This window comes from Pseudorasbora parva, chromosome 12 (genome assembly GCF_024679245.1).
Source record: "Pseudorasbora parva isolate DD20220531a chromosome 12, ASM2467924v1, whole genome shotgun sequence".
Classification (NCBI taxonomy): domain Eukaryota; kingdom Metazoa; phylum Chordata; class Actinopteri; order Cypriniformes; family Gobionidae; genus Pseudorasbora; species Pseudorasbora parva.
This window is the reverse complement of record NC_090183.1, coordinates 22,197,608-22,341,786: the sequence shown is the minus strand read 5'-3', so window position 1 is coordinate 22,341,786 and position 144,179 is coordinate 22,197,608. Positions and strand designations below refer to the sequence as shown.

At 39.7% G+C, this 144,179-nt stretch overlaps 6 protein-coding genes across 17 annotated transcripts; 3 read left to right on the top strand and 3 right to left on the bottom strand.

Moving 5' to 3' along the window:
* The first annotated feature begins 28,514 nt into the window (after positions 1-28,514).
* Positions 28,515-33,414, top strand: cd7al (cd7 antigen-like). Its single transcript, XM_067459491.1, has 4 exons — positions 28,515-28,623; positions 29,160-29,513; positions 31,225-31,337; positions 32,496-33,414. The coding sequence occupies exons 1-4, from the start codon at positions 28,563-28,565 to the stop codon at positions 32,670-32,672; spliced, it is 705 nt and encodes a 234-aa protein (XP_067315592.1). The 5' UTR covers positions 28,515-28,562; the 3' UTR covers positions 32,673-33,414.
* A 134-nt stretch (positions 33,415-33,548) lies between these two features.
* On the bottom strand, positions 33,549-71,132 carry LOC137094141 (mitochondrial Rho GTPase 1-A-like). 11 transcript variants are annotated; one of them, XM_067459450.1, is made up of 24 exons: positions 70,661-71,132; positions 70,226-70,321; positions 69,977-70,123; positions 67,989-68,103; positions 67,392-67,892; positions 65,319-65,377; positions 65,127-65,208; positions 64,561-64,604; positions 64,422-64,475; positions 62,337-62,389; positions 58,987-59,095; positions 57,184-57,285; positions 56,974-57,072; positions 55,454-55,562; positions 55,208-55,328; positions 53,061-53,145; positions 52,642-52,787; positions 52,358-52,458; positions 46,868-46,998; positions 46,332-46,415; positions 39,944-40,066; positions 37,981-38,183; positions 36,875-36,997; positions 33,549-33,746 (listed from the first exon to the last, which is right to left on the bottom strand). In XM_067459450.1, the coding sequence occupies exons 1-24, from the start codon at positions 70,994-70,996 to the stop codon at positions 33,629-33,631; spliced, it is 3,141 nt and encodes a 1,046-aa protein (XP_067315551.1). In that variant the 5' UTR covers positions 70,997-71,132; the 3' UTR covers positions 33,549-33,628. The 11 variants fall into 11 exon arrangements, with proteins under 11 accessions (XP_067315551.1, XP_067315552.1, XP_067315554.1 ...); XM_067459451.1 differs by having other exon boundaries at positions 70,235-70,321; XM_067459453.1 differs by having other exon boundaries at positions 69,977-70,118; positions 70,661-70,722.
* Positions 71,086-74,674, top strand: tefm (transcription elongation factor, mitochondrial). The gene is made up of 4 exons (XM_067459487.1): positions 71,086-71,242; positions 71,625-72,094; positions 72,181-72,330; positions 73,647-74,674. The coding sequence occupies exons 1-4, from the start codon at positions 71,098-71,100 to the stop codon at positions 74,070-74,072; spliced, it is 1,191 nt and encodes a 396-aa protein (XP_067315588.1). The 5' UTR covers positions 71,086-71,097; the 3' UTR covers positions 74,073-74,674.
* Positions 74,675-80,534: 5,860 nt separating this feature from the next.
* atad5b (ATPase family AAA domain containing 5b) lies at positions 80,535-88,773 on the bottom strand. Of its 2 annotated transcripts, none has more exons than XM_067459448.1 (14): positions 88,061-88,773; positions 87,514-87,661; positions 85,628-86,024; positions 85,020-85,108; positions 84,768-84,916; positions 84,506-84,656; positions 84,159-84,323; positions 83,803-83,954; positions 83,577-83,670; positions 82,980-83,044; positions 82,660-82,845; positions 81,186-81,961; positions 80,943-81,095; positions 80,535-80,685 (listed from the first exon to the last, which is right to left on the bottom strand). In XM_067459448.1, exons 1-14 carry the CDS (start codon positions 88,754-88,756, stop codon positions 80,613-80,615), a joined length of 3,294 nt encoding a protein of 1,097 aa, XP_067315549.1. In that variant the 5' UTR covers positions 88,757-88,773; the 3' UTR covers positions 80,535-80,612. The 2 variants fall into 2 exon arrangements, with proteins under 2 accessions (XP_067315549.1, XP_067315550.1); XM_067459449.1 differs by having other exon boundaries at positions 84,768-84,913.
* A 2,364-nt stretch (positions 88,774-91,137) lies between these two features.
* suz12b (SUZ12 polycomb repressive complex 2 subunit b) lies at positions 91,138-114,418 on the bottom strand. The gene is made up of 17 exons (XM_067459471.1): positions 114,331-114,418; positions 113,758-113,925; positions 113,353-113,399; positions 113,196-113,260; positions 113,030-113,098; positions 111,729-111,778; positions 110,891-110,976; positions 110,535-110,766; positions 107,222-107,330; positions 107,003-107,108; positions 104,987-105,161; positions 98,077-98,165; positions 94,854-94,997; positions 94,432-94,589; positions 93,030-93,228; positions 92,760-92,839; positions 91,138-92,647 (listed from the first exon to the last, which is right to left on the bottom strand). The coding sequence occupies exons 2-17, from the start codon at positions 113,903-113,905 to the stop codon at positions 92,347-92,349; spliced, it is 2,058 nt and encodes a 685-aa protein (XP_067315572.1). The 5' UTR covers positions 113,906-113,925; positions 114,331-114,418; the 3' UTR covers positions 91,138-92,346.
* Positions 114,419-114,651: 233 nt separating this feature from the next.
* Positions 114,652-138,368, top strand: utp6 (UTP6 small subunit processome component). Its single transcript, XM_067459478.1, has 19 exons — positions 114,652-115,090; positions 115,171-115,255; positions 115,411-115,452; positions 115,763-115,855; positions 115,951-115,998; positions 116,105-116,168; positions 120,988-121,106; positions 121,218-121,295; positions 121,379-121,460; positions 121,550-121,631; positions 121,894-122,069; positions 126,272-126,351; positions 132,112-132,189; positions 132,312-132,491; positions 136,943-137,023; positions 137,197-137,306; positions 137,697-137,763; positions 137,850-137,922; positions 138,020-138,368. The coding sequence occupies exons 1-19, from the start codon at positions 114,999-115,001 to the stop codon at positions 138,184-138,186; spliced, it is 1,797 nt and encodes a 598-aa protein (XP_067315579.1). The 5' UTR covers positions 114,652-114,998; the 3' UTR covers positions 138,187-138,368.
* The last annotated feature ends 5,811 nt before the right edge of the window (positions 138,369-144,179 follow it).

Below are 144,179 nucleotides of genomic sequence, written 5' to 3'. Positions count from 1 at the left end.
GGAGTGCAAACTTCTCAAATGCCACAAAGTCTCCCCGCTTTATGTCTGGTGATTCCATCACCGCAGCAATACGCCTCAGCGCTATCTGATGTGGCCGGCCAAACTTGTCATTGAGGGCAACCATTGTATCTGAGAAAGGTGTTGGGGAATGGAGGTAAGCATTTGCTATTAACCTGGCTTCTTCTAGTTGCAGGTGATCGACCAACACTTGATATTTAAATAGCTCAGATGCATCCTGTGGTAGGAGATTCTCCAATGAAATCTTGAGCCGCGCAAACTCACTTGGGTCCCGACTTGAGAAGTTGCGGATTGTTGGGCGTGGCCCACGGTAACTTGGCTCTGGGATGCTTTAGTTATGACCCTGAAGTGAGCTGAAAGGTAGGGCCGGTGTCCATGCCGTGCTGGGATGTCGCTGTTGAGGTGTTAGGTTGCAGTCAAGCTCACTTCGTTCACCACCATGAGCAGTAGGGTATTTGGGCTCAGCTGTAGGTAATCTGTGTGGCTGCGGCAGAAACTGAACGGGCTTAAACCAGGGAGGTGGGTGATGGGCAGTGTCATTCCATGGCCTGACAGTGGGAAGGGACCCACGTGCTGAGTGGTTAACTTGTGGCTGGCCCACACACATGTCAGGAGCTGGGGCTGGCAGTGCTTCTTCCTTAATCCTTGGAACTGCATCTATTCTACTAATAAGCGAATGTGCTATAGGTGGGTCACTAGGGAGAGGCTCATCCATTTCTGGGTCTGGCCATGGAGGTGGTGCAGGCCATTGATCCTCTTCCTCAGCTTTAAGTTCGCGTTCCACAGGTGGCCGTGGCAACATCACCGTTAACTCTGGCTTTCTGGTATGAATAGAGGTTGGACTCTGCATGTTGCGAACAGCTTCTACTAACTGTTTCATGTCGGCTCGCAATGCTCTAAGCTCGACTAAGTCTGATGCCATATTCCGTTGGGTCTGCTGCAGAAGGTGTCTTTCATGACGAATGTCATCTAACTCAACTTGGCACTCCTCCTTTGGATGTATGGGGTGCAACGCTGAAGGCAGGGGAGTAGAGTAGTCTCATAGCTGTTCCCTAAACTCTCTCTCTGTAAACCGGGGGCTAGCTGATTCCTCTGGCTGTGCTGTTGGTTCTCCGCCCTATAGCCCAGGTCCATCTCCTGAAGAATAGCATCCCGCCTCTGCAGGCGAAGGGAAGAGTCATGATGGGAGGTGAGGGGTGTCATCCTGGCATTTCCCTCCTGGTGAGTATTCTCTAATTCCTCTCTGTAGCCCCTATAATCAACCTCATAATCTGCATAGCGCACAGGTGGGCGAATGTGCCGTTTGGGACGTGCACCACAAACATCATACTCTGGATGTAATTCCATCTCTGACGTAAACCCAGTGAAATCCGGCTCGAAGGACCATCAATGTACCGAAGATAAGGTGTAGAAGCTCAGTCTAGGTGCTAATTCTGGGTTTATCCCCAGATAGCAGACAAACAGTGAATCAGCGTTGAATCAATGTTAATGCATCAACTAAAAAATCATTGAATCAATGTTGAGATGTCAATGTTGAGACTGTTGATTTTTCATCAGGTTTGCACCCTGAAATAATGTTATTTCAACGATGAAAAATAGATCAAGATGGGCTTAAAATCAATAGTTTTCCAACTAAAATTAAACCACTTATTTAAGTGAATCAATGTTGAATCAATGTTAATGCATCAATCAAAATATCATTGAATCAATATTGAAATATAACATTGATTTTTCATCAGGTTTGCACCGTGAAATAATGAAAAATAGATCAATCTTGCTTTATGTACAGCAGGATTCTATGCCAGTTCATTTGTCTCTTTATTTTATTCATTTTAATCAGAGACCATGTGGCTGCAATCGATATGATTTTGCATCAAAAAGTCACTCAAAGTAAATAACATCCTTCAGTTTACATGCAAATGTATTTATTTATGCCCCCACAGTTACAACAGGAAATCTCACATTGACTTGAAACAATTACATCTGAATTTATGACACAAATGAGAAGAGCCTGGAAAAACATGACAACGTGCATCTGCAGAATGGAAGTAAATACAAATGTAAACTTGCCAATAAATACAGAAATGACAAATACAGTACTACTGAAAGAAAGAAGGTAGAAGAAAGAATGAAATACTCCAAACTCAGGGGTTTCCACCATGAGCAATGCCCCGAAGCCTTTCAGGTTGTAATGGAGCCAGTTCTGCACCGTCCCAGCAAAGATAAACTCTGATGCCTCTTTTTATCAGCATTCACAGCATCTAAAACAACAAGAAGTTAGTAAATATTTGGAAATGTGATTAATTATACATTACAAATATAGCGTACTACAAAATGAAGTGAAACTTGAAATTTTATCAAAATCTTGATATCCCAGTTAAAACGGTAACATTAAATTCAGAACTATTTAATGCATTTTAAAATAGACTTTAAAGGACCTGCAGACACACAATGAATGAAAAAGCAAAGTGACTATATTCGGTGTTTTATCTAATAATATTATTGTATTTAATAGTAAATAAATAAAGTGTGAAAATGAAACAAGTAAATGAATGACCAAATAGCTAAATTAAGAAAATAAAAGAGGAGCTGTATAGGCTACATGGTGGTTTGGAAGAGATTTTTTTTCCATTTACAACACGAACTGGAGGCACAACTGTTTACTAAATTTCTGTAGTTTGATATAGCTGCCTACAGAACTTAAATATCTCACTCTTTTTTCTTGCTGCATTAAAGATTAAACTGTAATGATGTAAATGTGATCTGCTTGTGATGATATCTACAGCTGAAGCTGAACTAATTGTATTTCCCCTCACCGCCCTAACAGGTCAATCAGTTCTAGTTCTGCTTCAGCTGTGAGATACTCTCACGAGTGTCGAACACAATTACTGACAAGCCAGAAATTCATCTAAAGGCGGGCGTACACTGTGCGAATTCGGACACTCGGAAGGTCGTGAGATATTGCAGACGCTACGAGTCATTTAATTTGATCATCGCATCAAATCAGCTGGTACACGGCACGACTGTTTGCACCGCGAGCCGGCCGCGATCACACCAGTTTTCATGTAACACAGACACCGGAGCTTTCAATGTTGCTGCTATGGCTTTAGATACAAAAAAATAAAGAAAAAAGGTGTGAAAATGATTTGTTGAAAAGCAGAGAACAGCCATTCCTTTTAACCGAAACAACCAGAGGGAGAGAGAAGAGTGCACGTGAGAGAGAGAAAGTGTGTGTGTGTGTGTGTGTGTGTGTGTGTGTGTGTGTGTGTGTGTGTGTGTGTGTGTGTGTGTGAACGCAGTATGTGGCAGCCACTGAGCTAGTCATATAGATTGAGCGTATGTGACGTGCTTGTGCATGATTTGGCAATAGGGGACAGCTGGTAAAAATCGGGCCGACTCCCCGAACTTTTTAAACATGTTTAAAAATTATCGTAAGGTCGGGAGGTGCTCTTAACGTGCTCGGCTCGTCTCGTATTTCCTCTCACACGGTGCGAGCCGCGACCATACGAGCATCCACGATGTCCACGCGATTTCTCCCGAGAAAAAAAAATCGTCTGCGAGTTCGTGCGACAGCAAAAATCGCACCGTGTACGCCCGCCTTAACCTTCCGATCGCCTCTCGTTTATACACTGGACGAATAGGATGATTCTAAATGAATCATCTGTGTGTGCAACGAGTAAGATACGTTTGTGGATCCGCGCCGCGCATTCATTGACTTGTGAGTCGATCCTATATGGCCTCAAAATCCAAATGAATCAAATAGGATCAACTCACAAGTCAATGACTGCATGAGTTGCACGAGTCAGAATTCGGACGCAATTCACAGTGTATATGCCAATCTTAAGAAAAAAAATGAATACAAATATGATATGGTTTGGTGAAAAACAAACTGAAACTCAATGTATTAAGATTATCCTGGCCGGTTGTGTAACTTACGAGGGCGTTCATGTGACTATTATTAACATTGCAGTTCACTCTAACTCGCTGAGGAGAAGCACACAAGTTGTAAAACATAAAGATGAATAAAAACACTACATTTAAATTGAGATGCATTTTATAATTATATTTTTGTAGGCCACTTACCTCTAAAAAACATGGCCGTTGTCCTGTCTCTTTTTCGCGATTGAAGTCTGTTCAGCTGCGCTTGCTTTGGTTGATTGGTGGATGTCTTAAAGGTGCATTACCGCCACCTGCTGGATTGGATTGTGGCGCATTCGAAAGGGACACATATTCTAAATTCTTTATTAACTCTGTATTCTTTAGATAAATAATGAAATGCATGTACATCCTACATGATTTAAATAATAATAATAGGCTACATTTTTATTTATTTAAAACTGATAGACTAAATTTATGGTAGAAGTTCTTTGTTTTTTTTATTTATTTGTTTTTTTACATTTTTTATTATAATAACATGAAACACAGAATGACAACATTACATGCCAGTAAGCAGGAAAATAATATACCTTTTAAAAAGATTCATAGTTTTTACAGCTTTCTTATTGGAAGAGTCAGAAATCAAACACGCATACAATTTTAACTCTTCCAGAAAAATTTAAAGAAAGGCTTACAACTACAAAATTTTAATTTATGTATTCTTTGTGAATCCACATACTCGTTGGTGTACTCATCGTATCCTTTGAGGATAATACATGTGCTCACATTCACACAAATGTACCCAATTGATTTGGACTTGCCTTAACATTTTGAATAATGTGACAGATAGATTGACCGTAAGCCTCACCGGTGGAGAATTAAGATGACCAAACATCAGCATTGATTCAATGTTTGTCTTTTCAACACTGAAAAGCATGGAATTATCAACATTGATCCAATATTATTTAGCAGTGAATTTTCAACATTGGTCCAGTATGGTGTTAGCATTGATTTTTCAACATTGATCCAATATTACTTAGCATTGAGGTTTCAACCTCAACCAAAATGATGATTCTGATGGAATTTCAACATTGAATCAATGTCACCATGCTATCTGGGTCACCAGGTTCACTCAGGTGTGTCGGCCAGAACACCACTTAAGGCCAAATTTTCCAGAGAGTAAAATGAAGAGAGGAGAGATAACGTCCCCAGTTACGTATGTAACCTAAGGGAACGAGACGCTGCGTCAGCTGACGCTACGGGGAACGCCTTCAGCGTGACAGGTGTCTGAAATCGCTATCAAATCACAATCCTACTGACCGTCGGCAGCTGGTGATGTCATCACCGTGCGACCAGGAAGTATAAAAAGGCACCGTGCCAACATGACAACATCCGCTTCGTCTGAAGGGACTGTGGGCAGGCACACCTTGAAGCATGGCCATGTGACGCAGCGTCTCGTTCCCTGTTCTCAGGGAACTAAGGTTACATACGTAACCGGGGACGTTCCCCTTCGAAAGGGAACTCGCACTGCGTAAGCTGACGCTACGGGGAACGATATACCCACGCCGCCATGCTGAGGGGAGTGCACGCCCCTTACTGGCAGTGAGAACTGCCTGGACGAGTGTTCGCGGAAAGTCTGAACCACTCCCCCTCTAGCCACACAGGCTGCCAGTGACATCATTCCCTACGGTCATAGCCCAAGCTATATGCCTAAGAGAGAACCTAAACAAGTTTTAACTGAGGTTTCCTACTCTCGGCTTGCTCGAGGGCCTGGGACCTACTACTTTCGAAGGAAGGAGTCCCTTAAGAGAATGTGGCTAGGGGACCCGAGGGCGCCACCAGCCGTCACTAATTCGGGAAAAACCTTCACCGAATGCCACCAGGGAGGCCTCACCTGGCATCACTTCTGTGGGACACCCCAGCTTGGCCAACCCTGTCTGTCAAAACAGAGCCTCCGGACATCGCTCTTACTTATGAGCATCCAGACTGAGGGACTGCAAACTGGCAATGTCCTCCTCAGACCGGAACTCGGAGACGGGAATTCTGGAGAGCAGTACTCAGCTTAGTGCTTCTTACCCTTGCCATCGAGGGGAGTCTCTTCTGCTCGATCCTAGGATCTACTGAGCACATTTATTACAGGGGTGCTCAGGAGGCCTAAAAAGGCCTATGGACTGATCTACCCGGGAGGCCCCGAGGGGGGCCTGCCCATCTGATCAGACTCAAGCGGCCGTAAGCTCGCAGACGACCCTCAATGAGGGGAGCTCTTAAGCCAGCCTGGTAGGTAAACCATGCTGAAGGCTAGCCAGTTCCCTGTCCTGAAGGGACTGCGCAGCAGAAACGGAGTCTCGTTGTGCTAGGGCACGAGCCCGCCACTGAGTTATACCGGCCCAGGCCGGGACCCAACGGCAGGCAGCCGCTAGCTGTCAGCCCAAAGCCAGTTCTACGTTCCCGCTTAGGGGAACCGTTTCCCCTCCAGGGAGGCCAGGAGGCGCCTCTACCTGGCACCGTTAGTGCTAGCTGTTAAGAGCCGCAGGAAGGTGGCTTTACTGGTTCCTCAGGGGCTCATGAGGCTATAACGCCAGAAGCCACCTATGCTAATGGCTAGCTTGTCACCGAGACCTGGTCCGGGAATCCCCTCCTAAAAAGGCCCGAAGAGGCCTGACAGCCCGATACACTGGCCTACCGAGCGTCCCAGCTCGGGGGCTCACCCTCAGGCGGCCTAGAGCGGCCTACTTCCTGCCAGCCAACGAGCAAACTGTCGGGAGCTGTTGTGTTCCCGGGGCTCGCCTCCAGGGAGGCCTGTTTGATGCCTACGTACAGTCCGGTCTTTTTTTAGGGCGGCCTGGAGAGGCCTATTGCCGAATGGCAGTTCCCTATTAGATTGGTGACAGGCGGTGCTTATCCGATGGCAAATCCCACCGGAAACCCCGCAGGGTCGGGAAACGACCATAGGACGGCCTGAAGCGGCCCGTCCCTGATAGCAGACCACGCTAGCCGCCTGGCTAGCACCCACGCACACTGTTGCAAGACCTGGGAACCGGGGCTCACCCTACAGGAGGCCTAAAGCGGCCTAGATCCTGCCAACCAATGGTCGGAACCCTAGGTCACCCCCTCAGGGGACACCATGTGAGGCGTGCTGAAACTCAGCGAGCCCTCAAAGTCGGGCTGACAGTGGCTGTCTGCTGGCTGATAAGGACTGGGTATCCAGTCACTACCTGGGGACTCATCCCCAGGGAGGCCGTTAGGGGCACACTTATGACGAGGTTTCTGCTGCAGCCGACATCGTAGGGGAGAACCGGGGAATTCACCCGCAGGGAGGCCTACTGAGGCCTACCACCTGACCCAGAGTTAACTGCCCGGACTGCCTCGGCTGGCGTCTCCCGCCAGCCAGCCTTCTATAGTCGGTCTGCCCCAGCGGCCCATAGCAGCCTTCTGCGACGGCGCAGTCTCTCAGGCAGCGCCTACCAGCGTGGACCTAAAACACAATGCCCACAGCAGTGCACTCAGCATAAAACGCCTTGAACCCTCTAAAGCGAGGGGAGTACAACTTACGCCACCTGCCTCCAGGGCGGCCGTCTGGTCGTCCAGCGGTCCGCTGTCCGCGCAAGGGCGTCAGCCGTGACAGTGTTTCGACTCCAGGGGAGCATCCTACCAACCGATGCTTTCAGATGGTTGCGAAGTACAGCTCGACCCGAGCCTAAAAGGTGAAGCAGAAGACACAGAGCAAAAAGTGAAAGATATTGAACACACACAACCGGCCATTTCCTGAACCAACTGGCGGCTGCACTAGCTCTGGGGGGGCGGGGCTAGCAAAACCAGTCTGACTGCGCACCGCGAAGAGACGCCTACCCCGTCCCCACGACCACTGGCTGAGTCGCGATTCATTCTGCTATACACCTTTTTGCATTAATAACAACCCCCAAATGCAGAAGGGGGGTGGGCATTGGCCGGACGACCCTACTGCGGGGAGGCCGGGTAGGGATACAAAGCTCCTGCGGGGATACCGACAGGAGCCCGGGGCAACTGCCAGGGCGATATGCCACCGCGAGACGCCACCGTCATCCCATCAACAGCCTAGGCCAACTTGATGCACTAGCATCGGTCTGATAATCCCACCACAACGGCCCTAAAAAGGACTGGGACAGACCTTACTGCAGTTCATGCGCTAGCCTAACCTCACAAATTCATCTAGGTATTTCACTAGCAGAGGTGCCACCGCTACCCAGAGGTGGCTACAGCTAAAAAAGTTCACCAGGAGAACATACGTCAGTTTATATCGCCGCTGCATGCCCGCGGCATGTGCGGTGGCCTCAACTGCTCATATTACACATATCCAGAAGAGAAAACAGCCTTATAAACTACTGTTGCTACACTAGCAAACATAAGCCTACATAAACACACTGTGTTTATACAAACATCGTTCTAGCCACCTTTACTGGGGAACTACAGGCCCACTTCTCCAACTGTTACACTTTTCTTCATCTTTTGTAGACAAAATATCCCTCAGGGAAGCATAGAGTCCAAACATACGGCATTAAAGAAGAATGTTTGCCCTAAAAGGGGACTCACCCGCTGTCTTCAGTGCCTCATCGCTTCATGTAACATGCATGCTTCGGCGCACTAACCTGAGGGTGGGGCGCTTTATTCTCACATGTAAGGCCGAGGAGGCGGCCGCGAAATCCCGCTTTTCCCAGAGACGATGCACTGTGTGCGGGCAGAGCACACACCGGCCTGGCAGGCTTTCGTCAGAGTCTCACCTCCGCTCATCATCAGCCCGCGCGGCCTGGTGTAAAGCGCGCCCGGGGAGAAAAAAGAAAAACAACAGAACAACAAAGGAGGGGACACAACATCACTTCCTCGCCCTCGGGGGCGGAGACTCACCACCTCGCTTTGGGCGCTGGAAGCGGTTCTTCTCCCCGATGTCCCTCCTCCTGTTGCGGGTGTCCCGCCTCTTCCACGTCCTAGTCCTCCACGGAGGGGGCGCACGAGAGGCCACGCTACTGCGTTGGCCCATTTCCTTTTTTTTTTTTTTTTTTGATGATCCTCGGATCTTGATGGGCCAGGGACACCCTCCTGCCTGGGCGCCGCCCCAGATCTCAGCGGAATACACGTTCTATACGCCGCTGAGCGCGCCCTCGCCTCTCTGAACTTTCCCACCACCGCCTCGACGGAGGTGCCGAAAAGCCCAGAGGGCGAGACCGGGGCATCGAGGAGAAAAGCCTTTTCTTTCACCCCGATGCCCACCAAGTTTAGCCACCGATGCCTCTCCGTGGCGACCATAGCCGCAATTGACCGTCCGATGGCGACTGCTATGTGTTTGGCCGCCCGGAGAGAGAGATCCGTGGTGCGCCACTCAGCCATCGCATCAGGGGGTAGGCCCTCCCCCCGATCGAGGTCCCTCAGCAGGCCAGCTTGATAAGCCTGCAACACAGCCATTGTGTGCCAGGCCGCCGCCGCCTGACCCGCCGATGTGTATGCCCTGCCATTAAGACGTGAAGTCGTCTTTAACTGGTTTCGATGGCAGGGCTGGAGCTTGTGGGATTACAAATTTATAAATTGTTATATCAAGGTTCCAATGTAATAGTATACTAACAGTTTGTTATGTGCATAATGCTTTACGGTTTGGAGGTTTCAGGTTGACTACATTCTAAGGAGATCAAGCTAATCAGTCTTTTGTCTTTATGCACTTCCTGATCTATAAGCAACATTGTCAGAGTGATCACATTTGCATCTATTCGTCTGATTGGTACTGTTATGCTGATATGATTCGGATTGGTGGTTTGATTGGCACTGTTATGCTGATAGGATTAGGACTGGTGACCTGGAAATGTATGGGGTGTGTCCCTTTTACCTAAACAACATGTGCATTCCTTTGTTTAGATTGTCTCCTCCTCTACTGTGTAAATCCCTCCCCCTGAAATGTGGATAAATTACAATGTATACTGTTTAGAATTAGACTTGGACGACTGCAGCCACAGACGGCACGTGTGTTTCTCAATAAAGAGGAACGCCTGCCCGAAAGATATGCCCAAGCTCTCCTGGTCTTCACTTATGAGTTTCCAACAGTTTTGGTGCCGTGACCCGTATAGAGATCCTCACCTGAATCCTGCTCAACAAAGATTCTGACTTCGTTCCAGACTGAATCCAGCTCAGCAAAGATTCTGACTTTGTTCCAGACTGAATCCAGCTCAACAAAGATTCTGACTTCGTTCCAGACTGAATCCAGCTCAACAAAGATTCTGACTTCGTTCCAGACTGAATCCAGCTCAGCAAAGATTCTGACTTCGTTCCACCTGAATCCAGCTCAGCAAAGATTCTGACTTCGTTCCAGACTGAATCCAGCTCAACAAAGATTCTGACTTTGTTCCAGACTGAATCCAGCTGAATTGTTCTGTACAACCAAGGGTTGGTGAGTCACTCTATCCAAAAGAACCATTAAGACCAGTACAAATTTGTTATCCTCTGCACAGCCAGAGAAGAGTTATCAGACAGCTGTAGGGTTTGATTAACTAAGTTATCCTCTAAAAAATGTGTTTTAGAGATGAAAGTTATCCTCTGTTTTCCAGGCAGGGAAGGTTAGCATCACAAGCTAATAGTTTGTAAGCCTCTGTTTCGGCAGGGAAGAATAGTTTATAAGCCTCTGTTTCGGCAGGGAAGAATAGTTTATAAGCCTCTGTTTCAGGCAGGGAAGAATTGGTTTACCTCTGTTCCAGACAGGGAAGAATTAGCATCACCAGCTAATAGTTGTTCAGCCTCTGTTTTTCAGCAGGGAAGATTAGCATTGCAGGCTAATATTTGTGTTGTCCTCTGTTTTACCAAGGAAGGTTAACAGTAGTTGATCTATGTTAACAAGTATACCCTCTGTTAACTAGAGTTTTAGTGTTTTGATTGTGTGGTTACAAAGAAACATGTTTAGAAAGAATGCTAGACTGTTCTCCACAATTGAAAAAGGTGGTCTTGCGACGCCTTTGTGGTCAGATAGTGAATTTAAGTCATTGTTAGGAGAGCACATGGAATCAATTGTGACTGAGTCAGTCAGATTGTATTTGACAAAGAAATATGAGATCCATCCAGACAAGACTTGGTCAATTGATGAATGTAAAAAAGTTTTAGGAGCATGTATTTGCAAGAACAATGTGAAAGGCATTATTTGTTGTCATAGAGAATTTGGTTTAGCGCTAGCTAGACAACAGTCTCAGCGTATCTCAGAGCTAGAGAAACAGAACAAAGAGTTCAGTGCTAGGGTAGCATCTTTGACAAAGAAATTGAACCGCAACAAAGCTGCAGAGAAAACTGACGTGAATGAAGTTGGTCAGACTGATAACACTTATCCTGACTTACAAACTTTGTTTGAAACAGATGTAGCTATCCAAACAGTAACTGATGTGCCTGACAATTCAGTGAAGGTATGTGGTGCAAGGAAAAGATCTGGGATTGAAAGTGTTCCTCATAACTCTGTTGAACAAGTACAAACTGTAGCTAAAGGACTAGCACCTAAAGACATAGAAAGATTATCCCAGAGCTTACCCTCAGCACGCACACATTTTTCTGAATTTAGAAGGACATTGTTATGCAAAATGCGTCTCTACGACATGTCGTTAACAGAAGTCACACAGCTGATGTCACAAATTCTAACTGAATCTGAATTCAACAGTTTTGAGTCTGCTGTTACTTCTGAACTACGACATGTCAGTAAAGGCGATATGAGAGAAGGTGTTTTGAAAATTCTAAAGAATATCATGGGACCCAAAGTAGACTGGTCCAAAATCACTAACTGTGTGCAAAGGAAAGAAGAAACTGTCAGCGAATACACTGAAAGATTTTGTCAGTCAGCTGTAACTTACAGTGGAATAGTTGATGATTCTGAATGTGTTTTAGATGACCAGGGAGCTTTTGTTCGCGTCTGGTCAGATGGTCTTTTAGCCGAGTACAGAAAAGCATTGCCATTCCTAGATCTAACTTGGTCTAACAATACTCTCAGAAGTAACCTAGAAAGGTTAGCGACATGGGAAAGAGATGCGGATGTTAAGGCAAAAGTAAGAGTAGCAGCAGCTACGTTTAGCACAAGAAATCAAGACAACAGATGGCCTAAGAGAGAAGGCAAATGTAACTACTGTGAAAAATCAGGTCACTGGGAGAAAGAGTGTAGGAAGAAGTTGCAAGATAGGAAAAGAAATGCTATGCATAATTCTGTTCCTTCTCAGCCAGCCTACAATCCTGAAGTAGTTCCGCCAGGGTACAATGAAACTTTAGGACAGCTTGCTCAGGCTCTTCTAAAAGCACAAAAAGAACAGGCAAAAAACTAATTGTTGGGGCTGTGAGTAGCTGCCTTTCCCCTGTAATCCATCACAATGACAAGAGAATATTTGTGAAAGGTAGCATAAAAGAGAAAGAGATTGACTTTTTGCTTGATACAGGTGCAGAAATTACAGTAATTCCTACAAAATTGGCTAAAGGTTTAAACATTCCGTACAAGAAAACTAAACTTTGTTTAACTGGTGTAATAGGTGAAGATTCGGTTTTGTATGAAACACCATCCATAGAGGTACAGTTCGGCCCAAAGACTCTGACTACAAAATTGCTATGTGCTCCATTAAATACAGGTGCAATTCTAGGCATGGATCTACTCAGACAAGTACATCTAACTTTAGACATGTCCTCAGAATCTACTAGCATAAAAATTTCCTCAGCACAAGTTTCTACCAATGGTTCAACCCCTCCTGAGTATGCTTTCTTACAGAATCACCCAATTTGGGCTAAAGATAAGGATGATTGTGGGTTTTTGACAGGCGTAGAACCAGTCAAATTGACAGGAACTCCACCTCCTGTAACCAAACAATATCCAATCAATAAGGAGGCTATACAGGGAATCAAACCTATTGTAGAAAAGTTGTTGCAGCAAGGAGTGCTAGCTAAAACCAACAGTCCCTGTAACTCACCTGTATGGCCCATAAAAAAATCCAATGGGACATGGAGACTCACCATAGACTACAGAGTAGCCAATAAACATATTGATAAAATCACCCCTCTTGTAGCAGATCCATCTACAATTTGTAATGGCTTACCATTAGATTGTAAAGTTTTTTCAGTAATTGATATGTCTAATGGATTCTTTTCTTTACCCTTGCACTCTGACAGCCAGGCATGGTTAGCTTTCACAGTTGACTATGAACAATTCAAGTGGACACGGTTGCCACAGGGATTTCAGAATTCCCCAACCATATACCATCAGGCTGTCAGACGTGATTTGTGTGACCCAGAATGTCCAGTCAAACAGTCCACCATGATTCAATATGTCGATGATATTTTGATTGCCTCTACCGATCACAAGGTACATCAAACTGACTTGAAAGCATTGTTGGACTATTTGCAGAAAAAAGGACACAAATGTAGCTTTCACCAAGCTCAAATTGCTAAAAACCAAGTCACATTTCTGGGTCAAACAATTGGTGCAGGAAATAGATCTATTACACAGGATTGAGCCGCTTCTGTCAAAGCTATACCTCCGCCTAATACTATTAAATCACTCCGATCTTTTTTAGGAACAGCAGGTTACTGTAGACCTTGGATTGAAGAATATGCCTCAATTGCACAACCTCTCTATGACTTGTTGAAAGGCCAAGTTAAAGATTCTGATACTGTTTGTATGGAAGAAATTCAGCTCAAAGCTTTCAATGATTTGAAGAGAGCACTATGTCAAGCACCAGCATTAGGAATTGCCCAATCTGACAGGCCCTTTGTGCTTTATGTCCATGAACACTTAGGCTTCATGACTGCATGTCTAATGCAAGATCATGGGGGCATTTTGCGCCCAATTCATTACTATTCTGGTAAACTGGACATAGTCGCTCAAGGGATGGGCCCTTGTCTTAGAGCAGTGCAGGCAGTTCATTTGGCCCTTCAGGCTTCATCAGGAATGGTGTTAGGACAGACTGTAAATGTAAGATGCCCTCATGCAGTGTCCGCACTATTGAATCAAGCAAAAGTCACCTCTGTCACCTCTTCTCGTTGGGGAAATTGGTTAACAACCCTCACAGCCCCGAACATTGTTTTACAGCGTGCACCTGTCACAAACCCATCCTCATGTAGGATGTCTGCAATGACTGAAGTTTTGTTAGAGGATGAAGGAGAAATGACTCACGATTGTGTTACGCTTACATACGCAGCTACAAGTGAAATAGCAGAAACTCCCATTGAGAATGCAGATTTGGAGTTGTTTGTTGATGGTTCAGCTCAAGTGATTGTAGGTAACAGAAGAGCAGGTTATGCAGTCACTTCCACCACTGAAGTGGTAGCTTCAGGACGTCTTCCAGATCATTTTTCAGCTCAAGCTGCAGAACTAGTAGCCTTAACTAGGGCATGCACGCTACCTTTAGGATCGGTTGCAAATATCTACACTGATTCCAGGTATGCTTTTGGGGTAATTCATGATTTTGGTGTCATTTGGCAAAGTAGACAGTTTCTAACTTCTGCTGGATCCCCCATTAAGCATGCTGGATTAGTAAAAGATCTAATGTTTGCCATGAAACTTCCAAAGAAATTAGCGGTGATCAAAGTGAAAGCACATCTCACAACTAATACTATGGAAGCTAAAGGTAATGCTCTTGCTGATGTAGCTGCTAAACAAGCTTGTTCCTATGCAACTGTACAAGTATGTTCAGGTAGTACAGCACAGAAGACGATTCTGCCTCCTGAATCAATAATTGACCTGTACAAAGATGTTCCTCTATATGAAGCATGGACATGGTTAGACAAAGGAGCCACAGTGGATTCATCTGGCTGCTGGACCAAGTGGGGAAAGTATGTTGCCCCAGAATCACTGCTTCCATATTTGGCTCAACAAATACACAATTTGGGTCACAGTGGTCCAGCAGCAATGAATCACAGGTTCTCAAATCAATGGTGGAATTCAAAATTCAGAAATGTAGCTAACGAAACAGTCAAAAGATGCGTTACATGTCAGAAAAATAATGATGTGCCAGCAGCAATTACAGCAGCAACACATACCCCAGCTCCACCAGGACCATTTCGTCACCTGCAAGTTGATTACATATCGTTGCCTCCTTGTAAGGGTAAAACTGACGTTTTGGTTGTGATAGACAAGTTCTCAAGATGGATAGAAGCTTATCCAACAGGGCGTGCTACAGCTGCACATACCGCTAAATGTCTTGTCACTGATTTCATTCCTAGATGGGGATTACCAGATTCCATTGACTCAGATCAAGGTACACACTTCACAGGACAGGTAGTCAAGGAAGTGTCTAAAATGTTGAAAGTTAAGTGGAATCTTCACTGCCCCTACAGGCCACAAGCATCAGGACAGGTTGAACGTGCCAACAGAACAATCAAAACCAGACTAAGCAAAATGCATCAGGAAGGAGTATCATGGGTTGAGGCGCTGCCAGCAGTTCTGTGTAGTATGAGAGCGTCACCTAACAGATCCGTAGGACTGAGCCCTCATGAGATTATTACAGGACGGCCAATGCAGATGCCAGGCGTGATTGATCTTAGAAATGCTGATGTTCACATTGCCTCAGATGCCTTGATCACTTACTGTGAAAACCTCACAAAGGCAGTACAGAGTGCCAGAGAGAGAGTTGAGTCATGTTGGCAGAGGCCACCAGAAGGTGGACACACGATCATCCCAGGTCAGTGGGTGATGATAAAGTCATTCAAAAACAAGCCCTTAGAGCCTAAGTGGCATGGACCACATCAAGTGATGTTGATTACAGCAGCTGCAGTGTTGTGTCAGGGAAGGAAAGCTTGGACGCACGTGTCACACTGTAAAGTTGTTCCTCCACCGACAGGGATAGGTTAGGACACACGGACCAGTGAGGAGCCCAGGAAAGAACCGAATGCAACAGGCATTGGGGGCCAATCCTGTGGTGAAGATTCCCTCATAGGCTTTCCCCTACCCACTAGTCCATCCTTACCTCACTGTTCTTTAGGTGTCGCAGGAATTAAGACATAGGGAAAGAAGGAACAACAATAGCAGACTCAGACTGAACAGAGGAAACAACCCCAATCTTTGCAGTCTTTTAGAACAAATACTGCTCTGCTGTCTTTTGTTTTCTTTCTTACTCTGTGCAGATACCACTTGATGGCTGTCCCCAGATCTATACGCACCGACTTCCTTACCTGCGTATGAAGCCACAACCTCTAGAGGACAACTAGACTCACTACCGAGCCAACTGTCATATAAAAAAAAAATACACAACGCAGAGAATCACCTACGGGAACTTCAGTCATCTATCAACATGATCAAGATTGCCTTGCTACTAATCATCATGGACATCGCACAAAGTGTAGACTCCAGAAACAACATATTCTTAGAGCTTATGAATATGTCAAGAAATGCCATGTTTGCTGGAAAGAATGTCTGCATGCCACACCCACCTTCAGGAGAAGCAAGAATCCCATGAGTGGCATATGATGGGAGGAACTTCTGGTCTACAACATCCTACCCAGTCAATTCAACGGCAGGTTCACCCTGGTTTCTACATAATTCAGCTCCAACCACAAACCAGGAAGATGGCTGCATTCAAGGACTCGCTTATGCACAAACATGGTGGTCAAGTACTCTTTAACAAAATCCAACAAGACATTCTTGATCTTTAAGCAAAATTACATCAGATGACTGAAGATAATTCTTCATGGTTCGGAAACCTGTAAGGTTAACAAATGACTCACAAGGACTGTTCCAACCACAAAAGAACATTACCCGTAAGAACTACACGGACCCTAATGGCATGTTTGTTTCTGTGTCAGCATGTCATTCGTCACTACAGACAATCAACACAGAGCAAGTGATATGTGCCTGTAACTTTTTCAAGTTACATGAATTGAAGATGGGGCTTATGCTAACAAACATAAGCTATAGAATGGACTTATAAAGGTTTAAATTTGTATTATGTGAGAGTTATTAGAACTCTCAAAGGGGGGACTGTGGGATTACAAATTTATAAATTGTTATATCAAGGTTCCAATGTAATAGTATACTAACAGTTTGTTATGTGCATAATGCTTTACGGTTTGGAGGTTTCAGGTTGACTACATTCTAAGGAGATCAAGCTAATCAGTCTTTTGTCTTTATGCACTTCCTGATCTATAAGCAACATTGTCAGAGTGATCACATTTGCATCTATTCGTCTGATTGGTACTGTTATGCTGATAGGATTCGGATTGGTGGTTTGATTGGCACTGTTATGCTGATAGGATTAGGACTGGTGACCTGGAAATGTATGGGGTGTGTCCCTTTTACCTAAACAACATGTGCATTCCTTTGTTTAGATTGTCTCCTCCTCTACTGTGTAAATCCCTCCCCCTGAAATGTGGATAAATTACAATGTATACTGTTTAGAATTAGACTTGGACGACTGCAGCCACAGACGGCACGTGTGTTTCTCAATAAAGAGGAACGCCTGCCCGAAAGATATGCCCAAGCTCTCCTGGTCTTCACTTATGAGTTTCCAACAAGCTTCACATCCAGCAGCTCCCCATACATGGGGCAGGATGGCTGGGAGGATTTGGCCTCAGCCTTATTTTCCTCCTCATCCACAGCCATCCTCTGATCGGCTGGAAAAGCACGGGCTGACGAAGAGGAGGAGTCTCCATCCGACTCCTCCTCCGTCCGCCTGCTCTCGCGACCTGGCTGATCGTCCGTGAGCACTGTGTTCCCCAGACGATGAGCCAGATCCATCTGGGAGCCCCAGGACAAACGGCGCCGCTCAGCCTCGGCATGAGTGGGACCGCTCCCAAATGCTGGCTCTTCTTCCCTCGAGAAGAAGGCCAAGCGAGAGCGGAGCGTCCTCAGTCGGAAAAACGCTCGCAGTTTGCGCAGGAAGCCCCCTCGAGAACCTCCCGCGCGTGCTCTTCCCCCAGGCAGAGCACACAAAGGGTGTGCGTGTCCCCAGGCGTGAGAAACCTGGGACACGGATCAGCGCACTTCCTGTACGCTCCCTTGGATTTACGTGTGCACTTCATTTCACTTTAGAAAGACTTTCTAGCGAACCAGACAAAACAGTCCCTGAAGACGAAAGGATGTTGTCATGTTGGCACGGTGCCTTTTTATACTTCCTGGTCGCACGGTGATGACATCACCAGCTGCCGACGGTCAGTAGGATTGTGATTTGATAGCGATTTCAGACACCTGTCACGCTGAAGGCGTTCCCCGTAGCGTCAGCTGACGCAGCGCGAGTTCCCTTTCGAAAGGGAACTCTTTTATGCTGTTTATTCCTTCATCTTTCTTGAGTGAGTGTAAATGTGAGTGTAATTTCGAGTGTGGTTTCTATAAAGAGAAAATAAAATACAAATGAATAAAGGAAACATACATATATATACACTCATTCCTCCTTCAGCACTAATACACATTACAACTTAAATAAACAGTAGTCAGAAGATGACTATAACTCTTAAACCGCAAAATGTAGGCAGAGAGAAAGCATTCAAACACCTCTCAGATTTCTACCATGCATTAAGTGACTAATGACGTAGATAGAACGTACTGTTGTCTATAATATACTTTAAAGCATCAGTAGCGGTCCAGATAATTATATTTAAGACCACCTCATATGTTACTCAGCCACAGAGTACTTAACATTCATAACAACACATATGAATAAAGTTTAAACATGTCTAAACACGATGTGACCTAAAGCTAGAAATGAATGCACGAATGCGAATATAATTACACAACGGTCGTGCGATGACCATTAAGCTCTTAACTATTATCCATGTCGAATATTAAAAATAACAGCTGACAAAGATATACAATATCACGAGTAATACAACAGATTTACTTACTTTTCTCATTCACGCACACTCTGAGGAAAGTTTACACACAGTTAAAATCTAACCGAACGATCTCTATCGTATTGAACACTAACTGCGTGACAACTGACTGATGGTCTCTATCATACTGCATACTACTTCGTGACGTCAGATATAGTATACAAAACCAGCGCGCGCTCTGCTACCCTATTACACGCACTGAATAAACGCGAGTGAAAGTGAAAGTGAAACGAAGCACATTATGATCAACTGCACTAAATAATAGCAAAACTAACATAACTTTGGGGCCTTTTCTACAGCGTCTGTCCGCGGCGCTTCAACACGGCGGCGGTAAAATGTGACGAGAGCTTTTGTTCGAGTTTGTTTATGCACTCTAGTATTCTCTGTCTGCGGCAGTAGCGCGACTGAACGAGAGAAGAGGAAGAGTGACAAAAACTGTCTGTCCGCGGCGCTTCTTCAGCACGGCGAGAGCTTCAGCTCGAGATAGTTTATTTACTCCAGTATTCTCTGTCCGCGGCGATGGCGCGACTGAATGAGAGAATTGGAAGAGTGAGGAAAAACTCTGTCTGTCCGCGGTGCTTCTAGCACGGCGAGAGCTTCAGCTCGAGTTCATTTATTCACTCTAGTATTCTCTGTCTGCGGCGATAGCGCGACTGAACGAGAGAATTGGAAGGGTGAGGATAAACTCTGTCTGTCCGTGGCGCTTCTAGCACGGCGAGAGCTTCAGTTCGAGTTTGTTTATTCACTCTAGTATTCTCTGTCTGCGGCGGCAGCGCGACTGAATGAGAGAATTGGAAGAGTGAGGAAAAACTCTGCCTGTCCGCGGCGCTTCTTCAGCGCGGCGCTTCTTCAGCACGGCGCTTTCGCTCGAGTTAGTTTATTCACTCTAGTATTCTGTCCGCGGCGATAGTGCGACGGAACGAGAGAAGAGGAAGAGTGCGGAAAAAGCTCCGTCTGTCCGCGGCGCCTCCTCAGCCCGGCGGTATATTGACGAGAGCTTCGGCTCGAGTTCGCCTATTCACTCTAGTAATCTCTGTCCGCGGCGGTAGCGAGACGGAACGAGAGAAGAGTAAGGACAACTCTGCGGCAGTGGCGGAAGAAGAGCCGCGGCAGCGGCAGAGTGAAGAGAGCTTCGGCTTGAGTTTGCTCATGTCCTCTAACATTCTCTCTCTCCGCGGCCCTATTCAGCGCGACGGAACGAGAGAACAGGGAGAGAGAAGAGCTCCGTCTTTCCGCGGCGCTTATACGGCGCAGCGGAACGAGAGAGTCCTCGCATAGAACAAGCCTGTAAGCTCTAGAAGTGGCGTTGCAGCGGCAACACACACACAAACACACACACACTCAACATAGACACACAGAATAAAGAATATTTAATGCCGGATGGCGCAGCTGGAACGCAGGTGGCTAAAAGCGGAGACCCGGAGGGAATCCGGCGTCCTCAAGGCTGCAGGAATGTTCCGCTGGTTGCTTTTCGACGGCGGTTTGCTTGATTCCGGAGGTCAGCGACGGTGTCGCTGAAGGAGATAAAATCTGATACCTATGGTGAATCAGGGTCTTATATAGCCTCCTGTATGCTAATATAAGCCCCCTTTTTCGGCGGTCTTTCTGGAGCGCCCCCATTGGTTCGCTCCTCTCAGCCGCCTCACTGTAGGTTCCTGCAGTTGCCGCGGCCCGGCCAATCAGAGCGCTCCTCGCGCCAGGCTATGGCTGTGCAGCTGCACTGCGCTTTACATAGATACCTTTATTAATAAAGTTTTGCTTCACATTCTCGAGAAAATGAGTTTTTCCCATACGCAATACGAGGAACCTCTCTCGAAAGGGAACTAAAGTTATTTATAATGAGGAGGCTACAGATTACAAAAACAAGTAGTTGTCAGACAGATGTTTAACATTTTTTTTTTTTTTTTACATACAGTAGTAGATCACTGTCAAGGTTATTTCAGATCAATACACACAAGTGTCCACTAGATGGCGTAATGGAGACGAGTGTCGGGTGTTGTTTCGAAGCTTCGGCACATTTTGCTTCAACTGTTTCAGTGCTTCACGAAGCCTCTGTCTGCGTCTGCCCATCATTAGTTATAACAGCTTAGACAACATATACTTATATGTTTATCACTTCTAGCAGTGTTTTAATTAACTGTTTCCTGTAATTTACTGTAAAATGACACCAACATATTGAACCTAGACCACTGTGTGTGTGTATGGCTTTTCAATTTGAGTAGGCCAAATCCAGTTGGAAATGGTACCGGAGTAATTTAGTGTAAAACAAATGCAAAGTGATGCATATCTCCAGAAAGTAGAGACTAAGCTTTCAAATGGCACCACATATGACATCATAGCTCCTCCACAGACATGTAAAATTGAAAGTATATACATGACGATGTCATTCCCGACCCTGTTCAGGGTCAATGGAGTTTAAGTGATTAAATGGATAGTTCAATAGGTAGATTGTTCAGTGAGGTCTAAATCTAGAATTAGACCCTATTGACATGCATTATACGAGCAACGGTTGGAGTTAAAAATCTGAATTTGTGTTCTACTGAAGAAACAAACATGCCTACATCTTGGATGCCCTGAGGGTAAGCAGATAAACATACAAAAAATGTTTTGGGTGAACTCCCTTTAATGTTTTAACCTGCTGGACAGACTACAACTCTTCCTTGTCACCTAAATTCCACACTGTGTCTGTACATCTGGACCAGAGGAGAAGTGCAGGTCCCCCAACTAAACATGGTTTCTGCCAAGTTTTTTTTAATTTTTTTTATGGAACAACCCAAAGACCTGATTGGAGCAAAGTCCAACTGTCTTATGCTGCCAGATGTCTATTGTTTTGTTTTCCTTATTTGCTTGTTCAAATAATGTTTTGCTGATTTAATTTTTTTTTTTTAAATAGGCCTAAATATTTAATCTGCGGCTCCATCAGGGTGTTTTACATAAGATGACTCTTCTTTTTTTTTTTAGACTACTTGCTTTCCTACCATCTCAGATGTTTAACATGTACACATCTCCAGATGCAGATTGATAACCTGAATTCAGAGTTCCTGCTCCCCTGTTTTCATGACCAATTCTGTTTCTGTTTAGTCATGTGACTGTCTTCCCTGTCTTCCCTCTAAGATGCAGTATAACGTACTTGCCTTACTTAAATGTAAGGCAATCTGTTTGCCAGGGTCAAGACAGAGCCTAGATGGAGAGAAGCCCTGCTTGTAGAGCTGGAACCTCCAATTTGTAGAATCTGATAAAAGTGGACGGAGAGGCCCAGCCTGCCGCCGCACAGATATCTTCCAAAGAAATGCCACACGACCAAGCCCAAGATGAGGCCATGCCTCTAGTGGAGTGGGCTTTAACGCCTATAGGGCAAGTCAGGTTTTTAGACTCATATACCAGCGAGATCGTGTTCACTATCCAGTGTGAGAGTCATTGCTTCGTGACAGCACAACCTTTAGTGTGGCCGCCGAAGCAGACAAAGAGCTGGTCCAACTGCCTGAAAGGGGGAGGAGCGCTCCAGATACAGTCTCAATCAATGCTCTGACCGGGCAGAGTAGGTTCGCGTCCTTTTCACCCTGAGACGCGGGTAATGGAAGCAGTGTAATAACCTGTGCTCTAAAAGGGGTAGAAAGCACTTTGGGTATAAAACCAAGTCTCGGTTTGAGAAAAACCTTGGAGTTGTTGGGCCCAAACTCGAGACAGGACAGGCTCACTGAGAGTGCGTGTAGGTCACTCACACTTTTAACTGAGGCCAAAGCCAGCAGAAACGCGGTTTTGAGTGATAAAAGCTTTATGGTCGCGGTCTGGATTGGCTCGAAGGGGGGACCCTTCATAGCCTCTAAAACCACCGCAAGGTCCCAAATAGGGACCGAGGGAGGGCGATTCAATCTCCTAGCCCCTTTAAGAAAACGTACAATGAGCTCACTTTTCCCTTGTGAATGTCCCGCGATCTGAGCGTGGTTAGCTGCTATGGCGGCGACATAAACTTTGAGCGTGGAGGGGGAACAGCGTCCAGTAGCTCTTGGAGAAAAGCGAGCACTTCTGCCGCTTCGCATGAGCGTGCGTCGATATTTCACACGGCACACCAGTTAGAAAACACGACCACTTCAGAGTATAGAGCCACCTGGTCGCGGGGGCTCTAGCTTCCGAAATAGTGTTCATAACTCTGTCAGAGAGGTTTCCTGATACCTACCAATTCACAAGATTAACAGAATGCATAGCTGATATAAAAAATTGGATGAATAGTAATTTTCTGCAACTTAATTCAGATAAAACTGAATTTTTAATTATTGGACAGAAAAGCTCCACAAGTAGTAACCGAGAATACTGTCTAACACTTGATGACTGCTCTGTCAAGCCCTCGTCGTCAGTGAGGAACCTGGGTGTGCTCTTTGATACCAATCTTTCATTTGAAAGCCACGTTTCTAGCATCTGTAAAACCGCATTCTATCATCTTAAAAATATATCTAAATTACGGCACATGCTTTCAATGCAAAATGCTGAACAGTTAGTACATGCGTTCATGAGCTCAAGGCTAGATTATTGTAATGCTCTACTGGGTGGTTGCCCTGCTCGCTTAATAAACAAACTCCAGCTAGTCCAAAATGCAGCAGCTAGAGTTCTTACTAGAACCAGGAAGTATGATCATATTAGTCCAGTTCTGTCAACACTGCACTGGCTCCCTATTAAACATCGCATACATTTTAAAATCTTGCTTATTACTTACAAAGCACTAAATAGTTTAGCTCCCCGGTACTTAAGCGAGCTCTTAACGCATTATACCCCATCACGTCGATTGCGGTCTCAAAACTCTGGCCAGTTGATAATACCTAGAATATCTAAATCAACTGCAGGCGGTCGATCATTTTCCTATTTAGCTCCTAAATTGTGGAATAGTCTTCCTAGCATTGTTCGGGAAGCAGACACACTCTGTCAGTTTAAATCTAGACTAAAAACACATCTCTTTACTATGGCATACACATAGAACATTTTTAACTTTCATTATTCAATTCAATTGACTGATTGTTAGGCTGCATTAACTAGGTCAGCCGGAACTGGGAACACTTCCCATAACACCTGATGTACTCGTTACATCATAAAAAGAGTGACATCTACGCTAATGTTAGTCTCTCTGTTTATCCTGAGGTTTATCCCGGATCTGGGCCCTGTCCGGATCGGATGGTGGACCTGCCTGGACATGACCAATGCATCCTGGAGTGTCTGCTGAGCCGTGTCAAATGGTGTCTCCTCCGAATTTGCCTCACTGGCACGACATGCTCAAAACCCGTCTTCGGCGCAATAATTCCGATCTTTCATGTATTCATACTCTTGTGTAATTGACGCCCCATCCTAAATAAATCTGTCTCTTCCGTGATACCCTGAAAATTTTGAATAATCCGATCTAATATGATTTCCGACCTGTAAGGTTGCCAGAATAATAATCTTACACGGTGTGTTAATAGGCCAGAGGAGAACTGGCACCCCGACTGAGTCTGGTTTCTCCCAAGGTTTATTTTTCTCCATCATGCCCCGATGGAGTTTTGGTTCCTTGCCACTGTCGCCTTTGGCTTGGCTTGCTCAGTTGGGGACACTAAAAATATGATTAAAGTTATTCAACTTATTATACAAATAAAATATATGAATTAGGTCTTATTTAATTCTATAAACTATAATACTGATCTGCCAACATTGTCGCTATATGATAAATTAAAATAAGCTGATAACATCACTGTTTTCTCCAGTACGACTGTACAGCCAAATCTAATTTTGTCGCAATATTATCCTGTTTGACACTGTGAAGCTGCTTTGACACAATCGTGATTGTAAAAGCGCTATATAAATAAAGTTGATTGATTGATTGATACCAGTTGATGGGCCATATGTGGAGGGCCAATAGCTCGGGACTGGGATGCCAGATCTTCTCCTTCGTCTGCGTGAAGAGGTCTTTCCTCAGCGGAATGGGCCATCTGACAGCTGGATCAGATCGGAGAACCACGTTCGGTTCCTCCAGAGCGGGGCTATCAAAAGCACTGTGGATACTGTCTCCCTGATTTTCTTGATGGTTTGTGGCAGCATTGCGATCGGGGGGAAAGCATATAGCGGGGGCCAAACATGGGCCAGGGTGTCCCTGCGTTTGGAGAAAAATATTGGGCAGTGAGTGTTGTCTTCTGAGGCGAAGAGATCCACCTTCGCTCTGCCGAAGGTGTTCCAAATTAAGAGAACCGTTTGCGGGTGAAGAGACCATTCCCCTGGGGGAATGGGTCCCCTGGATAACATATCCGGACCCAGATTCAGAATACCTGACACGTGAGCCGCCCCCTCAGGGAGCTCAGGTGGTGCTCTGCCCATAAAAGGAGATGCTTCGCCATGCGGTGAAGAGAATCTGATCTCAGGCTGCCCTGGCGATTTATATACGCTACCACCGACATGTTGTCTGTACAAACCAAGACGTGGTGGTTCTTTATATGTGGAAGGAAAGTTCTCAGCGATAAGGTGACCGCTTTCATCTCTAGACAGTTTATGTGCAGCCGTTTCTGTGTTTCTGTCCACAGGCCAGAGATCGGCTTGCCCTCGTGTAGGGTTCCCCACCCTCGTGTGGAGGCATCTGTCGAGATCACTTTCAACTTCGTAACCATGCCCATAAGCACGCCCCTCTGATACCACTCTGTCCCCGTCCATGGAGCCAAAGCCCCTTTTCCATGCGTAAGGAGGGACACGGGCGTGTAGCCAACGCTGGAGGGGACGCATGTGTAACAGTCCCAGCCTGAGCACTGACGATGCCGAGGCCATAAGGCCGAGCATCCTCTGAAGCTCTGGACAGATAGCGCGTGTCGTAAGCCGCGCATTCATGAGTCTCGAGTCTATAATTATGCCCAGAAAAGATATCTTTTGAGTGGGGGACAGCGAGCTCTTGGCGATATTGATCCTGAGACCCAAACAGTGGTTGAGGAGCCAGGATCTGTGTGTTAGTAGTTGTGCTCGAGAATGGGCTATCACTAGCCAGTCGTCGAGGTAGTTGAGTACCCGCATCCCTTTCAGCCTGAGCGGGGCTAATGCCGCGTCCATACATTTCGTAAACGTGCGGGGCGCCAAGGATAACCCGAATGGCCAGACCGTGTACTGATAAGCCTGCCCCTCGAAGGCGAATCTCAAGAATGGCCTGTGGTGGGGGGCTACCTGAATGTGAAAGTATGCATCTTTCAGATCTATCGTGAAAAACCAGTCCCCCGGGCGAATGTGTGCGAGGATCTGTTTCACCGTCAGCATTTTGAAAGAGCGAGACATTAGAGCTTTGTTCAAATGCCTTAGATCTAGGATGGGCCTGAGCTCTCCGTCCTTCTTTGGAACGAGAAAGTATCGGCTGTAGAAGCCCGACTCGCTTTGGGATGGGGGAACGGGCTCCACCGCACCCTTCTCTAACAGTTTCGAAATCTCGGTGCGAAGCACGTGACTGACACTGCTTTTTACCGAGGTCTCGACCACAGCATGAAAGTGCGGGCCCCTGCGAGCGAACTGTAGCGAGTAGCCCCTTTTTACTAAGTTCACAACCCAATTTGATACACCGGGCATGGCTTGCCAGGCCTGAGCCCGAAGCAATAGTGGTTGGAGCTGGTGTGGAGAAGGGTCGCCTAGAGGGAACTCGGTAGCGCTGCCATTTTGTGCTTGTGACATAGAGGGGGTAATGCTTATGTGTGGCATTTATACATGGGTGGTAGGGGTATATGAGTGTAGGAGTGCAGACTGATAAGTGGGCACATTTACTACAGAGAAAAAGATCTTTTTGAGATTTATTTGGGTCGCCGTGATAACGGCATTTGTGTGCAGGTGAGTGCGTTTGACAACGGGCTCGTTGGCTGCGAAATTGAGGTCGGCAGTCACCTGGGTGCAGGGACTGGGAGACCGGGAGGGAGAGATGGGGGTCTGGCCGAGGCGAGACCTGACCATCTCGTCTTTCTCCTTGCGGCTAGGATGGCTTCGGAGGCTCGGGGTTCAACACAAGCTTGGGTCGAGGTCCCCGGCATTCAGGCTGCCTGCTGCGGTTCGTGGAGCGGGAGCGTTGGCGCATTCCAGAAGAGGAGCGAGGCCGAGAAGGTGGCGCAGCCGGGTTAGCGGGTTGAGAGGGCGGAGGTCTACCTTGAGGGCATCCCCGGCCTGAAGAAGAGCTGGAGCGCTTGGGCAGGAAGTGCCTCATAGCCTGAGAAGCCTTTTGAGCTTCAGTGAAACACTCCGCGAAGCCCACGACTGACGGACCGAAGAGACCAGTAGTAGAGATGGGGGCATCCAAGAAAGAGGCTTTATCCGCGTCCTTCATCTCAGTCAAATTCAGCCAAAGGTGCCTCTCTAAGACCGTCAGGTTAGCCATATTCTTTCCAATGGCTTGCACGATGGCTTTAGTAGCACGAAGGGCCAAGTCCGTCACGCTGCGAAGGTCCTTCAAAACTTCGGAGTCGGGGACAGACTCGTCCAAAGAGTGGAGAAGTCTGGCCTGGAACACCTGAAGGACAGCCATGGTGTGAAGGGCTGTGGAAGCCTGGCCAGCGAAGGCATATGCTCGGCCAGCGAGAGCAGAGGTGGTGCAGCAGGGCTTGGAAGGGTGCTGCGCCCTGGCCTGCCATCCTCTGGAGGAGGACGGGCAGAGGTGCGCGGCGACAGCCTCTTCGAGGCCCCCCCTCCTTCTCTTGTAGTTCAAGAGACCCGTAGCCTTTTTCCTTGGCGCCGTCGGCGGTAGAGAGCGCTGGGGAAAAGGCGGACTCACGCGAGCAGAGTAGGGCGACTTCCAAGATTTAGTAAGCTCGTCGTGTACCTCAGGGAAGAAAGGCGCGGGCTTCTGAGGAGAAGAGGGATGGCGGCTTTCTAGGTATCACTCGTCCAGTTTGCTGCGCGTTGGCTCTTCGGGCTAGGACCACTCGAGGTCTTCCACGGCCTTAGAGAGCACGCGGATAAGTTCCGCGTCAGCATTGGTTTTGGAGCTCGTGGCGGTCTGCGTCGAAGCGGGGGGCTCCGAGACAGAAAAGAACCACATGCTACAAGAAGCAAGGCGAGGCACGCTGGGAATCATCTGCCGTGCAGTCGCCCGACCGCTCTGGCAGCCTCTGGTCGCGGCGTTTCTTATGGCGCGGCCCAGCGGCAGGAGGAGGGACCTGGTTGAAGGTGGCGAGGCGAGCCCGGGAAGAAGATAATATCTGACACCTATGGCGAATCAGGGTCTTATATAGCCTCCTGTATGCAAATATAAGCACCTTTTACGGCGGGCTTTCTGGAACGCCCCCCATTGGTTCGTACCTCTTAGCCGCCTTACTATAGGTTTCTGCAGTTGCCGCGGCCCGGCCAATCAGAGCGCTCCTCGCGCTGGGTTATATTGCCATGCAGCTGCACTGCGCTTTACATGGATACCTTTAAAGTTTGGTTCATATTCTCGAGAAAAGGAGTTTTTCCCCATACGCAATAGGAGGAACATCTCTTCAAAGGGAACTGTTGGTTCTGTAATGTTAATGAGCTCTGGAAAAAGTTCTTGGCATTGAAAAAGTAAATGGTCAGTTTTATTCAAAGAAATTCATATTCATTTGGTTGTATCCAGGGAAATGAGTCTGCATATTCTTTTTAGATTGCAATGAAGCGGCCAATTTAATTTGAGTTCATATTAACAAATATTACAAACATATTACACAACAAAGTGAAGATGACTCTATATGCAAAAATCTATACATTTTCACAATGATGAACTGAAATTGACAAAGCACTGGTTACCTTTTCCTCTGAAGGCCCTCAAACCCCACACCCCTTAAAGGTGGAGTCAAAACATAACATCTGAAGATTTTTTTTTGTTACGCTCTGTTTCTTGCTTTCTTACCACAGTCACTATTTTCTTAGGGTATGTAATTTCCTCTTCCATAATGTTAGGTTTGAAGTATGCTCGTGTTATTCTCTTCTTTCTTGTCACCCCTTCTGTAAATGGTAAGTTAAAATTTTATACTGGGTTGAAACTTTTTGTTATAGGTTTTTTTGTTGTAAGATAATTTGAAGACTGACTAATTGATACATTTTGTTACATAAAATGCTCTGCAGCAAGACAAAGTTTATTTAAAGTTTAACAAAAGTGTGTGTGGGGGGGGGGGGGCATGTTTTTTGTGAAATATGAGGACACAAATGTGTATAATGACATGGGTATGACAAGGAGAAGGTTAAATATGAGGACAATGGCCATGCCCCCGCTTTTCAAAATGCTTATAAATCATACAGGATGTTTTTTTTAGAAAGTAAAAATGCTTTTAAAACAGCAAAGAATGTTTCCTGTGATGGGTAGGTTTAGGGGCAGGGGCAGTGTAAGGGGATAGAACATATGGTTTGTACAGTATAAAAACCATTACACCTATGGAATGTCCCCACATTTCTCAAAAACAAACGTGTTTGAGAGAGAGACTTGCATTAATTTTGCAGTACAAGTGATTCATCAATAAAAATGTTACTAACTTGAAGCCATTTCACCTCAGCACATGGAGGTATTGTTTATATCCACAGAGTAAGAAATTCATCCATTGACATTCCCTGTGAATCAGCAAGCAAGGAGGAAAAACTATTTGCCTTTTCACTAAAACGCAAGTTGCTGCAGTCCAGAGATGTTCTGTATCTCTCTTATGGACGCCCACCTTTTATCAATAATTCTGAGGACAAGGGTCGCATCACTGTACGTGATGAATTGGACAACCACACAGTTCATCTGACAATCTCAAACCTGCAGGGTCGGGACATAGACGTGTACCAATGTGTATTCCACTATGAGAATCTTCCAAGAGATAAGAATATCCCTGGCAAGATGGAGTTCTATATCTACGTCGAAGACTTCTGTAGGTGACCTTTATATATATTACTTAAAATATAAATCATGAAACAGTTCAGATCTAATGTCTCCTCCAAACACAATGGATAGCTGAAATAGGTTAATCTTGCATTCACCTAAACAAACCAAAATCCAAAATATGCATACAATTGTCAATACTGTAAATATTTAACTAATTATATTTTGTAGGATAATCAATGAATAGCTATATCTCAACAGGATCAGATTGATTAGGCCTACTGTTACTTTTCAATTGGATAATAGACATATCCTATATCCGAGTCTTTCAGTGTCTTTCATTTTAAACATTTTGAAACTCAAATCTACAAGATTTATACAAAACAAATCTGAAGCAGAGAAAGTATCAAATTATTCATAAATTTAAGGAGAAATCACAAAAGCATTTCAACATCACATATGGTTCATGCTTTCCAGAAATTAACTTTAAGCAATCATACAGCAATAGTGCTGTTGTACTAAATAGCACAGCTGATCTTACAACCATTTCTCAAATGTTATTTACTTGTGATTCAGAGAACAAACATCACTCTCTTCCAGATGTGAAATCTATAAATCGCAAAATGATCTTGAAATTGTGCGCAGGAGAATGGTTTCAGATCTCCGTATTGTAAACGCTGACTAATTATTGTCATTAACATATTAAAACGTCCAACTACTTTACAAGAGATAGAGCGAGCAGGTGGAAATAATTGCATGGATTTCCAAATAGGCCTGCAGTACACCGACCGACCCTCTGTCATAAGGAAAAGTAGGCCTACTTTGACATGGCACTAAGCACATTTCCAATATTTAGACCTGTTTTTTTTTTTTTTTTTTTTTTAAATCTGCACGTTGGCGTGAATTTTAGCATAGGCCTACATACGTTTTAAAAACGAGGCCCAATTAGATTTTCTTATATATTGTGGTCTAGAATGTCTGCAAACTTAAGTTATACAGAGAAACTTTGCACAACAGTTAAAGGGTTAGTTCACCCAAAAAATGGAATTGATGTAATGTAATTAATGAAGCATTGAAAATACAATCTTTTTGGAGGCACATGGAGAAGACATGGCTGAATAAAATCGTAGTTTTTGGACCAAAATGTATTTTCGATGCTTCAAGAGACTCTAATCAACCAACTGATGATGTTTTTATTATCTTTCTGGACATGGACAGTAAAGTGGGCATTGACTGCATTATGCTCTGGGACTAAAATATAAAATATCTTAAACTGTGTTCTGAAGATGAACGGAGGTCTTACGTGTGTGGAACGACATTAGGGTGAGTCATTAATTACACCAATTTCATTTTTGGGTGAACTAACCCTTTAAGGCCCTCTGATTTAATTTGTAAGGCAGTGTGCAATAGTGCTGCTACATTTGGCAATGTTCTTTTTTATTTGCAGATGATGGTTACAGAACCTCAGACTGGTTACAGACTGAAAATAAAAAATTAAACAAATAAAAAATAGGGCAGAAACCTACCTAGTACATTTACTAAAAAAAGAGACATTTTTGTGCTTATTTTGGCTCCTAATTTCCTTAGTGTTTAGACATGTTACAAATGTCTACATTAATTCCATAATAGTTTAGACGTGTTCAGCCTATTTCTATTTTCTTATACAGGTCAGATATGGCACCTGTGCAGGTGCAAAAAAAACACACACACAAAACAAATAACATTGTAACACTTTAGAATGATTGTTGTGACTGTTGCAGCTCGTGAGCCGTGTAGGCCTAATTGTTCAAGTTACCTGCCATTGCTCTATGTGATCTCCGGAGCTGCATGTCTGCTGGGTGTTCTGGTTTTCACTCTCACTACAGTTTACTGTGTAAGTATTTAGTTTTAAGTTTGTTTTTAATGTATAGGGGAGAATGGGGTACGTTGTGCCACCTTTTTTCTAAGTTATTTAGGCAAAAAGACAATATAAATATAGAAAATATAAATATTCCTATATTTATAGTCAGGATATCTGCTATTTACTGAACATAGGTCCAGACATTCCTTCCTCCACAAAAAAGGAGTCCCTATATTATGCACCCCATCATTGGAGAATGTCAATGATTATTTTAAAATAATAATATAATTATAATATGAGAAATAACTATTAAGTAATGCTTAATCTCATGTGACACTTTCATAGAAAGTGGTGACACCACTTTGGTGTCTCCTCTGAATTTGCCTCACTGGCACGACATGCTCAAAACCCATCTTCGGCGCAATAATTCCGATCTTTCATGTATTCATACTCTTGTGTAATTGACGCCCCATCCTAAATAAATCTGTCTCTTCCGTGATACCCTGAAAATTTTGAATAATCCGATCTAATATGATTTCCGACCTGTAAGGTTGCCAGAATAATAATCTTACACGGTGTGTTAATAGGCCAGAGGAGAACTGGCACCCCGACTGAGTCTGGTTTCTCCCAAGGTTTATTTTTCTCCATCATGCCCTGATGGAGTTTTGGTTCCTTGCCACTGTCGCCTTTGGCTTGGCTTGCTCAGTTGGGGACACTAAAAATATGATTAAAGTTATTCAACTTATTATACAAATAAAATATATGAATTAGGTCTTATTTAATTCTATAAACTATAATACTGATCTGCCAACATTTTCGCTATATGATAAATTAAAATAAGCTGATAACATCACTGTTTTCTCCAGTACGACTGTACAGCCAAATCTAATTTTGTTGCAATATTATCCTGTTTGACACTGTGAAGCTGCTTTGACACAATCGTGATTGTAAAAGCGCTATATAAATAAAGTTGACTGATAGAAATTTTATTTTTTACAATGTATTGTTTTATTTTTATAATATTGGTTAAACAAAATCAAAAATCTAATTAAAAAATCTTCAAACTGTTGACAGCGATTTGCCAGCAAATATGTGGTTTAAAGGTGGTGTCTTTCTGACCATATATGGTTTACTCCCCACTATATATTCAGTTTGAGTTAAACACTCCCTTCTACCCTTCTTCTCATATAGTGTAAATGGCCCAACCGTAGAAAGCAACAGCCTGTAGTTCCTGTTTATGAGGAGATGACTGGGGTGCGGCCAACCAAAAGAAAACCCACAAGCTGTCAGACTGATATTGCAAAACTGGAGGAAGCAAACAGCTCGGTGGCCACCTTGTTCAGCAATGAAAACCTCTATGTAAATTGAATCAACAAAGTGTAATGAATAAGAAATAATTCTACTGGAGTGTTGATGTTCTTGATGACACTCCAGCACACAACACATTACTTTCAGCTGACTATCAGCTTTAAAAGACGTTTGTTAGCATAAAATTGGTCTTTTTTATCTTTCACCTCTATGTTAAAGGTACATCAAGACATGCAATTTTATTCGTATCATGCATCTTTTTTATACAGAAATGAATTGCCTTTTTGTCTATAGTACAAAATTGATATGATAAAAAGTATTTTGCATTTCTAACTCACTGCCAATAATTTATTTGCCGGTTTAGTTTTTATTCCTTGTGAGGAACTGAGTGAGAACAGACTGGTAGTTTCCCGTTGTCTGCACATTTTCTGTCTTTTTTTTTTTTTCTTTTTTTTTGCTGCATCACAAAACACATTGTTGCAGGACCTTTTATTGAAAGGTTGGGGGAAAAAATCCATTTGATAAGACTTTCACGTCATTGTTCAGACATGTAAAATGTTAAAGCATGCACATAAAGTCTAGAAGACTGGGTGTTTCACATTAGACTGGCAGACATGTCTTCTGGTCTTATCTGCCACTTGGTTGGTTTTGGTTGAAAAATAGTAGACGATAGACCGCTAAGCTAACACTGTCTATCTGACAGTTTAAGACAAACGTGTTGCATTTGCTTGCTTTAAATATGAATGCTCTATGTTTTATTTAAATGGCAACAAATAAATATTCTCTCTCATGTACATATTTACAGTTTGCTTGTATCATGTTCAAAGAAAAACATTCTAGTTTTCTGTCTCAGAGTCTCAAGATGTGGGAATGTACATGTATGGCAATAATTAAATAGAAATACAACAGCTATGTTGCTTTATGTATTCTTTAAAAAAAAAAAAAAAAAATTCCCGTTTCTATTGATTCTTCTGCAAATAGGAGATAGCTAGGGCAGACAGGGATTTTTGCCCTCTTCATCGAGATCTGAGGAGGGCTCTGTAAATGGCAAAGCCAAGAACAGCACAAACCGTAGCTCCAACACTCGCTCGGAGCCAAAATGTAGAGCTCTTCAGGTCAGCATGGGTAATATGCCTTAAAGAGAAAACAGAAAGGAAGAGAAATGGGTTAAATTATTGTTGTTGCTTCCATATCTATACTATTTATACAGTTATGTGGCTGCAACTTAAGATGAATACAAATAAAACAATTAGTACATTCTGTGGGGAAGATCGAACTAAAACTGAAACAAGTTTAGTGGACAAGGATGCCTGAAAAGTGATAAACCAAAGAATTCAAATGGATATAAAAAAAAATGAATAAAAGGATAAACGTGGGACGTACAAACAGTGTTATTAAAGGGAAATAAAGAAAAGCTTGACACTAAAATGTTACAAAACCCAATCGAAGATGAAAGATGAAGAAAGATGACGATTTCAGACTGACAGATGGAGCACACAAAGAAACTTTAAGAGGAAACACACTGTAAAGTTTTGTTGTTTTTTGTTGGTTTAACTTAAAATAGTAAGTAACCTGGTTGCCTTAAAATGTTGAGTTTATTGAAATTAAAAATTTGATACAATGAAGGAAATTTGTTTAATAAATAGAAACTCAAAATATTATTGTATCTGAACCACATAAAACATTTGATAAATCATGAAAATAGCACAATTTGGCATGTTTCACTGCGTCATCAGAAATACAACACACAATTACCCAATATGCTTACACAATCTTTTAATAATATTTTATTAAAGGTTGTCTAATCTCAAAAAATGTTCATTGTATTAACTCAAAAATTTAATTTCAATGAACTCAACATTTTAAGGCAACCAGGTAACTTATTTTCTAAATATTTTTTTACAGTGCAGAGAGGAAAAGGGATCACTGTTTGTTGTAACTTAAAACGTGTGAGAATGAGAAACTGAATTGCTGCATTTCACAAGTTCCAAGTCAGATGAGAATGACAAGATATTACATTTAAGAAGCACGTGGAATACGCAAGAAAGTGTTTACTTCACTCAATCAACCCACAACCCACAAGTGTATCCCTTCACCACGACAGTCCCAAGACCAGCCTGGTCTCTACCAAATTTTTTCTCTATTGTGGCCCCTGACCGAGTTTTGGTTCCTTGCCACAGTCACCTTTGTCTTTTGGCTTGCTCAGTTGGAAACACTTAAATTTCAACTATATTACTGATCTGCCCACATTGACACTATGATAATTTAACTGAGCTGGAGAACATCACTGTTTTCTCCAGAGCGCCGTGGCTGTACAGCCGAATCAAATCCTGTTGCATTATTTTCCTGTTAACACTGTTGTTTCAAAGCTGCTTTGAAACAATTGGCATTGTAGAAAGTGGTAAAAAAAAAAGCATAAATAAAGGTGAGTTGGTTTGACCAACCATAACCTCTTTTCATCATATGTGGTACATGCGAAGGGTATATCCCTCCTGTTTGCATATATTATGGTTTGCTGTTTATTAGAAGTCATTATAATAATCATTAAGTAGAATTACACACATACACACTCAAAAACGGTCAATTAATACTGCTAATCCTCAAATGAACATTTGTGTTTGTATGCAGGCATATATGTTTGTATAAAGCATGAGGAGGTGGGCTTCCCCTACGTGTAAGTCCCTAGAATCTTGGTTCCAACAAAGAATTTTTTCTCATCTACCTAAATATCTTAGGGAGTTTTTTTTTTTCCCTTGTCATTTTGCTTGTTCATTGGGGAGATTCATGAGGCACTATTCTTTGTAAAGCTCCTTTGGAACTATTTTTGTGAAAAGTGTTACACAAATAATCTGGACTGAATTGAAAAAGTATACAAAAATGCTTGGTGACCCATCCAAAAATCTACAGCCCAACTCTGAAATGAGGCGACAGTTCACAGAAGATCATAACTGCAGCAGCTCCACTGCCTATAGGGTCTCTCCACAATGCATTTCAGCAGTGGTGTGTAATACAGTCGCTCCCCCTAGACGCTTTGGCGGGTTGAATTTTATTTTAGTCTTCTCAAAAAGCATCTGACTCTACACCACCAAACATGACTGTGTTGCTCATTATAACCAATCACACGATTCTGTTGAGCTTATGAATGCAATGGCCAATCAGAGGCGTTCAGAGTTTTATTCAGTGCGTTCTCGTTAAATTAATTCTTCACACAAGCGCAACAAAGCGCAGATGTACGTACGATGTAAGTAAGAGATTCATTTCACAGTTTAGACAGGTTCATTGGTTAACATATTTCGGAAGCTTATCGGAGTGCTTAAACTTGCGCTGAAATCAAATGTTCTTTGCTCGCTTTCTGTAGCTATCACCTATAATTCATTCTATATGATCTATTCCTATTGATCGTACGCAATGGTGTGGGATAGGAGAGTTTTATATGTACGGCAAATGTGTGCATCATATGCATGGCAAAAAAAACTGCGTATCATATGCACACAAAAAAATTGTGCATCCTATGCATGCCAAAATTGTGAATTATGTGAAAAGTGCATATTATATGCACGTCAAACACATGTGAATCATATGGTAGTGAAAAGGTGAAAGACAAAATAAATTTGTTCTTTTTTGCTCTTAGGGCAGAAATGTTTCCCCTACTCTACATTACAGCATTTACTGCTGTTGTTAATGAATATTTATATTTTAAATAACCCTGTACCACTTTTATTATATGCAATAATATGCTACTATTGTTATGCCGTAATAAACTTCATGTTATCAACAAAAAAAAAAAAGCTTTTACACACAATATTAGGGCTAGATATTTGATAATGTCCTATAGTGTTAAAAATGTAATGTAGTCTTGATTTGGGTGTGTACAGTGGTTATTTACATTTAAAAGGTTGTAAAAGCTACATTTCAGCAGACCATAGACAAGTTTAATTACATAAAAATTAATTTCCCAACAACAAAATTGTGGCCAGTAAAAATTCTGAGTGGCTAGTAATTTTAGAAAACTACTAGCCACAGTGGCTGGTGAGCAAAAAAAATATCAAGCCCTGATTATGACTATATTGGTATAGTCAAACGTTTATTAGCACATTATGCCAGCCCAAAACAAAAAAATAAAATGAAAGAAGATTAATGTGAATCAGCATGAGAGTAATGAACAAAATGAAGAAAACAAGTGGATGAATAAAAATAAATGCAAAAGAGATGAATCAAAAATAGAGGGGAAAAATGAAGCAAGATAAAACCATCCTAAGAACCTGCTAAAGACGACAGTGTAGAGTTTGGTCCGAACCGTCTGCACAAGCTCAGAATTGAGGAAGTTCTGACAAAGACAGAAGGTGCACCTGTTGCAGGTACACATGCAGCGCAGACGCGCGTGGCTGCCAACACACAGAAAAAGATACAAGCACATGACAGAAATGAGTAATTTCTAAGAAACAGGATATAGTGTATTGTTGAGTTAACAGATGAAGGGGGAAAAGTGAAACGATTAAAAGCACATTGTCAGTTTGTGCTTAAAGTTTTTTGTAATGAGTGTAACATTCTCTGTTGTTTTGTTTCCACACTGAAAATGCCGTGTCTCTCTTGTTGTCTTACACAATGAAGAGGGAAAAATATGAGGAAAAATATTATTTAAATCACATGCTTGGGACTTCACAAACTGACTCACTTATGAGTAAACTACCTAACAATGTACTAGTTTTATTGTTATATGCATATGGGGAAAAAATACCCTGAGAGATGAACTATAGTGGTAAAATAACTCCTTCCCTGCCGGCATTTTTTATTATATTGCTATATGAATATCTGACCATGCAATATATCAAAAGAAAGAACAGACCCTCTGCTTTTAAACAAAAAATACTGTATTCTAGCTGCATGCATTCTTTTTTATCAACACTTCATATGTTCATGAAATTCATATTTTTGTTAAAGACTACATCCAGATCTTGTTCAGAATGATGATCAAAACATAGATGGAGTAGATCGAGTCCATCAACACACGTGATAAGGTTTCAAGGTTTCAATCCTATACATTTGGCTGTTTTAATTTATATGCTGTTTAAATGTTGATGTTCGCGTTGTGCATCATTTTACATGTGCATCAGGTTACGTATACTACCATTATGATTGTAACAATTGTTTCTCCTTCTTCTTCACGTCTTTTGATCTGGAGGTTACATACTCTTTCAGAAGAAACCTACCACCCCTAATATTTAATAGTGAAAAAGCAAAACTAAAAATTCTGTCAAACACCCTAAAAACACCCTAAAAAGAACTGATAAGCAGAGGCAAACTCCACTGTCCTTGTGTTAAAGTACCCTATAAATATTTGAATTGTGGATAATGTAAACACACTCACGGGTACACGGCCATGGTGGTTAGTTTGACAAAGATGTCTTTGCTAGGAGCCGCAGCTGTGTTACAGGTAAAGGACTGAGGCGGAGGCATCTTGTGTTTGCGGCAGAATTCCAGTGGAGTCATACAGTATTGCTGCTTTGTTTCTGGAAGGTCAGACTTTGCAGCAATCAACATACATGGAGTCTTACTGTCCATGAAGTATTGCTGGGAAATGAGATAAAGCATTCATTTAGAACACATATATCAGAATGCATGCAGAATATAGCAAGTATAAAAGAAAACAACAGTCATATCATAGACCTAAGGTCTTGTTTTCAGTTATAAATGAAAAGAGCTGTTTTAAACCCACCTCTTCACCATATTCCAAATGCATTTCAAATTTAAGACCACAGAGTCCCTGAGATAACACCTCAGGTACTTTAAATTGTTAAAGGTCTGTTATTCTTTATGAATAAATGTTTACTAACTGGTACAATTCCTACTTTCCTGAAAGTAGCAACTGTTACTCCTCTCCTCAAAAGCCTTCATTAGACACATCTGTTTTAAATAATTATCATATTTATTTCATATTTGTAAGATTCCAGTCAGACTTTAAGCCCTTTCACGGCCCTGTGTCTTAAACAATATTTTTGTTGCTACTGATGCTGGTGACTCTGTGATTCTAGAACTCCTAGACTTCTCTGCAGCCTTAGATATGGTCTATCACTTATTGCATTTATCTATTGCTTTTATCTATTGCTTTTTAACTAGATTAGAATCTCTTGTGGGGCTAAAAGTTTCATTTCTTAATTGGTTTAAATGTTTTTTAGAGTAGACTGGTCCTTTTTCCAAGCTCTAGCTTGTTTCAGCTTCGTTTACTTTCTAAACTAAAACATTTTCTTTCTGAAAAGTCTCGAGATGCATTTATAAACTCGCATTTGGATAATTGCAATTCTCTGTTTTACTGTATTTCTAAGTCCTAGGTAGCTCGTCTTCAACTGGTTCAAAATGCTGCTGCCAAATTTCTCAAAATCGGTTGCATGTATAATCAAGTCACTCCCATTTTGCGAGCTCTACATTGGCTTCCAGTTCTATATAGTTTTTAAAATTATTTTATTTGTGTATAAATGCTTGCATAACCTTGGTTCAAACTACCTCTCTGATCTACTGTGTCCCTCCCAGAAGTTCAAGATCTGTTAATCTTAATTTACTGGCAGTCCTTTGCTCAAGGCTAAAATGCAGAGGAGAAAGAGCCTATTGGGTGGTGGGGCCTAGATAAAGGGATAGCCTACCAGCTTACCTTAGAGTAGCTCCCTCTCTATCTGTTTTTAAAACTCTGCTTAAAACTCATTTGTTCTCTTTAGCTTTTAGCATATTTTAATTATCGCTCTCTGCTTTGTTTTATACTTTTGTATTTATTTACTTTTCTCATGTACAGCATAAGTCAAAAAAATAAATAAAATAAATAAACTGAAAGTGAAAATATGAACTCATTGCTCTCTCTTTAAATATTATTAATAAACAGCCGGCATAGGGGCCCTATTTTAAATCTGAGCACATGGTCTGAAGCGCATAGCACAGGTTCACTTAGAGCATGTCTGAATCTACTTTTGTTAGTTTAACAGCGGAAAAAATAGTCAGCACGCCAGGCGCATGGTCCAAAAGGGTTGTACCTAGTCTCTTACTTTAGTCATAGGTGTGTTTTAGGCGTAACGTACAATAAACTAAATCAGTTTTCTCTGATAAAATGCCAGCTGTGCTTGCACCATTGAGTATTTACATGGCGGAATTCATGAGTGGAAAGACTGAACACGCCACGTTTTCAGACCAGCCCATGGGCGGACAGATCAGTGCAAGTGCATTTGTACCATTTAAACAACGTGGCGCAGGACGTGAAAATTATAACTGCGTCGGGCTTTAGATAGAAAAAAAAATACTATATCAAAATGTAAAACAACAATTCTGTGAACAACAGTATAGCAAACCTTGAAGATTCGTGCACAGTACTCAAAAGAGCAGGGGTTGCTGACATCATAGATCAGACACACAATGTCACAGGAAAGTTCAGTCTCGGACAGGAAATCAAAATCTGGAAAGACTTCATGGAGCTGAAGAAAAAACATAGGAAATTTAAAGTTAACGATTCAGTTTACTTTAAGAAAAAAATACAATTTCTGAACTCTTCAAATGGATTAAATGCATAATGTAATTTTAAATGGTTTCAGGAACTGCAATAGAGTGGTAAAGGGAAGACATCAAAACCCGGAAGACTAATTCGCCTGTGGTTCCCTCAAGATTTCCCTATGGGGTTTTATAACTGGGGTTTTCAATTTATGAATAAAATAAGGATTGTGGTAAATATATACTTGGACGTTCTGCTCTACAACGTAAATCACACACAGTGAAAATGTGAATTTTGAAGCTGTTATGTTTATCTAGATAAGGGCATTTATGGTGTGAGTCTGTTGCATTTTACGTAGAAGAGTCTTCTGGGTTTTGATGTCATCCTCTTGCTCCACTCTATATAGTTCCCTTTCGAGAGAGGTTCCTCGTATTACGTATGGGAAAAACTCCTTTTCTCGAGAATGTGAAGCAAAACTTTTAATAAAGGTATCTATGTAAAGCGCAGTGAGCTGCACGGCCATAGCCCAGCGCGAGGAGCGCTCTGATTGGCCGGGCTGCGGCAACTGCAGGAACCTATGGTGAGGCGGCTGAGAGGAACGAACCAATGGGGGGCGTTCCAGAAGCCCGCCGAAAAAGGTGCTTATATTTGCATACAGGAGGCTATATAAGACCCTAATTCGCCATAGGTGTCAGATTTTATCTCCTTCAGCGATACCTTCGCTGGTCTCCGGAAGAAGCACCGCCGTTGAAAAGGCACCAGCGGAACCTGCAGCTGAGGACGACGGACTCCCTCTCCGCCTTCTCTGCCGTTCCAGCTACGCCATCCGGCGTTATATATCCTTTAAACTGTGTCTATGTTGAGTGTTATATGTGTTTGTGTGTGTGTGTTGCCGCTGCAACGCCACTTCTAGAGCTTACAGGCTTGTTCTACTCGAGGACTCTCTCGTTCCGCCGCGTCGTTAAGCGCCGCGGAAAGACGGAGCTCTTCTCACTCTCCCTCTGCTCTCGTCCCGTCGCGCTGAATAGCGCCGCGGAAAGAGAGAATGTTAGAGGACATGAGCACACTCAAGCCGAAGCTCTCTTCACTCTGCCGCCGCCGCGGCTCTTCTTCCGCCGCTGCCACAGAGTTGTTCCCACTCTTCTCTCATTCCGTCGCGCTACAGCCGCGGACAGAGAATACTAGAGTGAATAGGCGAACTCGAGCCGAAGCTCTCGTCACTATACCGTCGCGCTGAGGAGGCGCCGCGGACAGATGGAGTTTTTCCTCAGTCTTCCTCTTCTCTAGTTCAGTCGCGATATCGCCGCGGACAGAGAATACTAGAGTGAATAAACAAACTCGAGCCGAAGCTCTCGCCGTGCTAGAAGCGCCGCGGACAGAGTTTTACCTCACGCTTCCAATTCTCTCGTCCTGTCGCTCTATCGCCGCGGACAGAGAATACTAGAGTGAATAAACAAACTCGAGCCGAAGCTCTCGTCGTGCTAGAAGCGCCGCGGACAGAGTTTTACCTCACGCTTCCAATTCTCTCGTCCTGTCGCTCTATCGCCGCGGACAGAGAATACTAGAGTGAATAAACAAACTCGAGCCGAAGCTCTCGCCGTGCTAGAAGCGCCGCGGACAGAGTTTTACCTCACGCTTCCAATTCTCTCGTCCTGTCGCTCTATCGCCGCGGACAGAGAATACTAGAGTGAATAAACAAACTCGAGCCGAAGCTCTCGCCGTGCTAGAAGCGTCGCGGACAGAGTTTTACCTCACGCTTCCAATTCTCTCGTCCTGTCGCTCTATCGCCGCGGACAGAGAATACTAGAGTGAATAAACAAACTCGAGCCGAAGCTCTCGCCGTGCTAGAAGCGCCGCGGACAGAGTTTTACCTCACGCTTCCAATTCTCTCGTCCTGTCGCTCTATCGCCGCGGACAGAGAATACTAGAGTGAATAAACAAACTCGAGCCGAAGCTCTCGCCGTGCTAGAAGTGCCGCGGACAGAGTTTTACCTCACGCTTCCAATTCTCTCGTCCTGTCGCTCTATCGCCGCGGACAGAGAATACTAGAGTGAATAAACAAACTCGAGCCGAAGCTCTCGCCGTGCTAGAAGCGCCGCGGACAGAGTTTTACCTCACGCTTCCAATTCTCTCGTCCTGTCGCTCTATCGCCGCGGACAGAGAATACTAGAGTGAATAAACAAACTCGAGCCGAAGCTCTCGCCGTGCTAGAAGCGCCGCGGACAGAGTTTTACCTCACGCTTCCAATTCTCTCGTCCTGTCGCTCTATCGCCGCGGACAGAGAATACTAGAGTGAATAAACAAACTCGAGCCGAAGCTCTCGCCGTGCTAGAAGCGCCGCGGACAGAGTTTTACCTCACGCTTCCAATTCTCTCGTCCTGTCGCTCTATCGCCGCGGACAGAGAATACTAGAGTGAATAAACAAACTCGAGCCGAAGCTCTCGCCGTGCTAGAAGCGCCGCGGACAGAGTTTTACCTCACGCTTCCAATTCTCTCGTCCTGTCGCTCTATCGCCGCGGACAGAGAATACTAGAGTGAATAAACAAACTCGAGCCGAAGCTCTCGCCGTGCTCATTCTACCGCCGCCGTGCTGAAGCGCTGCGGACAGAGAATACTAGAGTAAGTCAGACGAGCGAGCTCGGGCTGTTGGGTATGTCAAGAACAATGTCGCTGCAGCGCGCGCTTACTGCCAAGGAAGTTGTAATGGCTGCCTTGTCATGATAGCGCGCGCCCCTTCCACAGCGCGTTGCTGACTAGAGCGCGGCTTACGTCATAGCACGCGCTCACTGTCAGAGCATAAGGGCGTCGGAAAATGGCTGCCAAGCTAAGCCCTTTTTTCACTCTATCACTTCCAGTCCCCTTTATTCAGGCGGCTGGAAAGGTTTTTACACTGTAGACAAAGTGTCCACTACACAGTGTGCACCCCTACATAAGCACTGTTAATTCAGCCTCACAAAATCACAAATAAATCCCGCCGCGGCCGGATTACACCATATAAAGTCAACTAGCCTTATTGCAGTCAACTAGCCTGTGGTCAAACACGCTTGTCTGCATGCGCGCTTTCAGTCTAGACTAGAGCATAACGGCATTGTGGAATGGCTCACATACCACCCGCACTTCCTTACATTCTCCCAGTTCCCTTAAGTTAAGTGACTGGAGATGAAATATTGCAGTCAACTAGCCTGTGTTAAACACGCTCGTCTGCACACTATGCTGTGTGCGTTTACCCCTGTGGATTTGCTCACTGGTTTGCACCGTGGGTATTCTACGTAGGTTGTGCGCCACTGCACATTGTTTACACTACACACAAAAGAGCTTTCTATGTAGGAAATGTGCCCACTTTACAGTCTGCACTCCTGCACCCAAGCACTTTTCACAAAGTTCACTCTCGCACACACAATATAAATGTGAGGCGTGCGCCCACTGCAAAGCCTGCACCGCCAAAACTAACACTATCCCCACAGTGTTACAAGCAGTGTTACAGCACAAGCAACCCGGCTAACAGGCCCCTATTACTAAGCGGCCAGCCCCCGAATCTAATTCAACCCCTGGCTTTACGAGCCCAGGCCTGGCAGGCCATTCCTGGTATATAATATTGGGTGTTGAACATATAAAACGAGGTTCTCGCTACAGTTTTGCTCGCAGACCCCGCGATTCAAGCCGTGGTCGAGCCCTCTGTAAGAAGCAGTGTCAGTCACGTGCTTCTCGCTGAGGCATTGAGACTGTTAAAGGAGAGAGCGGCGAAAACAGTACACCCGACGCTAGCGAGTCAGGTTTTTACTGTCGCTAATTCCTCATGCCGAAAATGGGTGGTGGTCTCAGGCCCATTTTCCAGGCATCTGAACAAAGCACTTATGACACGCTCGTTTCAAGGTGCTGACGGTGAAACAAATCCTCGCGCACATTCGCCCCGGGGATTGGGTTTTCTCAATAGATCTGAAAAACGCATACTTCACGTTACGATAACCCCCCACCCCCACTACAGGCCATTCTTGAGATTCGCCTTCGAGGGGCAGGCTTATCAGTACAGTCATTGTCATAGACTCAAGACTTACGGCATAAGAACCGTGCATGGCTAAGCATCTCCTTTTATGGGCAGAGCACAATCTGAGCTCCCTAAGGGCGGCTTACGTGCCAGGTATTCTGAATCAGGGTCTGGACATGTTATCCAGAGGACCCATGTCCCCAGGGGGATGGTCCCTTTACCCGCAAACAATTCAGCTCGCACAGCACACGCTGCCCAATATTTTTTCTGCAAACGCAGGGATGCCCTGGCCCATGTTGGCCCAGACTCCCTCTATATGTTCCCTCCGATCGCGATCCAGCTGCAGCCTGTGCTTTTTAATAGCCCCACTTTGGAAGAACCGTACATGGTTCTCCATACTGTTTCAGCTGTCAGACACAGCCCCATGCCTATTCTGCCAATGAAAGGGAAGGTCTGGCATCCCAATCCCGAGCTGTGGGCCCTCCCCGTATGGCCCATCAACGGTATCCGGGAACCTCTCTGACAAGTTATGAACACTATTTCGGAAGCTAGAGCCCCTGCTATCTGGCAGCTCTGCTTTGAAGTGGTCAGTGGTTTTCTAACCAATGTGCTACGCGAAACATCGACGCACACTCATGCGAACTGGCGGAACCGCTCGCTTTCTCCAAGAGCTAATGGATGCGGGTCGTCCCCCCTCCATACTCGGGGTGTGTGTCTCCGCCATAGCAGCTAGCCACGCTCCGATCGCGGCACATTCACTAGGGAAAAGTGATCTTATTGTGTGTTTTCTTAAAGGGGCCAGGAGATTCAGCCCGCCTTGCCCCTACCTCGGTCCCTATTTGGGACCTCGCCATGGTTTTGGAGGCCGTGAAGGGTTCCCCCTCCTAACCACTTCAGAACACGAGCTTGAAGCACATATCACTCAAAACCGTTTTTCTGCTGGCTGTGGCCTCGGTTAACCGAGTGGGTGGCTTACCTGCACTCTCCGTGAGCCCTTCCTGTCTTGAGTTTGGGTCCAGCAACTTCAAGGTTGTGCTCAAACCGAGGCATGGTTTTATGCTGAAAGTGCTATCAACCCCTTCAGTATGCAGGTCTTTGCACTGCTTAACCCGCGTCTCAGAGAGAATAAGACGCAAACCTATTCTGCCCAGTCAGAGCATTGAGATTGTATCTAGAGCGCTCCGCCCCCTTCAGGCAGTCGGATCAGCTCTTCATTGCTTCGGTGGCCGCACTAAAGTTTGTGCTGTCATGAAACAGTCTCTCACACTGGATAGTGGATGCAGTCCCACTAGCATATAGGTCCAGGACCTAACCTGTCCTACAGGCATTTAAGCCCACTCCTCTAGAGGCATGGCCTCATCTTGGGCTTGGTCGTGTGACATTTCTTTGGAAGATATCTGTGCGGCGGCAGGCTGGGCCTCTCCGTCCACTTTTATCAGATTCTACAAGTTGGAGGTTCCAGCTCTACAAGCAGGGCTTCTCTCCATCTAGGCTCTATCTTGACCCTGGCAAACAGATTGCCTTACATTTTGGCCTGTACACATTAGTCCTTAAGCACTATTCATTCATCATAAGATCCGACTATGTCCGATCAGCTGTTCAAACGAACCGACTCTTCCGGTTCTTCATTCCCCTTATAAGCCGCCTCTGTCGGTGTCTCGGGGGTTTATAACATGTGCTTTGGGTATACTGGGTCAGTCAGCACACACGGCGCTTTACATTGTGTTCCCATACGTAATACGAGGAACCTCTCTCGAAAGGGAACGTACTCGGTTACTTTCGTAACCTCGGTTCCCTGAGAGAGAGGAACGAGTATTACGTTCCGTGCCGTGTTTATGCTTCTCAGGTATCGCTTCAGTCGATCTTAAAACCTGACACCTATGGCGAATTAGGGTCTTATATAGCCTCCTGTATGCAAATATAAGCACCTTTTTCAGCGGGCTTCTGGAACGCCCCCCATTGGTTCGTTCCTCTCAGCCGCCTCACCATAGGTTCCTGCAGTTGCCGCAGCCCGGCCAATCAGAGCGCTCCTCGCGCTGGGCTATGGCCGTGCAGCTCACTGCGCTTTACATAGATACCTTTATTAAAAGTTTTGCTTCACATTCTCGAGAAAAGGAGTTTTTCCCATACGTAATACTCGTTCCTCTCTCTCAGGGAACCGAGGTTACGAAAGTAACCGAGTACGTTTTCTAAGAGAGTGTCAAGAAATAATGTAGTTCCACAGACTGAAAAAAAATGTGTATGATTCTTTAAGGAAACTATTTACCAACAAGTACTTCTCCTGTCCGTACACATGTGCCGTGCTTATTGCATAATATGATTTATGCTCTTCTCTTATTGTCCTTTGAGACTGTGAGGAACAGACAGTAAATAAACATCTTAAAAAAATAGCAATCGTCACATCAGTCACATTTGTTGACGAATAAATTGCTAATGATACCATATACCACATAAATACCACAGATGAGCATGTAAAATGTTTCAAAATCATGTTGCTGTTGTTCCTCTAGACAGCTCTGATGAAATATAGAACTGTGCAAGAACTGAACTATAAACAAATGACTTCTTCATATTCATACTATGAACGAACAACAATGGTAAATGAACATGAACCTATAATAAATCCTGTAAACTGTGCACTATTTAACAATCCATAATGCGTTAACTTTGTTGTAAAGTGTTAACTGAACCGCTTCTTTAATTCCATAACACACAGACAGTAGCCTATACTTATTTGATGGTAAGCGGTCTGTATAGTTTTTCATTTCAATAAAGTGTTAAAGTGTTTTTCTTGTAACTGACCACAAGATTTCTGCCGAGAAAGCCCTGCAGGAAACCAGTTTTGCCACTTCCAGTTAGTCCAAACACATGACAGCGAAATACATTTCGTTGCGTTTGTTTCTTCTGAAGGTCGAGCTTCTTATCACGGGTCACTAGCATGTGCAAATACATTCAGTCAGAAAAGTGTCATAATAATCTTTTATGAATTTTAAAATAAAATACATAATGCCATGATGAATTTTACACAGTCATTGAGCTGAACTGAACAGAATCAACACTGAAATGAATTAACCGACTAAATACACACTTGTGTTTTTTTTTATTTAGATCTGCTTTATAGCAGAATTGAAATCTGCTTGCATCATTGATCCATATTTTCCTGTTTATCAATATAAAGCTGTTTTAAAACAATCTATATTGCATAAAGTGCTATATAAATAAAGGTGAATAATGATTCAATTATGCAAACAGAATTCAATTTGGCAGTAAAGCAGCTCTAAAAAGAAAATAGTGTTGCTGTTCATCTGAAGTCAATTCAGTGTTGATTCAGTTCTGATGTAAAGATTATTAAATTAGTTCATTTAATCTATAAATCAGTTTTGCAGACAACTGTTTTTCTTAGTTGTTCTCATCCAAAAGCGTCAGTACAGTCAAATCAATAATATTGTTGAATAATAAGTGTCCCCAACTAATCAAGCCAGAGGTGACAGTGGCAAGGAACCCAAACTCCATCAGGTGAGAGAATGGAGAAACCAGGCTCAGTCAGGGAGGCCAAACAAAGCAACAGGGTGTGATTTAATTCAAGGTTGCATTGCAGATTGTGTCAGAGCATTTAAGGATTTGTCTCATAATTAATTTTGCAACAGTGATTCTGTTATTCTCCTGTATGTTATTGTGAAGCTGCTTTGAAAAAGCTGCTTGTGTGTATAAATATAAGGTGACTTGACTTGAGTGGACTACCGACATTTGATTTCTGCATCTGCAATTACCATAACAACCACAGGAGGGCTCAGTGACTCATAAATAGGTCACCCAAATATAAAAAAATGCTGTCATTATTTTTAAACACCTTTTCATGTTTACATGTCCAATATAAAATATACAGACTTTTTTCGGATTTTGCTCAAAAATACTGGGAGGCCCAATTTGGAGTCAAAATTTATGTCACCCCATCACACCCCTCAACGAATATGATTGCTAACCTTTTTATTGATACAACATTTGTTATTAAAATCTGTATATGTTTTACTTACTTATTTCCTTATATTACCATATTAATCTAATTTTAACCAAGGTAATCTCTTATTTGTTTGTTGAGGATGCTATCGTGGCCATCATTTGTTTATTCAATTTTTCCAGTAATTTGGATCCGTAACTTATTACCAGTTTCCTGGACACCAGTTCAGTAAATTAACATCAGTGCTTTTATAATTTATTCCTAGATGGGTATTGACAGGATTTCCCCCACCCATCCAACCAATATAGACTATAGATATCACAATGCTCTAGTGTGTTTGCTCTTTGACTTCGAACAAAAACTTCTTTACTTTTATATAAGTATTTTGTATGTCAGTCATTGTATGTGCAAAAAGTGTAATAGTTACACTTTGGACGTTTTTACGGCATTCACGCTCTTCTAAACTCTTGATAAACGGGTAAATGACCTATCCTGAAATTACGCAGATTGACAAAACAAGTTTATTTTTAGAATACATTACAATCACTCCAAAATAAAATAGATGATGACACACACATTACGAGCTGCACTTCTTTGCGTGCCTGTTTAGCCTTTTACTTAGCAGCCCTCGAAGGATGTGTTTGTTTCTGTGCCATCATAATTAACTTACTTAATTACATAATTAACTAACTTTAAATACATCCAGAAGGTGGGAACCATTTTGAAACGGTGACATTACTTGGTTTCTTCACAGTGGAGTGACAATTCATCTGTATACAATGGACAAAGAGCCTAGTCTATATCTATCTATCTATCTATCTATCTATCTATCTATCTATCTATCTATCTATCTATCTATCTATCTATCTATCTATCTATCTATCTATCTATCTATCTATATATATATATATATATATATATATATACATACACACACACACAGATCCTTCTCAAAAAATTAGCATATGTGATAAAAGTTCATTATTTTCCATAATGTAATGATAAAAATTAAACTTTCATATATTTTAGATTCATTGCACACCAACTGAAATATTTCAGGTCTTTTATTGTTTTAATATTCAAATATCTCAAAAAATTTGCATATCATGAAAAGGTTCTCTAAACGAGCTATTAACCTAATCATCTGAACTAGAGCCCTGCATTTATGCCCGAGCCCGACGGGCCCCGACTTTTTTACGCCCCTCGGGCCGGGCTTCGGGCCAATTTTCACGTCATACCTAAAACGCGGGCCGGGCTTCGGGCCTTTTTTAGGCTTCTCCTTCTTTTTATATTTATTTTATTAATTAAAAGGAACAATGAGATGTTCTGCGCTGGTGAACACGAGACCATAATAGCTAAAGCGACTGTCAAGATGGCTCGCACAGTGTTCAGAGCATAGGTTCAGAGTCCGCGCCAGCAGCAGCAGCGCGCGTTTCTTCAGCGCAGCTGCTAGAGTTAAGGCCGGAGACACACTGCAAGCGTGGTGTGAGCGTGGCGTTTCTGTTGCGTGTCATCCGCGGGGCGTCTGCTGCTATTAATGAACAGGGCTATCAATGTAGTCCGATCACTAAACAAACCAATTCAGAAGGATGAAAGCATTTCAGACGAAACTGGACAAATGTAAATGTAGCCTATCTGGTTGTTTAAATCACATGTATACATTTTACTCCTGGCAAACGGTTAAAAAATAAACGTGTGAGAGCGTGTTATGGGCTATATGTTGTAGTCAGATAGATATGATGGCGCTGCACGCATCGCCGCAAATGACTACTGCAAGCCAACGCAAATGGCCGTAAATGAAACTTAAAATAAGTCTTAGATGCTCAAAAACACAATCATCTTCAATAAAAATGAATGAGACTTATGATCTTACCAGTGCGCGCTTTCTTATGTGGTCTTTGAATTTGAAATAAGCTGCTGAATAAAATGCATCTTGAATCTTTTGCTTCGGTTGCTGTAAACTCCGTTAAATGAGCATATACCACGGGAATTAAAGATCGGATTTATATTCATTTTGCGTAGGTGTAAGGTAGGCTATAAGACAACCTGCATGTTCTTTTTTTTATTATTTGTTTTTAGATTGTTTAGCTCCGTTTGCGAGAGCCGCGAGCAGAATCAGCCTGCAGCTCGTCAAAAATGCCTTTTAGGCTACTGGTGGTAATAGTTGGCGAAATTAACTAACATTGTGATGCTTGAAGTGTTTTACATTTATGGATTTTATTATAGGCAAGACAAGTCAATAGTTGATTTGAGAGACTAAATAGATTTAATATGCGGTTAACTCACTGTCGGCCGCTGGTCGCTTGGTCGTCACTTAAAAAAAATTAAAACTATAATTTAACAAACAAAAAAATGCTCTAAACATTTTTCTAAATTAACTCAATAAAGAAACGAAACTAAATATAACTACTTTGACATTAAAAACAAAACAGAACTATTTTAATGGCTGAAAGAAAAAAAAAAAAGAAAAAAAACGGGCTCCAGTCGGACTCGGGCCGAGAATTTTGATAAGCTGTCGGACACAGGCCGGGCTAGGGCCTCAGCGTCTCGGGCCAGGGCCGGGCTAGGGCCTAGATTTGAGGCCCGTGCAGGGCTCTAATCTGAACCAACTAATTAACTCTAAACACCTGCAAAAGATTCCTGAGGCTTTTAAAAACTCCCAGCCTGGTTCATTACTTAAAACCGCAATCATGGGTAAGACTGCCGACCCGACCCGACCCTGTCCAGAAGGCCATCATTGACACCCTCAAGCGAGAGGGTAAGACACAGAACAACATTTCTGAACGAATAGGCTGTTCCCAGAGTGCTGTATCAAGGCACCTCAGTGGGAAGTCTGTGGGAAGGAAAAAGTGTGGCAAAAAAACGCTGCACAACAAGAAGAGGTGACCGGACCCTGAGGAAGATTGTGGAGAAGGACCGATTCCAGACCTTGGGGGACCTGCGGAAGCAGTGGACTGAGTCTGGAGTAGAAACATCCAGAGCCACCGTGCACAGGCGTGTACAGGAAATGGGCTACAGGTGCCGCATTCCCCAGGTCATGACACTTTTGAACCAGAAACAGCGGCAGAACCGCCTGACCTGGGCTATAGAGAAGCAGCACTGGACTGTTGCTCAGTGGTCCAAAGTCCTTTTTTCGGATGAAACCAAATTCTGCATGTCATTCAGGAAATCAAGGTGCCAGAGTCTGGAGGAAGACTGGGGAGAAGGAAATGCCAAAATGCCTGAAGTCCAGTGTCAAGTACCCACAGTCAGTGATGGTCTGGGGTGCCATGTCAGCTGCTGGTGTTGGTCCACTGTGTTTTATCAAGGGCAGGGTCAATGCAGCTAGCTATCAGGAGATTTTGGAGCACTTAATGCTTCCATCTGCTGAGAAGCTTTATGGAGATGAAGATTTTGTTTGTCAGCACGACCTGACACCTGCTCAGTGCCAAAACCACTGGTAAATGGTTTACTGACCATGGTATTACTGTGCTCAATTGGTCTGCCAACTCTCCTGACCTGAACCCCATAGAGAATCTGTGGGATATTGTGAAGAGAAAGTTGAGACGCGCTAGACCCAACACTCTGGAAGAGCTTAAGGTCGCTATCAAAGCATCCTGGGCCTCCATAACACCTCAGCAGTGCCACAGGCTGATCGCCTCCATGCCACGCCGCATTGAAGCAGTCATTTCTGCAAAAGGATTCCCGACCAAGTATTGAGTGTATAACTGAACATAATTATTTGAAGGTTGACTTTTTTGTATTAAAAACACTTTTCTTTTATTGGTCGGATGAAATATGCTAATTTTTTTAGATAGGAATTTGGGGTTTTCATGAGCTGTATGCCAAAATCATCAGTATTAAAACAATAAAAGACCTGAAATATTTCAGTTGGTGTGCAATGAATCTAAAATATATGAAAGTTAAATTTTTATCATTAAATTATGGAAAATAATGAACTTTTATCAACTATGCTAATTTTTTATCAACTTCATTTATATAGTGCTTTTACAATGACGATTGTTTCAAAGCAGCTTCACGGTGTTAAACAGGACAATATTGCAAAAAAAATGTATTCGGCTGTACAGTCACTCTGGAGAAAACGGTGATGTTATCAGCTTATTTTAATTTATCATATAGCGACAATGTTGGCAAATCAGTATTATAGTTTATACAATTAATTAAGACCTACTAAAATAATTTTATTTGGATATTTAGTTGAATATCTTAGATCAAAATTTTATTGTCCCCATATAGGGGGATGTTACAGTTATGGAGGCCCTAGCCAATTCCTTACTCTGACTATGAGTAGTGGTGGCCTTAGTTAAATAGCAAATTTATGTCTTTCAACTTACCTGTTATGGCAGATGCCTGAGACTCCTGCTCAGCAATAATGGAGTAACCAAGGTAGCCAAGATATTCTAGACATCGCTGGACATCCAAGTAAGTTGTTAACCTGCAAAAAAAGACGATGATAATTGATAACTGATGAATCATTTTGAAACCATACAGACAGTAATGAACAACTGGGTAGCATTCCAGTGATCAGATTCATTCTACTGTTCAAAAACACACCATTACTTTCACAACATTAAGGATGTCTATAATTCTTGAATTGAGACACATGTTTGATACACACGTCCACTGAGAGAGATAGCCTTGATATGTGATCCAGCCCTGGTCATTAGTGCAGACTGTACTGTTCACATCCAGTCCCCAGGGGACATATGGGAAAACATCGAACAGATCCATAAGCTCTTCGGGTGACAAAGCACAGTCTCTGTCCTAAAGCAGATACGAACAAGCTTCAGTAAATACAAAATACAAATGATCTTCCAGAAAACGCCAACTGAAGCCTCTTATAATTAAGCCCATCACTATACAGATCTGGAAAGAATTGAGAGACCACTTAACATTGATTTCTGAATTTGGAATGGTCTCTTAATTTTATCCAGAGCTGTATTTGTGACAGACATTTTAATAACATGGCATATTTCATTCATTTATATTTTAAAAGAGTAAAATAAGATAATTTTAGGATAGTATGAGGAAGCCAACCTTATCATGTTTATCAAAGACGCTCTGTAGAAACATGTAAGCATTGTGGTTGAGCTCCGTGGTGCAGTCCGGTGGTATTTTTAACCTGTAGGAACGTAAACATTGAGTCGGATGTTGATAACTGTAAGATTAGCAGATTAGTACAGTTGGATTGAAATGGGATTGCCGAAAAGTCTCTAATGGTTCAAAGCAGATTAAGAAAGTTCCAGGTTAAGAGAGTTCAAGCCTGATTTTAATTACTGTAAGGGAGCAGTTATTCAAAACATTAAGATCATATTATAATTGTGCTATTTATCAAAAATTATATTCTGTGCACTCACGTCCAGTGTTGTGCAAGTTACTTCCAAACTGTAATATATTATAGATTACTTATTACTGCTATTTAAAAGTAATTCTTTACATTACAATATTACTGTCTCAGAATTGTAATGCGTTACATTACTCCTGTATTACTTTTGAGTTACTTTCACCAAAATAACTACTGAAGTAGCTCTTAACATTCTAAAATGTAGGCAGAGAGCATTTTACATCCAGTAGAAAGCGATATGATGAACCATAATGACTGGGTTATCAGGCTAACAATAGAGAATTGGCTCAAGACAATGCAAGAAATCATGACAGACAGAATCACAAACGATCCAATTCTGTGTAGAGGTAAAGTGATTATCTTGCAATATCTGGGAATAGCTTCTGTTCATAGACACAACAGAACTGTGTGTATGCGCATTTATTCTTTTCTAGCGACATCGATAGAATTTCGGTTTTAGACAAAGGTTGCATTTGACCGCATTTACATTTGACTATTAGCCTAACGTTCTTCTCCTTATCTGTGATAAACTCTAAGCAATGCGCATCCATCTCGCGAATGTACATAGAGATGTGACGGTGGGGACATTTTCCCACCGGTTAATCAAAGTGTGATGTGACAACACCGGTAATAACAGGAACATGCGCATTATTAACGGGAGCGCATGCAAGGCGAGTGCTTTCAATGAATTCTTATGAAAGTTAAGCTTCCATATGAACTGAAAACGCGCCAGTGCGCGGCGCGCACACCGTGAATGACAGCTCGTTAGTAAATGCGTGCTCTCTGCGGCCAAGCAGATTTTAGTTTCGGTTTAAAATGATTCTATTTTTCTATAATTCTATCCTATTATTCTTAATGAAAAACACAACACAATGACAAACTCCCTTTATTAGGCGCTTTTACATTTCACATTGAAACCAAATCTTCCGCGATCATCTGTCAGCTCAAGATCTGACTCCTGCTGCGGATCATGCTCATAGCAGACACCAGTTTTTATTTGAACGGCCTCTTCTCTAACTGAACTAAATTACTTTATTACTATAAAATTTCTGTCTTATTCTGTCATCTTCACCCAAGTGTTAGTTTGGCTCAGTTTGGCTCAGCAGCGCGTGCGTCTCTCGTCCGTTCTTCGGCGCTCGCCGTTGTGCTATTCTTTTAAACGACAGAGCCTTTACACCATCTTTAGCCACTTTTCAACTGGCCAGCGCGAGCACAGAGGCTGAAATCATGCCTGTGGCACTTCTGTTAAATCCGCCCTAAACACGCACTGGACTATGTCACAATAGGCTATACAAATGTACACCAGCAAAAGGGAGATGAATAAAGTAAATCGCTATACAACGGCTTGACTGACCACGAACAGGTAATAACTTGCATTTTTCATTCGCTATTTTTTTCCTTTTCCTTTTTCTTTTCTTTCTTTTTTTTTGGGGGGGGGGGGGGGGGGGGTAACGCAAGCGTTACTGAAAATGTACCGAGTAAAATATTACTGAAAATTCATTAGTAATGCCTTACACTACTGCGTTACATCAAAAAGTAATAAGTTACTGTAATGTATTACTTTTGTAATGTGTTACTCCCAACACTGCTCACGTCATATGTAATAAATTGATCAAAATAATTAATTTATTACCAAGTAAAAAGATCTGTATTTAAAACATGAGGAATATAAATCTACAGTATGTTCTCACCAACAGCAAATTTACAGAAGTCTCACATTTACACAAAGCCAAATTAATAGAGATCAGAAATGAGGGGATATAAGACGGTGCTGCTTCCTCCTATAATAAGAGAATATGACTTGCTGAAAGAGTGACTGATGTGAAGTGATTGTTCTTACGGAGGAAACAGGTAGTCCTGATGCAGCTCAAGATCGTCATCATATCCAAACCTCCTCAGTACCGTCCATGTGGTCTCATGCCTTCCTCTTTGGATGAAGAGAGTATGTAGGAAAAGGAAACCTGTGGACAAAAAACAAACAATTGACATGATTATCAATTTAAATCAAGAAGCCCTGGATATTCCTTTCTTTCCTGAGCAAACACAGGGCTGTATGCAAACTAAAGATTCACAAATGCAGCCTTACCTTTGAGAGTGAGCCCATTGTCATGCACCCCATCCGTCAGGTTTTTACTTACAACATTTTTTACATCCTCTAGGGCTTGTGGGGCTAGTGGTGTGTTAAAACAGGTCCTCTAGAAATAAGAATCAAACAATGACATTGAATACACATATAGTTCACCCAAAAATGAAAATTCTGTCATTGTTTACTCACCATAAAATCATTACAAACCCATAAGAAATCAGTTAACCTTCGAAACAAAAATGAAGACATTTTTAATAAAGACTGAGAGCTTTCTCTCTCACCACTGAAAGTCAATTTTGCCAATACTTCCATATCCATATGATAAACTTTTAATTTAGGCTTTTAAACATGGATCAGCACGCATACATAGAGCACATCAAATATCCATCTTTCATATTGTTTCATTTTGTGTTTCGAAGATGAACAAGTCTGTGTGAAATAACAAGAGAGTGAGTAATTGATGAAATAACTTTATTTTAGGGTGAACTGTCCCTTAAGCTTGATTATATGGTTTTGGGTGGACAAAGCAAAATATCAAGTTAAATTGTCTTCTTTAAGGTAATTAACAACAAATGGTATTTTATGTGTATAATAAATATGAAAATATGTCCTTAGGTGACAAAGAAGACTACATTCACAAATACACTACCATGACCAAAACAACAAATACATTTGTTAATTTTAAAACCACTGGCATTTATAGAAGGTGGTTCCACAAAAGCTTTGACTCTTCTGGAAAGGCTTGCTACTATATGATTTAACATGGATGAAGGGATTTTCTCCCTTTCTCCCATTACAATTCTTCTTAATGTTGTCAAAGTGGAGGTCAGTTAAGCTCTTCCTCACCTGAGTAAACTATTTCATTATGGACCTAACACAACAATGTTAAGCAGATGCAGAAAAGGGCTCTATCTAAACTGCCGCAACAAACAGGAAGCAAAAACAATTCCCTAAAACATCATAACGTAACCCTGTTCATTAGATCAAGATAAGACCCAACCACTTTTTACGACCAATGATATTGGACCCACTCAATTTTATCGTCTCTAATTCAGCAGGTCTGTTTATCTACCGCTAACCGATAAACAAAGTTATTATCAAACACACGTTAGATGCTTTATTTCCACTTTTCTAATATCTGATTTATTTGAATTGAAAATAAATGCATTCCCGATCTGATATGTAATGGGAAAAGGGAGTAGAGCAAGTTTGGGGTAAGGGTGATTTGAACCTCAGGTCGTTTGGCGTCAAAACTTTCTGCCATGCTTCTTCCCCTACACTATTGATTCAGTGATTTCCATAATTTTGTCTGGACAATCAGACATTTAGTAAACAAGGTGGTATATTTGTACTGAATGTGAATGGCATCTACTACATTAAAACATTTTCTGAAAGAGAACCCAATTTTTTTTTTTACTTTTTTTTGCTTCCGACGCCCATGGGTTTACACATATTATCATGCACATATTGTCATGCACTCTAAAAGGACATGAAAATACCATACACAGCAGGTATCTCACCTGAAAAAATGTGAGCTCGTAATCATTGAGGACACCATTGTTGTCCAAATCTGACACCTTAAAGATTCGTGTCAATGCGCGTACACAGGCAGACCTCATCTGTCAACCAAAAATAAAATAAAAACCTTAAACTTCAAAAACATGAAGTATTGTATGTATGGTTTAAGCAACTACATATTAAAATGTATTCATACACAAAGATGTGCAGACCTCTTTCTTCTCTGGACAGTAGAGTGGCCCTGTAGGGTGAAGGACAGCCTTCTGTGCATAGTAAAACAACTCTGAAATATTCTTCAGATTCTTGGCGGAACACTATAAAAGAGGTAGAAAAGATGCAAATGAAACATTAAAGGTCTGGTGGTTTCACAGAGAATGCTTAGATTAAACCAGGAGTAGGCCATAAGCCTTGTCCGTGAAACCAGGCATACATGTTATACACAATCAAATAAAATATAAGAGTACAGGATTTTTTTATCCGGGCGATTAAAATTTACAGATAAGATTATGCTATTTGCAAAGATGATGAGATGGGAATAAATTCAGCTAAATAAATTAACAAAAACGCATAGATAATATACCTTATTTTTGTATACATCCCTGACTTTGCCTTGCAATTTACACTCTTCATATTTAGCTGAAGATTATAGGCAGGGGTGGTAAGTAATCAAGTAAAAATACTTTGATACTTTACTTAAGTATTTTTTGGGGGGATCTGTACTTTACTTGAGTATATTTTATTTGCATCTACTTTTACTCTTACTCCACTACAATATTAAAGGCAAAGTTTACTTTTTACTCCAATACATTTCCCCATGCCCGCTCCAAGTATTAAGTATTTATTACACTTCCAAACCGGTCTGGTCGGTCATGGATGATCCAGGCGGGTATAGACTTGGAAAAGCTGAAAAGTTAGATTTGCCACACTAACGTTAGCTCAGTGTTTCCCCAACTTTTTTATTTTGCGGCACACAATTTACTATGAAAACATCGGTAACATTTCACAAAACAGGTGCACTATTATAATTCATGCCTAACTAATGCACAGATAATCATGAGTTAATGTATTACTAATGAAGAACTAAACCATTTATTAATGATTACTGCATCAGCAGCTAATGAACATTCTCTATGATTAATAGATTAAGTAATATATGAATTGCTATTAATTAAATATGGCATCATTAATTCTCTAATAACATATTACATTAACTAATAATGTAAATTCATGTAGGCTATTCAAAGCCATGCATTCCGACTCTCAGTTGTCTGTTTAATTAATCATTAATCATAACAATTGGCAAAATTATATTATGACTTTACTTGTTGAGGCACATGACTATTAACTAATTGTTATGTAATATGTCATTGTGGTTATGGCTTTTGAATTAATTTTGAATTAGTTAATAGTATCTTGCTCCTCATCTGTTTTATGGAGCTAATGTTATGGAACTTGTCTATGTTAAGTTTAACCCCCATACTGCATTTAGGTGCTTCATTGTCTCCTATTAATTGCAAATCTAAAAAAATTCTTAATTGCAGTATCTAATCTTATTATTTGTTCAAAAAGCATTGCATATCAGTCCCAAAAGATTTTATCTGCTTATTGATATTTACAGTTAATTTGAATATTTACTTTTTACTTTCGGTACTTGAGTACATTTTAAATCTGATACTTTTGTACTTTTACTCAAGTGATGTTTGAATGGAGGACTTTCTACTTTTACTGGAGTATTTTTTTATTTAGGTATATATACTTTCACTCGAGTATAACTTTTGAGTACTTTTACCACCTCTGATTATAGGGGACTTCAAAAATACCTAAAAACTTGGTGAAGATTATGGGGAGGGGTTTTCTCTTTGTTTTGATTGTCATCAACACACCATACAGACTATAATATGAATGCACATGACCTATTTGAAGTTTAAAGGAAACATAATGGTAAGGAGACATTCAGCTGCTCTGCACACAAATAAGTATGTATACTAATAAATAGTATGCATGGCTTGACATACCTCCACACAAGTCTCTATCTCTGTGTATTTGTTCATGATGGGAAGAACAGTCTCCATACTGCTGTGTTCCACCAGATCAGATTTATTTCCCACAAGGATTAGAGGAACCCTTAAACAAACATGCGCGCACACACACACACACACACACAAACACACACACACACACACACACAATATTTTTTAAATGTCATAACAGGGTCTTTCTGTAAACTTCTGTGAATTAATAACTTTTTTACAACAGAAATTAATCAACACTGAATTTACTTAAGAGCTATTAAGTGAATATACTTTTTTTCTAGAGCTGCTGTTCAGCCAAAACAATCTTTGTTGCATTATGTTCCTGTTATTATTGTTAAGCTGCTTTGAAACAATCTGTATTATAAAAATGCGCTATATACAGTTGCAAGAAAAAGTATGTGTACTGCTTCCAGAATCTGTGAAAATGGTCATTTTAACAAAATAACAGATCATACAAAATGAGATGTTATTTTTATTTAGCACTGAATGCGATATTTTACATTAAAAAATGTTAACATAGTCCACAAAGACAAAAAAAATGATGAACTCATTAAAATTACCCTGTTCAAAAGTTTATTAACCATTGATTCTTAAAACTGCGTGTTGTTACCTGGATAACCCATGATGTTTTTGTTTTGTAATGGTTGTTTATTAGTACCTTGTTTGTCCTGAGCAGTTTAACTGCCCAGTGTTCTTCAGAAAAAGTTTTCCAACATATTTATTTTGCATATTTGAACCCTTTTCCAGCATTGACTATTTGATTTTGAGATCCGTCTTTCGCACTAATTTCACATTTTCAAAAAATTAGATTTAAACAAAATAAGAAAATTTTTGACATCTTCATCCTGTGCAAAAGTTTTCACCCCAGGCTCTTAATGCATCGTTTTTCCTTCTGGCGTATCAGTGAATGTTTGATCCTTTTTTAATAGTTGTGTTTGACTCCCTCAATTTTCCTCAGTGGATCTCAAAATCATACAGTCACTGCTGGAGAAGGGTTCAAATATGCAAAAGATGCTGGAAAACTGAGGAATTTTTAGGACCTGTAGGATTTTTCTGAAGAACATCAGAAAGTTTAACTGCTCAGAACAAACAAGGGACCCATGAACAACCATCACAAAAACAACAACAACAAAACAGCTGTGGATCATCCAGAGACCGACACACACTCCAGGTGGACTATATGCACACATTTTTTTTTGATTGGGGGGGGGGGGGGGAATCAGCACTTTACTAAATAAAACATAATGCATTTTTTATGATCTCTTATTTTGTTAAAATTATGATTTTTTTTTTACAGATTCTGCAAGCAATTCACATAATTTTTATTTCAACTGTACTTCTCTTCACTTGACTTGACTTCTCTGGTGACATATACAGGACTTCTCCAATAATTTCATCCATTTAAACCAGCGGTTCTCAAAAACAAAAATTTTCAATGGCAGACTTGTTTAGATGATGCAAATTCAACGGTCTGAACAAGACAGATTCTGAGGAATTGGCATTTAATGCGATATTATGCCACATTCCTCGTCGTCAGTGTGGAACCTGGGTGTGCTCTTTGATACCAATCTTTCATTTGAAAGCCACGTTTCTAGCATCTGTAAAACCGCATTCTATCATCTTAAAAATATATCTAAATTACGGCACATGCTCTCCTAAACTCTGGAATAGTCTTCCTAGTATTGTTCGGGAAGCAGACACACTCTGTCAGTTTAAATTTAGACTAAAAACACATCTCTTTACTATGGCATACACATAGAACATTTTTAACTTTCATTATTCAATTCAATTGACTGATAGTTAGGCTGCATTAACTAGGTCAGCCGGAACCGGGAACACTTCCCATAACACCTGATGTACTCGTTACATCATAAAAAGAGTGGCATCTACACTAATGTTAGTCTCTCTGTTTATCCCGAGGTTTATCCCGGATCTGGGCCCTGTCCGGATCGGATGGTGGACCTGCCTGGACATGACCAACGCATCCTGGAGTGTCTGCTGAGCCGTGTCAAATGGTGTCTCCTCCAAATTTGTCTCACCAGCACGACATGCTCAAAACCCGTCTCCGGCGCAATAATTCCGATCTTTCATGTATTCATACTCTTGTGTAATCGACGCCCCATCCTAAATAAATCCGTCTCTTCCGTGACACCCTGAAATATTGAATATTCCAATCTAATATGATTTCTGACCTGTAAGGTTGCCAGAATAATAATCTTACACAGTGTGTTAATAGGCCAGAGGAGAACTGGCACCCCGACTGAGTCTGGTTTCTCCCAAGGTTTATTTTTCTCCATCATGCCCTGATGGAGTTTTGGTTTCTTGCCACTGTCGCCTTTGGCTTGGCTTGCTCAGTTGGGGACACTAAAATTATGATTAAAGTTATTCAACTAATTATACAGATAAAATGTATGAATTAGGTTTTATTTAATTCTATAAACTATAATACTGATATGCCAACATTTTCGCTATATGATAAATTAAAATAAGCTGATAACATCACTGTTTTCTCCAGTACGACTGTACAGCCAAATCTAATTTTGTGGCAATATTATCCTGTTTGACACTGTGAAGCTGCTTTGACACAATCGTGATTGTAAAAGCGCTATATAAATAAAGTTGACTGATATTACAGTATAAAAGCAGATGCATTTGCCACAGATACATATATATATATATATATATATATATATATATATATATATATATAATTTTTTTTTGTTGACTTACAAATCTCCCACGCCAAGTTCGCGTTCATCTGCCTCCATTTATGAATGCACTTCTCTACATTGTTATTTACTCTACATTATCCACAATTTCCATTTCATTGTGACTTAAAGCAATAAAGTACGAGAGGCTATGCAACCATGAAGGGCATTGTTTATTGTTTGGTTTGATACTGCCACTGTCACACAAGGTTTGGCAAACTTTTGGCCTCATTCATGAAATACACAAAACTGTGTGTAAAACATCCAGATGTTGTATGTTATTTTAGGCAAACTGGTGATAATGCATTCTTATAAAACCATTTACCATAAAATCTATAGTAAATTATTAGTGTGAATAATATATTTCAATGATAAACAAAAATGACTGAAAACCACCACAAAGTCCACTTTCCTTGTTATTATAGTTTACTATTAATCTGAGTACAGTAGTATTTGTCTGCAAATTAATACTTTAATTGAATAATTTCTGTTACTGTCATGGCATATGGCCAATCTTGGTATCTATTTATGCAATATACTGGAGCCAAATCTGTGAAAGGAGTTCAGAAGATCCCACAGCACACAATGCAGCACACTGAACCACGAATACAAGCAGGTACCTACCTGCTATCTTTGTCTGTTCTCTCATTTATCAGGGGAATCCAGTGACTTGTCACCTGTTATAATGACATTATTTACAAAATACAGAAAGACTTGATGATAATTATAACTATAACAATAACTATAATAATTTTTTTAATTACATCGGAATCCACACCACAACTATAACAATAACAACAGAGAGGAACAATATTGTTATAATTACTTTTAGAATGATTTTGACCAGCTAATGAACAATTAAAACATTTGACAGCCAACCAGAATCCACCCGAACTTTAAAGAGCTTGGCATTTAAAGTAGCATAAAAAATACCTGCAGCATTACTACTTATAATAAATTATATGGTATGGACTCTAATATAGTTATATATATCTTTATAGTTTTTGTTCTTGGTGTTATCAGGTCTTTACACGTCCCATGCAAGAGCAAATAAAATATATAAATTGCATTACAATTTACAATTGCATTATCAGACAGATTTGGAAATCATGGATCAAATCACTGATTATTCCAATGAATGATTACAGGGGGGGTGAAACACTCAGTTTCAGTCAGTGTCATGTCAATCTTGAGTACCTATAGAGTAGCATTGCATCCTGCATATCTCCGAAAAGTCTTTATTTTTTTAATAATTATATAAGAAAGATGCGCTGTTCCGAGTCTTTCCGAAAAAAGCCGAGCGGGTGGGGGCGTATCGTGTGAGTGGAGCTAAATAATGACGTGTGCGCGCCGCTGTTATTGTGTTGAGTGCGTCGTAAAGCTGTGTCATCCCTAACAGCGGGAAAAACTTTATTCAAAATAAAAATATGGCTTTTAATCAGATACAGCCATACATCTATGATCCGGAATCAGACCCAGAGGCTGCAGTTGAACAGGAGCAGCAGCAAAAACGACTAGAGCAGGACGTCTCTATGTGGTACAAGTTATACACTAACTATATAATATGCTTAGCGACTTGTGTTACTTACATATTTATACTTGAATTATATCGTCGTATTTTTGTCTTTGAAGGTGTACATGTGAGAAGTGCAGTTGTGCACGTGTGTGTGTGTGTGTTTACGCGTGGTTTGTGTAGACAATTGTAACGTTATTAAGCAGACTGGTTTTGCACGGCAGGCTAAGTTAGTGTTTACATAGAAAGACACGGAAAAGTAGCGCATTTAAATGAAGAAGCGCGCTTATTTAGTTCAACATATTTCCCCACTCTTTGTGTATTGTTGTTTGGAGTGCTTTTACAATACACAAACATAAAGTTACACATATAGTGGCCAGCTAAACAAATGTACACGCACTACACATCGCATGCTCCATTGATCAATTTCTATATATAGTAATATATATAGTAACTATACGTGATCATGTTTGGGCTACTTGATGAGCATAGGCAAAAACACAGACATTTGAAGCAGTCTAACTCACCGCCCGCGGTTCTAACGTTGGGACCTTTATCGTTGGGACTGCTCCATCCTTCAGCATTAGGCGATTGGAAAATCCGGCGTCAAGCTGGGCCTTGTTTATGAAACAGTCGGCACCGAAATGCAGCGAACAGATATAAACATTCGCGCAACTCAGTTGCTGATCCGGAAAAGCAAATTCCATCCACTGTTGCCTTACCGCGGGGTTTTTGGGGAATCTGTGCAGGACTGTCTTGGTCTGGCAACCAAAAACGCACTTTTTGATGTCATTGTTAATTGTGCACATTACCTGTGCAGCGCAGCCTACGAGCCAGCGCTTTGATGGGGGTAGCCTGTTGCTTTCGCTCTCTCCCTCTCTCTCTCTCACGCTCTTCCGGTAGAATTGTCCGTAAGGCCCATACAAGGAAATTCCGCCCCCATTAACGTCAAAGGGGACGCATGATCGCAAAAAACTTGCCGAAACTTATGACTAACCGGAAGTAGTATTTTTGACAAAGAAATACTCCCATCAAACGTCCACCTTAACTTTTGAAACTTTGTCCATGTTTAGTATGGGATTCCATGTCTTTAACAGTGTAAAAAGATCAGTATGCATGAAACAGCATTTCACCCCCCCTTTAAGTTATTCCGACTTACAGCATGAAGACTAGGTTGTATGATCAAGTTCTCTTACCTTCTCAATAGACTTCTTGTTGTTCACTGAGTAGACTATACATATGACATTGGCCTAAAAAGGGACGGAAATATAATTACTCTAAAGATATTAACAGCAACAACAAAATCACTTTGAGTGTTGTGAATTCATATCTTACCTTTGATATCTCTTGATACAGTTGTTCATCTGTCTGTTCAGCTTCTGTGTATATTTAAAAAAGACATTGTTATCTCCTGTCCATTAAATGATAATAAATAAAAAAAAAAACAAGCAAAATTTAAAAAACAATTAATTAATTTTATATTTTAAAAGGAAGATGCAAAATATGCTATTTACAGTAAGAGTAAATAGCACAATTTTTTTCTTTAAATAGTGTTAAATGTTATTTATGCATAGTGCAAATAGTGACAGATATAGTGTAATGTAGTGTTATAAAGCATTATGCAATAATAACAACACATTCCGTTAATATATTATATGTATTAAAATCATAAACGGATGCTGCCTTATTGGAACGTTACTTGTCTCTATCCCTAAAGTCATCCGCTTACACCAAACCCTAAAGCACTCTGTCACAAGATGTATATTGGCAATAAATTGACACTCTAAAAGAAAGTCAGTAATGTTATGCTTTTGCTATCATATATATATCATCAATATATCTGTATCTGCCTTTGATTGAACTATTTTAGATAACCACTAATTGAAATGCTGGTTTAATACCTGAGTAGTCTACTATATGAGTGGGGACTCTCTCTGGTGTGACATCTGCTGGTATAGTGATCTCCTCAGCTCTGTAAGGAACCTATTATGACAAAAACATCTATACTGACAACAAATACAGACACTGATGCAAATAATCAAGTCCATAAGAACAATAATTTTTACAGAGACTTTAACAATAATAATACGTACCACAGCTGGGAACTCCTCACTGACCAATGACATGATCAGGGATGTCTTCCCCACTTTGGCTATTTACACACAGACAAATAAAAGAGCATGACCAGATTATTATCTCCACAGATCAACTCAAACCTGAAATCCTTACCATATTTTAGACACAATAATTCCACTTTCAGTTTTAAATTAATATTTTAGTGCTTTCATAACATGTTACAGGCTACCAGGTCGACATTGAAGTCAGATTAAAACAGCCATAAAAAGCATAACAGACATTCTTTGCAAAGCTGCCCAGATAGGCAATACATTTGAGTTGGGTAAACTAACTACAATCTTTGCCGACCGTTTGCATACCTGTCACAGCTGAACCTATTCTTTTATTTTATTTTCAACATCTTTAATGTTTTAGAAGTCAAAACCCATAAAGTGATTATTTTTGCACAATGCATTTTTGCAAATGCTACCTATAGGACTTTTCTAAAATATATGGTGTGTCATTTTCAAGACAAATTATATGTAACAGTTAGTGATGCTTCTGTTATGAAGCAATGCGCATCATTACAAGAACAGTAACCTTGTCTTCAGCCATACACGTGATTCATTCGAAATGCAATGATTTCAAACATATTGCCTTTAAGATCAATCTTGTAGTGGAAGAGTGTAACAGGCTAACGTTAGTGTTATTTGATTGTAAGGTTTATTTATTTTAAGGTTATCGGTCGTTTCGTAACAAACAAGGACACATTCGTATTAATAAGAGACTTACGTTCTCCAACCAGCAGAATCCTCACGTCTTTTCGCATTTTTCACACTTCTGATATCAGATCGCATTTACCCGGTTATAATTGTCAGGATATTTCATGCGTTCACAGCATCTACACACTAAATAAGCTTGACATTATAAAAAAATCAAAACAAGTTTATTTTTAAAACCGTGGGGCGGTATACGACGTTTCTAGATTATATAAACATCGGCAGCTATCTATTGGTATTAACGGAGCCTAAAGTGATGGAGTGGAGACGCTCAGCGGCTGTTGTTAACTGGTGTAGATGTAACGCACACACGCCTCCTTCTGACCTCCAACATGCCTACGGGTCTCACAAAGGGACAAACGATGCAAAAGTCAAAAGAAGACGCAAGATTCTTCAGTTAGAAATAAAAAGTTGTTAGTAGAAAAAACGCTTTGCATATGTTTTCAAGATACCTTTAATCGAGAAAACAATTAAAAGTACTTTTCCATTTATTTAGGCTTCATTCATAACCTTAATCCGAAGCGGTCACGAGACCCAATGGAGTGTGCATTCAGGTTAAAGTCACCATCGGGACATGATCGGGACACACACACACACACACACACACACACACACACAAAGACCTGATGAGCCAACAATATTGGCAGCATCACACATCAAAAGTGTTAATAACCAGGAGTTCACCAACCATCACCAAAATGGAGTTGCGTGGTTTTCAGTTTTGTCAGAGGGCAGAGCTGGTTGAAGCTTGCTTGCTTGTATATAGCAACCTTATTATTTTTTAGGTCATCTTTATTTAGCACTTTATACAATAAATTGTTTTAAAACAGCAGCTTTACAGTGATAAAGGGAAAATATGCAATTCTGGCTGCTCTAAAAGAAAAAAAGTGTCATTGTTCTGATGAAGCCAGTTCAATGTTGATTCCGTTCTGTAAAGATCCTCAATTATTAAATTTGTTAATTTAATCTATAAAGCTGTTCTGCAGAAAACAGTGATGCCATAGTCCAGTTAATCAAAATTGATTAATTAATTTATTTTAATAAGGATTAAGCTTATTAATTAATTGCTACAATTATTTTAATCAGGGCCATGGAAGAGAAATTAAGCTGGATGTATAAGGCAAGACATTATTTGGTCCTAGAATATTTATGGTTGTGTAGCTAAGCAGATAAATTCCAGAAACCCAAATGAGATTATGCAGGTACGTAATGAAAAAAGTTAAATACAATTTAACTTTAAGAAGATTCCTTTTTTTAAATATAAACAGGATACCCATTTAAGCAAAATTAAGTGTATAAGCTATTGTAAAGGAAATGTTAATGCATTTTTACATCTCAACCCATAAAGCCAGAAAACAGGTCTGAGAGGGCCAGAGGAATTGATGTGGAAACTGTGCAATTCCAGCAGGCTATCATCTAGACTCTGAAAGCACAGCTGTTCTTTTGCCATGTCCAGAATAACTCTGATCCTGTTAGGGACACTATGCTTAACAGGGGTCTTTATGTTATTGTGACAAGCACTCAGTTGCCCACAGCTCCACTCCAAACACCAAGATGAGGAAGTTCTTCCCAAAATCTCATTACGCATCAGAGTGGGATACGCAACCCCAACAGCCCATCCAGTGCTGCATGTGGTGTCCACGTCCCAGTAAAAACACCCTTCTGTGAATTCCTCTTTCGCCATCCACTGACAGGCATCAAAACGGTCATGGGAAGTTCCAACATTGCGCCCTGGTTGTGTTGCCACTGTATGGCTCTCTATATAAAAAACCAGCCTTCTGTTCCCCAGCTTGGGAGAGAAGGAAAGCTCAACGAACTTTGCATGAGGAGCAACTGAGAGGGAGAGACATTTAAGTGAGATTATTAATATTACCAAAGACACATTTTTAGTAAAACATGAAAATCACTGTTAACATAAAAAAACCTTACCCTCAGCACTGTCACTGTTGTACTGATGTGCTCCTGCACTGGGAGAAAGATGAACATCCTCAAACAAAGAGTCTAAATTCTCTGGATCCGCGTCTACAAACTCCTGTGAACTCTCCTGAGAGAGATTTTGTTTTTGACAATTAGCCACTTTCAGTCTGTGAATAACATAATTGTAAATATGTAGCTCAGCATTCTTCATTACATCAATTTTAACAACATCCCTAAATCACTGGCCAATAAATGTATTTGCTGGGCTGGTGTGATCTGATGAAAATACTTTGGTTCCAAAACCACTCATTTAGGCATCTCATAAAAACATAATTCATCCTGAATAATCTATACTTTTGTCAAATATATTAGCAAAAGCCATAATAAGGCACAATGTACATTATGGTCTTGCAATATTTATACAGTCTCAGAAGCTCTAGGATGGCTAATATTACAAACCTGATTCCAAAAAAGTTGGGACACTGTACAACAATTGTGGAAAAAAAAGGAATGCAATAATTAACAAATCTCATGAACTTATATTTTATTCACAATATAATATAGATAACATATCAAATGTTGAAAGTGAGACTTTTTGAAATTTCATGGTAAATATTGTCTCATTTTGGATTTTATTAGAGATACACATTCCAAAAAGTTGGGACAAATCAATAAAAGCAAAAATGTTAAATGTACTAAGGAACAGCTAGAGGACCAATTTGCAACCCTCTCAGAGTGGCAGTGTCTCTCAGAAGTCAAGATGGACAGAGGATCACCATTTACACCAAGTACAAAGCTGCGGCGAAAATTAGTGGAGCAATATCAGAAAGGAGTTTCTCAGAGAAAAGAGTTTGAAGTTATCATAATATCATAATACCACCATAATATAATCCAAAAATTCAGAGAAAACCATCCTGGATGCCCGTGATCTTCGGGCCCTTAGACGGCACTGCATCACATAATGGAATGCCACTGTAATGGAAATCGCAACACGGGCTCAGGAATACTTTCAGAAAACAGTGTCGGTAAACACAATCCACCGGGCCATTCACCGTTGCTGGCTAAAACTCTATAGGCCAAAAAAGAAGCCATATCTATACATGACCAGAAGCACAGGCTTTTTCTCTTGGCCATGGCTCATTTAAAATGGATTGTGGCAAAGTGGAAAACTGTTCTGTGGTAAGACAAATCAAAATTTGATGTTCTTTTTGGATAACTGGGATGCCATGTCATCCAGACTAAAGAGGACCAAGACAACCCAAGTTGTTATCAGTGCTCAGTTCAGAAGCCTGCATCTCTGATGGTATGGGTTGCATGAGTGTGTGTGGCATGGGCCACTTACACATCTGGAAAGGCACCATCAATGCTGAAAGGTATATCCAAGTTCTAAAAAAACATAATGCTTCCATTCAGATGTTGCATTTTCCAACATTACATGACATTTTTCTGGCCACATACTGCATAAATTACAACATCATAGAAGAAGGATCCGGGTACTGAAATGGCCAGCCTGCAGTCCAGATCTTTCAACCATATAAAACATTTGGCGCATCATAAAGAGGAAGATGCGACAAAGAAGACCTAAGACAGTTGAGCAACTAGAAGCCTGTATTAGACAAGAATGTAACAAGATTCCTATTCCTAAACTTGAGCAACTTGTCTCCGCAGACCGCATGTTTGCAGACTGTTATAAAAAGAAGAGGGGATGCCACACAGTGGTAAACATGGCCGTGTACCAACTGTTTATTGTTTTTTTGTGTTTGATGCCATAACATTTAAAATCAACTTTTTTTCCCCTTAAAATTCTGAGTTTAAACATTTGATATGTCATCTATGTTGTATTCTGAATAAAATGTTGAAATTTGAAACTTCCACATTATTGCATTCTGTTTTTATTCACAATCTGTACAGTGTCCCAACTTTTTTGGAATCGGGTTTGTACAAACAGCACCTTAAATAATCATTAATTTAATAATATGTAGAGTTAAAATGAGCTGTACCTCTGTACTGCACTGAGAAGGTTGTTCCTGATCATCCCCTGATGTCAGACTGAAACTTCTTTCAGTGTAACTTGAAGCATCACTGTCTATAGATGAACTGGAAACATCCACTGGAACAGTCGAGGAATCATAAATGCCAAACCTATCCTGAATCATACAAAATTCACTCATTATTTCTTAAGATTTATACATACATACATATAGCCTACATGTGCAAATTTGAAAGTACTAATATGGTTAACATATTACCTCACAAACCTCATATGAATTTAGTTCAGCTGAAAGTGAATCTTCAGTCTTTTTTATCTCAGCTTTTAACCAATCCAGACGTTTAATTAATTTATCCTAAAGAGCAAGCAGTTGAAATAAAAGTTAGAATCAATTGAAAGTTAGCACACACACGCCAGATAGGCTTGCCCTGAGGTGTGTGAGCAACATTAATTATTTCTTAGATGACCATACATGTAAACCAATATTTTTTTTATATATATATATATATTTTTACATCAGGAATGTATGTTTAAGCTAACAGTTCCCTACTGAAAAGGGCCTGCTTGGTCGAGGTTTAAGGTGGTGTTCCAGCCTGCCATGACTAAAACTTTTTGTATAGCCTCTTTGTTGTATCATTATGCTGCTTGATAAGATAAAACCATGATGTTAATCAAAGTGAGACCATGGACTTGCCACTTTTGTGATAGTTATCCCAACGTGTGGTGATTTATAGTCTTGATCTGTTTCTGCTAGAATCTGCTCCCATCTCTCGCGACCACCAAGCTCCTGTAATTCCAGTATGTCACACAGAGTGAAGTTAATTTCTGGTATACTGCTTAAATCTCTCCGGCATTTAGGACAATCTCTTTTTGCGCCGCAAACGTTACGTGTCCAATATTCCTTGATGCATTTCTGACAAAGGTTATGCCCACAAACTAGTGTAACTGGCTTTGTGAAAATATTAAAACATATCAAGCATTTAAGATTATTTGCGACGAACTTCACGATATCCTCATATAATCCCGACATCACGTCAACAATTGTTTCAGTGGAATCGAAACTGAAACGTCACGCATCACTTATATTTTCGAGGCTAAAGCGTTCATTCGTAGTCGGAACCAAAGTCACAGATGCCATGTTTCCCCACGAACCCTAAACTTCGGACCTCTGAGGGCAACGCATGGGAAGCATTCATAATATGTTACAAAAACACTGAGGTGAGGCGATCAAACATGTGGATCGCGAAACGCCTTCTGTCCTCTATCGTCCTTAAAGGTAATAATAACGCATAGATATTAGGTATGACATTCATAATAACTAATCGTTGCGTGTGCCTTGCAGGTCATCATATGTTTTTGGATTATGAGTTGCACTTATTTATTGTGAGTTATATACAACGTAAAGTATTTTGCTTGATTGTTTTTGTTGAATTAACTTTTCAGTTGGGGCTTAAAAGACAATTGCTAATTTAGAAAATCTTATCAATCTAACTACATAACTTGAGCTGAATTTAGTTGGTTAATGATACTATTGCATTCTGTAGAACTGCGTTATATCTGAATTTGCAGTCCATTCATAATTGATCAACTTTGCAACACTGCTTTTTATTTTACTGTTTTATTGACTATTTTCTGACTAAGTCATTGATTGATTGCAGGGCATTACAGTCTGTTCTGTCGTCCTCCAAGCTCCTTGCCTGCATATGAGCTCAGATTCTTACACTGCACCTGTTGCAGAAAGAGCAGGATAATGGTGTCTGGGTTTGACACCCTGAATGCATCCATTTCTTCTGAATTGTGTCAAGAAAACGACAAACCACTGGACTCATGTTATACTGCAGAGCAGCGTGCTGTCATCCTCCATCACCTCAATACATCCACGGAGTCAGAACTGGCACAGGTCAAACTGCTGCGAGGACGGAAAGCTGTCAACATCATCGACTACAGAACCAGACATGGACCTTTCAACAGTCTGGAGAGTGTAATTAATGTACCCTTAGTGAAACACAAGAGTGCTGTTATAGTCTTCGACTCTATCCTCAAACCAGCTGACAGGAAGGAAAGGAAAAAGGGTAAAGTCCATCTTGCTAAATTTATAAGACCTGAGGTTGACCGAGCTCTCTTGGAGGTGAGGCAAATTCATCTAAACTACTACATTTAATAGCTTTTATGAATGAAGAATTTTGTGCTATGTTTTGTTCTTGAATGTTGCAGGATGCAAGCTCTATCGTGTCCATTGTTTGTGGCACTAATAAAATTGCATGGACACACATGGATCGGGCAAAAACTGTCTTAGACTGGCAGCAAGCGGAGTGCAAGAGCTTTATGAAAGGAACGTATATGGCATCAGATTATTTGAAAGATGTGAGTTTCTAAATTTTGTTATTTTTATGTTAATTAATTTGTAATATTCCTTTTAAATTTGTTGCATATTCTTTTGAGAAAGTAAACCAGCAACTCTTGTGGATTGAAGACGGGGCGGGATTAGGTTCTATGCATCGATTGTTGTTTGGATGGAGGTAGATCTGAATGCATATCTTCATAAAGGGGCAGGGTCTATCCAGAAAAAATGATTGGAGAAACAATTGGCGAAGTCGTTTACTTCGGAAGATCTAGTTTTCATTTTGATTAAAACTTACAGTGTCAACAAATGTTAACAAATTGTTAAAAGATCACAAGCCCAATACAAACACCCACACAATCTTTTTCCTAAATGATCACAATTTGTCTATATCTACTAAACATTTGACAAGTATAATCAGAGCAAAACATTCAGATCTATTCTACATTGGTGTTGCTACTGATCAGGATGCTCCCGATGAGCTGGATGGTGCCTTGCATGATTAACACCGTCATTGGTGTATGAATGGGTGAATGTGAGGCAATATGTAAACCCTTTGGTGGTCATGGGTCTGTTGAAAGCGCTATATATAAATGCAGTTCATTTACCATGAAACAGTCTTTTCAACCACACAGAATCATTATGAGTTTCAGTACTGGGATAAAAGTTTACAGTTTGAATATAAACACTGATGTCTATCAAAATAAGAGTAAATCACCTTTTGAAAGTAACTTGATGCTTCAAATAAAGATTGCATCAATTACATTGTTACACCAGTAGGTGCCAACAATTGACTGCTGAAAACATGTATTTTTCATTGAATCATTTAAATTGAAAATTTATTTGGGATAGATCATGTGGTCATCTGATAGATCATGTGGTGCCGGTCTACAATCTGGTCTGGATATGGGCCGAATCCTGCAGACTATGGTAACCTCAGATAAGGATGAATCAGAAAAACTATTTTTAGCATAGAAGATGCCATTCATCTTGTGATGTAACAAGTAAATTGGATGGTATAGGAAGTATTCCCGATTCAGATTTACCTAATTTGAATGATTAAAATGTAATGCTATGTTATGTGTATGCTAGGTTAAAGGGTTACTTCAGCAATTAGCATTGAGCTTTGTATCAGTAAAAACCCGATAGTATATCTGAATGATCCTAATACACAAACAACTCCAGTCATTTGTGTGCCAGAATGTGTTGGTTTGAGTTCTCCTGTCAACAGGAGTTGCTGGTTTAAATTCTGTGTAGTTACTTTTATGCACCTTACTTGATAGTGATTTTGCACTGGAATAACCACTTTGTATTACAGTGTATATTTTGTCATCCACAGATCTCTACTGTTATTTCAAGCTTTCCTGCTGCTGACTTTTTTTTGGTGGAGAAGCCAAGCATCTCTCCCCAGAATACGTCTCTTTATCCAGTCATGGTCCATCTCCGGACTGTAGAGGCCATGCTATTTGCTTTACTTTCGACATCAAGGGAACCAGGAAGCCCTCCCAAAGTCCTTAACATGTTGCGCACAGCCATTGGCCGCCATTTCGAACTAATAGTGGGAGATTGTCGGACAAGTGGAGCTGAGACAGTGAGAAAAATGATGACTGAGTCTGTAATGAAGCGAGACCCACGTGTTCTTTTTCCTCACGACTTGGTGTTAAAACACAGGAACTCATTTCAGATGAGCAGTAGGAATAGAGGGGAAGAGCTGTGTGATGCTCTTCTGCAAGCTGTTGCGTTTTTCGAACTCCTGCAGGAGTAAATCGCTACTGGATAACTGTCTTATTTGTTGGACTTAATTAGCTGAGTGATTAAGCAAGTTTCTTGAGCATGACATAGGAATTCATTAAGTACATTTATTTCCCTAACTGTGACAAACCAACCTTATAAATGTAATGGTCAAATTAAATCCACTGTAACATAGCATTATACACTTTTATAGTAGTTGTACTATTACAGCCCTGTTAAAATGCAACACTCAGTTTTATGCAGTGGGGGTCATTGCTTTACCTCTGTATCCACTAAGATGGCCCTGAATGAGCTGTTACCATTCTGCACTTGAGCAAGGGACTAAACCCCAGGTTGCTGCTCGAGGGGGAATGCAAAATGTACTGTCCAGTGGGAAAGTAGAGTTAGAGGATTAAAGAATCCAATAAAAAGATTCAAGCTGGTTTGTTGTAATTTTTACATGAGAATGAAACTAAATACAGAAATATAGTGTTCCCTGAGACATTGTTGAAACTTTTAACATGACATGCCTTTTCAAGCACAACAAATAACACACATGATGATTAGAAGAGGCATATATTGTCAACGAAGAGGTTATTTTCTTTTTAGGTTTTTAAATAAAGTCGATTATGCTCACCAAGACTGCATTTATTTCATAAGTTAAAAACAATAATACTGAAACATTACAATGTAATACATTTGAATATATATTCAAAAATATATTCCTTTGATGGCAAAGTAACATTTCCTAAAATAACATAGATATCAATGAATAAACTGCTATATATATATATATATATATATATATATATATATATATATATATATATATATATATATATATATATATACACACACACACACACACACACTCACCTAAATGATTATTAGGAACACTATACTAATACTATTTGACCTCCTTTCGCCTTCAGAACTACCTTAATTCTACGTGGCATTGATTCAACAAGGTGCTGAAAGCATTCTTTAAAAATGTTGGCCCATATTGATAGGATAGCATCTTACAATTGATGGAGATTTGTGGGATGCACATCCAGGGCACGAAGCTCCCGTTCCACCACATCCCAAAGATGCTCTATTGGGTTGAGATCTGGTGACTGTGGGGGCTAGCCTGACAAGCCAGACCCAAATCAAGATGTTTGGTCTGGAAACTCACCATTGACAGGGGTCAATCCGAGGGCGGGATGAACGATTGTCATTCAAACTCCCTCTGCACGCGATAGGATAGCGCTACAACCAACCAGAGCAACGAAGGTTAAAAAACAGAGCTCGTTGATAGATTAAACATTCGCCGTATCCGGTCGGCAAAAGTCCGAACACATCTTCCCTTTTTAAGAATGACTTCAGTGCCGTTCTTTGTTCTTTTCTCAGAGAAAAGCTTAACTCCAAGTCTTCCAGAGTTGTGGTCAAAGCTGATTCGAAAGGCCGCCGTTCGCCAGTTTCTGTGTTTACTAGAAGCACGCAAACGCAACTCAGCCGTCATCATTATGGCCCCGCCCACCGACTCTATACACGATGTGACTGGTCCGGCAAGAGTTTGGCGTTTACAGCTCAGAAGGGTATTGAGAGTTGCTAGACGACACTCGCGGGCAGATTAGATTTGCTGCCGCTAGGGTGCGTCTAGATTTCTAGGCTATGTGGGGGCCATTTTAGTACAGTGAACTCATTGTCATGTTCAAGAAATCAATTTGAAAGGATTTGAGCTTTGTGACATGGTGCATTATCCTGTTGGAAGTAGCTATCAGAAGATGAGTACATGGTGGTCATAAAGGGATGGACATGGCTGGACAGGGGCTACAATTCGGCCCTGGCAAATCCAGCCCATGAGTTCCCCATTAATGTTTTTGCAGGGGTTAGGGCCTTAAATTGGAGTAAATAAATAAAACTGGACAGGGACAAATAATGATAGATGTTACTGGCAATGCAAATAACAAAAGTAATATTGCACTTTTGTCACACAGAAATGTACTTTTACATTTTGTACAATTTTGAGCTAGGATGCAGTAAATTTACTGCTATTAAATTCTGTCATCATTTACTCACCCTCATGTCATTCCAAACCTGTATGACTTAGGCCCCCGTTCACACCGCAAGTCTTAATGCTCAATTCTGATTTTTTGCTCAGATCTGATTTTTTGTTTGGCTGTTCACATTACCTTTTAAAATGTGGCCTATATCTGATTCCAGTGTGAACTGTTTGAGGTTACAAACTAACCCGCATGTGCAGAAGAACAATATCAATGACATCAGACACAGCACGCTGTTGCACTAAAGTACGGGAGGTTATGGAGAAAGTAAGCATTTTCTCTTTTATTTAAAAATGTTTGTGTAATGGAAGCCATAACATTAATGAGCATGTGCTAAAGAGGAGAAGAACGAAAAGAAAGAGAGCAAAATTGGTTATTTTGGCCTTTTGGCACTGAAGCCACGTTTTTCTGTGTCCACGTTCTTCCATTTCATGTGCTATTTTTTCAAAAACAGAGTGGTTACGGTAGGATCCTTCTAGTTTAGCTTGAATTGAAGTATCTCCCCATATACTAATTAGGTCTAACACCTCACTCTCCCTCCACTGACTCGCTCCATCGCTGTTCTCCATATATAGTCAAGTTTTTAAAATTACTGTCTGTGTCTGTTGTGTCTAGGGCTAACTCGCCGGCACATAATTGTGACAAATGTCGATATAGATTGACGTAAAAGTCACATCAAATCCGCCTTGGTTGTTCACACTGCAGCCGAATTGGAAAAAATCAGATCTGGGTCTGATTCAGGACCACATATGTATGTGGTCTAAATCTGATTTGAAAAAATCAGATCTGGGCTAGATTTGAGTGTTCACACTACCTCTGAAGAAGTCTGACCTGGTCACTTGGCCCCAAAAAAATCAGATTTGGGCCACTTTTGCCTGCAGTGTGAACGGGGCCTGCACAAAAGAAGATATTTTGAAGAATGTTGGCAAACAAGCCACTTTGGTTAGGCTACCACTGTATATTGTATGGGGGGAAAAAAACAGACTCAAAGGATTTTATTTTATGTTATACAGAAATGAAAAGGAGAAGTCCCGCACACTATCAACTCGCAATTAAGACTTCTCCTTTTCATTTGATGATAATTGGACTTTTTTGTCCTGCTCTCCTACGCACCTATCACATACAGGTGTGCGACGTTTATGTGATTGATGTTATACAGAAATAAATTAATTCAGGTTTGGAATGACATTAGGGTGAATGGTCACATTTTTGGGTTGAAATACCCCTTTAAAAACAATTTATGTAAGACACTGATATACATTTTTCATGAGGTTCTCATTTAAATAAAATTTAGTTAAATTTCATTAGATCTATTAAAAAGTTAATAAAACATCTAAAGAGAAAAAAGCTTTGTCCTTAATGCATATGGGATATAAGCTTTAAAGCTGTTTTGTTGAATTATAATGACATTTTAACTGAGTTTAACTGCAAGTTTCCTTTAACTGTAAGATCATAGTAGGTCACCGGTCAAACCATGCTCTTCATTACCATGGGTATATGGGTTCTAAAATATATAAACCATATATAATAAACTATTGAATTTGTAATAAATAAATCTTGTAAACACATGTAGAAAATATAAAAACAGCCTCTATAAAAGTAATTTAAATACATTTCTTCCAAAGCACCATATTTCTTCACTGTTAGTAGCTGCAAGGTGTGTGTGCTTGAGTGAAAAGTTTGTAGTTGTGTGTGTTGCTGTTTCACTTTACCTCTCTCTCTTAGGCCTGTCTATTCAGAAGACAAACCAATGGGCCGCTGTCCCTGCAGGATAATGGGCCAGTCAGTGGGAAATAAAAAACCTTGTATTGGCCCCAAGGTGCGTCAGCCCACTGGGAAAATGCCCGGTATGCCAGATTACCAGTCCAGCCCTGGAAATGGTCAGAAACAATGCTCAGGTTGGCCGTGGCATTTAAACAATGCCCAATTGGCACTAAGGGGCCTAAAGTGTGCCAAGAAAACATCCCCCACACCATTACACCACCACCACCAGCCTCCACAGTCGTAACAAGGCATGATGGATCCATGTTCTTATTCTTTTTACACCAAATTCTGACTCTATCATCTAAATGTCTCAGAAATCGAGACTCATCAGACCAGGCAACATTTTTCTAGTTTTCAACTGTCCAATTTTGGTGAGCTTGTGCAAATAGTAGCCTCTTTTTTCTATTTGTAGTCGAGATGAGTGGTACCCGGTGGGGTCTTCTGCTGTTATAGCCCATCCGCCTCAAGGTTGTGCGTGTTGTGGCTTCACAAATGCTTTGCTGCATACCTCTGTTTTAATGAGTGGTTATTTCAGTCAAAGTTGCTCTTCTATCAGCTTGAATCAGTCTGCCCATTCTCCTCTGACCTCTAGCATCAACAAGGCATCGCCCACAGGACTGCCGCATACAGGATGTTTTTCCCTTGCTGCGCATGCAGCGCATTTTTCAAAAATAAAATAAAAAATATATCACGGGGGAGCATAGCCCTGGAACCTGCCTAGGGAGAGCACCTCCACATAATAAATCCCAATTTAACCACTGAGTGTGTATATATATATATATATACACTCCTGAACAAAATCTAAAGACCAGGGGATGCATTGCAAGTTTTACACATTTCGCACTCACTAGTGGATCATAACCGGGTTGTAAGTGCTGCTTCAAAATTCCAAAAGAAGAAACAGAAGCAAGAGACAAAAAATAGAGAGTAGGCAAATTAGTGAAAACTGTATTTAAACTCAAACAGGCCGTTCATCAGCTGATCAAAAGTGTAAGACCATAGCCATAAAAAGGTCAAATCTGGACAAAAATATGGCTTTCATGTCATTGTTCTTCAAGCAGTCATACTGTCAAGATCTCCTGATGGTAAAGGCAAAAAGGCTTTCTCTCTTTGAACGTGGCAGGATTGTTGAGCTGCACAAGCAAGGCCTTTCGCAATGCGCCATCGCTACCAAGGTTGGACGCAGTAAGACAGTCATTTTACATTTCTTTAAAAATCCTGAGAGTTATGGGACAAAAAAGTCAAGTGGTAGACCCAAAAAGATTTCACCTGCACTGATCCGCAGGATCCGACGGGTTGTTCGTGAAGACACGGGTCGATCCTCAACCCAAATTAAGGCCCTTACTGATGCTGACTGCAGCCCAATAACCATAAGACGTCATCTGCTAGAGAAGGGCTTCAAGAACAAAAATGCATGACAAGGATATCCCACCTGAGATATTTTCTACGCAGCACAGTGGAGGAGGCTCCATCATGATCTGGGGTGCTTTTTCCTTCAATTAAATGGGAAAATGGAACTTCAGGTTGTGCAGGGGCGTCAAACGGCGACTGGCTATGTGGATCTGTGGCAGCGGGCCGGGCATCCCTCTTGACCGAGGGCCCCCGTCTGTGCGTTAATGACTGGGTCTTTCAACAGGACAACGCTGCAATTCAAAAAGCCTGCCTGACAAAGGACTTCTTCCAGGAGAATAACGTTGCTCTTCGGGACCATCCTGCGTGCTCCCCTGATCTAAATCCCATTGAGAACATTTGGGGTGATGGCAAGGGAAGTTTACAAAAATGGACGTCAGTTTCAGACCGTGGATGCCCTTTGAAGTCATCTTAACCACATGGAGCAACCAGCCTCCTGGAAATAGTCGCATCAAGCATGCCGAAACGAGTTTTTAAAGTGAACAAAAAGAACGGTGGGACTACTCACTACTGAGTCCTTTTTTTAACACTTTTAGTACTGTTGTGCATTTATTTTTGGGCTATGGTCTTAAACTTTTGATCAGCTGATGAACGGCCTGTTTGAGTTTAAATACAGTTTTCAATAAATTGCCTACTCTCTATTTTTTGTCTCTTGCTCCTGTTTCTTCTTTTGGCATTTTGAAACAGCACTTACAACCCGGTTATGATCCACTAGTGCGAAATGTAAAGTATCATGTTTAGGATCATGCACGTTCTCTGCATCAGCTTATTCTGCATACTCCGCTACTTTAAGGCACCTTTATAGGTCTTCATGGTCTTTGACCTGAACATCCTTTGTCTGCGTCTTTCTGTAGTTTCATGTTAAATAAACCCTTTACTAATTCTGTGGCATTATATAAAATATTTATATCACAGGATTTAATGGTAACTGATTTTATACATCCACAAATAAAACCAGTTGGTTCAAAATAAAAACGTGGCCTCAAAACTGGTTATTTCGGACACTGATGGCACTTGATGTTTAGTATGAAATGCACTGAATTTGAACTCAGACATTTCTAAATGTGACCTAATAAGTAGCCAAATACATACATATGTATATCTAATATGAATGGTACTGATGTGCATAATGAGAATTATGCACAGTCATTTTTCCTTTGAGGTACTAGTGAAAATTCCCAATGAGTAAAATATTTTTACAAATAAAAGTTATACATATTTATTTCACAAGAATAAATTCTTATATCAGACTTTACATATATTTCTGTAACCATTTACAAACACAAGTCATATTCCTGTCACAATACAGTAAACAGTTTCGAAGAGGTTTTCTAGAGCTGCATGTCAGTCACACATCAAGGGAAATCCAAAGCCATAAGCTCCAGCATGCTTCTGGGCAGGTCAAGGCTTGAGAGGTAGTGTGAACGTCTGAGTGAGAGAGTGAGAGTGAGAGAGTGAGAGTGAGAGAGTGAGAGAGTGAGAGAGTGAGAGAGAGAGAGAGAGAGAGAGAGAGAGAGAGAGAGAGAGAGAGAGAGAAAAGAAGCAAATTTTAATGATAAAAAAAGGGATCTCAAAGATTTGCTGTACAATTTCGTTACTATAAAGAATTAGAAATTTCAGTTTCACAGTACAACTCTACAGTGGCACATTCATGATATACATGAACCATGCACAAATTCAAATACCTGATTGAGTGCTGTTCTTTAGCTCTCTCTGATCTACAGATTGAGCGCAGAGTGGGTAGGTAGTCCATGGAAAGAGCAGGTTTATTACCATGACAACAGACCTTTTTGCTGGAGATCAGTATGGATACAATTTCCTTGCGCTTCTGGACACGACTGAAAAAAGTCAAATCACATACCACAGGATATTAGCATACTGCCACACATAGATAAGTTAAAGCTTCTTGTATTTAACACAACACACACCTAGGTGCACAGAATTTGCAGTGACACAATTTGAGGTTTTTGTTGTCAGATGGCAGAGAAAGGGCACAAGTAATTTGTTCCCATCTCTCTGTAGACAACTTCTCTCCCAGTCTCACAGCTTTTGTCCAGATCCTTGAGAGTTCAGTCCGGCATTGAACAAAACCCAAACCTTCCACAATGGCCAATATCTGTGAGGAATTTTCAAAACATTGTCCTATCTGCTCCTCTCTTGGTAAGTCCAATAAGCTATCCTTCAGTGTGCCGCCCATCCAACCAACAAGTTCCGGTTTGCAATGTTCAGTTCCACTGAGATATGGTCTTTGTAAATATGCATCCAGAAAAGACATGTTGTCAAAAAACTTTGAAATGCACACCAAATGCTGAAAAACCAGCATGAGTGTCTTATCTTGTCCATGGACATCGTTTTCTGAGGCCAAATGATTAGTTTGCTTTGAGGGAACTGAGAAAGGTGTAAGGTCTGAATGTTGGTAAGAAATATTTTTAGGCCCACAAGATGACAAACGCTTTTTTCCTCTGCATGTAGAAAGCCTGCCTGGCTTAGCCTCGTGTAAATTTGCAGAGGTCTGTAACATCAAGCCTTTGACTGTCTTTTCTCCTTTAGTCTTGGGATTTACTGACTCTTGCTGATGAGAGGATTGAGATGTGAAATGTGGGGAAAATAGTCTTTCGATGTTGGAATACAGTAGGCCTCCTCCTGTTTTCTCTGCCAGGATCTCCAGCCATCTGCTTTTTTCCAGCTCGGTCCATGATCCACACTGCGTAATTTAAGCCACAATACAAGCATTAGGTCTATTACTGTGAGGTCTACAAGCTCTGTGAGACTAACAGCATAAAGTGAGGTCCACTTTGATGCTTGTTAAAGGTCCTGGTCTTCGCGATTCCATCTTTCAAACTTTATTTAGTGTGTAATGTTGCTGTTAGAGCATAAATAATACCTGTAATAATATTATAAAGCTCAAAGTTCAATGCCAAGCGAGATATTTTATTTAACAGAAGTTCCCTTTCAAAGCATACAGCGAATGGCCGGTTGGGACTACACAATTAACAACAACTTTTTTCCAGGACGTTTGCCATAAAAGGTAACTAAGAAATAGGTCTATAATTTTAGCCCAAGAATGGATCAAGATTGGTTGAGAGATGTGGTTGAACAACAGCTTGTTTAAAACAAATTGGAACCTCACCAGATGTTAGTGATTTGTTAATTATAGAAAGCACACAAGGGCCAATGTTGTCAATAACACTTTTTAAATAAAGCAGTGAGTACCACATCCAGAGGACTAGAGGAGGACTTTAGGACTGGAGCTAATTAGTTCAGTGAGATGTTATATGAGAAAAATTCTCCTGGGTTATTGGCCTGGAGGTACAAGCTATCGGAAAGACAATAATGTTATTAATGAAAAAAATAAGTAGAAAAGTATTAAAGGCTTACTTTTAAATAGTAAAGGTGGCTTACTTTAAGTGTATTCTTGAGAATTTGTAGTTCCGATCTCCCTCCACCACTACAGACCCAGAGCTGAAGCTGGAGTATACTCTGTCTGATATCCCCCTTATTCTGACACAACAAAAAAGCCATGTCTTCTGGATCAGTCCGCATGTTCTCCACCACACACAGGCACTGCAGATAGCTCCTGATGGTTTGCTGAGTTTAAAATTATACATATCATTACTAGTTCAAATAATTATGTAATTAATCAAAGTAATAATGCCATAAATAAAAATAATTGCATTCAAAATTTGCTATTGTGAAAAAAAAAGGTGACTGGTTTTTCTCACCAGTGAAGGAGTTTGGAAATGGATTTCATCAAAATGGCCCTTAAGTCTTTTGCCAAATAATGGGTCTGAAAGGAAGCAACACACACACACACACATATGTATAATGTGTGTGTATATTTATATTATATTATATATATAATGTATTTATATGTGTGGGCGGGCATGTTTTTATGACATATGAGGACACGGGTATGACATAGGTATTACAAGGAGAGGGTGAAATATGAGGACATTGACCATGCCCCCCAAATCATACAGGATGAGTTTTTTTTTTTAATTAAAAATGCAGAATGTTTCCTGTGATGGGTAGGCTTAAGGGCATGGGCAGTGTCAGGGGATAGAAAATAAGGTTTGTACAGTATAAAAACCATTACGCCTATGGAATGTCCTCATATGTCACAAAACAAACGAGTGTGTGTGTGTGTGTGTGTGTGTGTGTGTGTGTGTGTGTGTGTGTGTGTGTGTGTGTGTGTGTGTGTGTGTGTGTGTGTGTGTGTGTGTGTGTGTGTGTGTATGTATGTATGTATATATATATATATATATTTATATATATATATATAAAAATGTGTATAGTAAATGGAATAAATTGTTTCTCACCATTGGTTGTCAGAATTATTGGTCTTTTGGTTGTGCTCATGAAAGTCCTAATAGCTGCAAGAAATCCAACATCTTCAGGAAAAATGACATCAACCTGGGGTACACATTTGCCATTGGAAGCACAGAATTCATTAAATTATATATATTAATAAAAAGATAATTTAAAAACATTTCCGATTCTTTCATACCCAGTCTGCACAGTTAAGATGCAAATTTCACTCTTTACCTCCTCAAACAGAATGAGTGACATGGGGATTGTTTGGTTCTGCCCGACTGACGTAGGATCTTTAGAAGAACACATTAATTCCTTATCTCCTTGTCTCTTGCTCTTAAAACCAGACCATGAACTCTGAAGTCTACCTGGTTTCAGTTCGACCGCTGTTGTAATCAGATGAATAATCAAAATAATGACAACGATTTATCTATTGCATGCTCCATCATTATTCTTCAGACATTACATGTCTTATACAATTCTTGCTTATTTTCCCCAGACAAAGCAGATACATTATTAAATGCTTTCGTGAAACAGGCCCATTTTTCAAGTTCTTATAAAATATGGCTAAAATGGTCTAGTACACTTACCATGAATACAGCGTTCAGGACCAGAGGTTTTACCTGCAGATTTTTTGCTACTCAACTTGAAGTAGTGAGTGAGTTTTACAGGTTGTGGTTTACCGCTTAGACAAGAAACACTAGGAGAACTTAAAGTCTCCTTAGATGAAGTAGCCTTTCTATTGGCTTTATCACCTGTGGAAAAAGGGGAGACGTAGTCAATGTTTTCAAAATTATTCGGATTGAATAAACAGAATTATGTATTTATCCCCTTTTAATCATATTGGTTATGCATTTGAGAATCCATGAGACATTTTGTGCAAGACAATATCAACTGGTGAACCAACAATTCATACTGCATAAAGAAGTTCACTCACAAGGTGGAGGTTTAATTTTGCTTTGGTTAATGATTTCAGGATTGAGGGTTTTAACTCTCTGTATGTCCACCTGATAAGACTGAGTTGCTTCAGTCAGCTGTGATAGAATGAGACGACCACAACGCAGGACTGAGCTATTCACTTCAAACACCTAGGTGACCATGGTACGGAGGAAAACGTCATTATGGCTGGTTAAACAGACAGATCAGATTATGCTTATTGTGATAAAAGCACTGATATAATAAACATATTGCACTGAGACCTTGAATCCCAGCTCTTGCGCACAGGCATAAACAGCAGCCGTTTTGCCCACTCCTGATGGACCGATCATGAGCACTGTGTTACACAGCTCTCTCTCATGATCTATGGATACAGTATCGCCCTTAAAATCACCACAGTCCCACGATTCTACTGGAATAGAAGTTTTTACACATTTTTTTCAAAAAATACATGCTTGACAAATGAGAAATTATATTTTATTGCAATAACTGCAGATGCTCTGGCAATTACATACCATTGCCGTTTTCTTTTTTCATCCTCCTTTCTTCTTGTCGTCTTCTCCTCTCCTCAATGTCTGCTCTTATTTTCCATTCTTTTAACCAGCTGTCATTGAAAGAATTAACAAAATGAGATGCACTTCTGTTTGTCAGCATAGCCTAGTATATTCATAATGTGGCCATTATTATTATGCGTAGTAAAATACTTGAGACAATTTTTATTTTTAGTGACATACTAATTATATAAAGTTCCTCTAGTCTAAAACAGTGGTTCTCAAAGATTTTTGACTGAATATTCCCCATAACAATATTCGGATGACCCCACTCCTCATTTAGGCAAATAAGTTTCCTCTGTTAGCAATACGTTCTTCATTTTTAACTTAGGAGCGTTCAGAGAATAAAATAAGTAGCTATTTTAGTTATAAATATCACTATAAAGGTTTACAGAGATTCGCTTCACAAAAAGGTTTCATTTGTTAAAATTAGTTACTTAGCAACTATATAAGTTCATGATATCATGAACTAACAATGTACTTCTCCATTTATCGTAATGAACATTTCAACATTAACATGTTTTTGGGTTAACAACTAGGCTATATCTAAAATGAATGCAGTGGCATTTCACCTGTGTAGTTGTCCTACTGATGTGGGGTTGCCAATAACTTCGCTAGAATGTTGAGGTTTATATTTATCTGTCCAGAGAACATCCACTCGTTGTAGACAACTGGGCCATGGGTCCTGATGAACAGACTCATTCTGCATTGGTTCAGATACAACAGCACGGCATGCACTTTGTTGCTGTCTGTATTTTGTTCGGCTCAGTCTGCTTCTGTATTTTTCACAAGTGTATGTCAAACTATCTGAAAATTGCTCAGAATTTGACTTGGCAGAAATAAGTCTGCCTTTGTTTGTCCTGTGACTTTTATATGTACTGTCACACATCTGTTCTTGCAACTCTCGTTTTCTCTTTCTCTGGACAGATGAGGCTGAAGGATGCTTGGAATCGTCTGTTTTTTCTGCTTCTGAAAATGTATGGCAGTACAACATGGAAAAACTTGCATCAATAAAAGTAAAAAATAAAAACCTTTCACAAAACAAAGCATATCCCACATCCTGAAAAAGTTAAAAGTAACTCAGACATTTGTCCTGATGATTGGTCTTAGTTTAAGTTATATTAATAAACATCTTGATGTTTCCTAGCTTTATAATGGCAGTGAACGGTGAAGCTCAAAAAAAACCATCCATTATAAAAGTAATCCACACAGCTCCAGGGGTTAATAAAGGCCTTCTGAAGTGAATCGATGAGTTTTTGTAAGAAAAAAAATCCATATTTAAAACTTGGATAAATTTTTTTTTAACTTCAAACTTGAGCAATATTGACTGCCATTATAAAGCTAATCAAGTCATATAATTACTATAATTTAAATGAGCCTTTCTGTGGTTTGTGATCTCTCTAGTATTAGAAACTAGCAGCAGCGTGATGTATGGGTGGATGGGCGTGCTATGTTGTTCTTCGACCCATTGGGTACAGCCTGAAAAAACAGAAATGATATGCAGCTGTAGCACTGTGTACTTTTTTCACGTTGCAGAATGAAAAATAAAATCTGAAAACATACCTGCACGTTTTTATTTTAGAGTAATTTTATAGATAAAGAACATATTAATTTGTATGTACATGCATCTTAAGGATACCTAATTTTGAGTGTGAGGTGGGGGCGGCACGATCGTGCTCTGCCTAGAGCGGCATTTGAGCTAGCGCCGGCCCTGGGTACAGGGAGTATAAAAAGTCGACATACCCCTAATAAAACTGCAGTTTTTTGAAATACGAAAAAACATTTTTTGAATACTTTATCCTTCAAGTCATGTTAGATGTTTTTCCACTTTTAATGTAATAGTGAAACCAATTAAATTCATGTAACAAACAGAAAATGATGTGGAAATAATCACATGATTATTTTTCTTAAACCATAACCACACTCTCTACTATGATTAGGCACATACTTCTTTCTTTTTACTGCCCTGAATGAGAAAGTGGATTGTTCAAAGGCAATTTCCTTAAATTTAACTAAACCGTCACTGCTAATGGTGGATGGATGCCCTGGTTTTCCTAGAATTGTCTTTACAGAAATTCACACAATGTTAGGTGGTGGCGCAAGATCATTAATTAATTTACACATCAACTGCATCCCTACTATATTTTTACTGTCAAACCTGCAATGATAACTCCTTGTTTTTTTTTTTGTTTTTTTTGTCTAAAACTTTCACAGCTTGTTTAAAAATAATATAATGGTTTCAATGTGTGCAGAATCATTGTGTGCATAAAGAATTTAGCAGCAGCCAAAGGTAACTGATGCCTGATGACACATCTATAAACCTTTTATATTAACAAATATAACAAAGATCTTTTGCTTCCTCTTTAAAATATTGAGAGGTAGGCTGCAAACATCTATTTGTTGGTTAAAAACCTGTTTATTTTTTACGGTCTATGGGAAAAACATGTCTACTTCCTACCCGCCGGACTCTCATCCTCAGCTGCAGTTCTCTTCCTCAAGAGAAGAGTGAGAAACCTGTGGATGGGAAACTGCAAATTGAGCATCTGAATCTCTTCCAGAAACTCACTGCTGATTTCATTGTGAAATTCACTTCTCCAGCCAGACATCTGGGAATAAAAATAAACAAAGACTGAACAAGCTATTTACTGCTAACGTACACGCTACAAAATAATCAACAATATATGCTCTCTGGTTCACTATGTGGGAACTCTCCATAGACATAATGTATACTGTAAAAACCATATATTCTATCCCCTTACACTAATCCTACCCCTTAACTTACCCATCACATACACACAAAAAATATCTGCATTTTTACCATTTCAAAAAACTCATTCTGTATAATTTATAAGCTGGTTTCCTGTGTGCATACAGGTTAAAGTCCCCGTGCATGTGGAGAGAGAGAGAGAGAGAGAGAGAGAGAGAGAGAGAGAGAGAGAGAGAGAGAGAGAGAGAGAGAGAGAGAGAGGTCCTTAAATCAGTGAAACCGCTTTAAGCAGACCCACCATTTCTCTGAGGATTTTGACATTTGTTGATTCACAGATGTGCCGAGTCCGAGGCGTGATGGGAGTCAGGACTTGGCTAACATCCTGATGTTTTGCGCTCCCTGGGAATTGTCCAACGTTAACTTCCGGCTGATCCAGCAAACGGCCCCCCTCACAGGTGTTTATTCGTACCTTAGCTGCAGAATGGTCAGTGCTCCTACTTGAGCCACGTTCTCTCTCTGTAGGAATGGAGACATACTGCAAACCCATATTGCTGCGCATCCTCTTTAATGTCAGTTTATTGCGTTTCTGAGATCCCTTTGTACAAACTTCATTTTGCATTTTATAAACTTTTTGCACTGCTTGAGAATGGTGCCCTTCATTTCTTATGCTTTCTGTGAGAAGATCTGAATGGGCTTTGTCGTCGGTAGTTATAGCATTATCTGCAAATAATTTTCCTTTACAGTTAATAAAAATAACCTCACGAGATGCATTGGACTCCGGGTTCTCAGTCATGTGGGTGAGACCGCAGTCAGTAAAATGCTCCACTCCTTTGTGTGTTTTTGTTAGTTTCAGCCTGTTGTGTTTTGGGTGTGCCTGGGTTTTGCATTTGATGTCCGTCTCCAGGTTCTCAGCATGGAATGTCCTTATGTCGGAGATACTTTCGGAAGAGTTCTTGGCTCTAGTAGGCCGAGGTAGAAAAAACGGCGTTTCCATGTTATAGATATAATCCATTCCTAATTTCCTACAGTTAACACTTTTTATCGAACACAGTTGTATCTTCATGTATCCTAGTTAACAGTTCCCATTTCTCGTTTAGGATAAAAACATCCTAGCTAGCTCTACATTAATGAAGAATAACGTGCGCATTTTGTGCATTGTTAAGCTTTTAAAATCACAAGATTTTAAACTGATTTGTAGTAGAGACGGTTTAATATTAAATCTCGCGCCAAGCAGAAGGACGATTTCTCTTGGGCTGCGTGCCTGCGTCATCTTTATGCCTTCTTACGTATGACGTTCAATCCGCCGTTTAACCAATTGGGTTTCGGCAGAACAAAAGTGGACGTTTCTAAACTTATGGGTGTTTTCAAACTGATGGGTGTTTATAAATCACGCAATGAAAATGATCCCCTTTACCCGACCCCACCCCTAAACCCTGCCCACATTTTTTCCCTCTGCTTCTGGATTATGTCTTAATATCCATAAGTGTGAGCTTTTATCTATAAAAGATTGTACTGATGTTAAAATTTGTGACATCCCAGTCAAATCTGAAGTTAAATATTTAGGTATTATTATATGTAAAGATCAGAAAAAGAGAACAAAGCTTAATTTTGAACCTCTTATTCTCTCTATCCGACGCAAACTGAATTCTTGGTTACAACGATCTGTCAATAAATAACCGGTAGAGTTTTACTTTCTAAGGCAGATGGTTTATCTCGGGTTATCTATCCTGCTATGGTACTGGATGTTTCAGTGGAAATTTGTAGAACGCTGGATAAAATTATAGTCGATTTTGTTTGGAATTCTAAAACTCAATTAAAAAAAGTGTTATGTTAGCTAATCGGGCTATGGGGGGGGGGGGGGGGGGGTGAGTTAGTGGATTTTTCTACTCTTTATAATTCCTTTAAAGTGAAATGGATAAAAATAACTGGATTAAATAACCCCACATCCTGTTGGAATTTTATTCCAAATCATATATTTAATTCAGCTGGAGGTTTACATTTTTTATTGCGCTGCAATTTTGACATCTCTAAAATACCTTTAGTTTTATCTTTTTTTCATAAACAGGCTTTAATAAGTTGGTCACTTATATATAATTATAATTTTTCTCCACATACCTACTTTATTTGGAATAATAAAAATATTAGATATAAAAATAAATCTCTTTTTTTTCCGCAATTGGTTTGATAAAAATATATTTTTAGTTAGTCAGCTTTTAGATGATCGTGGTGTTCTTTTTACTTATGAACAATTCATGCAAAAATTATCTTTTCCAGTCCCCCCAAGAGAATATGCCATTGTGTTTGGTGCAATTCCCGATTGTATTATACCTTTAGTAAAGTCTGGCCCTAAAGGTTCTTTAGACTCTCTTCTTTTTGACAACACTAAATTATTTGTTGACCAAACTCTTTTCATTACTATGTCAAACAAAGTCATTCGTTCAGTTATTAATAGATCTCAAATTTCTTTACCTGCTTGTGTGAGTTTTTGGAATAACATATTTAGTGATATAGAATGGGAAGCGTTTTGGCTTCTTCGACAAAAGTTCTTCTTATCTAACAAAGTTGTTGAAGTTTCTATTAAAATTATCCATAATTGTTATCCAACAAATTATAAAATTGCTAAGTTTAATAATAGTATTTCACCCAATTGCTTTTTTTGCCTTCAGTATGAAGAGACGATTAATCACTTATTTTGGGACTGTACTTACTGTAAAGTCTTTTGTATTGATTTTTCAAATTTTGTAAAAAAATATTTATATCCAGACTTTTGTATAACCCCCAAGGTTGTGTTTTTTGGTTATTCTCTGAATTTAGACCCTTCTCATTGTAAATTTATTATTAATTTACTGCTTTATTGTGCTAAATTTTACATTCATAAATGTAAATAAAATAAAAAAAAACTCCCTACTTCTTTATTTTCAGGAAAGATTTTGATATGTATGTAAATTCTTTAAGAAATTCCAATAATTGTATTGCATGTAAGACTCTTTCTTGGTGTAAGTCCTTTAAGCTTATATAGCTTGCTTTTGGATTTTTGTATGTAACCCTCATTGTTCTTTTGTCCTTTGTAATTGTGTTGTTCGTTTGCATAAAAAAAAAAAAAAAAAAAATTCCCTGTTTAAGTGTTTATGGTTTATGGCCACGCATACGGTACTTGGAAAATCTTGTTGCATTGCATCTGGTTAAGTTAGGACACGGCGTTATGCCGTTTAAATGTACTTTTTAAAGCTGCAACATAACTAAACAGCAACATCATGAGCTGTTTATTTCAGTTTATTTCCCCCACTTGTCTGAATGGCAGCTAGGGTATGGCAACAACTGCCACAAGCTCTACTTCCAAGTTCAACGTATATAAAGATGATAAAGTAAAAACCATTTACTTGTATTGTTTCTTTAATATTGTGAAAAATGTTTTACTCCTGGTTAAAATGACACTGTAAATTGCAACATGTGTGGTTTCATCATCTTTTTTTTTTTGAATGGAACACAATTAGTTTAACCGAGCATTTACACATCTTTAATTTGTAAATATGTTTTTTTTTGTGTACACCAAACTTGTGCATTTTGAAGCAAAAACAAATTGAAGGAGTAAGGATGCTGTATCTGATATACTTTGGCATGTACAACATCGGAACATTATAATAGCAACAAACTATTATATAACCACATATCCGGTAGTAACATCTTGACACGACCTACATCGGACTGAAAATTATTCCTGATCCTCATTCTAAATGGCATAATGAGGCTGATTTACAAAGATTTATGAAATGAGGACTTGTAGCCCAAACACAGCTCTCCTTTATAATGGGTGTGCATTATATTGCTAGTTAATTAAGAAGAGAACTGGGGAAAAATATACACACAGAAAAAGCCATTCTAAGATGGAAGGATCTTCACACTCCACTTGTGAGACAAGCTGTTGCCAGAATGCAATGTATAGACTGGCCCAATCTAAAAACTTTAAAACAGCCTCTGTATGTTTTATATATATATATATATATATATAAAAAGGAAATGCAAAGCTGTTGAGCTTTCAAATTCCACTTGAGAAACCTGAATATCACAATTTAGGGTCCATGACAACAATTCTCAGTCTACAGCCACTGACACAAGTGCTACTATGTGCTAAATAGTCACTGAACACACAATGGTGTGTAAAAAAACAAAAACAAATTACTATTACTCAAAATGTATGGAGAACAAGTTGCTTAACAGTACTTCCAATTCTAGAGTAACACTTCTTTTCAGAAAAAAAACCCTAACAATTATTCTAGACATGACTGCTGAAATGATAACAGTTTATGACAGACACTGCACTGGAAACCATTGAAAATTTGCATTAATTCAAAAGCACTTGCGTCAGTTCGTAACACCAGCAGCTAACTCACAATCGAGTCTCAAATGGGCTCCTTATTAATAAATGGGCTTATGGGCAGATCAGAAGTAGAACTCATGTTCTTAGCCACAGAAGCACTGCTGGCTGAGAGTTCTAGATCTCAAAAAGGGATAGGTATGAAGAATTTGAGTTCAAACTAGAGCTCATTGATTCTGTTCATAATTTTTCTTGTAAAACGGCTGTTGTCAGTCTGAGACTCCACTTTTGGTGCGTTTGCCATGTAGTGAAACACCCGAGGACACTGCGTGACCATTGCAAGTGGCATCCAAGGACTCCTGCCCGTCCTCTAGTTCAGGAAGTGACTCCTCTATCTCCTTCATACGGGTCATGACCCGGTCAATGGTTGCTATGGTGACCAGGTTGAAGTCATGCAGGTTGACCAGGTGAAGAAGAAAGTTCCGACACAAATTCCTGCGAATGATATATGGTCCGCAGTTCTCCACAAACAACATGCTTGCTTGACTCATCTGATTATCAGCAATGAATCTGTAGAATGGACAGTGAGCAAATAAGATGCAACCGTTTTTTTCTAAGTCAAGGTTTTAAAGCAAATTAAAGAGTTATTATAAGAAAAAATAAACCAATAAATGTTTTTTACCCATTCTTCATTACGTGAAGGTTCCACAACTTCATGACTTCTTTTTCTCCTTCATTCACATCTGTGAATTCTTCAATTTGCTTCAGGCAAAACAAAGCATACTACTATCAGTGCAAACAATGCATGAACCGAACCGTTTCAGTGAGTGAAACAATGATCTTCATATATTATTCTTCTATTATAATGCATAAAAGATCCACTCTTCCACTCAAATGCAAATATCAAATATTTTGGTTCAGAGAATACAACTTGCTTGACCAGTTGACTTACCGTGGTGGTCTTTTCTTGGAGCCACTCTGGGTCCCTTTCATCCTCGCTGTCCACCTCCATCTCTTGTGGACGGAGGGGCATGCAGCTGTCGCTGTGGAAATACAGACGGTTATGTCCGCTGACATAAGTCCGCTGCTGCTCTGGTTCACCATCCTCAGACTCCAAAAACTCAGACAGGCTTGGCTTGGTTCGCTTTGGCCTAAGTGAATGTGGGAGATTAAACAACCATGGGTAACATTTCTGGCATCACAACCATAAAACAGGAGTTTTCTACATTTATCTGTATTAAATTTTAAGAGCTTGCAGCACCATACATGCACAATCATACATCATTTATGCTGAATATTCCAAAAATACATTCTGTAAGGTCATGTAAATGCCCTAAGCAGTGATTCTTTTTAACAAGTAAAACTCATAATGGTTTAACAAACTCAAAAAACAAAAAAATGTAATAAATATTTTCCTGTTTATTCCTGTAAAGCTGCTTTGAAACAATATGTATTGTATAAAGCGCTATATAAATAAAGGTGTCTTGACATACACCAATTTTGTTCTATGTAAAAACCTTTACTGGCATTCTGGCGTATTCAATGTGCAGGATCTAGAACAAGCTGCTCACAGAAGCCAGAGAGAGAGAGAGAGAAGGCAAGAAGACAAGCGTGTTATAAGTTATGGCAGAGGATTCATTCCGCAGCAGAAGCACCAAACTTTATTTTAAACTGCGCGTTCAATGCTCCCTAATCTGATATACGCATGATCGCGAAATTGAAAGTAAAAGGGGACGTGCATTCAAACGCAATTTCAATACGTTACTGCTTTTTGAAAGCGGCTCCCTGAGGCATGAGAATTTCTCATAATATGAAAGCTATCTAGTTGTAACCATCTAACAGAATTTTGAGTACTTTGATTATGGTTAAAGTTTGCACTTAATATCTATGATCAATTTGTAGGGAGGAGTTCAATCAAATGGGAAAGAATACAGTAGGCTAGGCTACTGCTGTCTTTTACTGTATATGATAATTTATACTCAGAAAGTGGAAATCAAATGACATTCATTACAAGACGATTAGTTAAAACATTTCAAATGCATCAGCAAACTATTTTTAATTTCTAGTCATGAATTTCATCATTATGGATTTCTTAAAAATACTATGCAAAAATATTGTCTTCATATCGTTCTTGTTAACCCAATTTTGTGTCTCGTCTCGTGAGATCAGTGACCCCCAGTAATTAAATGACAACATTTTCCTTTTAGGGCGAACTAATTCTTTAAGAATTGTCAAATTTGATTTCATGATGACTTTTTTTAAAAAAAACTATTCAAAATACAGTATATAAATTAACCTAGTCAACAATAAAGCATTTTTCCCAAAATACTGACACACATTTCGACTTTTCATACCGACAAACAAGTATGTGTGTGACAGCTGTCCTTTTCACAGGACCGTTGCGACTGAAGGCAAACCCAGGCTGGCTGTGGATGTCTTGTGGATTGCCGACATACGAGCCGTCATAGCACTCATTTATGGAAACGTCTATCCGAGCACCTTTAGGATGAGGCTGAAAAACATGGACATTTTTACAGTCATGTGACTGAATTCTTGAAACTGTCTATGAAATTTAAGAGATATCACCAATGATTATAGCATAAGCTCTTCTATTTCTTGTTGCAATGAAAGTTTTTATGCATACAGAAACTATATAAGAAGAAATAAAAGGAATATAAGGAACTGTACACTGCAAGTATTAAAATAATAAAACTGTTGTATTCATCTTTTGAAACAAAGCAAGCAAATGCTCATGATAGTGTATTGCTGTTCTCACCACATAGTTGAAGATGAATCTACTGTGGGAGAGTTTGAGGTGTTTCAGCAGACTGTAGAGTTTACGGCAGTTGAGAGTGCACCAGGGACAGTGCAGGTCATCTCTGGCCTCTGTTTGCTGACGAGTGTTATTGTTGTACAGAAACTGTGGACAAACAAAAAAAACAGCATGCTGCATGAAGTTCAAGATTTTATTTCTCCAGTAAACCTTCAGTGTAAATTGTGTTTTCTGACTATTTGGTAATATTGGACTTCAAAGGGCTATATGTAGAATTCAGAAACCCTTGTTATTAGCAACACTGATGGCCATTAACAAACTGAAGTCATCAACTTATGTGTTGAGTCATGCACACGTAACATAAGAAACTGAACATGACTCAAGGGTAGGCGATATAGCCTCAAAATTATATCACGATATTTCAAGTATATTTTCAATAACGATATATATGACGATATAGAAAAAAATATATGGAACAAAAGTTTTTTGGTTATTGAAGCTGATTGGCAGTAGCATTTATAAGTGCGAACAAAATGAACTGCGTTGTTCATCCTTTTCCAATGAGCTAATGATTGACAGTGAGCATTGATGACAGAATATTTAATTCAAAGTGTAAATCTATTGTCATGAGGTGGCAGGAAATCTTAAGTAAAACTATAAAATAACATTTTAGTTTAACAGTAACTTAAGTATTTTATGCCAGTTCTGTCTGAATAGTCGATTATGATTGGCTGGAAGGTGTGCAATGAAATAGTGCACAGGTAGGTCCAAGTCAGATGAATCATCGTTGTATATTAATACGCTGTTTTTATTATAAAAAACTTGCATACAGAGAGCGGAGATCGCGCTGCAGATTCAGGAACACAGAAACTTATCAACGCCGCCCGCGACTTTTAGCAATAAAATAGCTAAGCTACTAGATCACTACATTATATATCTCAGCAATGATGGGTTTACATTGCTATTTAATTTAATAAACGCACATCCTTATTTTTTAAGAGACGCAAAACAGAAGCAGTCACGCATGTAAGAATCTCTCTCTATATATATATAATTAATTCAAATAAATGCTACAATCCATTAATTCAAATAAACATATTACATTATACACGACTTTATCTGTGTGTCTGATCCAAAGAAGGCAGAATGCTAAAATAAACAAAAATAAACATCAATGTTACCCTACCGGTCAAATCTTGCACTGCATTAATACATGAACATCAATAACAGCTTTAAGTTGTCAATGTTATGTCAGTTATCAAGTAGCTCCTTTTTAGGTACTAAATCTTCATCGGAGGCTGACATGCTGCTCTTCATGTTTATTCTCAGACAGGTGTTGTTGTGCTTAGGGAAAGTAAATCTGCAATACGTAATCACGTCGCTGATATGACACTTTTTTTTTATCATGTAAAAATGTATGTATTTGTTATATTATCGTGGACGGTATGATATGGCACACCCGTACTCAAGGCTCTTGACTCATATGTAGAGTGAAAATAAGTGATAAATTGTTAACAAACATCCAGACGGTGTCTGCTCTGAGGAGAGTAACGTTTAGATGAATATGTAAATATATACTGCATACTTTCCTCACAATAACAAAACAAACAAAAATGACAGCGGTGAGAAAACAGCAGTAAAGAAATAATTTGATCATAGCGATGTGGATATGCTTGCCCCAGCTCTGGAATTCATGTCGATAGATGAGGTAATTAAAATGCTAAACTTTTTTTTAAAGTATATTAGAGACTATAGACTATATGGCTATGTGAGACTATAATTTGAATGAATCCATTTTCTTTGCATGACACAGGGCTGCAAGTAATGGTTATTTTGATACAATTAGTTGGCCGTAGGGCAGCACGATTAATCGAAACTGAACAGTTATTTCTACGTTTATCTTCACATTAGGAATAGAAAGTAAAAAAAAAAAAAATTATTAGGAGCACAAGTGCTCCTTAAGAAAAAAGTTAGTGTAGAGCCCTGTAAAGGTATGTTTGTGCTATACATTATGTGCAAAAAGCAAACTAAGCAAAAGGAGTTTAAATCCCTACATTAAAATGATATTAAAGAAAAACAAAAACACTTGCTCAGTGTAACCAGATAATGTTCTGCAGGAACACTATAAACACAGTACCTGTTACTGTAATTTCTTTATCCTGTAGAAAAGTCTTACATTTTTATTCAAATTACACGCTGTTATGAAGTTATCCCTTTATAGTTACTGCTTTCATAAAATACTTGAATTATATGTTGACTTTTAAATTGAAAATGTAGCCAATAGCACATATTTCCAATAGCAGATTTCAGCTAAATTAATGTTTTTGCGCTGATTATTAATGGGCTCCCTTTCGACTGTGTTCTGTCTGACAAGTCGGTGCTCCTTCAGTGAAGGTAAAAGTTTAAAGTCAGACTGTCAGGACGTGCTTTCATGTAAAATGGTGATACTTGCATGACTAAGTAGCATTTACAGATGATGATATAACTACTGTTCTCGATATAGATGAGTAGTTATATCCTCATCTGTAAATGCTACTAATTCATGCAAGTATTTCCATTTGGCATTTATTATTTAAATAATAATTATTATTATTATTTCCATTTTGCCTCATTTACAGATGAAGATATAACTACTGTTCTCGATATAGATCAGTGGATACAACATGTAAAATGAACGTTTTGTGCTGAGAATGCAGATGCACACATATTTGTCAAAGAGCTGGGTGCAAACACTAATGCAGTCACTTGAAGCATAAGATAAACAATTCTCGTGATTTGGGCACTTGGATAATGCACCTTTCCCTGCATCAGCTCACTTTATTTCCACTTCACTATTTCTAGATGCAAATTTTGTCCATAAAAATTGTGTTATTCAGTGATATAATTTGGTTAGACTGGTGGAAGCTTTTTGTGCACAGAGGGCAGACCTGATTAATTGATAATAAAAATCGTTATCGTTGATTTTCAATATCAATTATTATCGAATTTAACACAGTACAGTATAAGCATTTGTTTTTATGTGACATAGAACGTAAAGAAAGGCTTTCAGAAGCATGCATAAACATTTAGATATTGGCAAAAACATCTCACGTCCTTCACATAAAAATCAGTCTACTCTTTAATCCAACCTAGGAAGTCAGGGAAGGTTATTAATAGATATAGACCATTTAAAAAGTGCAATATACATATGTAAAATGTATTATCATAAAGAGTTCAAAATTTCTACCTGGTAAAAGATGCGTAGTTTCTGTCTGGGTTCACAGGGGGACTGCTCTCTCCTGGTCTGTATGCTGGTGCTCACTGAATCCTTTACCGCTGAGAGAAAAGAACATTAAACAGCTATATTCATCATTACAGGTCCATCACAAAACAGAGCCTTGATCAGATATTACATACGAGAAAAAGGCAGATCCTGCATTATGTTTATGATTATAGTCTTTAGATAAGAATTTAGTATGTTTCAGTCCAAGCAGGCCATGAGTGCTAACAAACTTATAAAAAGACAGGGCTCAAAGTTAAGGATTTTTTTCTTGGTTAATTTTTACTTGCCCTGCCAAAATGTTGACTGGCACTAGGGCTGGGCGATATGTGAATTTTTTGAAGGGAAAAAATAAAAAAAATAAAAAAAATAAAAAAAATAAAAAATCGCCTTCAAAAATATTGCGATATCCGTTAATATCATCTACTTCGCACTGACCCCGCCCACTCCCCTGCACGCGCCACAAAATTGTCCAGGCATAAAATGGAGGACAACGGTTGTACCGATGTACAGAAAAGATGTACATCGGTTATTTGGCAGTATTATGGATTTAAACCAAATGCAAATGGTGAACCAGCGGATCCAACAGAGGCTATCTGCAGGCTGTGCAAAAAAAAAGAAAGAAAGTGAAGGTTAAAGATGCACAGACCACTAATCACACAGCCATATCAACAAACACCACCCAGCAGTAGCGGCCTCATTTGAGCCCCGCTCTGCAGCCGCTTCTCAAAGTTGACAGATCAAAATCCCCTCCTGAACAAAATCTTAAGACCAGGGGATCCATTGCAAGTTTTACACATTTCGCACTAGTGGATCATAACCGGTTTGTAAGTACTGCTTCAAAATGCCAAAAGAAGAAACAGGAGCAAGAGACAAAAAATAGAGAGTAGGCAATTTATTGAAAACTGCATTTAAACTCAAACAGGCCGTTCATCAGCTGATCAAAAGTTTAAGACCATAGCCCAAAAATAAACGCACAACAGAACTAAAAGTGTCAAAAAAGGACTCAGTAGTGAGTAGCCCCACCGTTCTTGTTGATCACTTAAAAACTTGTTTCGGGATACTTGATGCGACTGTTTCCAGGAGGTGCTCCATGTGGTGAAGATGGCTTCACGAAGGGCATCCACAGTCTGGAACTGACATCCATTTTTGTAAACTTCCCTTGCCATCCATCCCCAAATGTTCTCAATGGGATTTAGATCAGGGGAACATGCAGGATGGTCCAAAAGAGCAACGTTTTTCTCCTCGAAGAAGTCCTTTGTCAGGCAGGCTTTGTAAATTGTAGCGTTGTCCTGTTGAAAGACCCAGTCATTAACGCACAGACAGGGGCCCTCGGTCAAGAGGGATGCCCGCTGCAACAGATCCACATAGCCAGTCGCCGTTTGACGCCCCTGCACAACCTGAAGCTCCATTTTCCCATTGAAGGAAAAAGCACCCCAGATCATGATGGAGCCTCCTCCACTGTGCCGCGTAGAAAACATCTCAGGTGGGATATCCTTGTCATGCCAGTAACGTTGGAAGCCATCAGGACAGTCCAGGTTAATTTTTTTCTCGTCAGAGAATAAAACTTTCTTCCACTTTTCAATGTCCCATGTTTGGTGCTCCCTTGCAAATTCTAAATGGGCAAGTTTGTGTCATGGGAGGAGACGTGCCTTTGAAGACGTTTTTTGTTCTTGAAGCCCTTCTCCAGCAGATGACGTCTTATGGTTATTGGGCTGCAGTCAGCATCAGTAAGGGCCTTAATTTGGGTTGAGGATCGACCCGTGTCTTCACGAACAACCCGTCGGATCCTGCGGATCAGTGCAGGTGAAATCGTTTTGGGTCTACCACTTGACTTTTTTGTCCCATAACTCTCAGGATTTTTTAAGAAATGTAAAATGACTGTCTTACTGCGTCCAACCTCAGCAGCAATGGCGCCTTACGATAGGCCTTGCTTGTGCAGCTCAACAATCCTGCCACGTTCAAAGAGAGAAAGCCTTTTTGCCTTTGCCATCAGGAGATCTCGACAGTATGACTGCTTGAAGGACAATGACATGAAAGCTATATTTTTGTGCAGATTAGACCTTTTTATGGCTATGGTCTTAAACTTTTGATCAGCTGATGAACGGCCGGTTTGGGTTTAAATACAGTTTTCAATAAATTGCCTACTCTCTATTTTTTGTCTCTTGCTCCTGTTTCTTCTTTTTAGCATTTTGAAGCAGCACTTACAACCCGGTTATGATCCACAAGTGCAAAATGTGTAAAACTTGCAATGCATCCCCTGGTCTTAAGATTTTGTTCAGGAGTTTATGTGGTCAAGCAGCAATGACACCTTAAATGTCAATTAGAGCTTAGATTGTGCTCAAAAAAATCAAGCCCGACCCTACCCGAGCCTGTGCACGTTGTGTCCGAGCCTTTCCCGGCCCGACACATTAACTGTAATTATGAGAACGAGCCTGTAATGAGCGAAGTGGACCGGTGTGACTCATGTTAAAACTAACATTAATTAAATAAGCTGATAACATCACTGTTTTCCCAGAGCGACTGTACAGCCAAATCAAATTTTGCTGCAATATTGTCCTGTTTAACACTGTGAAGCTGCTTTGAAACAATCGTCATTGTAAAAGCGCAATATAAATTATCAACTATAAATAAAGTTGACTTGACTTGACTCAGCTCAATAATCCGCAGACGCGCTCATGAACTGCTCACTGGTAAAATAATTAAATCCAGCTCAGACATTTATCTGTAGCTTACTTTGTCGTAGCCATTAAAGAATGTTTGTCTTCTTTCTTTTTGTATATTATGTTTGAATAGGCCTATTATTATATTAGTTTTACATTTCATCTGATTATGATCAGTGCAAAGATGCGAGTGAGTCAGAAATGATTTTGGTGGTTATATTTAGTTTAATATTAAGTTTTGTTTTGTAGAAAGCATTCTTTCGTTTTGTTTAAATTGTAGCTTAATTTTAATAAAGGTTTCTTTGGCCAATTGCCTGGGTTTAATAAATAACAAGCAAATAGCAGACATTAATCGTGACGAAGTCACCGGAGTGATCGCTTTCATTGCTTATGAACTGGAGCGCATCTCATAAATAAACTGAAATGCAGCAGGCTACTTGCCTCACAGACATGTGAAATATGCGGATAGAAAGCTTAAAATGTCCACTTTTAAATTAAACAACTCAAAACTAAAATATTTAATTAAGCAAAGTGCAGTGTTCACGCGAGTAGCTCATGCGTTTCTGTTCAGAATAGGCTACTGCGCTCCATCACTGCATGAGCTATGAGTTTAACTCATTTTTACACCACTTAAATATATTTTTCTTTCATTTTTTATATTATAATTTTATTCTAACACCTTTATTTTATAGTATTTAAAATACAGGCATATGGTTGGCTTTTATATACATTTTCAACCGTTTAAAGTTGAGCTATTTTTCCTCCCAAAGGTTTCTCTCTCGTTTTATTTTTAGCGTTAGAAGGCTATTTTAAATGTTTTCAAGGATTCCATGTTTGATTAATGTTTGTATTATTAATAGGCTATTATATTTATAATTTTGCCTAATAGCCAATAATATTTTTAGAACATTAATGTTTTAAAACATTTAGCCAAGCCAACGTGCTTCTTTGCGTGTGTATAATGAAAACACAACCAACATCTTATCCACAAATCCATTTTTTTGCTTTTACACATATAGGCTACTGTAGTTATGCATCAAAAACACTAAAAAGGTGAGTGTATGGTAACTACTATTTATAATGTATTTGGCAACGCAATGTCCTGTGAGTTTATCAGTCGTCATTTTTATGATACTGTCGATTATCGTCTGATAACACTGACTATTATCGATATCGAGATATTTGAGACATCGTGATATATGATAATATCGTAATATCGCCCAGCCCTAACTGGCACCACCACAAACATGTATAAATACATAAAATAGGCCTAGTTATCTCTTTAATCTTAACCTTTTATCTTCATAAAAATTTCATGACATCAAAACCTACTAGCCTAACTCATATTTATTGTTAGAGATAAGTATACTGTCAGTAATAAAATAAGAACAAATAATCAAATTACAAGCAACGTTTTTTCAGGAAGGTCTAACAGGGTGATTAATTGAGGAATCAACTTTCCCTTGAGCCTTTAATAAATAAAGTCATGGTAATAAAATAATATCCTGTAAGTTTCAGAGATGAAAACTTTTTTGTTAGTCAAAGAAAAGCTTTTTAGACACTAGGCCCAGAAAACGAGGCTCTCAAATCAATGACGTATTAGAAGGGTGAAACGCTGCCTCAATGGCCCTGTCCCAAATGGCACACTTCCTGTGCACTTTCGGTCTTGTTGACTTACAATGGCCGCTGCGTGCGCGTGTCCATTAAGTCCATGAGACCACAGGGTGTCCCATTTGTCATTTTAGGTCTCAGAAGGGTGCTCGCGAGCACCGCCGTTATGCGCCCTCGCCGTTATGCGCCCTAACGCCGCATTCACACGGGGCGTAGGCGTTAACGCTTGACGGAGGGCGTGGCTGAAGCTGAGTGCTGACGCGATCGTCATAGTGACAACAGCCAATCACATTAACTTGCCGCTTGGACCAAAACACAACACAAAAAAGCGCCTTTTTTGGTTGTATGTGCGAGTGCGATTGCCCGTGTAGTTGTTGTCAGCGCACTGCACAGGTGCACGAAGCTGTTAAGTACATTAAATCCCGAAAAAGCGCCGACAGCGGGAAGAATATCACGTAGTGGTCCAGGAGCTGCGTCTGGATTTTTAACGGTCTATGGTCTGGATGGTTCACGGAGCAGTAATGAACGCAATTGGCTAGCGTCTGCTGTAGGATATTTGCATACGGCGATCTGATTGGATGACGCCTGCGCTGGCGCTTGAAAAGTTGAGAATTCTTCAACTTCTGCCGCTTGCAACGCGAGTGAAGCGCCGCGACGGAACCCACAATTCAGTTCGGCAACGGATGATGTCACCCATTCAAAGTAAATGGGAAGCGTTAACGCCTACGCCCCGTGTGAATGCGGCGTTAGCGGCCGTTATGCGCCCTCGCTGCGCACTTCTGCCGAGCCCGCACTGGTGCGAGCTACGCAGCGGACTTCTTCCAGGCAGTCAAAGCGCCATTACGTCGTGAATGTGCGGACTCAGAGGAAGACCGTGAGGGTTTAGGGTGCCATTTGGGACAGGGCCTATGTGTAAGCTGCTTCTGTAGCCCCGCTCCCGGATCGTGGAGCTTAACTGATCGCGTTACCAAGCAATAAACATGCAGAAGACAGCAAGATAATTGTAAACAAGACACAGATGCTGGATTTTTTAACTGTAGTGTTTGTTCCTAAGCTCTAACTTGGGAATGGCCTCACAGGGCAGCGAAGCATTCTGGGAGTTGTAGTCTTTCATCCTCATGAGACAAAAATAAATTCTGTCTTTTCTCAGTCTAGAAGGCACCAAATTTACAAAAAAAAAAAAAATCATATTTCTACTACATTAAGGCCCCGATCACACCAAATGCGTTTTTCAGGTTTGAAAACGCGAAGCACACTGCACTGCCTTTTTTAGTTGCCGTTTTTTCATTCAGAAAAGAGCAGTGCGCTGCAGATTTTTAATGTTGCTAGGAAACCCCCGAATCAGCTGTCCTGTCAATCTAATCAATGTAACGGTCACCACAACGGAAGACCACCTCTCCATTCATTCGACTGGACAACAGAAAATAAACATCATTTTGACTTGTGAGTTGACTTTTTTTCAACTTCATGCGCTCGGAGCGCTCCTTCAAAAAAGCGAGGCGCAGCAAGCGGTTAAAGCGCGAGGCGCCCAGAGCGCAAAAGCAGTGCGCATAACGCTCTCTGCCAACTTAAATCCATTCAAAAAAGGCGCCTCTCGCTGCAAAAATGCGTTCTGTGTGATCGGGGCCGAAATGACCCAGTTTAAATACAGATTCATCTTTCCAGCGCTGAAGTACCCCTTTAACAGGCACTGTCATGTTATGCGCACTGGAGCTCTGCATCGCTCTCTCTCTCCCGGTTTGTGGATAGTAACAATGTAACACATGGTTTAATATCATTGCTTACAGAAAGGGTTTGGCAATATAGAATTTGCAATATAACGTCTATATATATCGATAATTAATAGTTTGTGTATTTTGTAATTTCTCCAGTACCTACAGCAGAACTGATAGCATCAGAGTTTATCGATACTGCGGTCTTTCATAATTTAGCACTGGGGCTCATTTAATACTGGGTCTCGGTACCCATCCCTAATAATACGTTTTTTTTTGTAGTAATCACGGCTTTGAACGATTATATAATCGTAGCATCCATAATCGTAATCACGATTCAATTAAATTAGAAATAGAAATTCAATTTATTGTGCAGCCCTACTACATTTTGCAGAAAGTTTTCAAATTAAGTTATGTAATAAAGAAATATGCATTGTACTTCATCTTTAGCATTATAATTTTCCCTGCACAGAATAAAGATTGATGGCTCTTATTGCAGGCATCGTCAGCATGAGATTTGCAATTATTGGCCAATAGCGATCAGTAGCCGATCAATCGGAGCACCCCTACTAAGACATAACAGACAAGGATATATTTTTTTACAAGGATACTCAATAAACATAATTTTGACATAATTCTCTGTGAATTTGTTTTTCCAAAGCCAAAGGTGAGAGAACTCAATTCGGTACTTGCAGTGTGAGGTGTGCTCAGAAAGCAGCCTCTCAGAAATAGCTCAACACATGCAAGAGATACACTTTCATGCCGATGCAGCACTGGCTCTATCGAGTACCATACAGTGTCGTCAACTGTCTTGAGTGTTGTTTACATTGGCCCCGGGCCATCAGGCAATCCTCGAGCCTTGAAAGATCAGGAAGATCCTTGCTTTCTTACCAACAGGTGCAGGTCGGAGAGTGCTGGGTCTGCTCTCTGTGGTGCTGGTGTCAGAATTGCGGGTGGAGAGAGGCTTGGCCACAGGGGCTGTTGAAGGGTCACTCGGGTCACCTGTCCAGCGAAGGCTGAACTGCAAAGTGGGTCCCTGAGAGAACGTCTCAAATGGGGGCAACCTCTTCAAAACACAAGAATCAATAATTGCAATCTACATCGCCACTGAATATATTCTATACAACTATTAAAATATGGGATTTAAAACAGGAAATAAAGCTTCAGGGTTTAAAAAGAAATTAACAACATTATCATGACAACATTTTAGAGGTCTGCACGGGCTTTAAACTGAAGCCCGAACCCAGCCTGTTCTCGAGATTGTTTAACCCGACCATTACATTTACATGTTAAACCCGAACCTAAGGTCCGTTTCGCACAGCAAAATAAATAACATTTTCTTTTTTGCAATACATTTGTGGCAGAGGGGGCGTGGTTTAGCGAGGTCTGCACAAAGTGAGAGTCAGGAGAGCGGCGGGAAAGTAACCTAGGTCAAGTGCAAATTAGGGCTGTGCAATATATCAAAATTACCAAAATATCGCAAATGTACATATCGCAATATGCATATCGCAACGGCACTCAATATCTGAATGATTTTAATAGGCTATTTCAACACAGGGTTGACGCATATAGCAGAGAATAGACTGGGCACACGACTGTTACTTATGGGACTTGCTTGATGTTAAAAAAAGAGTTATTAAATGCAATAATTTGCTAAAAACAATAACTTGCAGTCTCGCGCTGTCTGACACACACCGAAACGTTAACGATTTGAAATATAAATGGTTGCTAAAAAACTGCTGGTCATTTTCAGAAGTTGTAGCGATGCGTTTTTTTTCCCAGAAAGAATGTGAAACACAAATTGTTTCATTCTCAGTTTTTCAATAATTGTTTTTATAAAATTTAAATAGATTTTACACACTAATAGCAATATCATATCACATATCGAATATCGCATTATTTAACAAGATTACATTTTTCTTTAATATCGCACAGCCCTAGTGCAAATGATAAACACCTCTGTCTGACTGCAATAATTGGCACGGATAGACGGTGTAAAAGCCACAAAAGAACAAGGACTGAAGGAGAGAGAAGCTGAGGATTCGTGTGTGTTTGCTGGATGCTCTGGAGAGCCGTGGGGGAAACTGTGTGGATTGTATTGAGTTTATTATAATGCTGTGAGCGCGACGTAGACTATATGCTTTGAAGTTGAAGAAACAAAATAAAACACAAGTCTAAGCAGTCTTCTTCCTCTTTTTTTACTAACATTGTTACAATGTATCTAAAGATTGTTTGTTAAGGTAAACGAATACATAACGGTTTCTGAAACTAAAACTTAAACTTCAAAAAGTTCACTCAGTGTTGCTAAACTATTTACACAAATATATCCATCTCAGTACGAGTTATGAAGAAAGAGAACGGTATCGACAGTCAATCATAATTCTTCCAGAGTGTAGCTTTTCCTGCTTCATGGAATTAGTGATAAGTTTTCACTCAGTCATTTTTGAGTTATTCATGGTTAATGTTTGCTTCTGTCGTCTGCTGTGACCGAAATAGCATGCGAGAGCAGTGGCACATGCCCAAAACAGTTTAGTGACAAATGATATAGCCTATTAGCCTATATAATGATAATATACAAATGTATATATTTATGTGTGTGTGTCTTTAATCTGCACAAGTGCTTCTCTCTCTCACGTGCTCTTGGTCACAACACAGCAAGTAGGCAAAGAATGCAAACTATTATATAGCCGATTTATTTTTTCTTAGTTACAAAACTGAGCCTGACCCGAACCTGAGGCTGCTCATTAAACATTAGCCCGAACCCAAAACGAAACCTGCAAGTTAGCAGAGCTCGGGTAGCAGACCTCTACTACATTTGACTGCCAAATAACTCTGCACTTGTTTTGTTCAGAAATTCAAATGCTTGACAGGAAGGTTAACAGCTTATTTTTAGCAGAGATAACCAACCTTTCCATCCAGTATGGTCTCCCATGTGGCCCTCTTCTTGCTAACTGGACAATCTTCAATCTGTTGCATGGAAACCTCATACTCTCCATCCAGCAGCTGTAACCGCCTGAAGGACAATAGTTTTCAATGAGCTATCGTGCATGTCATAAGGTACAGTATACATTTTTTTCTGGCATTTCAAAGTGAAATGAAGCGTTCGAAAGCACTGAAATTACTAACCTGTTTTTATCGAAAACGGTCATCTGAGCAACAAATGTTTCAGTGGACTCTCCGTCACCTCTGTGGGATAATGATCGCTTCTTTCTGGATGGGAGTTCCTCTTTTACATCTACAGATAAAAGCATTAAGACTGTTTTGCTCTGTTTTGTTTCAGCCTAGCATTTGTGAGACTGAGGCTATAGCAACTGCAGTGAGCAGTCTGCAATTAACTGTGTTGACTATGTTTGAAAATGTAAGGTGCTAACTTTAACTGCTCTTCGCACCAATTCATGCATCATCATGGACAGATGATAGAAAAGGTTCGATTTCAGTCAGTCAATCACCATCAGATTTTCTGAAAAAAATTATACTCCTTAAAGTGATAGTTCACCCAAAAATGAAAATTAGATTTGTATCTGCTTATCCCCAGGGCATCCAAGATGTAGGTGTATTTGTTTCTTCAGTATAACACAAATTAAGATGTTTAACTCCAACCGTTGCTTGTATAATGCATGTCAATGGGGTCTAATTCTAATTAGACCCCATTATATGAGCAACGGTTGAAGTTAAAAATCCTAATTTGTGTTCTAATGAAGAAACAAACACACCTACATCTTTGATGCCCTGGGGTTAAGCAGATAAACATCAAATTTTCCTTTTTGGGGGAAGTATTCCTTTAAATGGTCATCCCTCTCCTTGATTCATGGACAGTAAAGTGAAAGTTCACACAAAAATGCAGTCATCTTTTCCCTTACACTCATGTTATTCCAAACTAGGGATGTGCTGATCCGATACTCAGTAGTATCAGTATCAGCTCCAATACGACCATTTGCCAGATCAGGTATCGGTCAGACAGGACCGATCCAAATCAGATATTGTGCACAAAACATTCTGTGTTATTGTTAGGCCCCAGTGCCACACAAAAGGCACAAAAAACATTATAAAGCAACATCAATGCCTTGTGCACTATATTAAAGGTCCCATGGCATGGATTGTTTTATTATTTTATAATGTTTCCGGTGTACTTATATTGTTAGTATGGTTTTTACTTAAAAAAAATGTCATAATTTAGAAATAAAGGGCATTTTTCTATACTGATATTAGCCCTCTGGCTGGAATGCTGTTTCAAGGGGAGTGTCTGCTGTGAGTCTTTAGTGAAAACACCCACTGTTGTGATTGGCGGACATCTTTGCATTTGAAACGAGATTACGTGCGGAGGGAGCATGGTTTAGTCAGGCGCGAGCAGCAGCAGCACTCACTGCCAGTCGAGAGAGAGACGGAAAGAGCTGGGGAAAGATTGCTGAGGAAGTGTTATTGTACCAAGTTTTTGAGAGTGCAAGTTTATTTTGTTTGTATCTGAGAGCTCTGAATAAACACGAGTGAACTTTGCAACGTTCTCTACTAATTCTCTGGGCGGGCAAAGCAGAGGAAGGGGAGGAAACCTTTCCTGTTATGACGTCATAACAGGAGAATTCAAGATCAGCTCGTCTGAGCTCTCATTTTCTCAAAGGCAGAGAAAGACAGCTAGAACTCGGTTTACACCGATCAACATTTCAATCCACTTGGAGACAACATTCCGGCTAGGGGAACTCATAATAATTTTACTGCCTAAATTTGCTCTGCATTTATCTCTCTTGTCCTTTCTTAGTCTGCTATTGTTCTGCCAATGATGCTTTTCTAATTAATATTATTATTATTATTATTATTATTATTATTATTATTATTATTTAACTGTTAATGCTATTGGATTCTATTACTGCTTTCTGTCTTTATATTTTATTTGTATTGCTTTTTCTTCATTTTCCTTTGTTTTTGTTTAGTTTTTCTTTGGACTTTTATCTGGCTTTTTTGTAAAGCACTTTGGTCAGTCGAGTGGCTGTTGTAAACGTGCTATATAAATAAATTGACCTTGACCATAATATTGTTGGAAAACCTCATAAAATAAAAATGTCATGCCATGGGACCTTTAAGTGTTCTGAAGTTTATAGTTCATGGTAAGTGTTCATAGTTTAATGTGAGGTATAGATGAATATTTAAGTCATTAAATTCAAGCTTTCATCTGCTACGGCTGTCAGTCATTCTCCATTCAGCTTTCAAACTGCCTGTCGCATTCAGTTATGACAGTCAACACAATGAAACTCTCTCCAAGATGATTCAATGTTCCTGTTATTATGCTTGATCTGCAGATGATAACACTATGTTTTTTTCATAAAATTACATTATTTTGCTGGAGTTAATTGCTGTTTCTAAATCGTGTTACTTTCTACCGTCTGTCTGTTAGATCATAACACTGGACTAGAGATTGTATTGTTCTTCACACACGGTAATTACAATTTTAAACTGCTAAAAGAAAAGACTAAATTTTTCATAGATAGATAAACTACGCATTGATTTCTTCCTCTTTCTTCCTGCTTCAAGGACATCATCCAGCGCATGGGATGTGCAAACGTGCTTTGTGCCTCTGTATTGGAGCCATCTGTATTATAATATTTGTGCGCTATGATAGATTATTAATAGGCTTTATTATTCTGCCCTACATATAATATGTTGTTGCCTCGTTAAAAAGCTGTGCTATACATTTAAAATAAATGTCTTTTAATTTCTTAGTATATAGGCCCTATGTCTATAAATATATTTACTTGTTTTTCCATTAATGTATTTTACAACGTGTAAAATACATTTATGTATTTTACCAGATTTAGTGCCACACTTATTCACTTTTATTTGTTCCTCACCTAATATTTTTCTTTCCACAATTTTTATTTTTATAATGTTATTATAAAGTAACTTTTATTATGAGTAACTTTTGCTGCCGAGTTATCCACTAATCTAGTTTATCCACCATCTAGTTTTATGGTATTATTTTTTGTCATAGATTGTGATTAATTATTATTTGCTGTTTATCCATTATAATGAAATTGTCTTTATTAAGTAGATTGTGTTTAACACACAAAAGGGTAATTATCAGTTCAACACACTAAACAAAACTGTGCTGTTATGGGATTGTTGGAATCGGTACATACCTATTCCAAACCTGTATGACTTTCTTAATCCTGTGGAACACATTTTTTTTTAAATGTTTTGTGCATATATTGGGGTCCAAAGAACACTGGACCCCAATAACTGACTTTGTATGGACAACATTTCTCAAAATATTGTTTATAGATAGCATTCTACAGAAGAAGCTGTACAGGTTTGTAACATGAGGGTGAGTAAATGACAGCATATTAATTTTTTGTATGAACTATCCCTTTAACTTAACACACTCAAGCCATGAAACAGATTAGGGTGTTCGCAGAGTTTTTCCACAGCATTCTACACCATTGCCACTCACCAATATTCTCATCTGCCTCACAGTTGATGAAGCCATTGGGGTCTCTTTTGCCTGTGCGAGACACCCTGAAGAGAAGAGAATAGGATTTGACCATGTGACTGTTACTGGGTTCAAACTCATTGCTGGACACCAGCAGGGAAGGGAAGGCACCAGGCTTGGTTTGGCTGAGATCCGGGTTCAAAGGCACCTGCTTTTTCCCCGTAGGCACTTGCTTTATAGGGCAACTGACATCCTGAGGGAAAAAAATGATCATCATAAAGAAAAAAGGTTATGATCTTAAAATCTGCATACTTTTTAAAAATATTGTTATGCCACCTGTATATTTTAATCTGATAACACATTTAAGAGAAGCTCACCTTACGCTTTTTATGACAGACTTTGACAAGTAGCACCTCAAGTGAAACTGAGTTTTGATCATTTTCTGAGTTTTGACATGGCTTATCTGGTAAAGAAACAAAATTATAATAGAACCCTGAAATGGTAATTGTACATTAACTCTTTCCCTGCCAAACAAAGATTTTACTGTTATTTGTAAGAAAACACTTCGCCGCCAAACACAGAATTTCAATGTTTATACAGTAGGGAGGCGATATTACACATCTTCTTACAGAGTACAGAATCTCCTGATCAAAACACAGAAGACAACGGAAAAAAAAAAACAAGCGATCGTATGTAAGCAGATGCATATGCAAAATAACATGATCATTAACTTTAAACATCATATAAATCAATTCTATCTAATGTTACTGAATGAAATGTCGACCCAGGGCAAGCTATAGGACTGTGCAAGCATAAGGGGTGTGGATGGACGTGATCTACTCCATCTGTGTTTGATCATCGTTCTGTATCTGAACTGGATGTAGTCTTTGACAAAATTCTCTCCGCTTTTTGTTCAAATTGTTGTTTTTTATGAAACCTACCCATATTCAAGTGTTGATTAAAAAAAAAGGAATGCATAAAGCTAAAATAAAAAATATATAGTTTAAAAGCAGAGGGTCTGCTATTTCTTTAAATATATTGCATGCTCAGATATTCATAGAAACAAAATATTGTATGGGCTATTACACTTTTGAGAAAATAATTTTTTTAAACACACTGGCGGGCAACTTAAAAAAAAAAAAAAACGCTGGCAGGGAAAGAGTTAAGATGATAATTCAGACACATTGGTACAATTTTGGGCAGATTTAGACTAACCATTCTTGTGAAAAAATCCAGTGAATGTCAGTTGCAGATGTGAAGTCAAACTGAAATCAAAAATGAAATCACCATTTGGAACAAAACATTGGAACATTTTCCTATAACACAATTTTTTTAATGAAAACTATTTAGTCGCTCTTAAACACAGTAATTCTTAAAACAACAAGATGTGCCTTTATAACAGATTTTGCCCAGATGTGTCCCAAATCAACCCAATCATTTGGTGAAAGTTAGAATAATTCTGCAAATTTGGCCAGTCGGTGTTGACCGATTTCACCGAAAATTTAGAATCTGACTGATTTCATCCAGCAGGAACAAAATCAAACATACTGGATATTTAGAGCCAATTTTAGAATACATAGGTTGCTTCTCAATATCCCTTCTCGTTTCCTTGCTCCTCCGTCCTCCATCCTACGACCCGGAAACCGATGGAGCTCAGCCATCTTGTAAGAGATCTCAATTCTCTAATTGCACCGTGAGAGGGCGAGGATGGAGGAGTGAGGAGGCTTCCTGAGGAGTCATGAGCGGAAGTGTTTTATCGACTAAATGTGACGCAAGCATTAATTCTCCTCCCCCTTCACATCGTGCCACAGTTTATTAATCATTATTAGTTTACATGTACAAGACATGAATGTTTGTCAAATAACAACACCTGACAGTTCCAGAATTATATCAAAGCACAAGAAAATGAAAGAAAGAAATAGAAAGAACTATTATACAACGAAAAAGCAGTTAATAACTGGAATTTGTTGTTAATAATAGCTAGTAATATTGATTAAAATATGGACAAATGTGGTATTTTGTGGAGGCTGAAGCTTACAATAAAGTTATCTCTAATGTTCAAGAATCCTGACTAAATCCAGCGGTGTCATCATTAACTGAAGCCGCTTTGAAGTGACGTTAAAGGGAGCGAGGATATATCAAGATTAAATTCCTCTGCCCTCATGTCTTTTCCTCGTGTCCTGAAGGGGTGGAGCTAAAGCGCGAGGAAAGGAAGCTAGGAAAGGAAACGAGGATGCACAAAATAAGAATTGGGAAGCACCCATATCGTTTTAATTTGTCACGTGTCTCCTAGCAATAAGGCGCACGTTTCTGCATTACTTTGTGTTCGGAACTGTATCTCTCAGATCGGAACTCGACTGGTAGTGTGTGTGATCCTCAGTTTTTCTCTGTAACCCTTTATAACGTCACCAGGTGTATTAGGACTATTGTCTTAAAATCTATCCAGATGTAGTAATGTATTCCAGCCTCACATTTGTCAAAACAAAACTTGCAAAACATCCGTAGAAAACCAATACCTCTGAGACTCGGGCTCCCCTTTCATTCTCTCCACACTGGACAGCAAGTCATCCACTTTAAATGCTTTCCTGAAGAAAAAAGAAAAAAAGACATTTATTCAATAAACACTTTAAGAGAGCTAAGCAAAGCAAAGCAACGCAAATCATTAAAACACTGAGGACTCACCTTTTGGCATTTGTTCGTGAGTTTCTATGAGACATAAAGGTGAGGGTCCTGTGAAGTAATATTGGCTGTGAAAGAGCAAGAAAAAACAGATTCAACTTTACTGTTAAAAGTAAATTCGGTGTTAAAACTTTTGATTAACTTATGAAGGTATACTTACAGCTATCAAGTTCCTTGTTCGAAGGAATCTGTAAATTTGAGTAGGCTCTGAAGGGAAAATGCAAAAGTTAATAACACATTATTTCAAAGTTTATTCTATAAAATGATGACATGTGTCTGTCACTTTTAAATCCTACATCTACAATAAAATGAAGGCTTTTAAGTAGCTGCTATCAAAATCAGACATTACTTGTTATTAGAGATAATAAAATGCCGTCTCATGTACAAACTCTTAAGACATACTAACAAATATAAACCTAAGGACTCATCCACGTATCTAATGGCAGAGCACTTTGTCATTACCAAGTGTTTTGACAGATGTGAGTGTTAACTTATTCACTCAGAGTCCTTCTGGAAGAGCTAATGTTTTTATTTTGTGTGCTAAATTAGACAGATGTGGACTCACTCTCAAAGGCCTGCAGGAAGAGCTCATGGTCGGCCTGCAGCTGCTCCATCTTGGGCTTCTTGAGTGAGCTCACGCCAGAAGACGGGTATACAGCACCATTGGCTTTACAGTTCATCACCTGAGCCGAGTATTTCTGAGGAGCCATCATAAACTACCAACTAACCGGAACTTCATACAAAAACAACACCAGGCGAAATGAATATCTGCACATTAATGACAGACAACCGCCCTCGCTCCTTAAACCAGCTCTTTATCATCACCTAAACATCAGATACCAGTGGTAACCAGTCTCTCTGACTACTACGTATTTTAATATTACTCATATGAGTAATACATATGACTTGTAAATATGTTATTGATGTATGTCCTCAGTCTGGTCACTGATCCTCAACAGATGAAAATTAGCACGTTAGCTTGCGGTCCTTCACAGCGACAAAAACACACTTAAATAACACCAGGCTATCCATCCATATAGGCAGCCGTTCACTATCCGGTTTAGAAAAGCGCTAGGGCTTATTAAATATTTGTTATTTACGACAGAAATTGCATTTATTTTGGATGGGAAAATCCTACCAAGTGATGGACATCGGTACTACTGTATCGCCCGAGCCCTTGAGGAAAGTGCCGTGATAACCCGCCTACTGCAGTGTGGCAGCCAATCAGAGATGTGGTTTGGTGAAATCGATGTTTTCTATTGGTCTGAATGTTCTTGATAGACGCGAGATTAAGATTGGTAGAGGAGACAAATTGCCGCCAATAATGTTTTGGTTCGGAAAAGAGACCTCACACTTATAGAGCTATGTTTAGTTACTCGTATATTGTAAATTATAATTTCAAACAAATATAACGAAAACGTACCAATTTCATAATTTTGTTCTGCATTTGAATCGAATGATAGAGTGGAAAACTATTGTCATCTTGTTCTGTTGTTCCTCGCCACTAAGTTACACGAAGCTGCGCAAAGAAAGAAAATAGACCTAATTATAAAGGCTCTAAATTATATAAATATATTTTCCCTAAAACGAAAATTAAAAGAATAAAAATCGAGGATCTATCATTCGTGTTTAGAATTCTCGTCGGAGTTTTTTTTCTGACGAGCAACCGGATGTAAAGTTAGAGCACATGACAACTTCCCGTCCACACGTGTGTCGTGATGTGAAGTTGGTCATTTTTAGTTAATCTACTAAATCTCTGAATATCTTATACACATTTTGTGTAGATTTTCCTCACAATATTTGGAAATGGCTGACATAGTACAACAACGGTTAGAGGACAAGATACCAGCGCTTGAACAGCTGGAAAGAGTCGGTTTGTTCACGAATAAAGAAGTCAAGTGAGTACCACAGTAAACACACTAACAGAAATGAGCGGTTTTTTGAAACACAGTTTCCTCAAACAAGACTTTTGTTTCAGGTCCATGGTGAAAAGATTTACTGCTCTGGAATACAAGCTGCACCGTGCAATTCAGAGTAAAGATGACTTTATTACGTACATACAGGTCTGTATTAACAAAAACATTTTTGTGATATACAAAAATCACCAGTATACATATTAGTTATCTATATTATGACGTTACAAAAAGCCCATCTAACAAGCTGCAAGGTCCAAATATCACATATATAATTGAATGTTTTGATTTTTGCTCCCCATCAGTATGAAATAAATGTCCTAGAGCTCATCAAGAAGAGGAGGGCGGTGAGTAGAGCTTTGGTTTCGTTCAATTGTAAAATTTATTTTTTTAGTATGTTAATAAATATTAATGTTATCTTAAACAAGGGGTTCTCAAATCAGGCCCTTGAGGTCCACTTTCCTGCAAGATTTAAGTTTCCTACCTTAATCAAACACATCTGAACAATCTTCCCAAGACCTTCAGATTAGTAGAATGTTACAGTAAAATTAGTTTGATCAAGTTTGGGCCTAAACTCTACACAGTGGACAGTGGACCTTGAGAGCCTAAAGTTCAGAATGCCTGTACTTTAACTGAACTGTACTGTTGTGTTTACAGAGAATTGGTTACCATTTTAAACGTGAAGAAATTGAGTATCCCATCATACATCGAATAAACAATGTTTTCAGAAGGGCTACCACAAAATGGCAGGTTGGTCAATATGAAACTATAACGTCTCATTGGGTGCTCTAAAGTGTGAAGTGATTTCAAATGTATTTTGATTCAAATTAATGGTTTTCCTGTAGGAAGATGTGCAGCTCTGGCTTTCTCAGGTTGCCTTCAATAAGAAATGGGTATGTTATTTTGTTGACTTTTTTTGTTAACAAATCCATGTTAAAGGGGTATGATAATGTTAATGATATTAGGTTCTTAATCTTGTTCCTCCTATCTTTCAACCAGGGCACAAAGACTCAGCTCAGCAAGGTTTTGTCATCTATGCTTGCTATCCATCCAGACAAACCAGGTAAACTTTTAATGGATTTATTTTCATTGCAATAGGCAATATTACTCGGACTGCTCTAAGCAGTCCCTCCATGATTTTGCCATGTTGCGATCGCAACTATTAAAGCAACTTCAAAAAATTTCCATGAATTCAGTGCAACTAGCAATTTTGACCAATCACCGCAACTTTGACCAATTATTTGCGGCCTCCTGAGCAGTCTGAGCACCATGCACTGAAGCTCACTCTCGTGGCACAGTTCGGCACACACACAAAAATACCGGCAGTTCAATGGGGGATGCGTATATAATGTGTAATGTGTGTGTGTGTATAATAATAATAATTAATTACATTTATATAGCGCTTTTCTAGGCACTCAAGCACTTTACTTAAGCCCCGTTTCCACCGCAGGAACTTTACCCAGGAACTTTGGGTGGTATTTCGTGTGTTTAGACCGCAGGAACCAGGGTATAAATGAAGTTCCGGGTAAATATTTCCCCCTCCAAACGGCCCTGCTCGCGAGGTAGTACTTTTTCAAAGTTCAGGAACTTTCGAGGGCGTGACTTGGGCGCTGAACATGCTGATTGGTTTAGATCAAGCAGCATTTTATTTCAACGGGCATTTTTAAAAGTCTTGCAAGGTTCAGTCTCGTTCAGTAAATATCAGTCTTGCGCTCTGTCTGATGGCGCGCGCCACGTTCGTCTCAGCCATCTCACGTGCAATGTCCGTAATAGCTGATAATAATATACATTGTCATTTTAAATCTAGCTTCACGAGCTTTCTGAATATGCTGCATGCTGCTGAATCTGCATATTAGTGCTCTTTTCTGTCGTTGTTAACTCCCTCGTAAACCTATACATAACCAGCAAAAGCTGAGCAGCTTGAATCTCTTCCATACTCGTTATTAATTTTTTTTCACCATGTAAACGACCTGACCGATTACTTTTAAGTGTGCGTCCTTACATGACGTGACAGCGCGCGCCGCGCTCATGTTGACAAGAGAGGAAAGTTCATTTTTCTGAGGGGTAAACTTTTTATTTCGTAAGTTATGAAGATAATGTTGGAATAATGACACAATTGGTATATTGCCCCAGGCAGTTTTTACTTTAACTGCGCCTGACAGAACTTTTTTTTTTCTGAGATGATTATTACACTTTACAACAAATAAATAGCTATAAATAATACTGTAGTCCTGGTGGCCGTCAAGAGTTGCTATGGCTACAGTTAACACACTCCAGCTGCTGGAGAAAACAGCAGCGACATTTTTGATGCGGCAGACAAACTGCATGTGACAAAATGATTGCGATTGAAAGTCATCACATGTCAACACCAGATCGGTTTAGATAACGTCTCATGTAAATAGTCCATCTTTCAATCGGTACACACAAAAATGATTACTGCAGTAGGCTAAGACATGTCCTTCACTGACTAGAGGAACAGTCGCGCGCAGTCCTATCACCGGACTAATTTGCCTAATCTTCTCGGAACTTTAGATCGCGTTCGAAACGCAGACAGTTGCAGGTCTGGGGGGAAGAAACGTTCCTGTAAATAAGTTCCTGGTACAAATTGTTCCGGGTAATTTTGTTGGAAACGGGGCTATAGAAGGGGGACTCTCCTCAACCACCACCAATGCGCAGCATCAACTTGGATGATGCGACGGCAGCAATATTGCACCAGAACGCTCTCCACACACCAGCTGATTGGTGGAGAGACAGAGTGAAGAAGCCAATCAGGATATATATATATATATATATATATATATATATATATATATATATATATATATATATATATATATATATATATATATATATATATATATATATATATATATATATATGCTTTAAACATAAAGATATAAAACTAATTTTTTGTGAAGAATCAACAACAAGTGGGACATTATCGTGAAGTGGAATGAAATTTATTGGTTATTTCAAACGTTTTTAACAAATAAAAAACTGAAAAATTGGGCGTGCAAGATTATTCGGCCCCCTTAAGTTAATACTTTGTAGCGCCAGCTTTTGCTGCGATTACAGCTGTTAGTCGCTTGCGGTATGTCTCTATCAGTTTTGCACATCGAGAGATTTTTGCCCATTCCTCCTTGCAGAACAGCTCGAGCTCAGTGAGGTAGGATGGAGAGCGTTTGTGAACAGCAGTTTTCAGTTCTTTCCACAGATTCTCGATTGGATTCAGATCTGGACTTTGACTTGGCCATTCTAACACCTGGATATGTTTATTTTTGAACCATTCCATTGTAGATTTTGCTTTGTTTTGGATCATTGTCTTGTTGGAAGACAAATCTCTGTCCCAGTCTCAGGTCTTTTGCAGACTCCATCAGGTTTTCTTCCAGAATGGTCCTGTATTTGGCTCCATCCATCTTCCCATCAATTTTAACCATCTTCACTGTCCCTGCTGAAGAAAAGCAGGCCCAAACCATGATGCTGCCACCACCATGTTTGACAGTGGGGATGGTGTGTTCAGGGTGATGAGCTTTTACGCCAAACATAACGTTTTGCATTGTTGCCAAAAAGTTCAATTTTGGTTTCATCTGACCAGAGCACCTTCTTCCACATGTTTGGTGCGTCTCCCAGGTGGCTTGTGGCAAACTTTAAACAACACTTTTTATGGATGTCTTTAAGAAATGGCTTTCTTCTTGTCACTCTTCCATAAAGGCCAGATTTGTGCAGTATACGACTGATTGTTGTCCTATGGACAGAGTCTCCCACCTCAGCTGTAGATCTCTGCAGTTCATCCAGAGTGATCATGGGCCTCTTGGCTGCATTTCTGATCAGTCTTCTCCTTGTATGAGCTGAAAGTTTAGAGGGACGGCCAGGTCTTGGTACATTTGCAGTGGTCTGATACTCCTTCCATTTCAATATTATCGCTTGCACAGTCCTCCTTTGGGATGTTTAAAGCTTGGGAAATCTTTTTGTATCCAAATCCGGCTTTAAACTTCTCTACAACAGTATCTCGGACCTGCCTGGTGTTCCTTGTTCTTCTTGATGCTCTCTGCGCTTTAAACGGACCTCCTGAGACTATCACAGTGCAGGTGCATTTATACGGAGACTTGATTACACACAGGTGGATTATATTTATCATCATTAGTCATTTAGTTCAACATTGGATCATTCAGAGATCCTCACTGAACTTCTGGAGAGAGTTTGCTGCACTGAAAGTAAAGGGGACGAATAATTTTGCACGCCCAATTTTTCAGTTTTTGATTTGTTAAAAAAGTTTGAAGTATCCAATAAATTTCATTCCACTTCATAATTGTGTCCCACTTGTTGTTGATTCTTCACAAAAAATACAGTTTTATATCTTTATGTTTGAAGCCTGAAATGTGGCAAAAGGTCGCACAGTTCAAGGGGGCCGAATACTTTCGCAAGGCACTGTGTGTGTATGTATGTGTATATACACACACACACATACATATATATACACATACATACATGCATACACAGTGCCTTACGAAAGTATTCGGCCCCCTTGAACTTTGCGACCTTTTGCCACATTTCAGGCTTCAAACATAGATATAAAACTGTCATTTTTTGTATGAATCAACAACAAGTGGGACACAATCATGAAGTGGAATGAAATTTATTGGATACTTCAAACTTTTTTAGCAAATCAAAAATACAGGTCCTTCTCAAAAATTAGCATATGTGATAAAAGTTCATTATTTTCCATAATGTAATATCAAAAATGTAACTTTCATATATTTTAAATTCATTGCACATCAGCTGAAATATTTCAAGTCTTTTATTGTTTTAATACTGACTTTCTTTTGTATTAAAACACTTTTCTTTTTTTGGTCGGATGAAATATGCTAGTTTTTTGAGATTTTGGGATTTCATGAGCTGTATGCTAAAATCATCAGTATTAAAACAATAAAAGACCTGAAATATTTCAGTTGGTGTGCAAAGAATCTAAAATATATGAAAGTTTAATTTTTATCATTACATTATGGAAAATAATGAACTTTATCACAATATGCTAATTTTTAGGGAAGGGTGTGTGTGTGTGTGTGTGTGTGTGTGTGTGTATATGTATATGTGTATATATGTTAGCATCTTCATTTAATATTTGTTTTATTATTTTATTAACTAATTGTTAACTCAAGTAATTTAACGTAAAGGGCTATAATTAATAATGAAATATAGTAAATGTAAAAAATAAATAAAGAGGTTAACTTAAACAAATGTTTTTATAAATCAGTGTCGGCTGCAGACATATCTCCATACATCTCTGCTTTCGATTATTATATAATCAGACATTGTTTTCGATTAAACTTTTCTGTTTATAATGGACATTTCAATTTTTGCAGGTACAGATCTTGATAAAGCTTAGTTTGTTCTATTTTGCTGTGTCTTTAAATCGTTTGTTTTGCCTTTTTATAAGGTTACTAAAGGTTAGTTTTGTTCTCCTTATGATTCAAATAAATGTGGGTGTTTCATGCTAGCAGCTAGGCAAGCATTATAATGTGTGTTACAATGAGTGTTTTCTGTGGGACATGGTAAGTCCCTTTGGGGTGAACTTTGCTTTTTCACTTTTTCACCTATAAAATAAAAAAGATATTAAAAACACAATAAAGAACAGGAAAAAGCATATGAGCACTTTAAAACATCGCAACTTTCATCACAACTTTTAAGAAAAGTGGAGGCAAAATCAGGCATTTTAGGCCGCAAACAATCACAAAAAAGGCCCGCGAAATCCTGGAGGGACTGTCTAAGGAACTATATTTATATATGTATGTGAGAGTGTCAAGTAAAGTTATACATATTCATTTACTTTAGAGGTATATACAAATAGATGTACAGAAATAGTTATTTCCTAATTCTTTCAGCTCTGTGGATAATGGCTGCTAAGTGTGAGATGGAGGACAGGAACTCTTCAGAGAGCGCTCGACATCTCTTCCTCCGTGCCTTGCGTTTTCATCCTGAGAATAAGAAAGTCTATCAGGAGGTGAGCAGACACTAGCATCTCTTTGAATTAGCCTGGAAAGCTAAAACATTCAGTTATAAAGGTCCACACTGATGTTCATACAATAAAACAGTATTATTTTTGTGTGCGCAGTATTTTCGAATGGAGCTCATGCATGCTGAGAAATTGAGGAAACAGCAGCAACAGTTGGAACAAGCTAAAATAGATTTGGTGGGTTAATAGGTGAAGATATGAGCCCTTCGGCAAAATGCTTCTTTTTTTAAAGCAATAAAACCTTTATTTTCTCAATATAGGGGGATTATGAATTTTCTCCAGAAATCTTAAGTGGAAAACTTGCTGAGGTGGTATACAGAGATGCTGCTCAAAAAATTAAAGGTCAGATACATTTCCACAGAGCTGTTCAACTCAGCTGTTTTAGGTTGTATTAGTTGAGTACTGTAAGCTTATCTGTCTTGTCTCATCAGGGGCTGAATTCATCTTGTCCCTGCTACAGATCGCTGCCATCTTTGACTTCACAAAGGAGCTACAGGACACCATCCTGGCAGAGTAGAGTCTTCTCCCCTTTTGCTTGCTATTTACATAGTTTTATTAATTTCCTTATTTTATTTCTTATAGTTTTTACATTATCATCTTAATTAGAGTTTGACTGATTTAAAATGTTTTCTGACTAATCAGCAACAATTAATGATATTGGAATTATTGTAAATACAGAAAAACATACAAAAAAACATACCATTATTTGCAAAATCCATTTACAGAAAGTTCTTTAAATCAGAAAAGGTGATGTTTGAATACTGTTTGATTCCAGTCTACAGAGTCAGTATAATGATGACTGCCTGATGTGGGATTTCATGGCTAAGCGTGAGCTGGATGCTGCTGGGGCCCCAGAGCTCCAGTCTGCAAAAGGAAGAGCTTCCGATACAGACCGCAGAGAAGATCGCTGCTGTGCCGTTTATGAGGAGGCTCTAAAGAGCCTTAATACAGGTATCATGATGTAACATTTACTTCAGACACATTCAATGTTTGCAAATTAAAATATTAAATGGTTTGTTCATCCAAAATTTAAAATTCTGTCATTTTAATTACTCACCCTAATGTCGTTCCAAACACATGAGACCATTGTTCTTTTTCGGAACACAAATTAAGATTTTTCTGATGAAATCCAAGAGCTCTCTGACCCCTCCATAGACAGCAAATTAATTAACACTTTTTTTAAAGCCCTGAAAGGTAGTAAATACAGTTAATATTGTCCATGTGACACCAGTGGTCCAACCTTAATTTTATGAAGGTACGAGAATAATTGTTGAATAGGCAAACAAAAATCTCTTCTCGTCTGTGCCCATCTCCTACGCCGTTGTCGTAGTGTAAAACAGCTCAGCTTTCTAATTCTACAACATAACGGTGACTCACCATTGGCTAGCTACCGCGTCAGCATCACATACATTTGCATATAAAAAGTATTCTTGTCTCTCCATAAAATTAAGGTTAAACCACTGTAGTCATATGTAATATTTTAATGATGTCTTTTCTACCTTTCTGGACTTTCTGGGTTTGGAATAACATGTGGGTGAGTAATTAATGACAGCCTTTTCATTTTGGTAATACTACACCGCTTTTTCATATTAAACTGTTATTCCCTTAACTAAAACGAGTTGATACATACCTCTCTCGTCTGAGTGCGTGCACTTAATCTCTCTGACGTGCGGTGACGATCTGATAGCATTTAGTTTAGCCCGCTAAGCCCAGTTCATTCACTATGGTACCAGAGATCAAGTTAGAAGTTACAAACACCTCCACGTTTTCCTATTTAAATACTTACACGAATAGTTGAACGATCAAGTATAATGACATAAAATAAAACGTGGCGCTTTTCTAAGCGGATTAAAAAGGAGGAACTATAATGTATGGCGGAATAGCACTTCTGAGAGTACCTTGACTCGCCGCAATAAAAAGTCCCGGCTGAAACATCCTCCCTCACATCTGTGGAGATGTGTGGGAGGATTTTTCAGTGGGACTTTTTACTCCGCCGAGTAGAAGTACTCTCAGAAGTGCTATTCCGCCATACTAAGCTAAATGCTATCAGATTGTCACCATGTGTCGATTAACTGTGGGCGGGGCTTGTGCTGGGGGCGGGGCGCCTCTGTCATGGAGATATGAAACTATTTTTAGACTGTTACGAAAATGTATACTGACAAAAACATGAGATGTCTATGCAAATTTGAACATCTGACTATAAAAAAATAACTGCTAGATTATGATGCATAAATGTCTTTGAAAATGAAACAAAATAATCATCTCGAATAATAGTCAATGATATCGATCGGGCATTGTATTTGAGCTGAAACTGTGAATACACCACCCCGCAGAGCTTTGCTAGAGAATTAATAAACTGCATCGATCGCATCCTATATGAGATTAATCAGATATATGCCTATTAGAATTTAAATCTGCCCAAAAGGATGCAAATGCGCACATGAACTTGGCCATGTTACTGTTTTACAGGCTTGAAAACGAAACTCATTTTGAATGCGCTCAACATATAGCGTTGTTGTGTATTACAACAACGCTAATACACGGGCAACGAAACCACAGAAACCACCGATAATTTACAACACTATAATTGTATCCTTATTATAATTTTATGTAGCCTACATGCAGTGTTGTGCAAGTTACTTCCAAACTGTAATATATTATAGATTACTTATTACTGCTATTTAAAAGTAATTCTTTACATTACAATATTACTGTCTCAGAATTGTAATGCGTTACATTACTCCTGTATTACTTTTGAGTTACTTTCACCAAAAAAACTACAGAAGTAGCTCTTAACATTCTAAAATGTAGGCTACCAGAGAGCATTTTACATCCAGTAGAAGGAAATATGATGAAGCATAATGACTGGGCTATTCAGGCTAACAATAGAGACAAAAAGTGAAAGCAAAGTGAAAGCTGCAAGAAATCCTGACAGACAGAATTACAAACGAAGCGTTACTGAAAATGTACCGAGTAAAATATTACTGAAAATTCATTAGTAATGTCTTACACTACTGCGTTACAGCAAAAAGTAATAAGTTACTGTAATGTATTACTTTTGTAATGCGTTACTCCCAACACTGCCTACATGACAGATTGGCGCTGCACATAATTTTATTTTTCGTTATCAAAGTGAGTAGCCTACAGCATCATTGCGTGTTTTCAAATCTATGAGAAACAACTTTAAAACAGATGTACTGTTAAAAAATGAGTAACACTGCTGCATTTTTAATATCATCAATGATTTTGAAATAGAAATAGCCTATCTAAAAATAATATGACCGTCTCCAATAACCCAGAGTCGATAATGTCGGGCTGTTCGCATTTGAGCTGAAGCTGAAGAGAATAAACACTAGCCGAAATAACGGCAGTGCTTTGCTAGCTGGTTATTAAACTCAACCAAATGCCGTCCTATATGAGATTAATCAGATATAGACAACATATAATCAAGTATTAAATCTACACTGTGTAACTTTTTTAGTTTATTCTTAGCTAAAAACACTTAGTTCTTTCAAAAATATATGTGCTCAATAATGTATATTTACTACTTTCAAGTAATAAAGTATTCTCATAAGTTTATAATATGCCATTGAAAATGCATATGGGTGAGGGGTTCGAATGCTGGTCGCCATGTTGCTCCTCCATCTTGAAAGTACATTAGCCAAAGAGGGACATACCCATAAATTCAAGCTTCGCCTATCGCGTTTTAACACTCGATGGCACTGTGTCGAATGTGAAGAGGGGGATTGCCATGTTAATCTTGGACTAAATCGGCCACCGTAGGAGTTAAAACGAAATCTGAATTGAGAGGAACAGAAACTAATATTCACTGTATGATCATATATAGGGTTGGGCCGGTTCTAACTTGGAACCGTTTTAAAAATAACGATGCCATTGGAATTGTTTAGAAAATTTGTATTCAGTTCCGATCATCGGTTCCAAGCGCGCAGGTTTTGGTTTCCATGGCCACCTGATTTCTGGTGCGTGCGCGCCCGCTTGTTCTTTTAGCCATGGGGCACGGGGCTCTCTGGAGTATGGATTTATTTCACTTTAAAAAAGCCTGGGTCAGCACAGTGCAACTAGTGTTGTCAAAAATATCGATACTGAAATATCTGAAAATATACAATAGCCTACTCAGTTTCTACAGTATCGATCCCAGCTGCGCTCTCCTCTCCTTCTCTGACCGTCAGCGAGTTGACACGTACCGCATATTCTCACTCAGCCCGGTTAACCCTCTGAACACGGCTTAAAAGCTTTATCATATAAAGTGATCTCTTCAGAAGAAATTTTTTATGACGGACAAACCATTTTTTTTATATAAAAAATATCTAATTGACAGTATGCAGCGTTTTCCTCCCCGTGGAATCGAAAATAGCATTGAATATCGATGTGATATGTTCTGACTCCACCCCTCAAAGAACTGGAATCGAAAGTAAGAATCGGAATCAGAATCGTTCAAATCAAAACGATGCCCAACCCTAATCATATACCTTTTAACCGCTAGATGGGGGAAAATATCACACAGTGTAGCTTTAAACAAGTAATCTTATGACTTGCATCTGTGGAAAAGGACGCGGATGCGCCGATGAACTTGACCACGCTCTGACTCTCGTTGTGGATTTCCTTTAACAGCAGACCCACAGGGAACTAAAGCATGGAGAATACTGCATTCTATTACAATCGTGTTCTCGTTGTAATGCTGTGTATGTGACAGATTGGCGCCGCACATCTTGCACTGTATTTCATGATCATTCACAGTGCTTCACTGCGTGGTTCAGTTTCACTTTATTTTGTGGTCTGGAAGGCGTTCTGTCTTATGCTATCAGACCTTGATAGCAGATTGGTGTCAGACCTCAGTTACCGTCCAAAATGATGCAATAACCAATCCGAGAAATATACAAATATATATTTTTAAAGTCAGGCCAATCATCGTTTTCATGATCGATCGTCACGTTCAAGTACTCGACCACTGTTGCCCATCCCTAGATGAGAGAGGTATGTATCAACCTGTTTTAGTTAAGGGAATAACAGTTTAATATGAAAAAGCGGTGAAATATCCCTTTAAGTTAAGATTAATTGGTGGAATATGAGTGGATTCTTACGGATCTAACTGCACATAATTTGCTTACTGATGTGCAGTTTTGTTTTTGTAGAGGCCATGTGGACATGCTATGCCACGTTCTGTCTTGAGAGATACAAGAGGAAGACAAACATCCCTGAACTCAAGGAAAAGGTTATACACATGGGTTTTTATGAACACTTTACACTTTTTTTTTTACTATGGTCATAGTATGATGGATTTTATTGTTTGCAAAGTTTAATGTATTATGTTTAACCAGATTTAGAAAAGACATTTACAACATAAACATGAACTCATTCCCCCTTTACAGGCAAAAGGCACATAAAGAACTTTAACAATTGGGTTTATCAGGCTAAACGGTAACCAATAGTATAACCCATAATTCTTAATTTGTGCATTCACGTGTCTCGGAAAATGGTCCCAGAGTTTCCGTTCTTTAGCCTGACAAGCCAGACCCACATCAAGATGTTTGGTCTGGAAACTCGCCATTGACAGGGCTCAATCTGATGGGTGGAATAAACGGTTGTCTTTCTCACTCCCTCTGCATGCAATAGGATTTCGCTAAAACCAACCAGAATAACGAAGGTGAAGCTAGCTGATAGATTAAACTTTTGCCTTATCCGGTTTGCAAAACTAAAAACATCTTACCTTTTTAAGGCTACGTCTACACTAATCCGGATAAATTAAAAAAACTGAGTTTTCGTCTAAAAACGCTTCGCGTCCACACAATCATTTTCAATCGTTTTCCAAAAAATGTTAATCTACACTGAAACGTCTGAAAACGCTTACATCCCGTACTGCGCATAAGCAAATCCAAGATGCTTTGACTTGTCATTTCCGCTACTTGTTTATTTACTCTTTGAAATTTTGCTGCAATTTTAAAATGGGCCGACAGTGAGGTGTTGTTGCTTCGAGTAACACATGAATATAAAGTGTGAATTGGTCAAATGACTGCATCACGGCTAAAAATGCGTCATCGTATTAAAAAGCCTCCGTTTTCACAGTCCACACTACGAAGCGAAGACGTTTTCAAATTTATCCGCTTTGGAGAGCGTTTTCAAAACGATACGTTTTCATTGACTTAAAACGCTGTCTCAGTGTGGACGGAGAGCCAAAACGGAGAGAAAATTATAAATTTTCAAAAGAAAACGTATTAGTGTGGACATGGCCTAAGAATGACTTCAGTGCCGTTCTTTTCTCAGAGAAAAGCCTTCCAGAGTCGAGGTCAAAGCTGATTCGACCGCCGACGCCGTTCACTAGCTTCTGTGTTTACTAGTAGCATGCAAGCGCAACTCTGCCATCATTGTTAAGCCCCGCCCATATATTTATATATATAATATAATATTATACATTGAGGAAAATAAGTATTTGAACACCCTGCTATTTTGCAAGTTCTCCAACTTGGAAATCATGGAGGGGTCTGAAATTGTCATCGTAGGTGCATGACCACTGTGAGAGATATAATCTAAAAAAAAAAAATCCAAAAATCAAAATGTATGATTTTTTTAACTATTTATTTGGATGACACAGCTGCAAATAAGTATTTGAACACCTGAGAAAATCATGTTAATGTTAATATTTGGTATAGTAGCCTTTGTTTGCAATTATAGAGGTCAAAAGTTTCCTGTAATTTTTCACCAGGGTTGCACACACTGCAGGAGGGATTTTGGCCCACTCCTCCACACAGATCTTCTCTAGATCAGTCAGGTTTCTGGCCTGTCGCTGAAAAACACAGAGTTTGAGCTCCCTCCAAAGATTCTCTATTGGGTTTAGGTTTGGAGCATAGACTGTAAAAAAAATATGGACATTTTGTCCGTGACGTCACCCATAGGATTCCGATAAGCCATTCTGAAGCTTAAAGTGGAGGCGAGCTGGGCGTTGACATCTTGCGAGCGAATCATCGAATCAGAAGATGGGCAAAAAGGCGGGATGTGGGCGGAGCTGAGGTGACGCAATAACTATAGACGGCGGATAAATGGCTATCCACCTGTAACCACGCCCTTAATTATGCAGAACTTTAAGGCTTTATATAACGTAAACGAATGAGTTATAAAAAAATTCACCCCCCTCACAGTTGTCATGAAGAGCAAAATTAGCCTTATAGGCCAAAACCAAAATTTGTATCAGGCTGTAAACATGTTTTTTTTTTCTGCGGTAAAGTTGAGAATTTTAACATGGGGCTCAATGAGATTCTGCTCCCTTCTGGAGCCTGATTTCTTGAACATGATTTCTGTCCTATTTTCCACCGGCTGTGAGGTGAAGACCACATGTCCAAAGATACTGCGCTCAAACTTGGCGTCATCAAACTACGCCTTTGTTTTGAATAGGCGCCCTCTAGTGGACGGAAAGTTGCATAGTGCACCTTTAAGTTATCAAAGATATAAATATATATAAATTAGGGCTGTCAAAGTTAACGCAAATTCATTTTAACGGCACTAAATTTATTAACACGCGTTAACGCAGCACACATTTTCGGTTTGATCCGTAGTTGGAGAAATCGGGATAAGCCATAGACGTAAAGGATGCAGCAGCAAACACTAAAAGGGAAAGAAAATGGTTATCATTAATATTCTAAACCAAAAGTGCAGTTATTGCTTATAAGCTATCATATTTTCTGTTTAACCATAGACACCAGGTCGAAAGAAAAGTCTGTTTACATTGAGCACATTCTCTGCAGTCCAAGCGCAATGTGCAAAAACACTGAAGCTCACTCTCGCTCATGTCTCAGGTAAATCATTGACACCACTTACAGTACTGTTATATTGAACTAAATGCATTACAATAGGCTAAAACGAATGCACAGTTTACTCTTCTGAACAAGAACACTCCAAGGGCCAACGGGCCACACTATATTCCTACTAGTGGAATATGGACCTCCTCTGGGCATGGTGTGGTACTGGTGCGCTCTCAGGTCCGCATGAGAGCTTTCACATTACCAGTTTTTCATACGAACTGTACCCTGTTCTGAACTAAACTGCCAGTAATACTACTTTTATTTATATTCTTAAAATGAGAGAAATCCCTGCTTATTCTGAATTTTTAAGCTAGGCTTAAGAGACATGAACAAGTTCTTTGATAAACATCTATGAACATCTATGGGTATATCTAGTCTTCATGCTGTTTTATTGATTATTATTGAATACGTATTATATGGTTTCACTAATAATAAACATACATTTGCATAAAGCATGCATATTTGTCCATGTACCCATTATGATTAGATAATTAAAATTTAAATTTATTTTTGTATGGTACTTGGAGTTTTCTGTTGTTACTGTACTAGCATCTTGCGTTATCTAGACAATGCTGTCTCTCTCAAAAACAATTTAAAGGGGGGGTGACATGCTGTTTCATGCATACTGAGTTTTTTACACTGTTAAAGACTTGATTTCCCATCCTAAACATGGACAAAGTTTCAAACACTAAGTTGGACGTTTGATGGAGTATTTCTGTCAAAAATACTCCTTCCGGTTTCTCACAAGTTTCGGAGAGTTTTTTTCGAGTATGGATCGGCTTGACGTCGACAGAGCGGAAGGTCTTTGTATGGGCCATACGGGCTCTTCTCCCTGAAGGGTGCGCGCGCACGCTCGTGACTGAGGCGAAAGAGCAAATGCACGCCCTTAAACACTGCTCTCAGGTGCAGATCCACTTATCCGTGCAACACTTCTGTCGTGCCGCGCTCCTCTTTATTCCTATGGGTGACGTCAAGCGGCTTTAACCATCCACATAGCATTCCAGGAAGGCAGCGCTGCATTTGAACCGATTTGAACGCAAAAATGACTAGAAGCATCACAACATCACGCTTCAGTCGTGTCGCAAGTGGATCTCCACGGTCACTGCGGTCACAGGACCTCACGAAATCAACAAGAAGTGTGTTTTTGACGGAGCGGTCCCAGCGATATAGGTTCACGGTCGTGCAAACTGCTTCAAATGTCTATGTTGTTGGCTATCGTCGCGTAAACATCAGTAAACAACACAATCGTGTATAGTTAATTTATCAATGGAGCTTGCAATGTATGGTGTCTGTTTAAATGGTTTAAAAACATTTGTTTAACTGACTATGTCAGTTTGTTTATTGTAAAAACACTCAAACATAAACCTAGGCTAGGGGACGTTCTCACAAAGCGTGCTTCTTCATTCAAATGCGCTAACGTTACTCCATAATTTTTTTTATATACTATCTGACGTGCAAACCGTTTCACTTGCTACTGCTAAGGTTTAGTCGCATACAATAGTCCATAAACCAAATCATGTCATCATATACCACCAGTAAACCCACACAAATGTTGACAGGCCACCAAATACAGTACATACCACAGAGACGGACGTCCTGCTGCTGCTGTTTCTCCTGTTCAATTTATTTCATCCTCTGGATCTGATTCTGGATCATATATGTATTAGTTGAATCTGATTGATAGCCATGGTTTATTAGGGTAACGTTTTCTTTTCCACGCATGACGATGTCACAGCTTTCAGAAGCTCTCGTGCAGTAGCTCCGCGCTCAGCATTCTTTAGCTCCGCCCACACGATACGCCTCCAGCCGCTCGTTTTTTCCGGAAAGACTCGGTACAGCCTATCTTTTTTTTTTGTAATATATAATAAAACTAAACACTTTTCGGAGATATGAAGGATGCATTACTACTCTATAGGTACTCAAGATTGACGTGAGATTGAGTGTTTGATGATTCGGCTCTGTCAGTTCTGCCTGACAATGAACATGTTTGGACAGATGCAAATGTTGGGGGTACATATTAATGATCCCCAATGATTGTGTTACGGTTTGCCTTATGTTGAGAATCAATTATTTTTCCGTCGTGTTTTTCATGCACAAGATTTACATATGAAGGAGGAGGCATTGGTAGCATGGATGCCAGCTGAACTTAGCCCCACCCACAACATTTTTAGGTCAGGCAGTTCGGTCTGGCCTCAATCCATAGAGGAGTAATTATCTCCGAACAGAAACTGTTTGGAACCAATGAAATCATCAACCATCAAGGGCGGGCTTTAGATAATGACGGACAGATGATAAACAGTAGCGTAATCATGCACGTCATCAAAGGCGCTTGGATTATATTTGTTCGAATCGAATGCAGACAGGGTTGCCAAGTTTTTACAATAAAATCCACCAATTACTAGCCCTAAATAATAGCTTCTCGGGGGGTTCTCCGGGGGAGAAATGGTGTTTGGGGGGTTAAATGTGTTGGCAAAGTTGCCTGCTAAAATTCACACTCATGGGTCTATATATCACATAATAGTCGCTTCAACCCACAGACATAGAAAACAACCTGCGGAGAAAAAAATGTGGACTTGGCAACACAGTGCAGTTGAACTAACTATTTGACAATGCGTCGCTTCTTTGATCTGATTGGTTGTAGGTCTATCCAATTGATGGCTTTCCTGGTTCGATTGAAACACGCCCCATAATCACAGCCCAATGGAGCAGTCTCATATTCTGACTAGAATTGAGTATGACCACGTCAGGCTAAGGCAATGGTGTTTGAGACTCACAGTATGTGATGGCCATGTACTGAACTCTTATTATTCACCATCAGGTTAATTACATTTTTTATTCTAGGGAACCTTTAATAATCTTATCCATGATAACTTTTTTTTTGCCCGAGTCCCTTTACGATTTTTTTCCACCGGCTGTGGTGAAGATGAAAAACTAGATATTGTGCCTGCCTTTTAATAGCCATGCTGTGATCAAATTGTATGTTGACAACTTTATAATGCACCAACAACCAGTTAGTAATCAAAAACAATATTTTAGAAATGTGTTATTGGTCTCCTAATATTAACCTTCTTTTTGCGTTCTTAGACACTTAGACTTTCTTGGTATTTGTTGGTTTGTTTTTCTTGGTATTTGTTGGTTTGTTTTCTGGTTAAGTGCTAAACTTATGTTCTACTTTTCAGAGAAAGGAACGATTACTCCAAGTCTTACAGAATGCCCATGGTGTTAAGCTTTTGCAAGAGACTTTCTACAAAAACTGGGTAATGTATACTTAACATTGGCATCTCACTGAAATGCCTTCACCTTACATGCCTTATGTAGCAGTCAGTAAAAATGTTGCTGTTGTAAGTAATATAGGCCACTTCCATCCCCTCAAAAACAGCTACAGGTCCTGCTGTCATCAGGGGATACAGTATCGGCTACCCAGATCGCCGTCGCAGCCACTCAGCGCTTCAGCCAGTCAGTTGAGATGTGGAGCTTCAGCCTCCAGACATTGGTCCATCTGGAGAGCGCAGAGGCGGGACTTCTATTCCAGGAAGCCCTGAAACACGTGAATCCCAAGGTAGCATTTGTGCCACAGCTGCTTCTATGTGGGACATCTGCCTGCAGCAGATTTGCCCTAATTAGTCCATTGGTTAATAAATTAACTTCTCCTTTTTCTTTTTCTTTTTTAATGATAATTGGATAACAATGATAGTTACTTTTACCCATCTGGAATTCATCCAAAATTCAGGGTTCGTACGGTTGATTAAAATCCTTGAAAGTGCTTGAATTTTGATGTTGTGTTTTCAAGGTTTGAAAAGTGCTTGAATTTTGGATAAAGTGCTTAAAAATGCTTGAAATTGTAATTATTTTCTTTACAACAAATACCTATCGCACTAAGTAGTTTGTTTATTAAATGTAGGAATAAAATGTCGGAGAGCCCCACGAAGTGCCTCTTGTAAAGTCTGCAAAAACACGTGCAGCTTTTCACTATGGGCGAGTCTGCTCTTTCGAGTCACATGAAAAGTACGTCATAGACTTTCAAGTAAGCTAACTTAAGTAATTTACTGTAGCCGCCTATTTGTTTAACTTGCACTATTAACTGCTAGCTAGGACTTTGCAATAGTGACAGAGTACTTATATGTATAATGTGATAATGTAAAATTAGCATGTCTGTTATGGCATGTTCATTTGTGGAATAGGCAGTGAACGTAGCCACAAATCCGCAAATTAAAACCTACGTACAAACGTTAGCTCAGTGCATAAAAATAGTGTCAGGTGGTCATACAAGTAACTTAGTGCTGACAAAAATATATGCATCGATTATGAAATATCCGAAACGATACCTCCTCTTTACACCTGTTGCTCTCCTCTCCGGCCGACAGGTTAACCCTCTGAACACTACCGTGCCGACGCGTTCTGCTGAATTTTTCTTTATGACAGTGTGTAAGTGTGTGATCGATCTGGATTTCGCACGGGATTGCACATAATTCTACAAATTCCCACAGATTTCGCGCTCATATTTAAAGTGCGGACATACCGTAATAAAGCCGACCTCTGACATACAAGTAAATAAAAAAATAGCTCCTTTTCCCAGCTTATTAATGGTCAAATACACACAAAAATGTCACAATGTTCTTCTGGGTGTGTATTAACGTAAATACAGTCGTAAACAGTTCAGAAGAATGAGTAACAGGAACAGTGTTTTGATTCCACACTTGCGTCTGGTCTTAAAGGGGCAGCAGTTATTCAAACTACAAAAAGTCAAAAGATCTCTTGCTGCTATTTACTGATTAACTTGTGTAACTTCAACAGATTAATATTTAATGTTTACAATGAAAATCCAATGTTTTTTTAAATTTGATAACTTGTTTATTTTTTTAATTCAGTGTCTCACCTGATTACAGTTAGACCTAGGCCTACCTGATCTATTTGTGCTATTGTTTTTGCTTATTTGTTCTTATTTTATTACTGTTTTCTCTTCTTTTTACCGTTTGAAGTCAAGCTTTCTTGTGCTCCATGTAAGCTACTGCAACCCAATTACCCCATAGTAGAACATGCACTGTAAGCTAAGCATTTTTTTGAGATAATTGTAATGGTAATTGATCAATGTTTATGAAAAAAAGCTTAAGCTTTATCATATAAAGTGATCTCTTCAGAAGAAATATTTGATTGCCTAGACTTTTAATCGACATACACACACAAAAAAGAAATTAATTAAAAATAGAAAAGGTCAATGAGCTGAATCTTATTGACTGTCTACCTCAAAGAAGAATGTTTGCATTTTTAAAATTCAGTAAATTAATTTAAAGTTAAGTGAACCTGTTGTTTTTACAATTACCCCAAAGGCAGGTTAGATATTAAGCAAAGTCTACTTAGACAGAGATACATTTAAAAGAAATAAAACTTGTGATTTGGTTAAATATCTGATCCTTCTGCTATACGAAACACAATTTTGGCTGTTTATAGCATTATTATATTTTGTAATGTGATGATAACACTAAATAATAATTTTGACAATGTATTGGTATGTAATTTACAGCCATGTTAGGTGCTGGAAAAATCTTTAAAATGGACCTTGAAAGTGCTTGAAAAGTGCTTGAATTTGACCTTTGAAAAAGTGTACGAAAATTACATAAATTGCTTTTAAGGCATACTTTTGATCAGTTAATCCATTCCCTGGGAATTTAACTGTTAAGGTGGGCATACACAGTGCAATTTTTGCTGTCGTACGAATTCGCAGATGATTTTTTTTTTTTCTTGGGAGAAATCGCGTGGACATCGTGGATGCTTGTATTGTCGTGGCTCGCAGCGTGTTAGAGAAAATGCGAAACGAGCCGAACATGTTAAGAGCACCTTACGATAATTTTTAAAGGGGTGGTTGCATGCGACTTCACTCTTTTAACTTTAATTAGTGTGTAATGTTTCTGCTTGAGCATAAACAGTATCTGCAAAGTTTTGTAGTGTTTTATAATTATGGCAGTTTATTGCCTACAAAAACGGTCGGTTTGGACTACAACGAGCTGCTTCCCTGGTTTGTGACATCATAAACCCTTACTATTAACATATACACTGCCCCAGATGTGACTTCTGCCCGTAATGGTAAGGGGCGTGAAGTTTCTGGACAACCTGTGCTTGGCACTTCAGCCAATAAAAATACAGTAAACTACATTTGGCCATCTAACCAATCTAATACCATTGCGTTTTTTTTAGGGGTAGGCTTCATAGAAGCAGGAAGCAAACGAGTCGTTCAAAGGACAGTGGAGTGGAATAAAGGTCAAATATAAGAAAAATACGCCATTTCAAAAAAAAAATTTGTATTAAGACATGTTATACTGCACCCCATAAACACAAGCAAGCCTAGAAAAAAACCACGGAACAACCCCTTTAAGCATGTTTTAAAAATGTAGGGAGTCGGCCCGATTTTCACCAGCGTATCGCTGTCCCATATTGCCAAATCATGCACAACCACGTCACATAGGCTTGATCTATGAGTATTATAGCTCAGTGGCTCTCTCTCGCCGTCTCTCTCCCTCTGGGTGTTTCGGTTGAAAGGAATGGCTACTGTTCCTGACTGCACCCATATTTTTATTTTTTATCTGAAGCTATCAGCAGCATTGAAAGCTCCGGTCTCTTTGTTTAAAGCGAAAGCTTGTGTGATCACCGCCAGCTCGCCATGCAGTGCAGTCGTGTTGTGTACCAGCTGATTTGATGCGATGATCAAATGAACTGACTGGTAGCGTCTGCAGTATCTCATGACCTCCCGAGTGTCCGAATTTGCACAGTGTACGTTCGCCTTTAAACTTGGTGTCACTAGCACATGCTCTACAGTTTGAGCTACAGGAATGCCTATAGTCAAGCGATAAGAGTCATCCTCTGCTAGGATAACTCGGGTTTGCAAATTAATTTGTCCTCAGCGCTCTTTCATCATCCAGCTAGTGAGTATTAGCTGTGTGTGCAGGATTATGAAGCCTTTAGTTACATAACCCCACAAAGAGGCTGTTATCCAACCACATGGGAACATAGTGATATCAGCATGCACAATTACCTGGTTTCTTTTTCATTCCTTCATGTCTTGGTGTTTTTGTTCCAACAATTTTTGGTTATATCACTATTGCAGAATTAGGTTTAATAGAGGTTTAAATGGGAAAAGTAGTGAGGGAACTCATCTCTATTGGGAAATTTATAGTAATGATATATGGTAGAGGTCCAAAAGCCTTGTAGCAGTAGTACTTAATTTCAATAATTATATTATCAGCCAGTTGCTGTATGTAAGTTTTTCACTTTACTAAAACATAAAAATTCCATAAAAAGTTTGGAGATATTTAGGAAACATGCTAAATTCACCTACTTGTTTCTCAGAAATCCAATGCTACAGCCAGTTATTCTATTTTGAAATAGACATTCCGACACGTAACGCACATTTGATTTGTGCGAAACCGCACGTTGCCAGTTTACCTAATAGTATTTCAACACCCGAGGGGAAAACTATCTCCAATATTTTGAAATTGGACTTGTACCTATTTCGACCACTAGATGTCAATTCTACATACCGCCCCTTTAAATGAAAGCAAGGGATATTTTTTCAATGGGGCAGTGTCACAAATTTCAGACTGGTAAACCGAATTTTACAGGTTTGATTATCAATGCTGGAAGGAAATGACTGGTGCCCTTTAGAAAAATGTGCCCACTCCCCTTGGTGTGCATTTACTACTCATTATGTGTGTGCACTAACTATTGGATGGGTTAATTGCAGAGGACAAATTCAGAGTATACCCATACTCGACCTTCAAATTCCACTTTCACTGCAGCCATACAATTATTTACAATATATCCCTTACAATATTCAAAAAGTATCTAAAAACTCTTCTGTAAGCACTTCTGCAGACTATTCTAGACAATGTTTAAAACTTTATTGTTAGTACTACTTGTTATCCCCTCATTAAGATTGCTTTAGTTTTTCATTTGTAAGTCACTTTTGGGTATCTGCTAAAGGTATATCTAATAATCATTGTATATTATGTTCTACAGGAAAGTTTGCCATTATGGCAGCTGCAGGCAGATTGGAGCATGACCTCACAGACACCAGAGGAAGCTGAGACCTTTTTTAAGGTGGGATAAGACAAAAAAATGTTTAATCTAAAACTATATAAGATGTATATAAAGGCATTCTGATCATTTCTGAATTTTTAATAGTCCTGGTTACATGTTGAATTTGTTGTAATGCAATATATAGTATTAATATATCAAATGTAATTACATTGTTCCTTGTTCTGTACTTGCAGAAAGGCCTTCTGTCCCCAGTACCTGCAGTGTCATCTGCCATGAAGGAAAACTACCTTGAATGGTCATACAAAACTGGTAGTTACAAAAGGGCTAAAAAAACATTCACAAGGTAAACATTAAATACTTTAATGTGCTTTAAGGGTCTATCTTTTTGTATAAAAAGACCCTAAAAAGCTGTGTAAAAATGCTTATAATTTGCTGTTTTAATGGAATTTTTAAATTTAATTTATTTTAATCAGAATTTTAACTATTGCTATTTTATATTTACATACCATTTTTTATTATTAATTTACCTAATATTATACAAAGAAGCAACTTACAAATGAGGAACACATGCAAAGTCCTGAACATTTTTTTTTCCAGGTTTAATTAAAATTTCCATTCTAAACGTTCAGAGCAGTTTAAGACTTTTGGAATTCACTGTATACCTACAAATTAGAAATTAGCCGAAATAACAGAAATTTGAAAACAACCCCATCTTTTACTCCTTGGGTTTCAGCTTACATGAACACAGACCCTTCACTAAGGCATTCTTCCTGAAGATGATTAGGATTGAGAAGGAGCAGGTAAAAGTGATTCAGTGACTGGTGTCTAATAATATCTATTAACCAACAGATATGTATATAAGCACTGATGTATATTATTCTCTCAGGAGACACCAAAGATGAGTAACCTGAGAGATTATTATGAGCGAGCACTGCGTGAGTTTGGCTCCTCAGATGAAGGTGAGTGTGATTCAGTGCTTTTTAGCCTTTGAAGAGGCAACTCTCTTTCATACTTTAGTATATTACTAAGCAACAAAAAAACTATTTTATGTTTTAGATCTGTGGATGGACTACATCAAGGAAGAGTTAGGAAGGCATGGAAACCCAGAGAACTGTGGGAAGCTCCACTGGAGGGCTGTTAAAACCCTAGAGGGTGAAAGTGTTGAGCGTTTTACCACCAAGTACACACTGCTGCAGACTGGGAACATTTTAAAACCAGCATAAATCTTTAACTTGTTGCTCTGTATTGTTCTTATTTGGACACAAAATGACCAATGTTCCCATTTGAAAAGCTTAATTCTCATGTTGCAGTTAGTTAAAGAAAACAGTGAAGTTCCATTTATCTTTTTGAAACATGCTGGCATTTGCTCTTTCCTGTTGTTCCAGAAATAAACATTTTATTGTGACATTATTGTTTTAAATGTTAAATAAATTCTTTGTATTTTGGCGGATCCTATCTTACACCAGCACACCAAATAAAACAAAAGTTATATACAAAAAACAGTGATGAAATGTAGCTTGTAGGTAGCATCAATTCAAAAACCTCTTGACATTATCTTCATTATAAAGCTAGACATTCATTTTGCTATTACAGAGCAAGTATAAAATTTGAATGAGCCTCAAGTACCTCTTAAGAGGGGGAGAATGTGAAATGTATAAAACAATGGCAGTGCATTAACTGATTTCACATCTGAACTAACAAAAAGTAAAAACTCCTTAAGCATGGGCTGCTTGAGTAGTAGACAGATGCAATTATCAAGTTAATTACATCAACCTTTCTTTAGTGATTAAGGACACTTCAAGTTGTGAAATCAAGTTTAATTGATGTCACTGATTTTTACTAATAACTTGCCATGAATTTGAGAAATAATATGTGAGATATTATAGGTCAGGAAAATGACGTTATTCTTTGCCATTGGCAAAATTTGAATGTGTTTAAAAGTAAGCTAGACACAAAAGCTGATGCCATTGAAGATAGCAGCAAACAGGTTGAAAAGCCTGCTAATCCAGTGGTTGTTTAGTGTTTGCTCAGCTTTCACCAAGCTTGTCAATGAACTATGGTCAGGTAGCATCTCTGAATCCTTGCCTCTATGGTAGCCATGAACAACCTATAAAATCCATAATGGGAGTCCAAGGTGGAAGCCTATTTTTTAATTTAAAAAAAACATGCTTGGTTTGGATTACTCTAAATTGCCCCAACTGATGAAGCAGCTATATTTGAACAAGTTAGAAAGAGTTACTAAAGTTTAGTAAGTTAATAAATGGGTAAAAATGAGTCATGTTAAAATCCCTTTAAGGTGAACAGAACATGGTTTGAGACCAACATGGAATTCTTTCTGACTTCACAATTGTAGTCTCGAGTCAGTGCTTCCTTAGCAGAATGTAGGTGAAGAGAGCCACAAGTGCAGCCGACAGCAGGCCAATGACACACTGGTGGATGGTTATAACACTCTCCAGTGAGTGAATGCGCTCTTCCATGGCACTGGTGTGGATATAGTCATAGATTGAGGCCCCGATGCTCCACACCGCCCAAACTGCATCCACCAGCGCCTTCATTGTGGGAGACACCATTGAGTGTCACTGCCCCAGAGTGTGGGATCCTCACGGCAGACCTCACCCCGTCCACCCCCCTAAGGGAGAAAGAGAAAGACAAAAAAAATGAAATGGTACAGCATGCCACAAGCCTGAAGAGCAAAGAGTACAAAATACAGTAAAAGCTAGACCACTGTTTTTATTATTATTATTTTAGAAAAACGCTTGGGTGCAAGGTAAAATGAAAACATACTCAAACATTTTTTCCAAACATACATTTAATGTTGTATGTGTTATATGTAGCCTATCTATCTATCTATCTATCTATCTATCTATCTATCTATCTATCTATCTATCTATCTATCTATCTATCTATCTATCTATCTATCCTTGTTTGGCTACAGCAGCATGTTAAAGAGATAGTTTCTTTATCTCACCCTCAAGTCATTCCAAACCATTTTCTTTCATCTTTACAATACAAAAGTTCCTTGTTTTGTGTTTGAAACCAAAAAAGATTGATGTTTTGTTCTATATACAATAGGCTATAAGACAATGATATTAACCAACCGGTAAGGTTAACAACATTCATCACAATTTCTTCCTTTGTGTTAAGCATCCACAAAACTACAAAAAACCTATCTATGTACATTTTCATTTGATCTCAAGAATGAGACCACTTGAGAAAAATGCCATTAAATGGAAACTGCTGACAACAAGCTGCTGTTTCACTCATATTTTCTGTGAATTTCCATATGCCATATTATACAGTTGTTATGCAGGCGGAATATAATCAAACAATGCACTTGCTTGTATCAGTGGCATTATTTAATACTGTACTGAGCCCATATACATCTCTACCCCCTCATGTTTACATATGTAATAAGCTTGGCATGATATCCTTCACAACAATAGCAACACTAGTCTGAGCACAATTCAAAAAATAGTAACGTTACTAGCTCTGCCGATTAAATCATCAATTTAAAAAGCCACGAAAAACTAACTTTACACTGATTTACAGGCCATTATTGCTCAGCTCACTAGGCCGGTCATATATCCTTTTGGGTAAATCATCCCTGCTTAATAAAATAGACTATTGTGTGATTTAGTAGGCTATCAGAGTTTCTGAAGCAGCCAGATAAAACAATTTAAGAAATGATGAGGCGTCAGAGTGATGAAAACATGATCAGCTGATATCCCTGCTCGGACAAACGGCGCAATGAACAATGATAAAGACTCACCGAAGGATCGCCGATGTAAGCTGAATAACCAATGCAATATGGGTGATCATTCGTACAGTTGAGTATTTTGTGAAAATATAATGGGCCAAATGACAGAAATCCTCGATACTCCGCCGCGAGCCCGAAGCGGCTCCCGTGATGACGACATGTGTGAAGGGCGTGTCTATTGAGACTTATACAAAATCAACTGTTGAGGACAAACGATCTAACGTTACCATCAAATATAATGGGGAAAAAACGGAAAAACACGTCAACTGCAGATATGTATATTTACTAAAAAATAAAATAAAAACACTACTAAAAATGTTTTATTTAAACCCTGCGTGTGAATATATGGCGTGAATTTGTAAATGTTAATGTGTTTGAAAGACAAGCCTTCCAAAGACATGAATGCATGGTTAAATATTAAGTGATAATTCAAATAATAATTAATATGTTAATAGGAGTTGATATGCAACGTTGTAATGTTAAACGTATTAAACGTGAAATGATTTCTATAGTGATCATGCTGTGTGAGTCTCAGTTTTCACTGAAAGTGATATGCACACATGAGTGGCTGGTCTGTGTCCACTTTCTCAAACCTGGAAGAACTTCTTAACGTATAGCCTAAGCAGTAGGCGTTTTTAAAAAGACACATTTAAAAGATAACAAATAAGTAGGCTAGCTATGCATGTATGAATATTGATTGCCATAGTTAGAATAGCACAATCAATAAAAAAGGCTAACTGTTTGAATACGAGTAGCCTATTTTAAAATATAATATAATCAAAATACAAGTACACTTAATTGTTGGTGTAATCCATATTACATGTAATCGGTTACTACCCATACCTATCAGGCATAACATTATGAGAGGTGAAGTGAATAACAATGATTATCTTTTTATCACAGCACCTCTGGTAGTGGGTGGGATATATTAGGCAGCAATTGAACAGTTTGTTCTTAAAGTTGATGTTTTAGTTTTAGAAGCAGGAAAAATAGGCAATTGTAAGGATTTGAGCGAGTTTGACAAGAACCAAACTGTGATGGTTAAACCACTGGGTCAGAGACTCTCCAAAACTGCAGCTCTTTCGGAGTGTTCCTGGTCTGCAGTGGTCTACGTATATATCAAAAGTGGAACAGTGGTGAACCGGCGACAAAATCATGACGGCCAAGGCCTCTTTAAGCAGGATAATGCACCCTGCCACAAAGCAAAAATGAAAATGAAAATTTTATGTTGTTCTTCTTACCCCCGGGGCACCCAACATTTCTTCAGTAATTAAGATTTTTGAACTGTTGCTCATATAATGCATGTCAATGGGGTCTAATTATAATAGTTCAGTATACAAGCAACTTAAATTGTCTAGCAACTAAAAGTCTTAATTTGTGTTCTACTGAAGAAAAAAACACCTAGGCCTACATATTATGATAGCAGATTAGACCCCATTGACATGCATTATACGAGCAACTTAAATTGTCTAGCAACTAAAAGTCTTAATTTGTGTTCTACTGAAGAAAAAACACACCTACATCTTATGATAGCAGATAAACATCAAATGTTCATTTTTGGGTGAACTATCCCTTTAAAGAATCTACTTGGTGCCATGGGGTCCATGCCTCAACGGATTAGGGCTGTTTTGGCAGCAAAAGGGGGATTTAAGGAATCGGTCATAATGTTATGCCTGATGAGTATGTGTATAAGACAAGAAAAACGAGGCCATAATAATTTCCTACACAGCTGCTGGTGTGAAAAAGTAGAACAATTCGAATGTTTAGGGTGTGTAATAATGTGTCACCACAGGGAGCCGCTCCAGTCCACACTGCAATGAGAGCAGTCCAATTTATCCAAATAAACCACCGTCTCTTCATCTACTAACGTTACCCCCTTCTGCCTCGCAACTGAAGAAGAAAAAAATCATACATTTACAGTCTATTGCCTAATTAGGATACACAGACATTAAATAACTTTTTAGACTTTCGAGGTGGCATAAATGGCTATATTAATTATAAATAATATTTTTCTAAAAAGGACGTATGGCTCATAATCATTTTTAAAACAAAAACAATTATCCTGGATCATTTAGGCTATATAATATACATTAGCCTACTATAATTGGATTGTTTTACGTTGGCGCATGCAGGGTCATCAATACAGTAAACATTAGTGATTTTACTACTATTGGTCGTTTGATTTAACATAAAGGACATAATTTCAGTTCCGCAGGACGATCTTGAAATAACCAGGCTATGCAGTCACATCAACGATCCAATTTTGAGAGGTCCCGGGCGCGGATATACACATTCTACTACGATGAAGCACTGGCTTTTGAATATTAATTAGGTTGAGTGACGTTAAACTAGTAGGTCAAACCAGCAGGCGGTTTAACTGAAGATACAAGGATTAATTAGGGTACATGAACGACACTCCTGGAGGGTTACTAAGCAACGTCAGCCTGGCTTAATTAATATTCATGAGCTAAGCCTTCGCCATAGTACGACTCATTGATTCTAGACCAAGTCCCAGACACAATTCATCCGGCATGTGGTCGAATGAACCAGTCGGTGGCGCTTCAGCGCAACATGTACAAATATGATAGGCTGTGTGTATGCAGACAGATGGATAATTCATTAATAACGAGCACATGGGGTCGCTCTGGCAGAAACAGCTTACATGAAGAATTTCAAAAGGCTTGCGCATTAACGAGGCTCACTGTTCCACCGCGTAATATTGACTTGTTCCCTTCGTCCACTTTTGCGCAAAGGGGGAATGTTGTAAGCGGTCCCTGTGGATATACTGTGTCTTCATGAGGAGTTGAGCGCAAATAAGGGGGCGGGTGATGATAATGTGTGAAGAGTGGCAGCAACTTCTCACTACACGGCAACATTTTCGTTCTTCTTCAGGCGACGTGCCTCTTCTTTCCAAAGAAGCTCCATGGAGGAAGGCTGGTGGTGGACATGCTGAAAATGACAGGTAAAAAGTGAGACCCTGTTGGTTGGATAGGCTTCACTGGACGGGTCGCGTCGTTGTTTCTCATGTCATGCGATGGGACGATCGCGTTTCCGTGATTTGCACATGGTTTACTGCAAATGTCTTAGATTAATACAGACTAATACACTTTTAACGCATGATCACGCAACCTGAAACAGAATTCAGCAACAATTGAGAGTGTGTCAGAGGCTGGGTCTTTGCGGGCAAGGTGAGTTTTCCTTTTATTCAACTGGCCTACAAAGTCCCAGTTTTCGGCCCATGTGACCATCTCTGTCAATTGACCGTGCTGAATTGTATATGGTGAAGTGTTTATCCCCAGTAGGCTACTGATAATAATATAGAGCTGAAATTATATATAGTTCAATTTCTAGTTCAGGTATAGGTCTGGTCGCTATTCTGTTTAGAGCCCCCCATTCCCCACCCCCCCCCCCCCCCCCCCCAAAAAATGTGACCGTTGACGTCATAAAATGTAATTTTAA

What these genes read in the sequence shown, in the direction of transcription:
- cd7al (XM_067459491.1), top strand. Translation starts at nt 28,563, where the DNA reads ATGTTAGGTTTGAAGTATGCTCGTGTTATTCTCTTCTTTCTTGTCACC. An exon ending in TGTCACCCCTTCTGTAAATG is followed by an intron (nt 28,624 to 29,159) that starts GTAAGTTAAAAT and finishes ATTTCACCTCAG; the next exon opens with CACATGGAGGTATTGTTTAT. An exon ending in CTCTCACTACAGTTTACTGT is followed by an intron (nt 31,338 to 32,495) that starts GTAAGTATTTAG and finishes CTTCTCATATAG; the next exon opens with TGTAAATGGCCCAACCGTAG.
- LOC137094141 (XM_067459450.1), bottom strand. Translation starts at nt 70,996, where the DNA reads ATGTCGGGATTATATGAGGATATCGTGAAGTTCGTCGCAAATAATCTT. An exon ending in AGATAGAGACTTGTGTGGAG is followed by an intron (nt 57,286 to 58,986) that starts GTATGTCAAGCC and finishes CCTCTTTTATAG; the next exon opens with TGTTCCGCCAAGAATCTGAA. An exon ending in TACACTGTCGTCTTTAGCAG is followed by an intron (nt 33,747 to 36,874) that starts GTTCTTAGGATG and finishes TTTCTCTTTAAG; the next exon opens with GCATATTACCCATGCTGACC.
- tefm (XM_067459487.1), top strand. Translation starts at nt 71,098, where the DNA reads ATGCCATGTTTCCCCACGAACCCTAAACTTCGGACCTCTGAGGGCAAC. An exon ending in TTGACCGAGCTCTCTTGGAG is followed by an intron (nt 72,095 to 72,180) that starts GTGAGGCAAATT and finishes TGAATGTTGCAG; the next exon opens with GATGCAAGCTCTATCGTGTC. An exon ending in CATCAGATTATTTGAAAGAT is followed by an intron (nt 72,331 to 73,646) that starts GTGAGTTTCTAA and finishes TGTCATCCACAG; the next exon opens with ATCTCTACTGTTATTTCAAG.
- atad5b (XM_067459448.1), bottom strand. Translation starts at nt 88,756, where the DNA reads ATGGAAACGCCGTTTTTTCTACCTCGGCCTACTAGAGCCAAGAACTCT. An exon ending in AATAATTCTGACAACCAATG is followed by an intron (nt 83,045 to 83,576) that starts GTGAGAAACAAT and finishes GCTTCCTTTCAG; the next exon opens with ACCCATTATTTGGCAAAAGA. An exon ending in TTCTCAAGAATACACTTAAA is followed by an intron (nt 81,962 to 82,659) that starts GTAAGCCACCTT and finishes TAAATTACGCAG; the next exon opens with TGTGGATCATGGACCGAGCT.
- suz12b (XM_067459471.1), bottom strand. Translation starts at nt 113,905, where the DNA reads ATGATGGCTCCTCAGAAATACTCGGCTCAGGTGATGAACTGTAAAGCC. An exon ending in GAACAAGGAACTTGATAGCT is followed by an intron (nt 113,261 to 113,352) that starts GTAAGTATACCT and finishes GCTCTTTCACAG; the next exon opens with CCAATATTACTTCACAGGAC. An exon ending in GGGGAGCCCGAGTCTCAGAG is followed by an intron (nt 111,779 to 113,029) that starts GTATTGGTTTTC and finishes TTTTGATTTCAG; the next exon opens with TTTGACTTCACATCTGCAAC.
- utp6 (XM_067459478.1), top strand. Translation starts at nt 114,999, where the DNA reads ATGGCTGACATAGTACAACAACGGTTAGAGGACAAGATACCAGCGCTT. An exon ending in GCTAAAAAAACATTCACAAG is followed by an intron (nt 137,307 to 137,696) that starts GTAAACATTAAA and finishes CTTGGGTTTCAG; the next exon opens with CTTACATGAACACAGACCCT. An exon ending in GTTTGGCTCCTCAGATGAAG is followed by an intron (nt 137,923 to 138,019) that starts GTGAGTGTGATT and finishes TTTATGTTTTAG; the next exon opens with ATCTGTGGATGGACTACATC.